At 33.4% G+C, this 121,896-nt stretch overlaps 8 protein-coding genes and 2 long non-coding RNA genes across 22 annotated transcripts; 6 read left to right on the forward strand and 4 right to left on the reverse strand.

Annotated features, from left to right (window-relative positions):
• The first annotated feature begins 24,071 nt into the window (after positions 1–24,071).
• Positions 24,072–31,027, forward strand: LOC18595610 (cold-responsive protein kinase 1-like). The gene is made up of 8 exons (XM_018123014.2): positions 24,072–24,471; positions 24,770–25,173; positions 25,290–25,412; positions 25,500–25,627; positions 29,388–29,601; positions 29,733–29,964; positions 30,203–30,353; positions 30,518–31,027. Exons 1-8 carry the CDS (start codon positions 24,110–24,112, stop codon positions 30,827–30,829), a joined length of 1,926 nt encoding a protein of 641 aa, XP_017978503.2. The 5' UTR covers positions 24,072–24,109; the 3' UTR covers positions 30,830–31,027.
• Positions 31,028–50,495: 19,468 nt separating this feature from the next.
• Positions 50,496–51,864, forward strand: LOC18595611 (uncharacterized). Its single transcript, XM_007023641.3, has 2 exons — positions 50,496–50,995; positions 51,529–51,864. Exons 1-2 carry the CDS (start codon positions 50,706–50,708, stop codon positions 51,569–51,571), a joined length of 333 nt encoding a protein of 110 aa, XP_007023703.3. The 5' UTR covers positions 50,496–50,705; the 3' UTR covers positions 51,572–51,864.
• A 497-nt stretch (positions 51,865–52,361) lies between these two features.
• Positions 52,362–60,426, reverse strand: MED8 (mediator subunit 8). 2 transcript variants are annotated; one of them, XM_007023645.3, is made up of 12 exons: positions 60,030–60,426; positions 59,796–59,920; positions 59,518–59,642; positions 59,244–59,427; positions 58,607–58,714; positions 58,451–58,515; positions 57,300–57,599; positions 56,926–56,979; positions 55,764–55,955; positions 53,816–53,869; positions 53,071–53,131; positions 52,362–52,860 (listed from the first exon to the last, which is right to left on the reverse strand). In XM_007023645.3, the coding sequence occupies exons 1-12, from the start codon at positions 60,236–60,238 to the stop codon at positions 52,661–52,663; spliced, it is 1,677 nt and encodes a 558-aa protein (XP_007023707.3). In that variant the 5' UTR covers positions 60,239–60,426; the 3' UTR covers positions 52,362–52,660. The 2 variants fall into 2 exon arrangements, with proteins under 2 accessions (XP_007023707.3, XP_007023706.3); XM_007023644.3 differs by having other exon boundaries at positions 55,764–55,967.
• Positions 60,427–62,307: 1,881 nt separating this feature from the next.
• On the forward strand, positions 62,308–64,146 carry LOC18595613 (uncharacterized). Of its 6 annotated transcripts, none has more exons than XR_016027252.1 (4): positions 62,309–62,788; positions 63,106–63,197; positions 63,600–63,705; positions 63,816–64,146. XR_016027252.1 is itself a non-coding variant. In XM_088807795.1 (3 exons), the coding sequence occupies exons 1-2, from the start codon at positions 62,410–62,412 to the stop codon at positions 63,671–63,673; spliced, it is 480 nt and encodes a 159-aa protein (XP_088663921.1). In that variant the 5' UTR covers positions 62,308–62,409; the 3' UTR covers positions 63,674–63,705; positions 63,816–64,146. The 6 variants fall into 6 exon arrangements, 4 of the variants coding, with proteins under 4 accessions (XP_088663921.1, XP_007023709.1, XP_088663922.1 ...); XR_016027251.1 differs by having other exon boundaries at positions 63,824–64,146; XM_088807795.1 differs by lacking the exon at positions 63,106–63,197 and having other exon boundaries at positions 62,308–62,788; positions 63,573–63,705.
• A 378-nt stretch (positions 64,147–64,524) lies between these two features.
• On the forward strand, positions 64,525–69,560 carry LOC108662626 (uncharacterized). 3 transcript variants are annotated; one of them, XR_016027111.1, is made up of 5 exons: positions 64,525–64,871; positions 64,976–65,015; positions 65,149–65,240; positions 66,396–66,470; positions 69,268–69,560. It is a non-coding gene; the product is annotated as an uncharacterized LOC108662626 (long non-coding RNA). The 3 variants fall into 3 exon arrangements; XR_016027110.1 differs by having other exon boundaries at positions 64,525–65,015; XR_001928594.2 differs by lacking the exons at positions 64,525–64,871; positions 64,976–65,015 and having other exon boundaries at positions 65,024–65,240.
• Positions 69,561–77,129: 7,569 nt separating this feature from the next.
• LOC148762045 (uncharacterized) lies at positions 77,130–77,576 on the reverse strand. Its single transcript, XM_088807633.1, has one exon. It carries the CDS (start codon positions 77,574–77,576, stop codon positions 77,130–77,132), a length of 447 nt encoding a protein of 148 aa, XP_088663759.1.
• Positions 77,577–82,029: 4,453 nt separating this feature from the next.
• On the forward strand, positions 82,030–82,713 carry LOC18595614 (thionin-like protein 2). The gene is made up of 2 exons (XM_007023650.3): positions 82,030–82,445; positions 82,528–82,713. Exons 1-2 carry the CDS (start codon positions 82,169–82,171, stop codon positions 82,584–82,586), a joined length of 336 nt encoding a protein of 111 aa, XP_007023712.3. The 5' UTR covers positions 82,030–82,168; the 3' UTR covers positions 82,587–82,713.
• A 6,191-nt stretch (positions 82,714–88,904) lies between these two features.
• On the reverse strand, positions 88,905–95,897 carry LOC18595615 (RING/FYVE/PHD zinc finger superfamily protein). Of its 5 annotated transcripts, none has more exons than XM_088807622.1 (8): positions 95,682–95,894; positions 94,693–94,809; positions 94,413–94,498; positions 93,715–93,861; positions 91,770–91,872; positions 90,346–90,458; positions 89,771–89,938; positions 88,905–89,218 (listed from the first exon to the last, which is right to left on the reverse strand). In XM_088807622.1, the coding sequence occupies exons 1-7, from the start codon at positions 95,686–95,688 to the stop codon at positions 89,804–89,806; spliced, it is 708 nt and encodes a 235-aa protein (XP_088663748.1). In that variant the 5' UTR covers positions 95,689–95,894; the 3' UTR covers positions 88,905–89,218; positions 89,771–89,803. The 5 variants fall into 5 exon arrangements, with proteins under 5 accessions (XP_088663748.1, XP_007023716.2, XP_017979365.1 ...); XM_007023654.3 differs by having other exon boundaries at positions 94,693–95,015; XM_018123876.2 differs by having other exon boundaries at positions 94,693–95,015; positions 95,675–95,894.
• A 6,549-nt stretch (positions 95,898–102,446) lies between these two features.
• On the reverse strand, positions 102,447–103,351 carry LOC148762046 (uncharacterized). Its single transcript, XR_016027097.1, has 2 exons — positions 103,231–103,351; positions 102,447–103,093 (listed from the first exon to the last, which is right to left on the reverse strand). It is a non-coding gene; the product is annotated as an uncharacterized LOC148762046 (long non-coding RNA).
• LOC18595618 (protein SHOU4-like) lies at positions 103,197–110,576 on the forward strand. The gene is made up of 5 exons (XM_007023657.3): positions 103,197–103,596; positions 106,068–107,042; positions 108,084–108,239; positions 109,007–109,218; positions 110,017–110,576. The coding sequence occupies exons 2-5, from the start codon at positions 106,146–106,148 to the stop codon at positions 110,207–110,209; spliced, it is 1,458 nt and encodes a 485-aa protein (XP_007023719.1). The 5' UTR covers positions 103,197–103,596; positions 106,068–106,145; the 3' UTR covers positions 110,210–110,576.
• Positions 110,577–121,896: the final 11,320 nt, after the last annotated feature.

The raw sequence follows: 121,896 nt of genomic DNA on the forward strand, positions 1-121,896 counted from the left end.
GATTAAATTAAAAATTATTAGATTAAGCATTAAAATAATAAAATAGGTATGAGAATCAATATTAGAAAGTTAACCCTTTTAAAAAATATATACATATATATAATTAATAAAATAATTGGCCGATGATGGGATAATCGATCGAGATGCGAGAAGTCGCAATCCCGAGTTTATATTCCATAGGCTCGGGATCCGAATCAAGGCTCCACCAGTATGATGGGAGGGCCTCGATTTCAAGATTCCGAAATCCTTAGTAAATAAAGAGCTTGATTATACAAAAAAAATTACTTGATAAAATTACTTGATAAAAATAAATAATAAGTAATAAATAATAATAAAGTAATAACAATTCAAACATATGATAAATAATTAATTTACGAAAATATAATATACATGACATTAAATAAATAAATAAATAATAAAAATAACTAATCTAAAATTAAGTATTGAGTATTAAGTGGCATAAACTATAAAAAATGTGAAGATAAAGATAAAAAAAATAAAATAATAATAGTATACATATGAAGTAAGATCTTAGGCATTAGGTTTGAATAAAAGATTGCTTATGAAAATATGTAAATAATAAAAATATAAAAAATATATATAAAATAAAAAATAGTATAATAAAAATATATAATTTTTGCTTACTAAAATAATATAGAATTATAAGCAATTTGTCTAAGTATAAATGGAAAACATAAGAACTTAGAACAAAAAAATGTAAAGATAAAGATAAAAAAAAATAGTAATAATAAGAAATAAGAATAGGAAATATGATAATAAAATATATAATAAAATAAAAAATATTGATGATAATAAAAAATAAATAATTGTATTAGCATAGCATATACATATCGCATCATACATATCATTGCATATTAATATTTTTGTTTTCGAGTTTAAGCCCCGATGATGGGATCTTTCGGGGATCCTGCGAAGGCGGGTATTTCTCGAAAAGTTCCTTAGGTGAAAAGATGTCCTCGGGTCCCACCAGTATGATGAGAGGGCTCGAGAACCATCTTTAATAAAAGGCTTTTGCCCGAATTAGGTCCATTATGCACAAAATATTATTTTAAAAAGAAAATGTACGATGACCCCGAAAACGGGAATTATTCGTCGAATTTGCGAAGGCGAGTTTTTCGAATAATTCCCTAGGTGAGAGAATATCCCGAGTCCCACCAGTATGATGGGCGGATTCGGAAAATATCCTCGATAAAAGGTTATTTGTCCGGCATTTTTATCTCACGCCATGCATTTCATCTCGCCACTCATTTGCATTCCATTTTAGGTTAAATAGGAGATAAAATAAAAATAATAATTAAGGAAATCTAGTGAAATTAAAATTAAAGCCCAATAGGATAATCTAAAAATGGTACCGTTCATGGAACGGGCGTCCGAGGGGTGCTAATCCTTCCCCGGGCGTAACCTTACTCCCGAACCTAGATCCAGAAAATTGTAGACCGGTTTAAGGTTCTTTTCGGTGGACTTAAAATTAATTTAAGTTTGCATCGATTAAAATCGAGTCAATAGGTGGCCAATCGCACCTAGTAAAAAAAAAAGATTGGTGGCGACTCCTGGTTTAATTTTTTAGTGAGTTTTCACATTCACGTCTGGCGGTCGGGTTCCCGGACCCGCACGTTACGACAGCTGGCGACTCCACTGGGGAGACCGTCGAGAGTCGAGCCATTAAAAAAATAATAAGTTATCCAAGGCTTTAAATAATTCACTGTTTCCTTAATATTAATGATTTGTACTGCATATTTTGTTTGGTACATTAGTTTATTTCGCATTTATTACTTTATTGTTTCTAATACTTGTGGGGATTTAGGGTAAAAAGATGTGAGATTATTACTTTGAACGCATGATTTCCTTCACACACACAACACATTTTACATTCATGCATAAACCCTCCACCCGGGTTATGTCCCTTTTTAGGAGGGAGTTTAGTAGCTACGCTCTCGTGAGGTGATAACCTCCGCATGGGCTAGTGAAGACTCCCACTCAAATCGAACCTAGTCCGTTTGAAGCCTGTAATGGGTGAGGACTGGGGTGCCTTACTAGTCCGTGTGGACGACAGTGAGGAATGATTTGGGGACCTTAGCTCTGTTTATAAACCCCGCTCAGCATATAGAGTACCAAGAGCAGCTTAACCTTAGAAAGGGCCATACCCGTGAGAATACACCTTATAAATAGGTACACATGAAGGAATTTCTTTCACTCCCTCTATTTTAAATTATGCCCCGAGATAATCGTGGAGTAGACAATAACACCCATAATATTGCTTGTTATTCTCTCAGTATTTTTAACATTACATTATTTCTTTTTACCATACTAACTTAAGTTTATTTTGCTTGTCATGCGCATGTCACATGTTCATTTGCATACATCGTAATTGCATATAGGAGGAATATTGGTTACACAACATTCAACCTAAGAGATCCCCGTTATATCCATGGCATCGTCATCAGCAGGCCCGCTCAACATATACAGAAATGACTATGAGATAGAGTTACAGATAAGGCAGATTCAACAGGAAAAAGGAGACTGTTTGACCCAAGGACATATCTCAATTTTACCCGAGAGAGTTCACTTGGATCTTCAGCAAAACGACTTTACAGAGATGGTAGGAATTTGGGAACAATGGAGACGTGCTCACCGAGACAATTTTCAGAACAAGTATGGACATATTGCATGGCTCCTATATGTACCAGTCGATGACCAGATGCTCCGAGCCATTGTCCAGTTTTGGGATCCCTCATATCGTTGCTTTGTCTTTAACAAGGTGGACATGACCCCTACTATAGAAGAGTACTCCTCTCTGCTCCGGATAGACCATATGCAGCCTGACAAGATCTATTGGAGGGCCCAGAAGATGGGACACCGACGAAAGTTGGCCAAGTTGTTAGGAATGACTACGGTGGAAGTGGATCAGCATTTGAAGAAGAAAAGAGACACAGAATGCCTTCCGTGGAGTTTCTTGAACGGATATATTAAAAAACACATGGAGGATGAACAAGGTTTCTTGGCTTTTGCGATGGCAATTTACGGCTTAGTGGTCTTCCTGAAGGTTCTAGGTCATGTGGAGGTATCAATCATAGACTTCTTTGATTAGGTGACAAGGAGCATCAACCCCGGCCCCATCCATCTTAGCTGAAACCTTCAGATCCTTGAATTTCTGTCGACGCAAAGGTGAGGGACGATTCATCGGATGTGCTCAACTCCTAACCATATGGATCAAAAGCCACTTCGAATGCAAAGAGAGCAAATTTCGAAAGCTTTATCTGTCTGCGAGTTGTCCTATCCTTGAGTTCTGCGAAAGTGAATGGCCCGACTACAAAAGGAAAGAAGAGTGGGTCGCAAGGCTCCAGAGGTTAATGAGCATTGAAGTGACTTGGAGAGCTCCATGGATGCCACGAATGCAAGTAATGTATAAATGTGGGGATAAGCCATGGGTACCACTGATGGGACCTTGGGGAGCCATCAGCTATGCCCCAATAATGGTACGGAGACAGTTCGGATCTGAACAGTTCGTGCCCATGACTCACCAGCTCGACCAGTTAGAGTTTACATATGGAGAGCCAGAGACACTAAAGAGAATTGAGGAAATTGCTCAAGACTGAAAGAAAACTTGCCGAGTAGATCAGGGAAGGGTTACTGATGAAGTCACCACAGGATATCAAACTTGGCATGACCAAAGGGTGAAAAATGTCATACATCCCCCGAAGAATCCATCCAAACATCCCGTAAACCCAGAACCTCAAGACGTCCTGTTGGAGAGTGAGTTAACGAGGAAAAGACTTGAAAAGGAGATGATGAATATGAAGCGAAGACATGAGGATGAGCTAGAAGAAGTAAAGAAAGAGACTTCAAGAAAGGTACGGGTGGCTTTGAAAGAGCGGGATGAGTGGCAAAGCAAGTTTGAGGAAGTGAGCGTGGCAAATTCTTCTCTGTTGGCTAGAATACAAGAACTCCAAAGTGCCAACAATGCTTTGCAGCACGAGGTACGAAGACAAGGACAAACCATCCAAGAGTTGAAAAATGACTGCGACATGTTGGAAACTGCCATGGAGGGCTATAAGGCACAGTATGAAGCAATAAGGCAAGAATATTTCCAAATGAGGGAAAGAAACAATTCATGCACACAAAGCCTTCAAAGGAAAGAAGCTGAAATGCAATGGATACTGAGACAGATGAGAGAAGTGGCATTTAGAGCTCGAGTAATGGCAGACAAGACCGAAGAACTCAGGCGAGAGATCCTTCCCAAGGACAAATTGAGTGAGCGGTTGATCATTCACCTCAAGATGGTTAGGGACCAATATGACAAAGTCGGTTTTTCTTTTTGATAGTTATGGATGGTTTCAGACAATGATGTAATTGGATATTTAAGTTTTATGGATGCGGATTTTCTTATGGTTAATGTTGGATGGCCAATATTTTTCCTATTCAAATACATTTCATTTGCATCATAATGCATGATTCAGATAAAAATAATAAATAATAATGCACTCAATATAAAATTCTAACTTATTCCTTGAACTAATAGAACAAAATTCCAGAAAAACAAATTCTCCACAGATACAACACAAGAGCCCGTTCTAAGATCATGGGGGACGAGCATTCAGAGAGGATGGATAAGATTGAGAAGAAGCAAGAAGAAATCATGGGTCAGTTATCAAAAATTTTGGAGTTAATATCTACAGATAAAGGAAAGAAAGCGGCAGGGAGTTCTGGTACACCAGAAGACGTTCAACAGACAGAAACCAATACAGACCCCGTGTATCCACCAGGATTTACACCTCCACCTGCAAGGAATGCTTTTATTCCCATGCCATCCGTGGGTCAATATCCATTTTTTGGGATGCCAATAGGACCACCACCGACTTATGCTCAACAAAGGCCAATTGGAGGGGCAAGTCCTTCAGATCCCATCTCTGTACCTGATTTGGATGATCCAAAGGAACAAGAGAAGCTCAAATGTGGATCCGTTGAATCGAAAGATAATCCCGATACTCATCAAAAATTTGACCTTTTTGAGGAAAGACTGCGCATGGTAGAAGGAATGGGAATGTATTGTTCTATGGATGCAATTGAGCTTTGTCTGGTTCCAGATGTGGTTATACCCCCAAAGTTCAAAGTTCCAGACTTTGAGAAGTATGATGGAACCAAGTGCCCGGTCACACATATCACCATGTATTGTAGAAGGATGGCCGCATATGCTCATGATGACAAACTCTTGATACATTGCTTCCAAGATAGCCTTACTGGTGCTGCAGCAAAATGGTACGTCCAATTGGACCGCAATCGAATCCACACGTGGAAAGACCTTGCTTGGGCGTTTGTAGCTCAGTATAAGCACGTTACAGATATGGCTCCGGATCGCCTTTCTTTACAAAACATGGAGAAGAAAACCACTGAAAGCTTCAAAGAATACGCTCAAAGATGGAGGAATGTGGCCTCTCAAGTTCAGCCACCATTGACTGAGAAAGAAACCACTGTAATGTTTGTTAACACCTTGCGAGCCCCTTACTATGAACGATTGGTTGGTAGTGCCACAAAGAACTTTGCTGATATGGTGATTTCGGGAGAAATGATAGAAACTGCCATTAAGCAAGGGAAGATAGAAGGAGGTGATATGGCAAACACAAGGAAAGGGGGAACTTTCAAGAGGAAAGAAGGAGAAGCCCAAGCCATTACTTCAGGACAACACCAAGGAGGAACATACAACCCTTACCAGCCATATCTACCATACCCCTATTACCCAGCTGTGCACAACACTTCACAAAGCCCATACCCATACCCGCCTATGCCAAATGCCTTCCCTAACCCGTACCCATATAATCCCATCCAACAGACACCTTACCCACCTGCTTCCACACCTGTTACAGCTTCAACCACACAACAGACAACACCTTCAAACAACCATACTACCGGTGAATCAAGAGGATGGCGAAACAAGCAAGAGAAAGTGCAGTTTGACCCAATCCCAATCCCTTATGCTGAACTCTTCACTCAGTTAGTTGCAAACCATCTAGTAGCACCCTTATACATAGAGCCATTAAAACCCCCGTTCCCGAGATGGTATGACGCTTCCGCCCATTGTGATTATCATTATGGAATCGAAGGTCACTCGATTGAAAATTGCACGGCATTCAAGCATAAGGTGCAGGGGTTTATCAAGGCAGGAATCCTGAACTTTGAAAAAAAGACAGAACAGAATGTTAACAACAACCCACTGCCAAATCATGTTGGGGCGGGGGTAAATGCGATCGAAAGGGAGGTGTATGTCAAAAGGAACATTCGGGAAGTGGAAACCTCCATGGAGAAAGTATTTGAAGCCTTGGTAAAAGCCGATATGCTCGAGGTGTGGCCTGAATGTCCTAATGTGAATGACTCACGAGATATCCAAAGACTATGTTGCTTGTATCACAAAGGATGTGTGGGACATTCAATCCAGGATTGTAGTTCTTTCCAGAAGGAAGTGCAAAGAATGATGGACGAATCAAAGATCGAGTTTTATACGGAAGCTTCAGAGTCAGCAGTAAACATGATATCCAAGGAGTCCACTCACCCAATGAAGATAAAACCTTTGACCATTTTCTACGAACCAAAAGGAGAGTTTGTGGAGGACAAAAACCGTGCCAAGATGATCATCGAAGTCCCTAAACCCTTCCCCTACAAAGACAACAAAGCTGTCCCATGGAACTACAACTGTAATGTACAAGTTTCGGAAGCGAAGAAATGGATAGCTGAATCTCAAGATGATGCTGCCAATATAACTGGTGTTGGAGGGATTACCCGCAGCGGACGCTGCTATTCACCGGAAGCATTCGAGAATCTCAAGAAGGAGAAGGGAGAGGAAAAAGAGCAAAGTCCTAGAGAAGAAAAGGTACAACCTCCGGAATCGACAGATGGCTCGAAAAGATCGGTGACAGAAAAAGAAGCTGCCGAGTTCCTCAAGTTCATCAAACATAGTGAGTACAATGTAGTTGAGCAATTGAACCGGATGCCCGCTCGTATTTCACTACTATCTTTGCTCCTCAGCTCAGAACCACATAGGAACTCTCTGATGAAGATTCTGAACCAAGCATATGTGGATCATGATATCTCAGTTGAAAATTTGGACTACATTGTTGGGAACATTTCGGTGGGTAACATAATATCCTTTAGCGATGAAGAAATCCCTTCTGGAGGTAGAGGAAATTACAAAGCCTTGCACATCACTACCAAGTGTAAAGGTTGTACCGTCGCAAAGGTACTGCTTGACAACGGATCGTCCTTAAATGTGATGCCCATGAGGACCTTGGCCCATTTACCCATCAACGTGTCCTACATGCGAAAGAGTCAGATGATCGTAAGAGCTTTCGATGGGACAAGGAGAGAAGTAGTAGGGGACATCGAGATACCGGTAGAAATTGGCCCATGTACCTTTACCATTGAATTCCAGGTTATGGATATTGCTCCTTCATACAATTATTTGTTGGGAAGACCTTGGATACACATGGCTGGGGCCATACCTTCATCTCTTCATCAGAAGGTCAAGTTCATCGTGGAAGGGAAAATTGTCTGTGTTAACGGGGAAGAGGACTTACTCATAAGCAAGCCAGCAGATACGCCTTACGTGGAAGTAGCGGAAGAAGTGCCTGAATGTTCCTTTCGATCCTTCGAGTTCGTTAACACTACGTATGTGGGAGAAGGAACCACACCGCCTATTCCGAGACTTTCCAAGACCACCAAGATGATTGTCAGTCAGATATTAGGAAAGGGATACCGAGCGGGGGCAGGATTGGGAAGAGAACTACAAGGCATTAGAAGTCCCATACGTACTACCAGAAATGAAGAAAGGTTTGGCCTGGGGTACAAGCCAACTAAGAAGGAAAGAGAAGAAATGATAGCCGAAAGAAGAAAAGAAAGGTTGGCTCGCTTTAAGGGGCATGAGTTGGAAATCCGAGGAATGACATATCCTCATCTTTACAAGACATTCCGATCTGGAGGTTGCATCTTTCCTGAATAACTCACCGTTGGGAACCAAGAATCAGTGTCAGCTTTAGGAGGGACTTTTTCTGATTTATCAATATGTGCAACGGAGGAAGGTGAAGAACAGTCAGGAAATGTGGATGAGATTCCTACTACATACCTTGGGCCACCGAATCTAAAGCTAAGCAACTGGACCACCATGAGTTTACCAGTCACTTGTGATTCAATTTCAAAGTAATGCAAACTAAACATCCATGCTTATGCCCAAAAGCATTGGAATTTTATGTATCGGGCTTTTTATCATTTATCATTTTAATAAATTGACATGCGTAGTGCATTTCTCATATCTCTTCTCATAATTAATCATTTCCATTAGTGTCATTTCATCCCTTTATTTTAACTATTTACCTATACAATAGCTCTACATATTTCAATTCCCTTTACCTTCCAGGATTCCAAATAATGAATGCAAAGATGATAATGACAGTGGTCTTGAAGTTGATTTTGAAAAAGGTACAAGTGTCAGTGAACTTGACAATACAGAAAACGTGGAGGATTATGATTTAACTCCGGACTTGTTAAGACTAGTAGAACAGGAGGGGAGACAAATTGTCCCACATCAAGAGACACTTGAAACAATTAATTTGGGAGATGAAGAAAATAAGAAAGAAGTTAGAATTAGTGTGACGTTGGTGTCAATGGAAAAAGAAAAACTAATAAAGCTACTTCATGAATATGTAGATGTGTTCGCATGGTCTTATCAAGATATGCCAGGACTCAACACAGACATTGTAGCCCATAAACTGCCTTTGAAACCTGAATGCAAACCGATTAAGCAAAAGTTGAGAAGAATGAAACCTGAAATGTTGTTGAAAATTAAAGAAGAAGTGAAAAAGCAGTTCGATGCAGGATTCTTGGAAGTAGCTAAGTACCCTGAATGGGTTGCAAATATTGTCCCAGTTCCTAAGAAAGACGGGAAGGTGAGAATGTGTGTGGATTATCGAGACTTGAATAGAGCTAGCCCAAAAGATAATTTTCCTCTTCCCCACATTGACACCCTTGTTGACAATACTGTCCGCCACTCCATGTTTTCCTTTATGGATGGCTTTTCAGGGTATAACCAAATTAAGATGGCACTAGAGGATAGAGAGAAAACTACCTTCATAACTATGTGGGGAACCTTTTGTTATAAGGTAATGCCATTTGGTTTGAAGAATGCCGGGGCAACTTATCAGCGAGCTATGGTGACTCTCTTCCATGATATGATGCACAAAGAGGTTGAGGTGTATGTGGATGATATGATTGTAAAAGCTCGCAAAACAGAGGACCATGTGACTAATCTTGAAAGATTATTTAAGAGGTTACAAAAATTTCAGCTCAGATTAAATCCGGCAAAGTGCACTTTTGGAGTCACTTCAGGAAAGCTACTGGGTTTCATCGTCAGTGAAAGAGGAATAGAAGTTGACCCAGATAAGGTTCAAGCAATCCGTGATTTGCCCCTTCCCAAGACGTAAAAAGAAGTTAGAGGATTTTTGGAGAGATTAAATTATATAGCCCGGTTCATATCACAACTCACACTCAAATGTGACCCGATCTTCAAACTCCTTCGCAAACACAATCCGGGGGCGTGGAATGAGGAGTGCCAAGTTGCTTTTAACAAAGTTAAAGAATATTTGTTGAGTCCGCCAGTATTGGCACCACCTGTGGTCGGGAGACCCCTCCTTTTATACTTAACGGTAAATGAAGGATCCATGGGATGTGTGTTAGGGCAACATGATGAAACTGGTAAGAAAGAAAGGGCAGTTTACTACTTGAGCAAGAAGTTCACTGAATACGAGTCCAAGTATTCCTCGTTGGAAAAGATGTGTTGTGCTTTAGCATGGACGGCGCATCGACTCAGGCAGTACATGCTATATCATACCACTTGGCTCATTGTAAAGTTGGACCCGATTAAATACATCTTCGAGAAACCTTCCTTATCAGGTAGAGTGGCAAGATGGCAAGTGTTATTGTCTGAATATGATATTGTATATGTGTCCCAGAAAGCTATCAAAGGAAGTGCAATCGCAGATTTTCTTGCAGAAAGGGTGGAAGAGGATTATGAACCAATGGAGTTTGAGTTTCCAGATGAGGACTTGATGTCAATATGTCAAACAAGTGGGGAGGAATCAGAGAAAGAGAATTGGAAGATGTTTTTCGACGGAGCTTCGAATGCCTTGGGGCATGGCATAGGGGTCGTGTTAGTATCACCAGAAGGAGATCATTATCCCGTTATAGCTAAACTCAACTTCTATTGCACCAATAATGTAGCTGAATATGAAGCTTGTGTCATGGGCATTCAAGCAGCAATCGAGAGGAAAATTCACATTTTGGAAGTGTATGGGGACTCTGCTTTGGTTATTTATCAGTTGCGAGGAGAATGGGAGACACGTGACTCAAAGTTAGTTCGGTATCACAAGTATGTATCAAAGTTGATTGAAAATTTTGATGAAATTTGCTTCAATCATTTGCCCCGAGAGGAGAACCAAATGGCCGATGCATTAGCCACGCTGGCGGCAATGTTCAAAGTTGGTACCAATGTCAAGATCCAACCCATCATGATTAATCTTCGAGAGTGTCCCGCGCACTGCTCTAGTGTAGAAGAAGAAATAGACGGGAAACCGTGGTACCATGATATTGTGCATTATCTCAAATTTCAGCAGTACCCGGATCAAAGCTCAGAAAATGATAAGAAAATCATTAGAAGGTTGGCAATGAATTTCTTCTTGGATGGGAACATCTTATACAAGAGAAGTAGGGATCAAACGCTTTTGAGATGCGTGGATTCAACCGAAGCTCGGAGAATAGTCGAAGAAGTTCACGAAGGAGTTTGTGGAGCACATGCAAGTGGGCATAAGTTGGCGAGACAGGTCATGAGGGCAGGGTATTACTGGCTCACGTTGGAAAAGGATTGTATAGACTTCGCTCGAAAGTGTCACAAGTGTCAGATATATGCGGACAGAATCCACACCCCTGCTAATTCACTGCATGTATTGGCATCACCATGGCCATTCTCAATGTGGGGCATGGATGTGATTGGGTTGATAACCCCGAAGGCATCAAATGGGCATCGATTTATTCTGGTGGCAATTGACTACTTCACTAAATGGGTAGAAGCAGCATCTTATGCCAATGTGACCCAGAAAGTGGTATGTAAGTTCATCCAAAAGGAAATAATATGCCGCTATGGTCTCCCGGAAAGGATCATCACGGATAACGCTAGTAACCTCAATGGTTCGATAATGAAAGAGGTTTGTGCCAAGTTCAAGATCAAGCATCACAATTCAACACCTTATCGCCCAAAGATGAATGGAGCAGTGGAAGCAGCCACCAAGAACATCAAAAGGATAATTGAAAAGATGACAGATATATACAAAGATTGGCATGAGAAGTTACCTTTTGCTTTGCATGCTTATCGCACAACAGTCCGAACTTCCACGGGAGCTACACCGTTCTCTTTGGTATATGGGATGGAAGCAGTTTTGCCAATTGAAGTGGAAATTCCTTCCCTTCGGGTCCTTAAAGAAGTACAGTTGGAAGAAGCCGAATGGGTTAATGCTCGGTATGAGCAATTGAATCTCATAGAAGAAAAAAGGTTGACAGCACTTTGCCATGGGCAGTTATATCAAAAGAGAATGATGAGGGCATATGACAAGAAGGCACACTCTCGACAGTTCCGAGAAGGAGAATTAGTATTAAAAAGAATTCTCCCGAACCAGCATGATCTTCGTGGGAAATGGACACCAAATTGGGAAGGACTATTCGTGATGAAAAAAGCTTTTTCAGGAGGAGCACTAATTTTGGCAGAGATGGACGGAAGGGAGTTTTCCAACCCGGTAAATGCCGATGCTGTCAAGAAATATTTTGCATAAAAAAAAAAAAAAGAAGAAGAAGAAAGAAGAAAAAGAAAATTTTCAAGTTGAAAACCTGAAAAGGCGGCTTGAATCTGGGAGATGTGTTTAGGGCGAAAACCCGAAAGGGCGGTCTAGACACGAAAGAGGTCCAAGTACTACAAAAGCTTAACACAGAAAGGGTGAAGATCATGATTCGAGATGTTCATACAAAAGACGAGGGAGCTGACAAATGTGCCTATTTCGGGATAAAATTTTGAGACTACTGTTAATATCTATCGAAACAGTCATTAAGAAAGGACTGTATCCCCTGTTCCTTGTCATTATACTTGATTGTAGAAACTTCACTTTTTTCTAATGAAAAGTAGCCTTTTGCTCCCAACAATGCCCTCATTTCCATTCTGCCAAAAGAGGAGATATGAGTACATTGCATTGCATTTGTCATAAAATTGGAATGATACTTAATAAAGAGCATGATAAAGTAAGAAATGTTTGCAATATTTTGAAAAAGGATCATAATCGACAGGGAATGAAATGGAGTCTAAGAAGGGAAAGAAAGGAATGGGATTAGCAATAGAATGGAGCACAGTAAAAATGTGAAGAGTGATTGGACCATGCATATGATAGAAGAAGAAAACAGTTATGAGCAATAAATTGAGGAAGACGAGAGATCGGAAATGTGATCGATTCATCCCCCATTGATCAAAGAAAAGGCTCTAAAAACACTAAAAAAAAAAAAAAAAAAAAAAAAAAAGGAAACTGATGAAGATGAATTGACATGTTCAAAATTTTAAAGTAATTGAAAAATAGGGAAATTCATTTTCAAAATTATATGAATTTCAGATGAGGAATTGATTATTTTTCACCATTTCCAAAAAGGAAAAAGGTTTCGTTGCCTCAGTTTTGAGGAGTTCATTTTAAAGTTTCAGTGCCTCAGTTTTGAGGAGTTCGTTTTTAAAGTCTCGTTGCCTCAGTTTTGAGGAATTCATTTTAAAAGTTTCAGTGCCTCAGTTTTGAGGAGTTCATTTTTAAAGTCTCGTTGCCTCATTTTTGAGGAGTTCGTTTTTAAAGTCTCGTTGCCTCATTTGTGAGGAGTTCATTTTAAAAGTCATATGGCCTCAGTTTTGAGGAATTTATTTAAACTATATATATATATATATAAATATAATAATAATAATAATAAATATAATAAAAATTTGGTAAGAGAATTAAAGAATTTAGTCAAATACAGTGTCTACGTCTTTGCACTATTTCGAATTTTCGAAAAGCTCAAAGAGGGGCAGCTGTAGACACTAAATTACAAACAAAAAAAATTAAAAATATATAAAAAATGAAAAAAAAGGGAGAGAGGTACGACTGGCAGGGTGCGGACGCACCCTGCCAGGCACCTCTCTCACCTGCCAGACGCGAATTTTTCGCGTCTGGCAGGGTAGTGGAGCGCCCCCTCCAGAGCCCAGAAATCGGGTATAAAGGAGAGGGGGCACTGTAGCATGAGGGGGAGGAACCTGCAACAAAAAATTCCAGCAGCCACACAAAAAATCCACAAAAGAAATCGGAAGATCTGGCGCAAGGGGAAGGAGCACCGAACGGAGGAAGAGAGAGAGAGGAGCGGCGGCTGGCGCGGCATCAGATCTGAAAATGACGCAGTGCCAGCGGCAGTGAGGATCCACGCCGCAAGGAGGAGCTCGCCGGCGGAGAAGGAACCAGACCATCGACGCCACCAGATCTGCCGCTGGAAGGAAGAGCCGATCCAAGACAGCTGCGACGCCACCGGTTGGGGGAAAGCCGACTTGACCCACGCCGCAAGGAGGAGCTCGCCGGTGGAGAAGGAACCAGACCATCGACGCCGCCAGATCTGCCGCTGGAAGGAAGAGCCGATCCGGGACAACTGCGACGTCACCGGTTGGGGAAGTCGACCGTAAGAGTTCGCCGGCGTGAGATTTCCTGCAGGGTGACAGCCAAGGGGGAGTTCGCCGGCGTGAGGGGGAGAAATCCAGCGGAGGAAGAGTGTAGAGAGAAGTTAGAGAGTTTGTGGGTAGAGAGAGAAAGTGAAGGGAAGAAATGGGAAGAAAAGAAAGAAAAAAGGGGTTTTATAGTTAGAGTTTAAAGTTAAACGGTGTCGTTTTGGGGAATACGATTGGGCAGCTCAAGGGCATTCAAAACGACTGCGTTTTGGCTCAGGAAGGCTGAATACTTGGGGCACGCTCACGGGCTTTCTGCCAGACTGATGCATACTGGGCTAAGTTGGGCTTGAATCTTGGGTAAGTTTTAAATCTTGGGCTTTTGTTTGTGATAGTTATGATGATTTTCTTAATGTAGTCTTTTGTTAGTAAAATAATGGGGACATAGTATAATAACATGGTAATATAAATTAAAAATAATAATAATAAGTAAAAAAAATCAAAATCATTAAAATAGAAAATATATAAAAAAATAGGTAAATAACAAAAACAATGATAATAAAATAATAATATAAACGAATGAAACAAATGGTAGGCTAAAAGATTAAATTAAAAATTATTAGATTAAGCATTAAAATAATAAAATAGGTATGAGAATCAATATTAGAAAGTTAACCCTTTTAAAAAATATATACATATATATAATTAATAAAATAATTGGCCGATGATGGGATAATCGATCGAGATGCGAGAAGTCGCAATCCCGAGTTTATGTTCCCTAGGCTCGGGATCCGAATCAAGGCTCCACCAGTATGATGGGAGGGCCTCGATTTCAAGATTCCGAAATCCTTAGTAAATAAAGAGCTTGATTATACAAAAAAAATTACTTGATAAAATTACTTGATAAAAATAAATAATAAGTAATAAATAATAATAAAGTAATAACAATTCAAACATATGATAAATAATTAATTTACGGAAATATAATATACATGACATTAAATAAATAAATAAATAAATAAACAATAAAAATAACTAATCTAAAATTAAGTATTGAGTATTAAGTGGCATAAACTATAAAAAATGTGAAGATAAAGATAAAAAAAATAAAATAATAATAGTATACATATGAAGTAAGATCTTAGGCATTAGGTTTGAATAAAAGATTGCTTATGAAAATATGTAAATAATAAAAATATAAAAAATATATATAAAATAAAAAATAGTATAATAAAAATATATAATTTTTGCTTACTAAAATAATATAGAATTATAAGCAATTTGTCTAAGTATAAATGGAAAACATAAGAACTTAGAACAAAAAAATGTAAAGATAAAGATAAAAAAAATAGTAATAATAAGAAATAAGAATAGGAAATATGATAATAAAATATATAATAAAATAAAAAATATTGATGATAATAAAAAATAAATAATTGTATTAGCATAGCATATACATATCGCATCATACATATCATTGCATATTAATATTTTTGTTTTCGAGTTTAAGCCCCGATGATGGGATCTTTCGGGGATCCTGCGAAGGCGGGTATTTCTCGAAAAGTTCCTTAGGTGAAAAGATGTCCTCGGGTCCCACCAGTATGATGAGAGGGCTCGAGAACCATCTTTAATAAAAGGCTTTTGCCCGAATTAGGTCCATTATGCACAAAATATTATTTTAAAAAGAAAATGTACGATGACCCCGAAGACGGGAATTATTCGTCGAATTTGCGAAGGCGAGTTTCTCGAATAATTCCCTAGGTGAGAGAATATCCCGAGTCCCACCAGTATGATGGGCGGATTCGGAAAATATCCTCGATAAAAGGTTATTTGTCCGGCATTTTTATCTCACGCCATGCATTTCATCTCGCCACTCATTTGCATTCCATTTTAGGTTAAATAAGAGATAAAATAAAAATAATAATTAAGAAAATCTAGTGAAATTAAAATTAAAGCCCAATAGGATAATCTAAAAATGGTACCGTTCATGGAACGGGCGTCCGAGGGGTGCTAATCCTTCCCCGGGCGTAACCTTACTCCCGAACCTAGATCCAGAAAATTGTAGACCGGTTTAAGGTTCTTTTCGGTGGACTTAAAATTAATTTAAGTTTGCATCGATTAAAATCGAGTCAATAGGTGGCCAATCGCACCTAGTAAAAAAAAAAAATTGGTGGCGACTCCTGGTTTAATTTTTTAGTGAGTTTTCACATTCACGTCTGGCGGTCGGGTTCCCGGACCCGCACGTTACGACACCTAGTTAATTAAATTATTTAATCAAAGCATTGGGCCTAATTAATTAAATTGTTTAATTAAATCATTGAGCCTGATTAATTAAATTAAACAATTAAGTGATTGGGCCTAATTGATTAAATTTGTTTAATTAAGTCATTGGGCTTAATTGATTAAAATTGTTTAATTAAATTGTTTGGCTTAATTAATTAAATTATTTAATTAAGTTATTGGGCCTAATTGATTAAATTAAACAATTAAGTTAATTGGGCTTCTTAAGGATTTAATTAAATTGTTTAATCAAATTATTGGATTAATTGGTAATTACAAAATAGTTTTGTAATTAGGGTTTAAAATTAATCCAAGGTATAAATACCTTGTTATAGCCTCCAAACAAAATGAGAGAAAACGGCTGAAAAAAAAAGGGGTAACGACACATTAGAAATTCCTTTTGTGAAGAAAAATAGTTTTTCATTCACTTGATTTCTTGTGTGTGTTCAACCCCACAATTTTGTGTGGATTATGAGTTTATGAAACTCATCTTTGCTAGCACATTGTCAAGGCATAGCACTCCCAATCCTTAAAGAATGACTTTCTAATTCATTGGTGTGGATCACCATTAAAGGCTGCACAAGGATTCTTTGGACAACTTTAGTTTGCAGCAACCGGGCTGAGGTGGTTGAGCTTTTTGAAGGCTGATTTGGTAGTTTAACAAAGGATTCATCAACCTTTGTTATTTAGATAAACTGATATGATCATACATGTTTATTTTTAATTTAATTATGTACTCAATTTGACATGAAAGAGATCCTGGGAAGGTGAGGCGTAATTTAATTAGTTTAAATTTATTTTTGCTGCGTTTTATTTGTATTTGATACATGATCAGCCCTCACCCAACAGTATGAACAAAAGTTGCAAGAAAGCAGGCCATAACAGGAAAGGAAGGGCAAGGTTAGTGCCTTCTGTTTTTTGGTCCTTTTTTGTTCTTGAGTCTTGACCTGAAACATCTTATATGTTACTGATATTTCCTTTTTTTTATTTTGCATGCTCATGATTGGGGAGGTCTTGTACGTTACTATATGTTACTTACAACAATTTATTGCTTAATGGATCATTATTGAACGATTGGCATTGTTATATAACAAATATTTGATGATATATTTCTAAACCAGGTTGTGTGGTTTGCAGGGGCGAAGTTAGAGCATTTTTAAAAGGAGACCAAACAGAAAAAGACACTTAACAGTTGAAGAGAACTTTACATATTATTCAATTCTCAATCAACTAAAAAATTAAATAAAATTCACAAAACATTGAACATATAAAAAAATACATATTAATAATAATGACGGTACCATATTTTGAATTTCTCTTTAAAATTGATTTTGATGTGATTGTCAAAATTTTTTGAGAATTTCAAAAGGTTTGAAAATTAGTTCTTTAGTCTTAATGACCTCTATACTTCTGAATAAATTTAGATGGATTTTTAATTAATATTTTATATTTTCCAGTTGTTTTGTGATGGTATGTAAATTTAGATTTATATAGGTGTTTTGTTCGACTATCATTTTAATGTCTCTTGAGTAACCTTGTTCTCCTAAGTCTGAGGATCTCATCCCTAATGGAGTTGCCCTTATTCCTATATTCTTGTGAGAATACTGAACTTCTATTAAAGGAGGATGTTGAGATTCAAATTCTTCTTTAATTGTCTGCCATTTGACTATATTTTTTGTAGTATTTATTGATCCTAACTAATATTCTTCAAACCATGAAAAGAATTCTATTAGAATCTTATGGTTCTCCATAAAATCATAATATTCTTGTAGAATTTGATCTTTTTCATTTTTATATGTTTCTAGATAGTTTTTTCTTTTTTGCTTATTTTTCTTAGAGTATAAATGCTTTTTACACCATTCTTTATTGATTTTAAATTTTCTTTGTATTACAAAAATTTCAAAATTTTCTTCACCAGTTGTGGTTATGTTTGGATTTTGGTCATTGATGAATATGTTGGAGACATGTTAAGTGAGTTAGTTGGGCTAAGTTCTTGCTTGTTAAATATTGGTTGAGGTATGTTTGATGAATTATCTATTCCTTGTAAATTTGTTCTAATGGTGGATGGTGCTGTAGAAACGAAGGCTCTAACTATTTTATAGTCCATTTTTGTGGACGAATCATCTCCCAGGATATTCAGACTTCTTGTAGAAGCAGTAGCTTGTCCTATATCAAAAGATTGTCTTGGAGGCACTTTTGGTGGTCTGTTAAACATAGACCTGACAATTTTGGACATAACACGTTAACACGACACGAGAAGACACGGGTTAAATAGGTTTTGGGTTTGCCCTTAACGTGTTTCGTGTCTAATCGTGTCTTAAAGTGTCAGATATGACAAACACGTTTAGAACACGTTTAAACACGTTTACTTAATCGTGTTATCGTGTTCAAACGTGTATACGTGTTTAAACGTGTATACATGACACGTTTATTAACCTATTAAACATTAATAGTTAAAGACTATTTTAACCTTATATAAATAATTTTTAATAATTATTTGATGTGTATTTTAACCTTATATATGATAATGAATTTTATGTATGTTATTTATATTAAATTTTATTATATTTGATGTTATTATTATTATTTTTTTGTTATAATTATTTTTATAATTATAGATTTTAAATTTAAATAATAAAATTATATTTAATTATAAATATTTTTATTTAATCGTGTTAAACGTGTTAATCGTGTTAAACGTTTTAATCATGTTAATCGTGTTAAACGTATTATTAATAGTGTCGTGTGGTATATTGACATGTTTAATAAACGTGTTAATCGTGTCATGTCATGTTACACGTATATTAAACGTATACGTGTACGTATTTTAAATTTAAGATACGAATATTAAACATGTCGTGTTTATGTTTAGCCTTAAAGTGTTTCATGTCTAAACGTGTATGACACGTTTAAGACACGAAAAACACGAATTGCCAAGTCTAGTTAAACACTTGCTCTACAAACCTATCTCTATATTGAGCTACATGGTTTATTTCCATATTTTGGATGAGAATAGGAGTGGTAACTCCTTCAAGTCTCCTTTTGTTTGGAAGTTGGACTTCATGCTAATGTATGGTCTTAGGTATAGTAGTATGAGACCTGAACATATCTGTCTGGATTAAGAGAGTTTCTCCTCTGACATATATATATGTATATAATCGAAACCATAGAAGGAGTCTCTCTCACACTTTGCATGTAAGAGTGGAAGAGAAAACAATTTTTCAAACTCAAATGAATGACCTCTTTATTTTGTGTATTCTACACGAACTATGTAGTTTTATGAGAAAGTTCTCCTCTTATTTTCTATTAGCTTCCTGAATTGCTAATCTATCGGATTAATTTGTTGAGATATAATATGTTTTAATAAGTTATTGGGTTAGACTGTTAAGTTATAATATGTTATGATAGACTTAGATTTATATTAAGACTTAGTGGGTTTAAGTTAGTAGACTCACTTTTATTTTTTAAAATTTGATAAGCTTAGCATATTGGGTTAGAATTTATATGATAACTAGTAATATACTGATTAACTCCAATTTCATCAAACGGTTGGAGAAATATATATAGTAATTAAAAATATTTAAAATTTTTGGAGGACCGTAGCTTTCATAGTAGGGTCATTTTATTATTTTTATTTATATTAATTATTTAATAAAAAATTATTTTAAAAGAGTTATTAAAAATATATATAATATATAAAAAATTTAAAAACTTTTAGAAGTAAGAAAATAATGAGACGCTCCGCCCTTGGTGGTTGGTATCTAAGCAAACACTTTTAAGACTGCTTTCAATTTTAAGATTATAACTTGTAATATGATTAAAGATTCTTAGATTAAAGTTATGCTGCTACTATCTTAATGGATATGCTTAATTTTGCCTAAAATAACCCTTTGTTACTTTTTTTTTTTTTATGCAGCTTTTAGTGACTGTTGTTTAGCTTGAAATGTGGTTTTTGAAAGTTGTAATCTTTTAAGTGTCTTGGGGGCGGGCAGGCCCTGATTGCTAAAGAATTAGAGCCTTCCTGTTTGCATGGTCCTCTTGTTTATTTGTAAACTGAGTTAAATTTTATTTTTCTAAATGCAATTATAGATGGAGCAGTGGAGTAGGATCTAGACTTTGTAACATAATCCCATTACTTCGAACTAGGTTGAGATCAACCTTATTTCTCTTGCTGAGTCGTTAAGACATGTAACTTTTAATTTCTCTTAATTTCAAGGCAAAAATCAACTCTTTCTTTACTCAAAACAACCTTCCTTATGCATGCATATTTTAGTAGGGTAAAGATTGTGGTGTCATTTTATACACTCCCATTGTCTTTCCAACCTTTATACTACAAGTTTTGCACTTTATTGTCTGATTGCTGCAATTTTATCCCAATCATTGTCTTTCAAACGCTTGTAGTTTAAGTTTTGCGTTTGATAGTTTCATGCTATTACTTGTTTGCTTCTTTGAAGGATTGCTATAATTTTATCTCAAGGATTTGTAAAGATTTTAGTTTGTAGTTTTACATGTTGCCAAATTATCTTCCAAACCCTTTTTACTTTTGGTTTTGTCTTTTATACTTTGATGCTATTACTTGTTTGCTTTTCTTAATGCATACTACGTACGATTTTACCTGTGGGATTTTAGATACTTTAAGACTGTCTACTTCTCTTGTTTATTCTGTCTTTCTAGTGTCTTGTACTGCACTAAAAAGTTCCCTTGAGTTGATCTTAAACACAAATAAATCCTTAATTTTCATTAACCACACGTCTAAATAATGCGAATAATATATGTATTTAAAACTCATAAGAAGAGGATTCTAACTATATAAATTTCATTCTCTAAAGTCAAAGCATGTGAGAGAAATCCACGGTCAAAGTTTGACTTTTCAAGTTTGACTAAATATTTCTTCCTAACTAATTGTCTTAACGATTATTTAAGTAAAAAGCATAAGTTAATTGGAAGATTTAAAAAAGTAAATATTAATTTGCTTTATGTTGTATATCTTTCAAAAAAAATATTTGCTTTATGTGATAATGAATTGATATGTATTTTGACAGATGAACTGTGGGTTAGTGATTTACAAAGAGATGTGGCTAACTAGTGTCATAATAAGTTGTTACCATGTTAGCCTATGGGTGCATCAATGAAGTGCTTTTTATTGGAAAAGTGCAACCATTGTGAATTGGGTGCATAGATTAGGTGATGAAAAGTGTAGCCATTGAGAATTGGCTGCAAATGGAAAGTGCTGCAGTAACATACAAGAAAGGCATCCAAGTCTAAACCTTTTTATACATGGATTGTTGTTTGAAGATTTTCAGAAAAAGAGTAATGCATATTAAGCATATTCACTTTTTTATTGCAGGTAGTGGAACCCATTGGATGAAAAGCGACCCCTCACTGCTAAAATGATTTAAAAGTAAGGAAAATAATAAAAATGACAAATTGGTAATGCTAAATGTAAATGTCACGGGTTTATATTTTTAATTTAAAAGATATATTTATTAGACGGAGAAAGATCTTTAATTATAAGTCCAAAATTCACTTATCTCTCACTAATGTAAAATCATGATATTCCACTACAGCTAATTGTTCGACACTCTTATTGTGCTAACTCTTTCACTCATAGAGAAAATGAATCTATCTTGGTTCGGATCCATTTCAATCTCGATATCTCTTATGAGAGGTCTCGTATAAGTGAAACTTTAAATAAGTTTAATACCACTTATCATAAATTTATATTTTTAACTTAAAAGACATGCTTATTAAATTGAAAGGAAATCTTAAATACTCATTAGCCCAACACCTATAGTATCCCTTGGTGATATATGATTTGTGACACCAAATGTTAACAAATGCAAGATAAGTCAATTGTTTTTTTTTTAGACTCCGCCAAACTTGCTACAACAAGACATGTAGAAGGCTTAGAATCTGCCTCTTGCAAAGAAGTCCGACAGACTTGAGAATCATACATTTGGTAGACAGTATCAACAAAATATTGGGGCACCATGTGGAGAAATGCTACCGTTCTAGAGTCCGGCTACTCACAAAGAATTAAAATACCCATCTTAGTCGAACGTGGAACAAAACACATTGCAGCTCATTCAACGATTGCTAACATACTGAGATTTTCACAATCTGAAGCTTTCTGTTTTACCCAAGACGAAAGAAACTGTGAAGCCAGGCACGTTTGAACCTTCTGGAAATTTACTGGATTTCGGGAAAAAGAATTTGATGACTACCAACTTTGTATCACCTTCTTGTGGTTGTCCCTGCCTTTAGGGTATAGGCTGAGTCTCATCATTTATTTTTTATATTATTCAACTGCTTATTTTTCTAAATTTGACTTGGGCTTAGTTATATATAATAAATTCCATACCATAAACGTGGGAACCCCCGTCCTTGTCAAATGGACTCAGGCTGACAGATGAATAGTTGAACATCGAATCATATGGACTAGTATTACGCACGAAGCCAAGTTAGACTTCAATTTGATGTTTCTCCGTTCAAAGGCCAGCAAGATGATATTCAAAAACATATTCTGATTGAGATAGGAAAGAGCAGTGTTGTATTATTTAAATAGCAGTTCTAGGAGTCCAGACTCTTAAAAGTATATATGTGCTTGGCTTGATGTGGTTCCTTCAGGAGAATGACAGTTAGCAGAACAATTAAAGTTACAAGTTCATGCAAGAAAGCTTTCTTTCAGCTAGCAGTCCCTTTCTTATACCAAATTTCCTTCCTCATAGCTCGGACAAATAACAACTAAATGTGGCCAACAAGGAGACATTTCAATGATATATGTATATATGTTGATATGTCGTAAAAAGCTGCATGTGGATATGGAGTATCTAATAATGGACATAGTTTTATGTAAAATATACCCTTTTCTTTAACAAACCCATGTACCTGGCCAAAAATAATACAGTTATAACAATAAACATATATATGTAGAAAAGTCAACAGCATATTAAGCCACAAGCCATTTAATATTTCATTCTATTAAATCTACTTAGAGAGAATAAACTAGAGTAAGGTCTCTCGCCCTTACTGTATAGCCCTTTAGCAGCCCTCCAGCATTGACTATTTATAGTTTTCCATTATTTTGGAAGATATCATTCATATGAATAGCTTGGAAGATGGTATGTTTATAATGTTAGTGTATTTGTATAAATGTTAGCTACAGTAAATAGACAGCCCTCTTAACCTGGTTTTCCCAGTCTTAATAAAAGATTGTTCTGTATATAGATTCTTAATTACCATAACTTAATTTCTCACACCTTAGCTGGCACAAAAAGTCCAAACACTAGAGGATAAAGCCCATATTTATTGACTAATAAAAAACTGATTTGGCTTTTAGTCCTGCACAATGTTAGTCAGATTCTTCTAGAGGGCTATTTTTCTAAGCCATTAGATTCTTAGTTGGTCTTCTCCTTGGATACGTAGGAAGTGCCGGTACTGGTAGTGGTAGCTATCTATGAAAATTCAAAGTCCTTTAAGTTGCGGTCATTTCTTTGTTTATTGTACCTTCTTGCACGCTTGTTATCTCTACTGTTCAGTAAATTTGTGTGAGCACAAGAATTCAACTATGCTAATTCATAAGCTACTAGAAGTTATACCAGCAAATAGAAAAAAATGGAAAAGTTTATCTCTAATTAGTTAGCATGGAGGCTGCCTGGCTATCAAAATCAGAAGAACTGTTATTAATATGTATAATTTGTTTTACCAATCATTGACTTACACAAATTTCAGAGTTTATTACCTGTCACATGCGTCAGAAATTTGTTCAATTTTCCTTGTCAAAATTCCCATTCCATCTACTATATGGATGATGTGTTGGGTCAATTTGCTCGAATGTTATTAATATTCTAATGTTATGCCGGTCAAGATAAGACTTTCTTCAATCATGTCATGTAATTAGCCTGGCTTACCTCCCTAACTGCCCTGCACTAGCTTATTCCCACCCTTTGAACTTTTTCTACATCGAGATTTTCTATATATATATATGTGTGTGTCTGACATGATTCACCGCATCTCGTTTTAGCAACAAACGGACAGCATCAAAATTTGCAGGTCAAAGATAAAGAGATGCAGCTATTGATTTGCATTTCCTTGACCGTAATATGGTGTCTGTTGGAACTGGTTGCCTCCGATCCACAAACCTTTCTGCTAAACCAGGGGTGCAGTCAGTTCAATGTGACCAGCAATTCAGATTTCAGCAGAAACCTGAATGCAACATTAACAGAACTCAGAGGGCAGTTAGAGAACAACATGTTCTTTGCAGTAGCTCAAGATGCTACGGGTTCGAACCCAGTCTATGCCATGGTGCAGTGTAGGAATTACATGTCTAAAAAGGACTGTCTCTCCTGCTTCACTACTGCTTCATCACAAATCCGCAACTGCTCCGCCGCCAATGGTGCTCGTGTCATCTATGATGGCTGCTTCCTCAGGTATAAGTTTGCTAGCTCTTAATTTCCATCTCATAATCGTTAAAGGTTACTATGCAATAATCAATGATCCATTAAGATAGCAGCTATGCAACCATACTCAACCATAAGTCAGAGCAGCTAGCAAACATCACTAAATTCAGATGATTTGGAAATCAGCAAAGAATCATCCATGTTTGGCTGAGGTTTTCATTCTGTTTTTAACAGCCTATAAAAAATATATCCAACAGCTAGCAAGAGGAAGAAGAGACTGATTACACCGATCATGAGGTGTTGTATTGATTTGCTTAACTTTATTCAGGTACGAAAGCAACATGTTCTATCAACAGAGCACACAAATTGGACATGTTGGGATTTGTGGGAACCGCACTGCATCACAGCAGACTGTTTTTGAAACCACAGTCGAGAGCCTATTAGGAGATCTTGTGGAGGCGACGCCTAGGATCGACTCGTTTTTTGGTGCAACTAAGAAGGAAGTGGTTGGTGTCAATGGTAATGTAACAGTGTATGCCGTGGCACAATGTGTCGAAACAATCGACAACCGTGGCTGCAAAGAATGTTTGCAGGTGGCTTATGCCAATATCCAAAGATGTCCACCTGACTCAGGCGGTAGGGCAGTAGATACAGGATGTTTCTTAAGGTACTCAGACTTGCCCTTCTTTGGTGCTAACAACACCATTGATATTACGCCCTTCTTGAAAAGCAGTAAGACCTCCAATTCCCTATATTTTCCAAGTCATTCACTGACTATTATTCTCTGGGTTTGTTTCTTGCTCCACTTAAAGCTAGCTGATTAAGTTGAATATAAAATCAAACTGCAGGAGATTCAACTAAAAAGAAAGCTATTATTGGAGGGCTGGTTGGAGGTGGAGGCCTCTTGTTGCTTCTAACTATATTTTTCGTTTGGATCAAGACATCAAGAAAGAAGAAGGCGGTCCCTCAAGGTACATACCTTCCCAGCCATGATTTTCTCTATGAAAATTTTCTTAACTCAAGGTATGTACTTAGCTGCTTCTGCTTGATAATAACAGGAGACATAGAGGGGCCACCTGAACTGCAAGGCCCATTGAGCTACACTTATAAAGAACTGAATTTTGCAACAACAAACTTTAGTGAAGAAAATAAATTAGGAGAAGGAGGCTTCGGAGAAGTATACAAGGTAAGCATTAACAAAATTAATTATGAACCTTGTTGGATAAATTTCTATGCCGTGGTTTAACCGATTATATATCCACACTACTCAATTGCATACACCATCCTTGATTATAACTTCGCCTCAACTATCATTTTCGTCTCTATGACTTTTATACCATCTTTTAAGTTAGTACAAAAAAAAAAAAATACCCTTCTTCCAACTTAAACGGTTAATTTTTCAATCAATGTATTGACTAACATGTATCTACCAGTTTTGTAACTTAACGCTTTCCCCTTTTAATAATTAGATCACATTAACATGACTCATCATCATCCATTATGACATGTTAGCATGTCATGTAGTGTTCCGTAGTATAGAATGACAAATGACATTTTAACTAAATTAACCATTAGTTACAAGGGCTTATTTGATTTAAAATAAAATATAAAGACTTATTTGACTCAAAATAAAAGTATAGAGACTTATTAAATATAATAAAAGAATAAATGTTTACTTAAATTTTCCTAAATAATTTAGGGGTTTTTTAGAATATTATGCCTAATACTATATGTGTATTTATGTGAATGATTTAACGCATAAATATTATATATAATTTTTATATTAAAATTTTATTTTTAATAACAAAAGTAAATATTGCTGTAAATAAGTAATAATAATAAAAATTTTAATGTAAACATATATTGTATAAATAATTGCATAAATTAATAATTAAACTAAATTAAGTTTCTTTACCATGCTAGAGCTTTTAATTTATGTTGTTGAAGTTTTTTTTTTCTTTAAGGCATATATATATTCTTTTAGCTTCATCTTTAGTGATATGTAATTAGTAAGAATAAGGCATAATATCTAAAAAAGTCCTTTACCTATTCTAGAAAATTCAAATAAACTTTTATACTTTTATTGCACTCAATCAAGCTCTTATACTTTTAATTTGAGTCAAATAAATTTTTTTATTTTTATTTTGAGTCAAATAAACTCTTATAATTAATAGTTAATTTAATTAAAATACCACTTATCATTCTATACCACGTAGCACTGACGTGATATGTTGATATGTTATAATAGATGATTACATAATATGTTGATATGACATGATATTGCCATATTATATTTTTCATCCTCCATATGAACACCACGTCAATGTCACATGGGTATAAAATGACAATGGATATTTTTTATTAATGATAATTAGTTAATTATTAATTATAACCATTAATTATAAGAGCTTATTTGATTCAAATTAAAAATATAAAGACTTAATTGAACACAATAAAAGAATAAAGATTTATTTGAATTTTCTTGAATAGTTAATGAATTTTTTTAAACTTTATGCTTAATAACAACAAATACAAAAAAATCATTTATCAAAACAAATTTTTAATTAAACAAATAATTAAGAGTAACATAATTTCTATGCTTAACTTACATTAATAAATGTGATGATCAAGTTTGCGTACCATAATTGTTAATATTTATTCAATCAATATTTACGCAAAACACTAAATTTTAAAAATTTAAGATCTATAATTTATTTTTGTATATAAAAAATCAATGAATTACCCTGGAAGTTTAATACATAAATGATGAGATTCATAAATAATTTAAACATCAATTAAAATAAATGTACGTAATCTTCAAAAAGAATATGTAAATGTAAATACAACTAAGATAATGAAAAACATGAATTGTCACGTAGATACTTCCATCCAACAAATTATTGCTCACTATGAATGAGATATTTTTCTAAATGGCAAGAAGAAGGTTTATATAGAACCTCTTAGCATGTTTTGTTAGGGGAATAGCTAAGTCATTCCCTTCTATTTTTTAAGGAACATTTGTTTTTTTGTTTGATTGTCACATGCTTCAAGTCTGGAATGGCTATTCCCAAAATCAATTAAAACTACAGAATAGCTATTACTAACCATCCTCACGCTATTAGCTGTTCCATGATTGAAGAATAACCTTAAAAAATATCAAGAGTAAAATATCCTTTACAAGTTTGAAAAATCACATGCTCCAAGGAATATCCTTAAGTTCCAGTTTTACTACATGTGAATTTGATCTAATTTTCTGTCAATTTGTCCGATTATATGCTAGTTTGTTTGTTTATTGATTATTTAGTTTACTTCATTTTAATTTTTATATCAGATGTAACAGTCTTGTCGTACATGTTAAGAGTTATTTAATTATAATAATATTTCTACTTCAATATGCAACTTCATAAATAAATAAGCATAATGCTCAAAAAAGCCTATGAACATTTAAAAAAAAATTCAAATAAGTTTTTATTTTTTATTGCGTTCAATTAAGCTATTATATTTTTACTTTAGGTCAAATAAATTCTTATGACTAATTGTTAACTAATGTCATTAATCAAAATGTCAATGGTTATTTTATGCCTATGTGACATTAACATGATACTAATGTAAATAGTGAAAAAATGATATGATTATATCATTATGCCAAATTAAAGTGTCATATCATCATCCATTATGACAAGTCAATATGTTATAGTTGTACCATATCAACATCATATGATGTAAAATAATAACTAACATTTTAACTAAGTCAACCATTAGCAATAAGAGTTTATTTGACTCAAAATAAAAATACAAAAATTTTATTGGCTCAAAATAAAAATACAAAGACTTGATTAAATACAATAAAAGTATAATGAATTATCTGAATTTTTCTGAATAATTTAGAGGCTTTTTTAGATATTATACAAAAAATAATTACTTGATTAGTTACATAATAAAGAAATTGAATAAATAAAAATTTAATGATCTATTAAGTCTCAGCATCAATTGATTATTTAAATCTTATATATTATAGGTCCTAATTTTCTAGCCACTAATTAGACAATATAAATTGGCAAGAACATCCTAAAATGGAATCCAAGCAACTAAGAGAAAAAAAAAAAAAAAAGGAAATTCCTTTGGACCTTGTATTGAATATTCAACCATAATAAAATGTTGTAGAATATTATTTTTACAAGTAATAACCAATTAAAAAAAGTTATTATTGTAATTTGTGTCTCTTTAGAAAACTCTTTATTACCTTATTAGTGCCGGTCCATCAGATTATCACTTGAAAAACAAATCAATATAAATACTTTCATATAACAATATTCACCATATAGTTTTTTAGTAACCTCAAAAATATAAAGTTATTTTTCTGAAAATCTAAATGATGACTGTGTGATATATTTTCTTAAAATTTTAATGATGATTTTGTGATAGATTCCTGAATGAGAGCATAGTAACATAACTATTGGGAATCAAGCTTCCAGTTTTTAATACAGTTAAATTTAAATTTTATTAAGAACAATTTACTTAAATAAAAATTTCAATGTTTATAAGAAAATAGGTATAATCAGATTTTCAGAGAAAAAAGAGGGAATATCATGTAATTATTATTATTATTATAAATAAGTAATTAATATTGTAATCAATTAAGGAAAGTTTATTTTAATAAGGATTTCAATGTCGTTATAGTAAAGAAATAAATAATAATAATAATAATTAATGAAGGATGAAATAGTTAATTAAATAAATTGTCAAGAGCATATATATATATATATGTGGTTCACTTTTTGAATTTTATGAGTTGGTACTTTTATACGTAGTAATGATAATAATAGAAATTGAACATTTGAGGAAAACATGTGATAAGTTAAGAGTTAGAGATGTGATCGGTTTTGTAATTTAATCAATAATTAAATTTACTTTTCTACTAATTAAATTTGGTGATATGAGAGTAGGGTATCTTGAAGAATGGGAGAGTAGTAGCTGTAAAGAAACTTGCTATAAGCAAATCCGAAAGGGTGAAGACTGAATTTGATACTGAAGTGAAGCTTATAAGTAATGTTCATCATCGGAACCTGGTTCGCCTCATTGGATGCTGTAGTAAAGGCCCAGAGCTTCTCCTTGTCTACCAGTACATGGCAAATGGCAGCCTTGATAAGCACTTATTTGGTACCTAATATTTTACTTTTGGATCTTGGAGTAATTAAATTGCATCAGACATGTTAACATTTGTACAATATATATTAATTTGCTATAGATTCTGAATGCAATTTCTCTTTTAAACCCCATATATAAAATAGGTGAAGGGCATGGTTCTCTGAATTGGAAACAGAGATTTGATATAATCCTGGGCACAGCCAAGGGACTTGCTTATTTGCATGAGGAGTTCCATGCATGCATCATACATCGGGACATAAAACCTGGCAACATACTTTTGGATAGAGATTTTCAGCCCAAAATAGCAGATTTTGGATTGGTCAGGCTGTTACCTGAGGATCAAACTCATCTTAGCACCAAATTTGCTGGAACTTTGTAAGTCCAATCATCATTTTATCTTTTCCCATTCTAAATAACCTATATCCTTAATTATATGTAGCATCTCTCATTTGAAAAAACAGAAGATTCGAATTCAATTCTTCGATACATGCACTTAGACTTGTTGATTTTATTTATTTTGAAATATGTAAGGGGGAAGGGGCCGGGGTGTTTAGAAAATTCTCTTCAGTTTGTTTTGGTTATTAATGATGGTAATTATATATTGATGGAACAGTGGATATACAGCACCAGAGTATGCAATCCATGGGCAATTATCAGAAAAGGTTGATACCTATAGTTTCGGTGTGGTTGTCCTCGAAATCATTAGCGGCCAAAAGAACACTGACACCTCCCTTGATCCCACTGCCGAATTCCTTCTCAAACGGGTGATTTTCCTCTCTTGATCCTTCATTTATGGAATGCTAATTCATTTTCCACACTCATCCACTTAGGTTACGCAATAAAGAAAAAATGTATGCATCAAAAATGACTTTGCAAACATAAAAATCTTCATTTTTTTTGTTATTGTGGTATGTATATGTTTATGTAGGCATGGAGACTATACCAAGATGACATGGCCACGGAGATAGTAGACAGAAGCTTGGACCCAACTGGATATAACTTAGAAGATATGAAAAGAATCATCCAAATTGCCTTCCTATGCACTCAATCATCGGCTGCTTTAAGGCCTACGATGTCTGAAGTGGTTGCTATGCTTAAAACAATGAGTTCCTTAGAGCCAAGACAGCCCACTAGACCTGCCTTCATTGATTCGGAAAGGAGGATTGTTCCTGAAGATAGATCCACTTCTACTGCCTCATCTAATGCAACTAATTCTATCTCACAGGTCTCAGGTCGTTGATTTTTCTTTTTAAAAAAATTTCTAAGATCAAATGAGTACAATCAGAAATTGCTTTATTATTTTCTAAAGTTTGTAGTCATTCGTCATTTTTCTTTTTTTACTTGTTAATTAAGAAAGGTTTCTTCAATTGTACAATTACTTCCTTGAATTGTTTAATTGTAATTTGTATGCACCAACGTCCAAATATGAAAATAAAACAACTCTTCCGCATGTAAGATTATTTTCTTTGAATTTCTCTCCATCATGGTACATTTTTCCATTAAGTAACCAAACGGTTGCTGCATTCAAGGATCATTAACGCTAGTTGAAAAATATGTCTTATAAACTATAGCCAATAAAAAAAGATTGAAACTTCGTTAATTATTTTTAGACTAAGTTTTTTTATTTTGGGCTCGATTTATTGAATAATTTAATATTTGATGATAAATTGGTGCGTAAGGTAGATGATTCAGAAATTGGATGGTTTTGGTTTCATTAATTTTTGTTTTCTTATATACTTTACGAACTAATCCTCTTGGACATTTTCAAATAAAAAAAAGTCATGTTTGTTGGAAATTAAAAAATAATAAAAAAATCATGACTACTAGAAAAAACAAATAGTGGTGACTATTTTAAACAGTCACAATTGTGTCTGTGGGGAATAAGCACCTATATCTATAAAAAGACTTCCTTTGGAACAACAAAAGATACAGACTTCTTTTGAAATAACAGAAGACACAGAAAACAACATAACAACAATCTCTTATTCCTTCTCCATATGCATCAAGTTTTCTTCTATATCGCTTTCTATGTCGTTTTGCTACAAAAAAATCTTATAAAAGTTTGATAATCTTGTAATACTTCTGTGAGTCTCAGTGGATTGATTTTGTCAGTGCAAAACACCGTCAATTATTGGGTTTCATTATTTCTTTGAAGTTTATATGTCGGTAAGTAAAAGTGGCTCAATAAGCTTAACTTAAAGCTAAATATTCAAATGAGACTTTTTCTTTTATTCTTCTAGCTTTTTGAGATGCAAAATCTCTAATTATGCTTTTATAATAGGTTCTACTAATATTTCTTTTTCAATTGATAAAAAAGTCAATCCATTAATCTTTCTCGAAACATTACTGATTTTAAATAAGATTTTATTAATTTTAATTTTGAAAAACTTTTTTCCACTGAAGCAAGACTTATTGAAAATATTAACATTATTCTAAAAGCAATATATGCATTTGGAAATAAATCAAGTCTTCTTATATAATTAAATATATTGATTAGATTGTTATGTTTCATTTGTATAATTTCTTTTAAAATTTTAGCTCTAAAAATTAAACAAAAAAGATAATTTGTTTTATATATAGAAAAAAACAGTTGGAGATCATTAAATACAAATTACTTTTAGTTGATTAGAGATAGGAGAAATAGGTGAGAAAAAAATAGCTATTAGAGATTAAAAACAAAATTAATAGCATTGTAGGAATTGAAATGTGATAAAAAATTGAGATTTATTAGTCACATAATTATTAGATAAATAGTTGGAGATCATGAAAGTGAGAGAATATGCTATTTTATTAATTAATTTTTAATAGACAATGAGATAAATAGTTGAAAATTAATAATGATGTGGAAGTGAAAGAAAATAGATATTTATTAGATATGAGATAATAGGTAGATATTTTATTAATTATCTTCATTTTTTTTATAATAATAATATAATTAATTATATTATTATAGAACCTTTTTAAATTTGGAGCCTAAAACCTTTGCTCTGATGGTTTTATCCACCCGATAACTCTTTTGTACACTACAAAATAAGCGAATAAGACCTTAAAGAAAGTGACATTATTATATGTCTTGAAACTAACTTCTTGATTTTTAAATTTCATGTTCTAACAATAAGGTTTTATTTCGCTTCAACTTAGTGCAAGTGGAATACTAAGGGAATTGACTTCTGTTTTTTTTTAAAAAATTGAGCTGGGTTGATGTTGACGAAGAAAATAGTAAAATTGTTTTCTCTTTATAAATCCAATTAAAACAAAGGTCATTTACTCCTCTTTGTTAAAAACGAAGAATCAAAGTTCAAAGGCACGAAGCAACGAAGCAGATTTATTTTTTGCACAAAGCAGTAGTCCCATAAATCGAGAGATGCTGCACCCTCTCATGTGTCCTAAAAAAAAAAAGGACATATGATTTCTGTAATTGAGGGAAGGCTGGATGAAGTGCCTTACGATCCAAGCAAAGAAGAAGGTAACATGGCTATGATATTCAACGTTCTAAACGCCTTGGGATCATTGGTTTTGCTTTTGCGTTTGAAGACCTCAATCTTATGCTTGAAATTTTGGTGTTGCATTGTTTCTATAACTTTTCCTTTCTTTTAGTCAAACGCAAATGGACAATCAGGACGCCCAACCCCTTTTTATGGAAACCTCTTCATCCTCTGGCTAAACCACTGGGCCATGTTTCGGCCTTGTAATTTACATCCATTAATCAAACAATTATGGACTTGTTTGATTACCAACTTATCACGTTGTCATTGAGGCTGGGTTTACCTATTAATCAGTACAAAACAAGGAGCTTTTCATCAAATTACAAGATAAGAGCATGTTTGGTTTGATTTTTTTTTAATTTAAAAGCTATTATAAAGTTTTTATAAAAAATAATAGTTTTTAAAATTAAATTAAAGTTGTTTGGTAAATTAACTTTTTATAAGTTCTTTTTTATAGATAAGTTGTTTGACAAAACAACTTATATAAACTCTAACTTTAATTAAAATTACCATAAAGGGTATTTAATAAAAAACTTTTTATTAATCACGAATTTCCTTGCTCAAAATAAAAAAAATTAACTTTAGTTTTTATATATTTAAAATAAATTTTTGAAAATATAAAAAGATTTTTATATAACATAAAGTTTATAATTAATAATAAATTATAAAACAAGAGTCCAGCAAATAATTTATAAGTAACACATAATTTATAAATAATTTTTTATTAAATAATAATAAATAAATAAAATCAAGAGAAAAATTGAATCAAATAAAAAAAATGAGAGATGAAAGAAAGAAGTGAGTCCACTACTAAAACCCTTAACCCCAACAATGGAGGTGAACCCATAAAAGAAAAAGAGCAGTCTAGGGTGGTAGTAATAATTTAGAAAAATCACATTTAGCTATTGATGTCCTTACCAATAAAGTTCACTTCCATGAACAATATTATCTCAACAACCATAATCAACAAATATTATTTCAATTTTTATCTAATTTATCTCAACAACCATTGACCTATTTAATTAATTATTTCAATCATAATTATCAAATATTATATGCACCATAAAGAAGTTAAGAATAAATAAACATCACATAATTGTCATATCAAACAATAAATTGAGAAATATCAATTAATAAAGAGAGTTTTCAAAGTCCAAAAAAAAAGATAGAAAGTAAAATGAAGAACAAAATAGAAAGAAAAAGAAGAAATAATACTTGAATGCAGTTTTGAATTTTGAATCTTCTTTTGTAAAGCCTGACCTTATAAAATACTTGTCATGACATACATGTGATGATAGCATGATTGCATGCTAGGAGAGTCCTGAAAAATTTACAAAAGTAGGTATTGTACCTAGAGGTACAACAAAGTTAATTTAAGTCTCGAACTAGATCAAATAGGAATTTTAAGATGACATTAAGAGCTTCACAGCCCAGGGATGACTCAAAATGGTAATTCAGAGTTTGAAGATCAATTTGGAGTCAAACCGAAATTTTCACTATCTAGGGGCAAAATAGTCATTTGCCACTTAGGAACAAAATGAGAATTTTTAGAAAAGATTTTTTGGTCCCATTTGACTTATTGGAGTATGATTTGATTATTGGAGTATGATTTGAGGTTTAGAAGTAAAAACTTTAATTTCGGTATAAATTGGAGTACAGGGGCGAAATGGTAATTTTGTCACCTCGGGGGTAAATCGGTAATTTTGCACCCCCAAAGCATTTTTCCAGCACAAGGTCTTCACCCATCATCCTTTATGACCCTTGAATAATGTGTGGAGGAGAGAGAAAGCTTAGTAGTTAAGAAATTACAAATGGACCAATAATGTGATGACAAGTGTCAAGCTTAGAATATTTTATTATTTAGCTTAAAAATCAGCATAAATCAGCCTATTATCTCTCCAAATATTTGGCCAAGCAAAGAAAAGAGGGAAACAAAGGAAGAACAAACCCTAGGTGAAGAATTTCAAGAGAAAAAGTGTGGAAAATCAAGGAAAACAAGTGAAAAATGTAGGATTTTTTAATTTAAACTTGAAATCTATTTTCCTTAAGCATTTCTCCTTATTTTTCATGGTTAAATTACATATTTTCATGATGAATTCATGGCTGGTCAAAATGGGTATGGAGAGAGAAAGATGTTGGATTGATTTGATTTTTAGATATGTTAGTGTTTTTAGTTAGTTTAGCATATTTAGAAGAAAAAGAACAAGAAAAGAATCCATTTTCCCGATGAATCTTCATTGGTCGAATCTTCCTTGATGTGTGTGGGTGATGGCTTGCTATTATTTCAAGAGAAATGGCTTAGAAAATGATGAATAATGGTGAGAAAAATTAAGTAGGAAAAATCACGGTGTTAGTGCACTGTAATGGCCAAATTTTTTCATGAAGAAATTGGAGGGTTTTGATGCTGAAATTGGTGTTATTTGAATAATGTTTGGTGAATTGAGGTATTAAAAAAGAAATGGAGCAATTTGGAGCTAAATTGGACGTGTTGGCCAATTAATCGGGTGATAAGTCGAATTAGGCCAATACCGGGGATTAGATGGTTACCAGTGCATTTTGCATTTCATATCATGCATTAGTAGTCTAAATTAGTTTAAATTCAATTTAGTACCAATGAAGCAAGTTTCTCAATTTTGTACTGTGTTAAGGTGGTGAGTCCTCCGATAAAGGCAAGGGAATTGCACCCGAGGACCAGTAATCTGAGTACTTTGAAAATCTCCATTCTAGATATTGTGAGTAACCTTATCATCATTTTAATTATCTAAAGTATGTTTTAACTAGATTTTGGTGAAATTTTATGAAAATGAGTTAAATGGAAAATTTTAGGTTTTATACACAAAAATGTGTTTAAATGAAACGATTTTATAAATTGTCTTGAAACGAAATAACGATTTTGAAAATAGAGTAATTGGAGACCACCAGTATGTTGTAAATTTATGATTGAAAATTGATGGCTTATGTTATATTATTATTGTGTTGACATGACTGGCTGGGCTGTGTTTTATAAATTGTATGAATTATTTTATTTTACCTTTATAGGTTGGGTAATAAAATATTAGCCCTGTCATGCTGTCAAAATTTTATTGTATGGTGGGTTTAGCTTGCTGCAGTAGGCGGATTCTGTGAACCAGACTATTAGAAGGGCATGGAATCCGGATATATATATATATATATATATATATATATATATATATATATATATATGTATCTCGGTTTGAGAGGTGCGTAGGGTATCTTCTGAGGTATGGTTAGAGTTCATGTCACGCCGAACCACCTTGTGATGATGAACTCCGCTAACGCCAAGGAACGGCTGTGTTTTTCAAACTAATAATTTGTTTACGTGTATACAAAATTTTTAACAACCGTGGCGGACTTGGTTAGATGCCTCGGCCAAGGTATCCCCGAGAATGATTTTGGCAGGAGCCAAGCTTTTAAAATACTCATAAGCCATGTTGATTTTTTAAATGAAATGAGTATTTATGTTATGAAAAACATATTTAGATGGAATGTTTTAATAGTCTCCTTTTACTCGACTTTAGATCTTTTGAATGATGTTTGTTTACTCACTAGGATTATAAAATCTCACCACTCTCCTTTCCACCCATTTCAGGTTCAAATTAGGCTGTAAATAACTGAGTTCATCGAGGACTACCCTTGGATTTGCATTCCTTCAAACTATAGGTTCACAGTCCTCTTTACTTTTGTTTATTCGGGGAGGGCCACTTGTTATTGTAAATTAAATTAAATATTCTGACTTATTGTGTTACAGTATGTATGAATTTATTTAGCTTTTACTCTACAAAAATTATTTACGTATAACTCTATAAATATTGTTTATAAAAAAATAGAATATTTTACTTAATATTTCTTTTATTTTCTTATTATATCCAAATAATTGCAATTTCGTTCTAAATGAAGATTTTAGACTTTAAAACTCATTTTGGATTATGAATTATGTGTTTTGTACTCGCTTACTACATTTTTAGAGGATTTCGAGATTTTTGAGAAAAAATGACCAAAATGCCCCTGTTAGGAAAATTTTATTTTTTTCTATTGTTTTGAATTGGAAATAATTTATAATCTCTCAAAACATGATTTTAGCAACTAATACTCACGGGGAAGCGAGAAAAATTGATATTAAGCCTTGCGAGATTTCGATTGACATTTCGAGTAATGAATGTCTATCAGGATGTCGCGGCGGTTGTCACGGGCTCGATGGGAGTTTCGGGTTGTGACATCTTTTTTTTTAATTTTTGTAAGAACAAAAAAAAATCTTAAAATGATGATTTGCAGAAAGGGAGAGAGGAGAGGGAGATCGATAGGGAGAGAATGAGGAGTGTTTTTTTAGAGAGGATCTTTTTGGGAAAAAATAGCTCTCCTAAAAGCTGGCATGTTTTAAAAAAAAACAAAAGAGAAAAAAAAGCTCCTAATTGGAGCCTTTTTATAAGCTTTTTTTTTAGATTTTATTCTTTAAAAAAAAGTTACTTTTTTTAAGAACTTTTTACGAAATCCTGTTTGGCCCAACTTTTGCTTTTAAGCAATAGATAAGCTAAATATAAGCCAGGCCAAACAGGCACTAAGTATTCTTTCCTTACTTGATATGCATGATAGTGTATGTGATATGCATGAAAAACGTATGTTTGTTGGACTAAAGGATTTTTTTATATTCATATATGATCTTGATGTGGATGATGTTATTGTTGTGTCTTCTATAATTGACAAACTTTCCTTCTCATGAAAAGACACTAAGTAATTTTTAAAGTATAATGATGTCAATGTGTAAATACCATCAAGGTCTATGTGATAGGTGGGCATATGGCATTCCTATTATATATCAAGATATAATGATGTCAATATGTAAATATCCTCAAGCTCAGTATGATAAGGGGTGACAACTCTATTATGTAGAGTTATTTTGTCACATTTTGGATACTTAAGTAGCTAAGTCATTGAGATTTTAGGTTTGAAATTTAGTATTTTAGTTTCTTTTCTTAATTAAGTTCAATGCATGTTGAGTAGTTTGGTTTAAGTTATTTAGTTTAATTTTATATTAAATTTCTTTGCATTACTTTAAGTTTAGTTATTGTTGATCTATTTTATTGCTTTTGTAGAAAATTTGATGAAAGTGCTTTATTTGGTGATAATTCGTGCAAGTATGGTGATAGTTTTGTTTGTATATGATGCTGTATATTGAGCATAACGCTCACTACAGAAGTTCAATTGACTTGATTCTTCAGTCATTGGAAAGTTAAGAGATAGGGCTATAACTTTCATGTTTAACACTTTTCCCAATTCAGATCAAATAGAGATTAAACTCGTGTTGGAAAAGGCTAAACTGCTGCCATTTTTGCACAAGGCATCACAAGAAAATAAGGGTCACGGCCTTGGAAAGAAGGAGGCTGTGGCACCCTTGATGCCCAAGGTCCCACACACACACACAAGAAGTCCATTCAAAAGTTAGCTTTCATTTGAATTTATGCATGAATTTAAAGATTATTTGTATTTTACCTTAAGTTTGAATTGTGGGATAATTTCTGAGGAAAACTTGGAAAATCATGACTTGGTAAGTTTTTATCTTTTGAAAAGTCTTCTAATTAATTTTCTTTGTTTTTTTTTCTTTTCCTCAAGGACTAACAAAATCTTAATTTGGGGGGTGTGATAATTCTATTTTATAGAATTATTATTATCTCAAATTGTTCTTAAAATTTAACTAAGTTCTTGAGTTTAGGTTAGGATTTATTTATTTTTAGTTATTTTTCTAATTAGTTTATTTTTATTAAGTTATTTTATTTTATGTTTATTTGCCTTAGTTTAGTTATTATTTATTAGTTTTTATGTTTGTGTAGGACTCTAAAGGAATAAAACTTAACTTGGTGGAGAAAGGTGTTTAAAGAGCCTGGGCCCTATTCGTACGTGTCATGGTATTTTGAGCATAACCTCCACTCCAGATGTCCAAATGAGGTGATTATTGAACTATTGAAAAGTTAAGAGATAGAACTACAACTTTTATGTAACAGTGTGCCAGTTCTACCTTGAAGATGGAGAAAATCGCATTAGAAGTTGACAGAGTGCAATAGTAGGCAAGAGAATGCCTAAATTCAAGGGAGCACTATTGCTTAGATGGGGTGTGCTGCGGTGTTGAAGAGAAAATTTTGAAAAAATTGTTGCGGGAAAGAAAAGGGTGCAGGTTAATTTAAGTTTTATGGGCTCTACACTTATTCTAAGTCCACATTAAGAGTCATTAGGCTAAAGTCGTTTAGTTTTAAAAAAATTAGGCTAAATTTCGAGTACAAATAGATAGCTCGATGAGAAGTTAGTTGTAAAAAGAACATCCTAAGAGAGATTCAAGAAGTTAGAAGTTGAGGTTGAAAATTGAATATCAAGGCTTCCAAAATTTGTTTATTATCTTTCTTAGCTTTTATTATTCTTGTTACTCTTGATAGCTAAACTTCATATGCTTTTATTTATTATTGCAATTATGAGTAGCTAAATTTCTTTTTGTAGGATTGCATTTGAACTCACATATAGTCTAAATTTTGAATCTCTTTCTTGCTTTAATTCAATGGTATTGGATTGTTTATTCCAATTTGTTCTTAATGCCTTTAATCGCTTGATCACCAATTAAATTGATTTAGAAACCTAAACATAACTTAGGAAAAGGAGTTTAGTGTAGACTAAAATTGGAATAGCATATAATCATATTTATTTACTTCGTTGAATGAATTGATTTGTATATAGGATAGGGATATACCTATTTGCCGTATATAGCTAGTATTAGAACTTGAATTTAATGAATCTATTTTAATTTCAATTCACATAAGACTATAGTGTTTTGATTAAAGTCGATATTTTTATAAGAGTTTCGAGAGAGCCTTATAAACAATTGAGGATTCTAGGCTAGTAACTCAATTCATTAGAATAAATTAAGAGAAAAAAAGTGAGATTTAGATGAAGTATGAAGGATATTGTAATCCTAGGCTTGTCTAATTTGATTTTTATTCAATTAAAATTTGTTTTAATTTTTTAATTATTGTTAATTAGTTTTTTTTTTAAGTAATTTTTAGTTTAATTAGTTCTCAACTTTTAATTGTTTGAATAAAATTAAATTGTGTTAATTTTAGTAATTAGTGAAATTTTAGATCAATTTTTTCTAGGATCGATACTCTGCTTACTATTATACTATCTATTCGATACATATACTTACGTAAGTAGAATTTAAAATAATATATCTTGAAGGAGATCAAGACGTTTAGCATTCACATTAATCCTCTTCATCATAGCATCAAGTCTTGCATCTGTACCCATGTTAGGCATAGCACTCGAAGATGGTTTGGTTGGAGCTATTTGAGGCATATCCTCATCATCATTATCATTAGCGGCCTCTCTTAGCGTGCCCTCTTGTGAACCCATATGCTTGTCTCAACATTCTCGCAATAACCCATCCTAGAAATGGTGGCTTGTTGTTCAATTTATTACCCACACAAGTATACGTATCGTAAAGATAATATAATGATGAGTAAAGAGTCGATCTCAAAGGGAATTGAATTCATTCTTACATTAATTACTAAAATTACATGCTAATTTTATCCAAACACTAAAAATTGAATTAAAAAGCAAAACTTAAAAGCTAAAACTACTCTAAATTTTCTCAGCAAAATTACTTTTCTAAACTTTATTGACTTTTAGACCTAAGATTATGATGTCCCTCAATATTTCATCTGATTATTGTCTCTCTCTCTTAACTTAGCTTAACGGATTAAGTTGCTAACTTAGAGTCCCAAATTATTTACAAGTCTCTGTCGAGTTTCTCATAAAAATATTTTTTCCAATTAATTTACTATATGTATATACAAATTAAATTAAAGAAAGACTCATTAAGTTCGTGCTCTAATTTTGGTTACGTATGGGTTATAGGTGTATGTCTACTCTATATGCAAATCAAACCACCTAATCAACTAAGTGTATTCGATCATACGCTATTCTATTCAAGGTCTACCTAAATCTCCTTCATCTAGGTTTAACCTAGGTTTCCAATTCAATGCAATTGGTGATCAGGCAATTAGAAGCATTAAGAACAAAATAAATAAACAACTTAAATCCATCAAACATAAGCAAAAGAAAGATAAATAAATTAGACTACGTGTTGAGTTCAATCATAATCTTAGATTAATAATTTAGTTCCCCATCAAGTCACACATTATTATCGAATTAAGTTTAAACATTCAAATCAACTAAGAAAAATACGAGAATAACAAAAGGATGATAGAACACAAGAATTTATAATCTTGATCTTCCAAATCTTCTTGACTCCTTCAAATTCTTCTCAGCTTCAATGACTTTGTGGCTTGATTCTCAGTTGTCAATCTGGTGTTTCGCTCTCTTTTTTAAAAGTACTTTGAAAGGTTGTTTTTGTAGTGCTTTGAAGTTAAGTCAAGTTGGGTGAAGAAAAAAGTCAATTCGAATAAGGATTTTCTCATTAGACTACGTGAGTCGTAGCCTCAACCCATTAATTAGTAGAAATCGTAATTGCTTTAAAACCACTATAGTGCTTCAACTTCGACATGATTTTTGACCATCTTCCAAGCCAAACTAGGTGAGGTGGTAAACATGAAAGTTGTATCTTTTTCTTTTAGATTTTCAATGGTCCATGAATCACCTTATTTATCTGTAGAGAGAGTTATGATCAAAATACCAAAACATATGCAATGGAGGTTTGCACCTTCAAATTATTCTTCCTTTATTAAATACTTACAAAAGCACAACTAAATCAATAACAACCTATCTTAATCACATTAACACCAAATTAAGTAAAAATTAACTAAAATTAGATTGACTCACCTAAATTAATTAACTTAAAATAATTTAACTAAAACCTACTAATTTCTATGCATTATGACAAGAATTAAGCTAAATTATTATCAAAATAAAGTCCAAATAACTCTATATCATAGAGTTATCATGGCTCTATGAAGATTCCTCATCTTGGGTTGTGATACTACATTATCCACGGATACATCAATATTAAAGTGTTGTAACGAGAGGGTGATGACTTGACCATACATAAGACTTGTTTTAGTTCCAACAACAATTTTCTTCATAGCCGCAAAGATGAAACTGGCAAGATCAATTAAAGTTTGTGCCTTGATATGATGTAAAAACAACAAGTCCTTTCCATTCACTAATGAATGCTTCCTAGGTACAAAGCCTCAAGGTCCAACTAAATACTGTTTACATTGATATCATGTGTAGAATTGTATCCATCATGGATAGCTTAATAACTGAGTCAGGAAGACTAACATTGTTTACATACAACTCTTGCTCTAAATCATATACAACTAAAGTATCACTAATGTTGGTCATTGCATTAGGGGTACAATGAAGCTCAAACATATCCTTAATCAGCTTAAGAGTTATCTTGAATAGTCTATCCATGATATAGGTGGTGAAAGCATTTTTTATAAGAGTGTATTGCATTGCTTTCATCCCTATAGGTTGTGCTTGCATTGCTGTAGAAAACTCTGACCATTTCTCGTACATTGGGTTATTAAAGCTCAAATAATTGTACTAACCCAAGACTCTAAAATTTTCAATATACAGGAAACCAATTCCTTCAAAAAATTTAATATTTATTGTCCGGGCCATGGTGGACAGTCTTGAAGGCAAAGGAGTTCTTGTAGCATTCATAAGCCTCGTTGGTGAGAAAGTTTAGTGCTTGTAACCAAGTTGTATTTGAAGAGCTTCCCTGATTTCTTTGAGCAATAAGCTTATAACATTTTGGTGGTAATCAACTACGAAGAATAATCAACTATGAAAAGCCAAACTTGAGTGTAAGACTTGAAAAGACGACTACAGCACTGTATAATTAAATTTCTAGGTTTTAAGTGATTTATAATTGAACCAAAATACCCTATTTATAGTGGAAAGATTTTGGGGGTTTTTAATGGGTTCAATGAATTTTGAAATCCTAAGCGAGATGAACTTTGAAAAGAGGATGAATATTAGAAAATTTTGATGAATTTGGATGAATGAAGAATTCAAGGTATTTAAGACACCAACAGTCATAGTCGACTATACATGGGCTATAGTCGCCTATGGTTTTCAAAATTGTAATTTTTCACTATTTAAAAACATGGCTTAGTCGACCCTCTAAATACATATAGTTGATTATGTCTCTTAAAAAAGCAAGTTTGGAATTTTAAATCACACTTAAACAAAGCTAGGCTTCTTGAGAAAGATTGAGAAATAAATGGGCCTTATTTGGTACACAATTATGCATGACTGAAGATCTATCCTTAAAATTTAAAGATTATTTGAAAAATTATGATGAAAAATTCGAAGGACTTAAGATAGGATGACTTAAGTGCATGGTGTACGCATGTACGATATGAACAAAATATAATGCATCATAACATAATAATTCATGTATACATACAAGAGTACTCACATAAGCAATCAACTAGATGATTAATAATTCATAGACTCATTCAATCAAGTAGATTAAGAACACATACACACATGTTCACACAAATATAGTTACATGAATGCATAGTTAAATGAACAACAAACTATACTAACCACAAATATCAAAAATATTTTAACTATAGTGAGGAGCATATAATGATTCTATGTTTCAATCATTCAAGCAACAATTAAGAGCATCATTGTGTACAAGATTAATATGGCGTTTGACGAATATTACCAATAATGTAGAACACCATTTGTTGAGATCTCACCAAGCTCATTGTTGAAGATTTCAAGTGCTCAATCATCATAAGACAATGTCAATGATCAAATCCCCCTTAATCATTCATTAAATTGCTTTCAGTAAGGAGAAGGAGTTAAGTAGTTAATCACATCAAAATATAATCTTATCTTTCCTTAGATGGATCAAGAGATAAATATGAGGATGGATAACGATCATATAATAGATGAGTATTAAAAAGAATCCTTAATATGTCAATCTCATACTCATATATTCTAGGAACTTAGTAAGGTATGAGTATTTAAATAAATATTCAATATATGCTTCAAATACTCATAATTTGAAGAGTGTGTACACATTTGTTCCAATGTATGTCCAAGATGTCATCAAGCATTAATTGTCAGTTTCATCATACATTGTCTAAACACTATCAATCAACCATTTTGCAATAAATTTTCTAATGATAATTCAAAAGATAATTTCTTTAACAAGAGTATATCATCATTAAGTACCTTTGGCAAGCAAATTTCTCAATTTCTTAAGCCATGTGTCAAATTAAATATGTAGGAATTGATAATCAATAATGCATATGCCATACCTCAATGCTTTTATTACAAATGAATGATTTAATTTGCCTCTCTCTCTTGTGTTATTGATTTAGATAATATATGCTCCTCTTACGAAAAGAAAACTCAAACATTTGTTTTTGGTACCCAAATTTTCTTGGGTCCTTTATGGTTAGTAACCTTGGTTCTCTTATGAATCTTATTAACTTCTACCACCTCACCTTGTGGAAGTTAGGTTCCGTTGGGAACTTATACATATTTACCTACTTTATCTCTTTGTATAACAATTCTATAAGATCAAGATAAGGAAAAATGTCCAAATTTGAGACATGAAGTGCAACTAGAAAACCATCATATTTTTCATTTTCTTTAACAAAGAAATTCTTAAGATGAGTTTCTGTTTGTGTAAAGTCATAGCTTAGCCCTTCCTTGTTAAAGAATGCTATTTGCAATACCAACTTGTCATTCAATTTTTGTTGGTTATTTTGAAACTTAAAGAGCGTGTCATGCAAAATATCATTTTTCTTTTTCAACAAATCAATTTCATTTTGTATGTCTTTCATATTGTTTTCTAGCTCAATCCTAGCCTTAATTAGGTTCTCATTCTCATCCTTAAGTTTTCTTATGATGCTTTTGTGTAGTAAAATTCTCTCTTCAAATTCAAAAATAAGATTATCATAAGCATCTTACAATTCATTAAATGTATAATCATTTTCTTTATGAGTGCATGGATCAAGATTATGAGGGATAGGATATATCTTATAATCATCGCGTGCCATGAACCAAAAATTAGCAATCTTATCATCATCTTTATCTTGTGAATCATTATTATCATTCCGCATTGACATCATTGCCCTTTTCTTGAAGTTTCTTGAAGTGCTCTTCTTGCTTGGGCATTCATACTAGGTGTATCCCAATCTTTGACAATCAACTCATATTAAGCGGTCTTTAAAATGTTCTTCCTTATGCACATTTCTCCTTGTAGGCTTCTTCCCTCTAAGATTTTTTTCTCATTAATCTATTGAGTTTCTACCAAACATGGCTGTGTCCTCTTCATTTTCACTCTCGCTCCTATTGTTTCTATGTTTTTCCTTCTCAACTATGGATTTTAGAGCTACTTATTTTTTCTCAATCATATCTTTGAGTTGTTCAAGGCTACAACGCTAAAATGCACCAATACCCCATAGTAAATCCAAAGAGCACAACACTGCAACACTGGTGAAGTGAGGCTGCGATGCTAACTTAAAAATGAGCACCATTCATTGGCCCGAGGCCACAGTGCAGCAGTGCCAAGGAAGGTAGCATCGTGGTGCTAGTTGTGTTTTTGTATTCTGCATGTTACATAATTTTCAAAATTAGGGCTTTTGAGGCTATTTAAAGGGCTTTTTTTAGAGGTTTTAAAGAGAAGATAAAGAATAGCTATTTTGGAGAAAAAGAGCCAAAAACAAAGCAAGAGAATTCAAGGGAGAATTAAGATCAACAAAGCTTCAAAATATAGTTTATCTTTCTTCTTTTGTTTTTCTGTTATTTTCTTTGACTTGGATTAATGGTTAATTTTCTTTGAATGATGTATTTAGTTAATATTATAAGCTAATTTACTTTTTCTAGGATTATGATTGAACTCAATATGTAATTTGAATTTTTAATCTCTCTTTCGCTTATTTTCAATGGAATATGAGTTGTTTATTCAAATTCTGTATTTAATGCTTTTAATTGCTTGATCACCAATTAAATTGATTCAGATATTAAATACAACTTGACGAAAGGAGTTTAGATTAGGCCATGAATGGAATAGAATGTGTTCAAATTCATTCAGTTGATTAGGTGATTTGATTTGCATATAAGATAAATATATAACTAAGTGTCGCATGTAGCCAAGATTAGAGCACAAACTTAATGAATCTTTCTTTAGTTGAATTTATATAGACATATAGTAAATTAATTGGGAGAGATATTTTTCTAAGAACCTCAACAGATACTTATAAATGAATTGGGACCTTAGGTTAACAATTTAATCCATTGAATTAAGTTTAAAGAGAGAAAGAAAATTCAAATGAAGTATTAAGGGACATTATAATCCTAAGCTTTTTATTAATTGAATTTTTCTAGTAAAGTTTTACCCATTAGCTTTTAAATTCAATTTAGTTATTATTTAGTTTTAGTTTTGCTTTTATTTAATCATTTTTATTTGGTTATTTGAATAAGATTGGGTTGTATTAATTTTAGTATTTAGCAAAAGCTGGTGCAATTTTCTGTGGGATTTGACATTCTACTTACTCTTATATTACTTGTTATGATACATACATTTATGTGATAAAATCGACAATTATAGGATATAAAGATGGGAGTGAAAGTACGAAGAAATTTTAGCTCATGAAGGCTTGGTTTATCTTATTTTCTTTCAAGACTTTGATCCTCAAGAGTTTGGCCTTTTTATTTCTTCTTCCTCACTTTGAAATGTTCCCAAATGGTCCTTTTTATAGATAAAGAAGTCTTGGAGCTGTTGGAGGTGATTAAAGTAAGAAATTAACCGTTTTTCTTTTGAATTTTGTGTCTAACTATCATCCATACTAGAAAGCTTGTATTTTTCTCATCAAAACTTGGAAGGTCAACTGGCATTCTTTTAAGGTTGACTATGGCACTATTCTAGGGTTGATTATAGGCTTTATGGGGTCGACTATCGTTGTGGTTTTTCCAATTTTTCTTGTCTATTCTTGCATAGTATTGACTTACCTTACTCTAAGATCAATTGGAGCTTTGTTTCTTAAGATTCCTTTACATTTTAGCATGTAACTTTGGCCATATCTTCCTTGTGATCAAATGTTGAGTGATGACTAAGTTTCTTGACTTGAAACAAGCTTGGTGTGGTGGACATTGATGATCTTTGAATGCTTTGAGATAAACTTCACCATTTAAGAACCTATATTGCAACTTCAACATCTCAAAAGTAAATGTTAAAGGCATCATAAATAAAACTCTTTTAAGAAAATTTAACACTCATACAATTAACTCATTCAAGCTTCTAGACATTTGTAGAACAAACGTGTGATGGTTCAATAGTTACAAGATTTCATACAACTAAAACAATCAAGCTCATAATCATGTAAAAACAAATATGTAAGAGCTAAATCATTTTAAAAATTTGTCAAAGATCATTCAAGTAATGTTCAAACAAATTTGATCATTTTGTCATAATCAAAACTATAATCATTTTAAAGCTAACAATTGTTTTACAATGTAATGTTGTACAAATAAAGAACAACTAGAACAAGTGTATAGAACAAATAAAATACTACTTCATGTAGAACAACTAAAACAAGTGAAACACTACTTCATGTAGAACAATTAGAATAAGTGGAGCATTACTTCACGCGGAACAACTAAGATAAGTGAAACAACCACTTCATATGGAAAACAATGTAAGCAACTCGGAATAAGTGGCAAGATTCATGAGTTACCTTCATCTTGTAATATTCCGAAAAGTTTGGCTTGGGGGTTTAGATATCATGGTAGTTAAGAGGTCTTCCTCTTATCCTATTCCTGAAATACAAGTGTTCTCCCTCTTACCTTGTTCTCATGTACCTATTTATGTACACCTTTTCTCTTGTACCTGTTCACGTACACCTTTTTTCTTTTAACTTGTTCTCATATAGCTTTTCATGTATACCTCTCCTCTATTACCTTCCACTTGAGAACAAATCTTATTACACCTAATTACTTCAACGGTCATATAATGAGTTTTAACCGTTAATCATTATATGCAATAAAATCACCATTTTAATATCCACATAATGGGTTATAGTAATGGTTACTCACATTAAAACTCGTCATAATAATGTCATTCATTACGCACATTAAAGCTTATTCTTGAGTAACCACCACTTCTGGCATTATATATAGAATCTTCACAATTCATTAGGGGACCTTCACTTTTCTAGAGCTTTTCTCTCTAGCCTCTTTCTCTAATTCTCTTTTATATTCTAATTCTTTACCTATTCTCTTCTTATTCTCTTCCATCTGCCACAACACTCAGTAACTTCATGAACTGCTCGGATCTTTCTTTCTGTTGCCTTTGCTACATCCTTTACTTGTTTGCAATGCTTCCTCTCCCTCTAACAAGAACCTGATAACTCTATTTCATAGAGCTATTTTGTCACATTTTGAGTATTAAATTGGCTAAGTTCTTGCGATTTAGTTTAAGAATTAGGTATTTTTATTTATTTGTCTTAGTTTAGTAAATCATGTTAGGTTGATTTAATTTAAGTTATTTTATTTTATTTTGATGATAATTTGCTTTTACTTTAGTTATTATTGAGTTAGTTTGTTGCTTTTGTCGGTGTGCAAATGAAAAGGGCTTCAATTGGTAAAGAAAAGTGCATAAAGGGTTCATGCTTCTCCTGCACATATTCTAGTATTTTTAGTATAACTCTCATTCTAGAAGTCTACTTGATGTAATTCTTAAGTCATTGGAAAGCTAAGAGATGAGGCTACAACTTTTATATTTACCACTTTACCCATTTTGGCCCAAATTAAGGAGAAAATAGCATCACAAGTTGATTAAGTGCAATAAAGTGTACTAGGAGATAGCAAGTGTAGCGTTGCAGCGCCAAAGAATTAAAGTTGTAACACCCAAAAACCAGAAAGTTGGGCACCACAGCACCAAAAAAGTGGGGATGCGGTGTCGACACAATATCTTGGACACTCTGAGTCTAGATTTGACTCAAATTAGGTCTTTTTGAAGCTTATTTAAAAGCACCTTTAAAGTAATTGAAAGACACATTTAAGCTTGGGTTTCTTTGAAGGAAAAAAGCTGTCAAGCACTTGAGAAAGCAAAGAAAAATTTGGAGGGTTGAAGATCAAAGACCTAACAATCTTTAGGTTGCTTTTCTTCTTTGTTTCTTCTTTATTTTTCTTGAATTGTTACTATGGTTAAATTTCTTTGGATATGTTTTTATTATTCATCATGAACTAATTTTTTTTATTTAGGATTGCAATTGAACTCAACCTATAGTTTGGATTTTTAATTTCTCTCTTACTTATGATCAATGGAATATGAGTTGTTTATTCCAATCTTAAGTTTAATGCTTTTGAGTGACTAGCCACCAATTAGATTGATTTGGGTATCTAAATGCTACTTGACAAAGAGAGTTTAGTGTAGGCCTTGGATAGAATAACATATATTCAAATTTATTTAGACTAACTGCCACCGAATGATTTGATTTATATATAGGATAGACCTATACCTATATGTCATATGTAGCCAAAATTAGAACATGAGCTTAATGAGTATTTCTTCAATTGAATTTTCACAATCATATAGTGAATTGGTTGGGGGAGATATTTTCATAAGAACCTTGACAAAAACTTATAAATAATTTGAGAACTTTAAGTTAGCAACTCAATCTATTTAGTAAGTCAAGAGAGAGAGACAAAATTTAGATGAAATGTTAAGGGATATTGTAATCCTAGGCTTGTTTTATTGATTGATTTTTCTAGTTGAGATTTGCCTTTTAGTTTTTAGATTCAGTTTAGTTATTATTTAGTTTTGGTGTTGCTTTCAATTAATCACTTAATTTGATTATTTGAATAAAATTAAGTTGTGTTAATTTTACTACTTAGCAAAAGTTTGTATAATTCTGTGTAGGATTTGACATTCTATTTACCATTATATTACTTATTAACGATACGTGCACTTACGTGATAAATTGACAACAAAACCTCTTTACACCACTGTAATCCCAACTCTAAAACTCTAAACAATAAAGAAACCATATACTTGATTGAATTTTTAGCAATTCGAATTGAGTTTTTATCAATTTAAGCTGAGTTATTGAATTCAAGCTAACTTTGCCATCTTATGTTGGTGGACTGCTAATTACATTGTAACATGCATGATTCTTTGCATATTCACATCATTTTTAGTTTAAACAATAGAGATTAAGAGTGTAAGTCTCTCATGTAAGCATTTGATTGTTTTGAATTGGAAGTCAACCTGTCCAGCCAGTTAACGAGCACAATTGTTACTGGATCGAGCCTTATTAACAGGGTGCCAATTAAAGTTGGATCGCAATTTTGATAAAAACTCAACATCAATGGGCGAGGGTGGCAGGCCTTTGGCAAATGAAACTTTAAAGGGTAGATTTGATAATGAGGGAAGATGGGGAGAGAAGTGTGCAGCTTCCAGGTTGAGCCGTGACCGTTAGGTTGGGTTCCCACTTCTCCTAGCACCTACAATTCAAATGACAACTCCCTGAAAATTTGCAAACTTCTTTTGACAAAGAGCTTCCCTTCTCCATGACCAAACACAAACTTCCATTCAACAGAGAAGGGAAAGAGGGGAGAGGGCACATCGTTTGATTTCTGATGGAAGAATTGAAGAATGGTCATGTATCTCCATCATCATCTCCCCCAACACCACCATCACCTCTCCCCATTAGTGTAGGACCTGGCAACCAAAAGTACTTCTTTTCGCCTTCTCCAACTCCTTCACCGCCCTTCTCACCGTCTCCTTCCAGCCATGCATCAGCTGAAAACCTCCCTCTTCTGCATGATCATAACCCGCCGGCAGCTCCAGCTCAGGTTACATCAACTTTTTCACTAGACCGGAAAGACCCCGATGAATTGGAAGACAAAAGTTCATGTCTCAAGGACTTGTAAGTTGTCATTTTTCCCTCAAATTTTTCACCGCCTACATCTCTAGGGAATACTACATTTAGCTTATACCTTAAGAGGAACTTGACTAATCTACCAGAGGCTACATTCCACAATGATAGTTACTATGAAGATGAATGCTCCAATTTACTAGTATTAAATTACCTTGTGATCCTGCTCGGACAATTGCAACGTTAGGTTTTTGCTCCATCCTGGATTCTGAAATCCAACACCCAACAACCGGTCAAACACACTGCCGAGCTAAAGTTTCAATGTAAAATAAGGTACCTTTAAATTTAGCCTGTGAATGACTGGTAGTTGTAGAAATGGGCATGCAAGATAACAATGATTATTACAAGACACTAATCTAACCAGCACATACTAAACTTATTGCTTTCCTGTTTTTATCTACTTTCCTATTAATTGTACATAACTATACATTTCTTCATCATAACAAAAAGAAAATACTTGTTCTTACAACTTTTGTTTTTAAAGGTAGCCTCTCTGGTTTCAACTCATATATCATGAAACACAGGTTGGAATGGTTGGTGCAGAAATGCTGTAGTTGCTGCTCCTGATCCTTCATTTGCTATCAATGGGCAAGTAAAGAAACTCTAAGTCAACTCCCACAAAGATGGCCGGGCCATGGAGATACCACAGAACTAAAATTCCACCCACACTTTGTTTGTTTGTTTTTTTTTTTTTTTTTTTGGTTTTTCTGTTTGTCTTTTTATTTTTCCAACCCTGCTGTAACAAGTACTGACTGACCCACCGGCCCATTCGCTTGACAGAAAATTCTTTAGCATCTGTAACTCCAAAAGAAACGAAACAATTGTAACATGATTCTTCAAGCATTCAGTTTTTCCCCTGATGCAATTCTTGTGAGATTCACTACCTCTGCCCCTATGTTCGTGTGGCCTTTTGAATCCAATGATTGGATGATACTGACTATTATTTGTTGAAATGCATACATAGAAATCAGCATAGAAATAGACAATACATAATGTTTAAAAAAAATTAATTATTTTAAAATTTTACATAAATATTTATTACTTTATTAGATTCATTTAAATTTTTTTTTTTTTATTTAATATCAAAAAAATTCTTATAACTAACAATTAATTACTTATAATTGATTAAAATATCAATTATTATTTCATATCATATGACATGTTAACCTATTATAATAAATAATAACATAACATACTAATTTGACATGATCACATGACTTCTTTCTCCTCACGACATCATAATTGACAAATGACATTGTGACTAATTATAATTAATCAACCGTTAATAAAAAAATTTATTAAACTCAAAATAAAAATATAATAATTTAATTAAGTATAGTAAAAAAATAAAAACTAATTTAAAGTGTTTAAAACAAAATAAAATTATATTAAATGAGAAACCGCAATAGGCAGGACATTTACAAGAACCAGCCATCCTGCAGGGCTTGGAGGTAAAGTTACTACGCGATAATTCGCAAGGGCAGACAAACAACAGTTCTCAGACAGGAACCAAATACATGCTTCCACCAGCAAAAGCATTTACCAATGGGAATCAATCTAATTTCCAAGCCAAATAAATATGGAAGATACACAATTTTCCTATACAGCAACCATGCGAAAACCTTAAACTATTACTGAACAAGGCTACAGTTTATATCACTGCTGACCCTGCTGTCTTTGCTGTGCAAAATTGGGATGACTTTGTGGGTTATTTTGAAGAGCTACCATATTAGACTGTAAATTCTGGGCAGTGGGCATATTACTAAATGCACCTTGTGAACCATGCTGTTGTTGTTGCTGTTGCTGCTGTGGTTGCATGGGCATCATGCCACCAGGACCGGATCCCATATTAAACACTGCAAGCAAAAGCCCAAACAGAATTTAAATCTCGACTCTGATAAACTCAATGCTCTACAGAGTTGCATTGCACAATATGCTTTCTCATTTCTCCCAAATTTTGGTTTTGCTGGTAGAGGAAGATATAGGAGGTCGAAAGAGGAAAGAGGCAACCAAACACAACACTATAAGAAAAAAAAATCAAAGAATGTCAGGACCATTATTCATACTTTGATCAGTTAAGATTTGAGATGCATGACTCCGCTGAGGATTGCCACCAGGTAGTCCAAACTGCATGATGGATTGAACAGAATGAATGAGCTATGTAATACTTATGAGGAAGGACAAGAATACAGATGCAGTAGATACAAACACAGATTACATAAACCGCTTTCAGGACACCAAAGGAACTATGTGTCTAAGATCTGCCAGATTTGCTACACAATACGCATATGGGCAATCCAAGCTACATTATGCCTCAAACAAGCTGTAGCAATCTCTGGCAGCATATCAAAATCCCCAAAACCAACAAATTTTGATTGAAACAAAGCTACGAGTAAAACCAGTGACTCAGTTCATGCACAAGTGAAAAAGTCAAAAGTTTTTTTATTTTTTACACCAAATATCTAAGAAAATTGTAACCACCTCTACCAGCCCATCTATATCCCAAGACCAAGGAATTAGGAAATTTCTAAAAGAATTTTTAAAAAACAAACAAACAGAATTTTGTATACATCACCCACTCAGCCTATGAAAAAGAGAAAATTTCTATTTTTTTTATATTTACACAAAGTGAACCTTGAAAATAAAGCAAATGGCAACAGGACTGTATAAAGAACGCAAAAGCTTAAAAGATTCAATTTTTTAAATATGACATTTCTTATAGACAAGATAAATTTCACAGCATGCATGACTTGTAAAAAAAGGGACGGCTGGGTAAAAAACAGAAAATCAGCAATAACATTGGCAGCTAACCTGCATCCTTGGTAGAAGGGACTGTGATGGCATAGTAGCTGACATGTTTGGGATCTAAACCAAGACATTAAAAAAAGGTCAACCATGAAAGAAATAACTTCAATATAAAGAAAAGGAGGTACATCAACATTAAGAACAATACCAATATAAATAACATAAAAGTAAACTGCATTATGGTTGAAAAAAGCAAATATAAATGTACCTCACAAGTTAAAAATATATACAAAAAATGTGGAAAACATTGCAGATGATGAATAATAGTTTCAGTAACCATTTAGAACAGAAACAACGGAAGGAAAAACAGTCAACACATGTTTCATGCACTTGTACAAGAAACAAAAATAGTAGCATTGAAGATAACAGCTTAACAACTATTACCATGTAATGAAGCATTCGAAAATTACAACTCAAATCAGAAGTAAAAGAGATGCATAGCACCAACCAAAATGAAAAACTTATGCAGTTTTGCTGAGAAAATTTTTGTAAGTTAAACCATTTTTTCCATTAATCATAATACACGTTCAGAGAAACATTGAACAAGAATTAGGATAAAGTGCCCAATATATTATAGCACCTCTATTGAAACAAGTACATGCAGAAGGGTTTATAATTGCATGGTTGAGAACTGCTGAAGCTGACATTCAAAGCTGTGAACATATAGACCACTAAAAAGTTAAGCATCTGTACAGCTCAAACAAGTAAATTTCAACCACAATCTGTGATCATTTAGTAATGTTCCATTTTCATCCTAGACCTAATAATCTCATGTTTATCATCCGCAACCTTTTCAAACTGCTCCTAATCCATTCTTCGGTCAGTCAACAGCTAGAATCTTGAGTGAATTTGACATGTCAACACCACGTGTATGTCCATGTGGCTATATCCACCAACATAATGACTAATGTGCACGTCCACATGCATAATTTTTGTAGTTTACCTTACTCTCCAGTAACATATTCTTTCTTATTTGATAACTTCGAATAATATATTTGATAACTTTTTCACCATACCTTTAAGGAGCATTAAATAGACCAACATAACTGGTTGAGCTGGTAGCCTCCTTTAATTTTAAGTTTTCTGCTTGTGTCAATATTCCCTTTGTCCAAATAATGCATGGGTACTACTACCCATAAAAGTATATAGGATATCATAGAAAACTTCAATTTTAAGTTGGACCAAAAGAAAATCAGAATAGCTGGTATCCTATTTTAGGCTACCTAAATTTAGCGTGGCTAAAAGCATTTTGAAAACCAAATGACCATAGTAACCAACCCACAGTGCCGCTTTTCAAAAAAAAAAAACAACCCACAGTGCCACACCCACATCCCTTCATCACCATTACTTATGAGCCAAAAAAAAGACCTTTTGCTTATTTCAAAAGAGAAAAACCCTTTGTTTTATCTGAGAGAATAGTTTCTATTTTGTTCCCTCCCTCATAATCAACAACCTCTCTTCAATCAACGCTCTTAAAAACCTTTTCAATCCCAGCAAACGACGAGTTCAGCCACCAGGAGGAAACTAGGAACTATCAAAAGAACAATCTTAAAGAACTTCCACAGCAAATTCAAAGATGAATAAATATATAATTAAAGAAGTAATACAAGAAAATTTATATTGATGAATAAGAGAAATCATAACATAATGAACAAATTATTTCTATACACATCTAACAAGGATGCAAAATGAAAATCAATAGAGTTACACCTGAGTTTCTGCTGGAAACTCACAAAAGTGAAAAGGTAAGACAGATTTCCTAAGTTGAGAAGCATGAAGCATGATGATCTTCAATCTAGTATTTCTTTCATTAAGAATACAGAAAGCTAATTCATATAAAATGACTCATGCCATGATTTTTTTTTTTTTTGAAGAAACAAATTATAGACAATGTTCAGTGTAATAAATACAAGAACACAGATAATAAAACAAATTGAAGAATTATAAATCTAACCATCTGAGTACTTGGTGTCCCCTGAGCAGCATTGTACAGTGCACTATTTGCTGGACTGGAGAATTGGCTTAAATGACGACCCAACTGATTTCCTTGATTAAGTTGACTTTGACCTATGCCATGCTGAACATGTCCAGGAGGAAGCTGCCTACCCTGATATTGCTGGTGGGCCAAGGGCTGAGAAAATTGCATCTGACCATGCAACTGGTGGAATGAGATATCAGTTTCAGTAAAACCAATAGATGAAGATATATCTGAGAAGGCTAGAATACACGCGCTTTCTCAGAAAAAAGTGTCCCAAGTTAGGTCCAAAACAAGAAGAGAGAGAACACTCACTTCAACCCCCTGGCTGTAAAAAAGGAGGGCTCACTTCCCAGACCTGCACTAGGTCACCACCAAACACACCACACCCCCCCTTCCCCCTCCCTGCATGACACCCACCCTCTCCCCTTCTTTCAGATAAAATAAATTGAAAAGCACTATGAGACTGAGACGAAGTTCAATACATTCAAAGAACTTCAATAATCAAACAGGGGGGAAAACAAATCTTCAATCATTTTCACAATAAAAATGTGAGTGATGCTTTCACTTTCATATATAAATATTCATGTGTAAAGCATGGCTGAGATTTACAGAATAACTTCCATTGTAATTTACTATCGTAGTTATTTCAGGAGGCAGTTAAAAATCCCATAAAGATTTCTTTGTTCCATAAAAGTAATTAATAACTATCATTTCACAGGTACACAATCCACACCCATTATTTAAAAGCGATAAATAGCTAACAGTCATTTACTTTTGTGGTCGTTTAAAAATTTTCTTGTTAGCTCCACTATATAAAACTCAAACCACAACCAAACCCACCCATTTCTGACTAAAGCTTCTGTTTTATAAAAAGCTATCCAAGTACAGGCAAGAGGCTCCAAAGATATGACTTAAAAACAAACCCATTTCCTAAACTCTAAATATTAAAATTTACAAGGTTATGGACAATAATGATATTCCAAAGCACAGAAAAGAATGTAGAGGTATTTCCTCATCTCAAAGACCAAAAGCTGGAACACAGTTTTTCATGACTGATATATATGAAGCATGCGTTTGTAATTTATAAGAAAGATTCCATATTAAAAAGAATGAAAAAAAGAAGTTAATAGAAAGTTACCGACTGAAACTTCTGCTGAGTCTGACCCTGCAGGTCATGAAGCGGCAGCTGATTCTGTACAATAGATACGATTGTCCATTACTATAATACAACTAAGTGGCTGAGAAGCATGTGGTGCACTTATACATTTCAACAATACAAACATCAAAATTCCAAACAAATTTTTTAAGAATAGTAAGGTTCAGCAATTTTGACAGTCCTTTACCTCATTAAAGTTTTAAAAATCCTACCAAGTCAACCAAGAGTTATAGTTACTCTGTAAAGTCACAGCACGCACTCACATGCATATACACATATAGATGTTGATATATAATGAGTTACTAATTATGGCTTCACAAAAATATTAAAAGAACCAAAAATCAGTAAAACCATACCTGTCCCAGTCCTTGCATTGTAGATTGCCTGAACTGTTGTTGGGCAAGGAGTTGATGCTGAGGCAATTGCATCATTTTTTGCCTTTGCTGCTGCTGCTGCTGCTGCTGCTGCTGTTGTTGTTGTTGCTGCTGCTGTTGCTGGGTTTGTTGCTGAGGAGATGGTGTGTTCATCATATTTGTTCCAGACCTAGGTGAGTTGGCATATGGAAGTGGAGAATTTGTGGTGTTATCAAAGGAGGTAGCACTAGTAGCAGCAGAAGGAGAAGCAGCAGATCTTCCAATAAGTTGTGCTCCAGAAGCCTGACATAAGAATAATAAAGATATTGCAATACAATGAACTTTGAACTTGAGAAACAAGAGATATAACCAGAAATTATACAAATTAGTCGTCATGGGATGTATGAAAAATAGTTACAAGAACAGGACATTTGCAAAACTGGTGTAATCACAGCTTGCCTATCATCCAAGTGAAGTAGTAGTCAATAAGATAACTGCTTTTAGTGCTATAAGTGAAACAACTGGCAAAACACTGTTAAAGCAAACATTAGAAGATATTAGCAGCTTCCTATATTAAAATTTAGTTAGATGCCTCCACTTAGAAAACCCTTAATTCAGACATATGGAAATTGACTAAAACAAAATAAATCTGTCAGTTTATCCCATGAGATGACATAAAATAAAGGAGAAAGAAGCATCTACTAAGTACAAGAATTCCAAAATAAGAACTTGAGACAGGCATTGCAGTCTGGATGCCCAAATGTGGCCCTCTTGCAGTAGGACAATGTCCACATATCGTTGCTATAATGGTAAGTTTTATACATGAATGAGAACCTTATTTTACCTGATTTTAGCACCACTAGACTTCAAAAACACCATTTAAAGAGACTGATGAGGAAAAAATAAGATGCCCTCAATCAGCCAAAGTGACAAAGAACAGACCAGAATGTGTTTACAAAAAGTCTGCAATTGAGCTCATACAGACTCAGAAATGGGTGTTGCTCATTAAGAATCAGATATAGGGATGAGTTGACAATTGGAAGAACTCAAATAGACTCAAATAGCCTGTTCACTTTACGGTTTAACAAAAACATACAGATTTACACACACGTAGATCTAGGAAAGGACTGGTTCGGTTAAGTCAATGATCTAACCTGTACCAAAGACCCTTGACTACCGATGTTGCTTGACGTAAGGGGAGTGTTCTTCATATACATGCCTGTAAGAGAGTTTGAATATGCTCCTTAACAGCATTAGAAACAATCTAATATTGACTTAGAACAAAACGCTCATGGTTGTAGAAAAATTACCAGATGGATCAGAAAAAGAATGCACTCCATCAGCTGCAGGCATAATGTCAGCCAGATGCAGTGGAAGCGAAGGTGTAATCTGCCTTTGATCTGCAGGTAAATGTAGACCTGCATACATATACCAATGAATAATTGGCTGATAAGGACGCTAAGGTCAAAGTACTAGGCCTTGGAAACATAAATATTCCAGCCATTTAAAATTCCATTGAACTTCAATTAATTGTAGAAATCAATGCTGAGAACATTCATCTAACATACCATTAAACTTCAATTACTTCACTACTGTATAAACTAGCCTGATCTCAATTATCTATGACCAAAGGGCAATCCAATAAGATGCTAAAAGGACAAAAATAAGAGCTTGTATAAAATTTAGGCCTGTTTTCAATGAGACAAAGAATGATTAAACCCAACAACCACAGCACAGGGGCCAGCATAGCATAACTTAACATTCCCATGATTATGATCAGCTGAATCAGATTTTTGGTCACAGGAAAACAATGAAGGCCATAGATTGGCCCATCAAACTATCAGTTGGACACCTTTAACATAGTTAGAAGTTGGAACAACAAAAAGACATCTTGTTACATTTGATTAGTTTAAATATAGCACTAAATAAACTGCTAAAGATTATCACCTTCACCGAAATTCACAGCAGCACGGAGTAAGTTCTCTTGTTCCTGAATTTTTGCAGCCTGACCCTTGTCAAGAGTTGGAAGAATAGCTGGCCCTTGACGAGAGCCAAAACAATACGCTTTACGGGTATCAGCCAATACTTTCTCAGCACTTTCACAGGCAGCTCCAATCATATCAATTCTAGTCTGTAAAAGTAGAAAATCACATGCCTGAAAATCACTGGATTCATTGGGAAAAACAAAATTAACTAGACAGTCTATATTACTCTAGCTCACCTTTAACTTTTCAATTTGTGAAGGTATTGGCAGATTTTGCATTCCTTGAAGCAACTGCTCTCGCTTCAAATTATCCTCCGTTTCCATCTCAGGCAGTAGCTTCGAGGATAACATAACCGGTAATACTGCAGCCAAAGAACCGGGCTTACTTAGTACCACTTGGTATGAACAAGAAAGAAGATGAGCTACCATTGCAAATTCAAATTAACTCACTCAACATAAATGGATAAAATAAAAAGCTAATAAGATTCAAGTGTAAAGGAAATGAATAAACGTACTGGAGGCATTCTCAGCATTAACATTTTTGGGATGAACAACAAAAGCCTTGGAAACCTTTTTGATTTCATCCACAATGTTGAATAGCTCAAGATTCACCATTGAATATTGCCCCAAAATATCCAGCCTGGTTTACAAGCAAACGAAAAGAGAAAAAACCCTAAATATAAGTATGAAAATCAGAAGATTAAACGTTAGAAATGAATGGAACAAGAAGAGAGAGAGAGAGGGAGGACCATTTGGGGGTGGTGTTGGTGCGAGAATAAGCGTCGAAGTCTTCGAGGATGCGAGAGATGGCTTTGAAAAGGGAGATTGCTCTGGTCTTGAGAGATTCCAAATTGAGCTGTTGCTGCACCGCCTGGTTCAGCCTCTCCGCCCCTGCTACTACCTGATTCTTCTGCTGTGCCTGTTGCTGCTGTGATGGATCCTGAATCATTCCCTCCATGTCGTTGCTGCTCTTTCTGCCTAGTTCACGAATCACCGATTACCATACAAACACAGAGACGCAGGTCTTTCCCTTTTGCTCTTCTGCTTAGCAGTACTAAAATCTATTGAAGAAATGTTAAGTCGGGGTAATCCGGAACAACACCCGACACGGCTAATGCTCTAAAAGAATAGTACGGACATCTACCTTAGTCGTTCCTGTTTAGATAGAAAAACGCTATTAGACATTAAATATATTAAAATTAAATATAAATATAACGTGAATAATATTTATATTTTAAATTTACAATATATATTTTATATATTTAATAATTATATAACATAACACGATATGAAAACATTTGTTAATCATGTTAATATAAAATATAACATAATTAATAACACTTTTAAAATAATTAAATAAAAATATTTATAATTAAATATAATTTTATTATTTAAATTTAAAATCAATAATTATAAAAAATAATTATAATAAAATAAAATAATAATAACATCAAATATAATAAAATAAAAATTCAAAATTAAGATTTGAGCATGGCATAATTACATTATTATTTTTAAAAATTTATTAAAATAATTATTTAAAATTATTTAAGTAAGATTAAAATAGTTTTTGATTATTAAACTTTAATAAATTGATAAATATGTCATGTATACACGTTTAAATACGATAACATGATTAAACACAAAAAACACGATTAATTAAACATATTTTAAACGTGTCAAACACGAAACTCGTTAAGATTAAACCTAAATCTGTTTAATTTCGTGTCGTATTAACGTGTTATATCTAAAATTATTAAGACTACAACCATCTATATTACTATATTAAAAGGAAGGTCCAAAAGAGCTCATATGGTAGGCCACGATTTTGCTTCCAATGTCTGCCACGTCGATTGGGTTGACTGGATTTTGTTCAAGATTTTTGACTGTGGATTGAAGTGAATTTGGAGAAAGTTTTAGGTTTGAAACAAAAATATGAAGAGGCTGTCAATCTAAAAAGAAATATGAAAGGTTCATCAAGAGTCAAGCACTAAAAGGAAATATGAAGAGTTTAGCAAACAGAAAATATGAAAGGTTTTTAGAGAGATTTTATCAGTTTCATTCTATCTATTCAGCATCATTGATGGTTCAATTAGTTTTAAAAAGAATAGTTTCATCCCTCCCTCCATCAATCCTGCAGTGATTGCTAAGATGCTTTGGATATCCTTTCGAAACTATCTTTGCGAGGAGTGCTAGTGTTCATAATTACAGAATAACAAGACCTTCCTGACGCAAAGCGAGGGTAAAAATGATAGTAATACTATAAGGAAGATAGAGAAGTGAGGTTCTATAATATCAATAAAATCTTGAAATCAGTTCATTTAAATCATAGTAAATAATTAAATATATAAGATGAAAATATAAAAGTCATTTGGTATTTTTTTAAAAAAAATGAGAGGTTAGATATTTTTTAATTAATTTTATTTTTTAAAATTTTCATCCATGCAATTGAAAACAAGAATTACTTAGTAGTTACTAGTATAGTTACATAACTTTTTTTCTTATTTTTCCCTTACTTCTTTATTTTTTTCACTCAGAGATCAGCGTTATTTTCGAAATATTTTAACCCGTATCCTATTGTTTAATAAGATATCCAAAATCAATAAAAATTTTAATTAAATATTTGAATTACTATTTGAACCCGTATATAATATTTTAGAATAGAAATGTAAATAGGGAAGGTACCTATTATTTTTAAAATATTCAATCTTAAAACCGTTTAATTATGAAAGTATCTAAACCCTATTAAAAAGTATTGTGCAAAATCAAATTTTATTAGGAAAGCACTATTCGTTAATTATTTGAATCCATTAAATACCTGATTATATAAGATAATTTTTTTCATATTTAGATACCTATTTAATAACCGGAAGTCATAAGTAATTTACTAGCAATTAGTAAATGCAAAAAAAAAAAAAAAAAAAACAATTGTTTAAATAGCGGTTCTGTAATTAGGCTCAGAGTAAAGCCCAAGCCCAAGCTCTGTCTACCTATCGTTTCTGGGGGCATTGTCTATAAATCGAGCAAGGAAATTCCTATCCCCTGAGTCCTTCCCAATTGCCACTATCCATCAACCGAGTTCCCCCACTATCTCCACTCTCTCCTCTCGCTTCCCCTTCTTCCCTTTTCATGGCTCGTTCCCTTTCCCAAACCGTAATCAAGCTCAGCCTCGTCACCAAACCGCGTCCTTCTTCTCGTCTCCTTCCCCTCCGAACCCTCTCCAATCAACCCAACCACTCCGACCCCTCCGATCCTTCCTCCGACACTTCCTCCTCCGATCCGCTTCTGCAGAAACTCGAAGACGCCATCCACCGGATCATCGTACGCCGTTCAGCACCCGATTGGCTCCCTTTCATCCCCGGGTCCTCTTACTGGGTACCGCCATCCACGGCCCAATCCTACGGCCTGGCCCAGCTCGTTGAAAAATTGGCTAATCCATTGACCCCGGAGGAGTCCATGTCAACCACCACCGTCCGAGGTTGGCCGTCTTCCGAGTATTTCATCAAAGGTAAATTTCAATTACGAATTGCTTACTAATTTTGGTTCATTTCTCTCTTTCAATTTTGTGTTGGATTCGGTCTTTTTAAGGGCAAAAAATAACCCTCTGATTAAAATTGAAATTCAATGACCCGACCCGATGCTTTTTCTTATGACTACTATAATAACGTTTAATCATTTAAGTAGGCTCCCGCTTGGTTGTTGCTTTTAAGGTTTACCAATTCAATCTTGGCATGTATACTTATTTAGATTTGGTCTTTTTGACTGGATAAATTCTTTATTAATGGGCATTGGGCATCTCTTAATGGGATTTCGTCGTTGTTTTAGGCCTAGTATGGCTTTGCGATTGCCATTGAAAATCAGTGATTGATATGAAAAGTTGCGTTTGAGAGGAATCTCACCGCTAATCAGAGCAGTAGGTAAGAACCTACTTTTGTGATTGAGAGAAAATACTCTGTAGTCGTAATTTTTAACAGTAAATTTTACCTTATTAGCGTTGTTTGCAATCAAATGCAACGCAGAACGAGGCCACAAGGAGTAACTACTGACCCTTTTACTTATCAATGTGCCACTCTGTTTTGTGCTTACCTATTTTCCGAACAAGTTAGCAGATGATAGGGTTTCACAAGAAAGTTTGAGCCTTTGAGATGTTTATTTTGTTGATGTTCGTTCTTGTTACGTTTCCCAGCAGTCATATAGCTGCTGTGCCTGTGGCTAGATTTGTCTTCAATGAGATTATATGGGGCACCTGCATAAGATCCCTTTCTAATTTCCTAAATTTTTATGAGTGGCAGAATATAATGTTCTCTACGACATTTCAGGTGGAACCCCACATTCAGTGGAGTTAAACACATCTTCAAATACTGCATCTAAATCTGAGGATGAGGAAGGATGATTCCATGCCTATTGCAAATAGTAGCATCTGGGGTGAGTTATAATTTACCTCTCTCATGAATATTTTGTATGTCTATTAGATGAGAGGAATTTTTGACTGGTTTTATAAAGTTATTTATTGATTATCAATTATGGGTAATGAGATTTGCAGGCTCATCTAGAATTGTGAAGTTGCGGAGGCGAGGAGTGAGGAGTGAGGAGTGAGAAGTAGTTTCGTTGACAAGGAGGACTTTCAGTTAGGTTGGAGGAGCTGTACAGATGCAATATGGCTGGTGGAGAAGCAATAAATTCTTTTTAAACTTTCACAGCTGAAAACGATTCTGTATTTTATGTACTTTAAAGAGGTATGAATTCTTGGTTAGAGTATAAGTTAGATATGTAACATTCTATGTGAAGCCTCAAGTATGATGTAACTCATCTGGATTAGCTCAATATTCAGCTTTTCTTTAGTGTAAATACACAAATCTTTGTGAATACGGGTTGTATCATTCTTCTCTTAGTTTGACATCACTTGCAACGTTATGATGCAATATGCATCATAGTAATCCAAGTTTCTCCCAAAGTATGATGCATAAGAGGAAGCAGGAATAGTATTATTGTTTCTGTTCTCAACAATGGTCTAAAGTCTATAGGAGTGAGATTATTTCTTTCTTTTCTTATTTTTAAAGACTAATAAAAGTTATCGGTGTCTATGCCTTGTGTTATTGTGTTATTGTGTCATGTAAACTTAAACTATAACAGATTAATAGGTTGACACGAAAACGATATAATTAATTATTCTTATTAAAATCTTAATAAGAACACAACACATGTTAATATACATTTAGTTTGTTGAAACACGATACAATTAACTCATTTAGATATGTTTAATTTATTTAAATATAAATAATAATTTATTTTAATATTGTAAATATTGACAATTCATAATTGATTTCAAACTGGTTAGAAAAATTGAATAATGTGGATTAACTTGTTATTACAATTAATTAACGTGTGTAAATATGTGATATACATTTGGAAATGTTGCGATACATCACAAACAAAAAGCAAAAATAAAAAGAGGTGTCTAGTTATTTTCGCCCAACCCTTTCTCTCAGCACTTTTTCTCCCTTTCTCTCTCTAAAAACTCAAAACCCTAACCCCAAATTGATTTCTAAGGTCATTTGAGGCTATTTGGAGCTCGAGAAACCATCTTGGAGGTGAGATTCAATGTTTTTACTTATTATTTTTCAATTTAATCGATTAATAACTTCAAAATCTGATTTTTTCCAAATTTAGTAATTTTTCCTTATGGTTTGGATAGGAGAATTTGAAGTTAAGACTCGCACAATCCAACTTCTAAGGTATGGGTTTAGCTCGTTAATGAAGAATTTGAGTTTAAATAGTTGAATTGTTAAGATTTGATTAATTGTGAAAAAACTGACATTTTTCAAAAGCTAAAAATAATTAATATTTTCATGTTCTGATGTGTTTGAGGGGGGAAATGAATGTATCAACTCGTTGGCAAGCTAGATGACGATTAGGGGTTAAGATCAAAGCTTGGTTGGGAGTACCTCTAATTTTTCACTGTAAGTGAGTTTAAATAAAATGTATGTAATGCATGACGCATGATAGATGCACTGCCATGGTATTAGAATGAAATATGTATGCCTAGACGAATGAACCTAGGCTAGAGATCAATATATATGTATATGTATATATACGAATTGTGTGTGATTGTGTGCTGTGTTGTGAGCCACATGGGTGGCCTATGTTGTGTGTGTTTAGACTAAGATGTCTAGAGGCTATGATGAACCTATGAGACCTTAACCTTTATAGACTCATAAAAAGAAGTATACGCGATATCCCTGATCAATGGTAATTTCGTCATTTCCTTAATAAGCCCATAAAAGTAAGATTTTTAAACAATATTATGGCCTAAGGCATAAATGGATGATGAAATTAGGGGTAAAATGAAAAAGAAACAAAAATTTTGATGATTTTCACAATAGGGGCAAAATGGTCATTTTTCACCTTTAGTTAAAATTTTAAGTTTTCATGAACCCGAGTATGTCTAGACCATTATGGACCTTGTCCCGGTGTCAAAGGAGTAAAAAGATTTCATAAAAGGTTGGGGGAGAGTAAGTTAATTGGTGGAGGGGCATTTTGGTAATTTAAGTGGAATGGATAAGATTGGCTATAAATATCTTTCTTCCAGTAGCTTCTTCTCTCATTTTCCAGTAGCTTATTCTTCTTCCTCCTTCTTCTCTTTCACGTTGCTTTCAACCTACATGGAAGCTTGATATGGAGCTTGCATGATTTTCTCTCTCTAGCTCTAGTTTTCATACCTTTGTGCCCTTATGACTAGAACTTTTGTATTCTTCCACTCTCTCTCCTTAAAACCCTTGAAAAATCTTATTTTCATACTTTCTCTCACTAGTTGGGCGTTTTAGAGAAAGAAAGAGAGAATTACCTCATTTGTTTGGAGGCTATTGGAAGAGAATTCAACTACAAAGAAACCCTAGGGTGAGTAATGAACCAAGCTTGATTTTTAGCTGTGAAAAATGGCTAGTAATTGGGATTATGAGCTGTTTTATTGTTGAGTATGTTCATTCTTTTTTTTAATGATTAAGATAGTGAACATAAATAGTCATTTAATGTGGCAATTGAAAGCTAGCTAAGAGATAGCTTTTAGGGTTTATAGTATGTGAATTGACCTATTGCTTATGCTAATGTGATCCTAGGTTCTAATGAAGTCCCATCCTTCCAATTGGATCATTAGGGGAATTAAAGTCAGCTAAAGGCTCAACAATAAATCGGTGAGTGAACTGTATTCAAAACTTGTTTTGGGGATATAATGTATTTGCCAAACATTTGAATGGATTATCTAGCTTTTCATAAAAACAAGTGCCTTGGGAACAAGCTTTTGATAAATTGTCTCCATGTTGTGACATGTCACTATTATTGATTTATGCACTACCACATTGTGTTGATATATATATATATATATGAATACATTGTTGTGTAATTATATTGACTCGGCTATGTGCGAGTAGGGAGTGTGCATAAGCTGAGGATGACCCGGCTATGTGCGAGTAGGGAGTGCGCATAACCTGGTGATGACCCAGCCATGTGCGAGTAGGGAGTGTGCATGAGCTGGTGATGATGATGATGTGATGGTTTGCATGATGATGATGGGTATACGTATACATATATACATATGTAAATATGTGTGTTATAGGAAATTAATGAGTAATGGTATATGGTTGTAATGCATGTGAAACTTGACATATTAAACTTTGGAAAATTGTTATGCATTTCATGTTGTTTTGGATATTTCAGCATGGTGGTTTTTCTTTGGGAAGAAGGGCAAATTTTTCATTGGTGCCCTGTTTCTCGCTGCAGCGAGAATGACACTGTAGCTTCTCACTGCAGCGAAAACTTTTTGTTTCTGAGTTACAATTTCGCTGCAGCGAGATTGAATCTTGTTGCAACGAAAAACTTTCTGTTTTGTTTCCTATCTTGTCCAATCATTGCCCTATTTTTCACTTATTTGCTACCATATCTGAGCAGGGACTTCTAACATTAAGGACTAAATGAGTTAAGTTTAAAATGAGGAGATTTAGTAAGAAACCCTTGGCCAGTTGAGAAACCCTCATTCGACTAATAACTTAATCCCGACGTCGCTGCAACAAAATTTCATTCTTGTTGCAGCGAAGATTCGTTGTTGTATTTGACTTGCTTGCGTATCATTGAAGCTTTCATTCTTCAAATAGTTCGTTATGTATGGGTTCATGATTTCCAAATGATTAATCATTTAAGGGCTTGATGAGGGGTTTTTAATATGAATGGAACTAAATTGCATTGTTTTGAAACAAGTGCATCATGATTTTAAATTTTCCCTTGTTGTTGCTTGTTCCCTTTCTTGTTCACTCACTGGGTTTATACTCACCGTTTTCAACTTCATGTTTTCAAATCACGAGGCAGCCGGTAACTAGGACGAGGTGTCCTTGTAGACTTGTATCCATCTTTTGGTAGGTGTCTCGGCATTCAATAGTTGTACATTCGTCCGAGTCCCTTCGTTGGAAGTCGAGTATTCTTTTGTTGTGTATAAACGATGTATATACACTTGTTTGGTATGCCAGTATGAGGTGGAAATGTTTAATATTATTTTGACCCTAAGTTATGAAATGTGACTTAGCAGTTTATGATGGAATGATGAACATGTCAGATTAATAGGCTTGTTTGGGCTTAGTGGACTACGTCCATTGGGCCATGTGCCAATCATGACCCAGAATTTGGGCCGTGACAGAACCTTTAGGAGTATATTACCCTAGGTGAATGATATGTTGAGATGATTTGATTAAATGATGCCTTGGAGATTTAAAGACACTTAGAACCTAACCGTTTTTAAGACGATTGAAGCTCAATAAATGTGAATTGAGGTTCGATGAAGCAAATGTGAATGATAAAGGCATGATGGCCTTATTTGTGGATTTATGTTTTCGTCCGAGGACTGAATTTCGGACATTGATCTAATTTGTGGTGGAGTGTAGTTTCGTCCCTTTGTGACTATGTATGTACCTGCAGGGATGGTGGTAAGTAAGGACAGTGGCACTAATCCTACCTGTGATACCCACCTGCAGTGCTTTGATGCCATCCGTTGAGATTACTCCAAGTGATGCTGATGTCAGGAGATTACTCTGGTCGATGATTTGATTCTCCTACAGTTGTTTAAGCGCTGTGCATGATTTGTTTTCCACCCATTGCTTCGGCACGTGAGTGATCTGTTTCTCGTCCAATGTCTTTGCCCTAAGCGTGATTTGATTCTCTGTTGATTGGCCACTAAGCGTGATTTGACTATGTCCAAAAGAGGACCACTCATCTATTTGATTTGCATATGACATGACTATGGTGGTAAGTAGGGACGGTGGCACTAATCCTACCTGTGATTCCCACCTGCAGTGCTTTGATGCCATCCGTTGAGATTACTCCAAGTGATGCTGATGTCAGGAGATTACTATAGTTAATGATTTAATTCTCCTTCAGTTACTTAGGCGATGTGCATGATTTGTTTTCCACCCGTTACTTCGGCACGTGTGTGATCTGTTTCTCCTCCAGCGTCTTTACCCTAAGCATGATTTGATTATTCGTTGGTTGGCCACCAAACGTGATTTGACTATGTCCAAAAAAGGACCACTCATCTATTTGATTTGCATATGACATGAGATAGCCATGGAGGGGCTTAGATAAATACGATATGAATATGATGTGATACTCCGACGACTAGAGTGTGCCATGGAAAATAATGTGAATAACTTTAATCAACTTTAAGTGTAAGCCTAATGATATGTGTGATGATTTTTGGAGACATTGAGGATGATGACATGCCCTTATATTGGAAGTTTTACGGATAATGATATGCCCTATGTTTAGAGATGTTTGTTAGATTATGTTGATGCACCAAGAGTGCAATATTTATTATGTGATTATATATATATATATATATATATATATATATATATATATATATATGTATGTATGTATGTATGATTTTGTTTATCTGTACTACTCACTGAGTATTATAATACTCACCCATTTGCATACTGTGTGTAGATAAAATAGGCCATAGTGCTATGTGGTAAAGGTCGTCCCACGACAGACCGATTGTGGCATCCGATAGGTTCCGGTTTTGATGTTCTCACTCCGCTAAGTCCGTCACAAGCTTCTGCATAGGGTTGGCTGTGGTTATGTATGTAGGCACATTGTGCCATATGAACTTATGTAAGGGTTGTTATGAGTGAAGTCGCCTTGAATGGCCAACGTATGGCCTTATAAATATTTGTATGAATTATATGCCATGGATAATGTAATATATTTGGTTTTATTGTGAATATTTGATTATGGAATCCCTTGGCTTTGTGTTATATGATTTTGGATTATGAGGCTTGCTTGGATCTAGTGGACTTGTTTGCTAGGCTCGTGCGCCGATCACTAACCTCCGGGTTGAGTCGTGACAACTAGAGTCTCTAACCCCAATGGACTTGGAAAACAAGATTTTGATGTGTCCATATTCATCACACAAAACCCCACCAATCCCCACTTCACTGGGACTCATTTGGGCAACCCCATCGACTTTGAACATAATTGTTCATCATGATCTTTTTAAAAAACTTTCTGGCAAAATGTATAGATACTTGTTCAATATTTACCGATAGATTTGCTCTAGAATGTAAAAATAAGTTTAAAAGCATATCCAATTGGACTCATTACTCCACACCACTTTGCAAATCATCTTGCCGCATCAAAATATGAGATTTTTCAAGTACAAAAACTTAGTTTGATGTTTTAAAATATGAAATCTTTATGCTCACCTAAAGATTTCTCAATCTATTCTCTTTTGCAAATTAAGGGTTTCACATTAAGCTATATATATTTTCATGTCATAAACAAGTTGACACGATTATAAAAAACTTAAACGTGCTTAACTCCATGACATTCTTGTATCACGTTAGCAAGTCACATATAAAATTTTTAAAATCTAAATAACTATAATAATAGTAAGAAATACATAACAAACAACCATGTAAAGGCCATTATACCTTGTAGCATAAAAATTAATTATTTATTATTAAAATTTCAATATTATTTATCATGTTAATGTATATGTTGTTTGATAAATTGAAAAATTAAACTAATTTTACATTTTAAAAAATCATTTGGTATTCAACTGAAGGTTAAATACAAAATAGATGTTTTGAATCTTCTTCTCATCTGTGGCAATACCTTTCGACCTATGATGGAGTTGACGTGTCTACCGATTTTTTACTGCTGTGAACTTACCAATCTAGGAACAAGGTTAATTAACAATCAAGTTGTGTAGGCCATTAGACCTTGTAGAGAAGTAAAGATGAAATGAAATTTCACAAGTATAGATTAGCTAAAAATTATCTTATAAATTTGACCATTGTTGCATTGTGAATGTGCATGTCATATTTTCTTTTACTTCTTTTCTTGAGACTTAAAGAGGAAACAAAAAAAAACCTTAAAAATTTTGGTGTTTTTATCTTTGTCTTGTAGACATCACAACAAGCCCTTCAACAAAATCGAGGCCACAAGTTTACAATTGTGACACTGTAGATAAGATAGTAAGAAATCTGGTAGAATACTTCGACTTGCCAAAAACAATTGTGTCTTTTGACGAAATCAAGGAAAATAATGAAAAGAAAATGCTAAAAGAAATCGCTAATCAACTGAAAGATTATGAAATGGATAGCCTTCAAGGATGAAAAACTAAAACAATTGTATCAAAATATGCAAAGTGTCACTATAGAATTGGTGGAAATTTCCAAGGGAAGGAAAAATAAATCCATAGAACTAGGCACCAGGGAAAATGATGAAGATTTTTCTATTCAAATCTTACTAAGGAAGAATAAGGTTGAGTCAAATTCTTTTAAAGAAGTATCCCAAAAGTCAAATGAGAAAGCCCATGAGTCTTAGGAGGAATCCTTGGAAAAGAAAGTGATTCAGAATATTCAAGTCATGGTGAAAAAGGCATCGTCTTTTGATAGTTACCTTTTAAAGTTGAGAGGTTAAACTTAAAGCTTGAATTTTGCCTATTGATCAACTTTAAAATGTCCACTATAGACAAATTTGATGGAATTGAAGACCCTCAGGTACACTTGAAATAGTTTATTGTTGTCTTACAACTTAGAAGCCTATCTAAATAACAGTTAACTTCAGCTTTCCTTATGACCCTATCTGAGGCCACCTTTAATTGGTTCATAGCCAATTCAAGACCATAATTGAAGATTAAAAAGAGATTACTCAAGCCTTTATCAAGAAGTATTCCTATAACACCCAATTAGACATCACCGTCAAAGATCTAGAAACCACTAAACAAAAGCCTAACAATACTCTTGATGAATTTTTTTTTAACCAAGTAGAGAACCAAGGTCACACTAATGAGCACTCGGCCAACAAAGAAGGGCATGTTATCTCAATATGAGCTTGTATATTAGTTGCAAGGACAGCTTCTATTATAAACGCATTGAACTGAGGCGAACAGAGACCTTAAGACTTAGATAAAGTATAAAAGATTATGTATTAATTCATATTCATTACATCTGGTTTACAACACATTTAAGTAGTGATAAAGGTGTAATAACAATTGTACAAAGCTAAAAACAAGTGTTTACACTATCGCATAAAGGGCCATGCAAGGTTACATGTACACTAAAGAGAGTGAATTAGATGTAAGCTAGTTTTCAGCTAATATGGTTGACTTGGTTAGTAGACGAGTACTCATATGGCCATGACCATGAAAATGTTACTTTTAACACTCTTTCTTAACACTTGCATAAAAAATGTCGAGCTTATCTTTAAGAATTTTAAAGCCTTGATTTTGTCATAATATCATCTAGTTGTATTTCTAAATTGCAATATTGAACATGTATCACACTTCTCTTCTTAGCATCTCTAATGGAATGAAACTTCAAGTTGATGTGCTTTGTTTTTCCATGATAAACAAGATTGCAATGGTCAATTTATTATCAACAAGTAGATTAGTGGCATAGTTTGTGGGAAGTGCAAATTAGTAATAATCTTTCTTAACCATATTGCTTGGTTTAAAGCTACATCAGCAGATATATATCCTGCTTCAGTAGATGGTTGAGCAAAAACTGATTGTTTGTGAGAGTTCCATGAGAAAACTCCATTATCGCGAGTAAAGACATAGCTAAAGGTACTTTTGGAGTCATCAACATTACTTGTCCACTCACTGTTTAAGTGTCTAGTAAGCTTAATTTCAATCTTTCTTGTGAGATGGATTCCATAATTCGATGTTCCTTTTAAGTACTTAAAGTTTGGTTAACCAATTGTGTAGTGCAGGTTTGTTGGTTCCTTTGTGAATCTTGATAATGAACTAACAAAAAACATCACATTTGGTCAAACGGAACATATGTAAAGTAGGCACCCAATTAAACTCCTATATATAGAAGGGTTTAGGAGCTTATTACCTTTGTTGATTGATAATTTTTCATTTGCAACAGGTGGGGTTGTAGTAAGCTTACTTTGGTTCAAGCGGAACCTTTTTAACACATTAGTAATATAACTTTTCTGAGATAGCACCATTAATTGATTATTTAATTCGAAGCCCAAGAAAGTAGCTTATTAATCCTAGGTCTATCATATCAAATTCATTTTGCATCTCAAGCTTGAACTTGCAAAATGCATCATCATTCCTCCTTGTAATTAAAAGATCATTAATATATAAGGACAAAATAAGCAATGCTTGACCCTTTAATTTGAGAATGTAAAGTGTAGCTTCATTATACCTTTTCACAAATCCCTACGTTGTCAGGTGAGCATCAATCTTGTTGTACCGCGTGCTTGGGCCTGCTTCAAGCCATACAAAGCTTTATGCAATTTATAGACTTTATTTTGGTTTGACATCTGTTCAAATCTTTCTAATTGTTCAATGTATATATCATCTTAAAGGATGCCATTGAGAAATGCGAATTTCACATCAAGATGATATACTTTCCAACTAAGAGCTGTAGATAAAGCTAGTAGCACTTTGATTGTGTCATAACGAGCCACAAGAACATATGTCTCCATATAATCAATCCTTGGTAACTAACTGCATCCCTTCCCAACAAACCTTACCTTGTGTTTGTTCAAGGTTCCATTACCATTAAGCTTCCTTCTAAACACCCATTTAACTCCAAAGACATGCTAGTTTGATGGCTTGTCAACCAAAGTCCAAGTTCCACTCTTGTTAATTACCTCAAGTTCATCTTGCATTGGACTGATCCATTTTAAATGTTATGTAAAAACAAGCTTGAAAACATGTCTAATTGGAATCATTTCTCCACACTACTTTGCAAATCATCATGGCACTTCAAAATATGGGATATTTCAAAGATAAAAAAATTATTTTGTTGTTTCAAAACATGAAATCTCTATGGTCACATAATTATTTCTTAATTTAGTCGTTTGTGTAAGTTGAGGGTTTCCCAATGAGATACCCTAGTAGAAGTGGCTAATGTGGTCGATGTGCCAATTATGGGAGAATTTGCAAACGTGTTTCTTAAGATGCTACCCAAATTACTTCTAGAAAGGGAGACAAAGTTTTGTATAGACTTGGTGCAGGACACCAATCCAATTTTTATTCCATGTTACTAGATGGCACCAGCAAAGCTCAAAAATCAATTCGAGGACTTGGTACACTAAAGTTTCATACTATTGGGTGAAGGCTGATCATGCATCAAATACAAATAAAATGTAGCAGAAATAAATTTAAAAATTAAATTTTGCCTCACCCTTGTAAGATCTCTTCCATGCCAAATTGAGCACAGAATTAAATTAAAAATAAAATATATATGATCATATCAAGTTTACCTAAATAACAAAGGTTGATGAATCCTTTGTTAAACCACCAAATCAGCCTTCAAAAAGCTCACCCACCTCAGTCCGGTTGTTGCAAACAAAAGCTGTTCAAGGAATCCTTATGCAGCCTCTAATGGTGATCCACACTAATGAAATAAAAAATCCTTCTTGAAGGATTGGGAGTGCTATGCCTTAACAATGTGCCAGCAAAGATGAGTTTCATAAACGTATAATCCACACAAAAATTTTGGGCAGAACACACAAAAGAAATCAAGTGAATGAAAAACTATTTTCTTCACACAAAGTACGACAAGACAAAAGAAATTTCTAATGTGCCGTTCTCTTAATTTTTCAGCCGTTCTCTCTCAATTTGTTTGGAGGCTATAGCAAGGTATTTACATCTTGGATTAATTTTAAACCCTAATTACAAAACTATTTTGTAATTGCCAATTAATCTAATAATTTGATTAAATAATTTAATTAAGTCCTTAAGAAGCCTAGTTAACTTAATTGTTTAATTTAATCAATTAGGTTCAATAACTTAATTAAATAATTTAATTAATTAGGCCCAACAATTTACTTAAACAATTTTAATCAATTAGGCCCAATGACTTAATTAAACAATTTAATTAATTAAGCACAACTTAATTAAACAATTTTAATCAAGTGCTTGAGAAACTCATAACTTCTAATTTGATTAAGTCCAACTTAATCACCTCTCCCATTTTATTTTCAACATTCATTTTAAGTGTGTGACCCATTAAGCTTCTAACATGTTGGCAATAAACTCAACATATAATTCTTAAGTTAAACTTTGAATTAGATAAATTTAAACTACTTTAAATTTATCATTAATCAAGTTAACTACCTAGAATTCATAGACCAAGATTGGGATCTAGTAATTCATCATGGCCACTCAAATGTTAGAAGAGTCAAGATGGTTTAACTCAACCTTTTAGTGATTAGCCTTTCAGTGTAATTCATTCGCTCATCATATATCCCAGAGATGATAAAAGCACGGTGCAGTGTCTACTCTTATTGATCTCCATATTCGTTCTTAAAGTTTGATTATTAGCTTTATAAAGACTTATGAAACTCCTTTCATAATCTTCAAGTCACCTTGGCCAATGACTTGAATAAGCTAATATCAACCAAAACAGTTAAGATATGTCCCCTGCATCATTTTGGGTGATGATTCTTATCTTGACCACTCATTTGTCTTCACATGCTTCATGCTATACCCAAAAGCATCCAATTTTGGCATATTTGGTTAGGCACCTATAGGGATGAAATCAAAACATAGCACTCCACACATAAGACAACCTGGTGTCTCAAGTCTAGGGAGTATTTACACAACTGATACATGAAAAGTTTTGCATAGACACTTGAGTGAAATACCAAATGCACTTGTCATGGCGGGTTTTGTTCAGTGAACTTGCTTTCCTAAGCAAGCACCTACATTCTAGTTTCAAGTATCTCTATACTTCAACCTATAAGATCGGTTGCTTACTTCTCAAGTAAGAAACATAGAATGTACTAGTCTCTAGGTATCATTGATATCCAATCTCAATGATACATTGACTAGGAACATTTAGAGATTACGCTTTGATGTATAAGGATCTCATAACTGTAACCCATTACAGTTCCCTTGCAAGGCATATTAATCTCATGGACTTTATCCAATTAGACTTATAACTTATTATAATTGATGTCTTATTGATGAAGGAAAACCTTTAATCATTTAACATGAACGATATTGTTGCATGATTAGAATCAAGACTTAACCAATCCCAATTGGCTACAGGGTTCATCCTAACATCTCCCACTAGCACAAAACCAATTACTACCTCATTGTATGTGGATTCAAATCCATCTAGCAATCGTGTCTCCATGTAGACTCGCTTGTGCCCTTCAATGTGGTTAATTGTTTTTATCTATCTTCAAAATGTCTATGCATCACATCATGTCATATTAATATATCTAGATCCAATAAAACCCAGGTCCTACTATTATGGTTCCATTGTTACATTAACAATGTTCAGAACCCTTTATTAGTTCCATGAAGTAACAATATAAATTTCTTCCTATTTGAGCCCTTTATTATATGATGTATATGACTTTATTTATATACACTTATAATCCCTTTTGCTCCTTGGGACCATTCCAACTAGACTATGTTGTATGCATCATATGCATGTGTCACTTTATGTTATGCCATTTGGCCCCCTTAAACTTTTTATTGTCATTGGGCTCCCACTAAATCCAAGATCCTTTGTGAGAGTAATATTCAAACTCTTTTGAATATTCCATGTTGTATATACATCTCAATGTATACTTGGAATCATATTGGTTTGGAATATCATAATGGGCTTTTATGTTGGAGATATATGGACCAAATCATATTGCAATATGAAGTTGCTTTCTTTCTTGAACATTCATCTCTATGTTTTGTTCTTAAGAAAGTTCCATTTTATATGATTCAATATTCAACCTTTTGATCAATTGAACATAATTCATAATTGATCAAATATCATTGCAAGGATAAACATGAAGCATGGATAATTAAATATGATATAATGATTCGAAATAATTATTCAAACTTGAAACATATAAGCTTCCACATCCAAATGCTAAAGACAAATGTTTCACCAGCCATTCCCATGGCAATCACTTAATTAATGTTTCAAACATATCCAAATAAATTATCCAACATGTTGAGATCAATAGGGGTGTAACCATCCAATGTAACATTTAATGCTTTAAGTAGTCTATCCATGTGGTCACCACCTCAGCCAAGATCCTACTCATCTTTATCTTTGGTCCTCACAATATGTCCAACATATGAAAACCAAATTTGAGGTATCATATACCTTTAATATATAAAGTAGAATTATTAAGCAAATAGTACCTAAATCAGAAACTTCAATAAGTTTCTTTTTCTTGCTCACAGTAGCTATGTATTTCTTACAATTCCTCCTCCAATGCCTAAGTTTGCCATAATGATGGCAAATATCCTTCTCTTTTTCTTTTTTGACACCTCTTTTAGGCTTCAGTGCCTTCTCATTTTGGGATTTTACCTTTTTCCCTTTTTAGGCTTTCTTCTTCTGTTGCTTCGTATGAGTCGTGGAAGAAGAAACAAGAAGCAATGATCCCTTATATTTCCTGATGGACCTCTCTGTCGTGTCTAGCATATTCAGAACTTCGGGAAAAGTAGCTTTCAATCGATTCATATGGAAGTTCAACACGAATTGACTGAAGGTGTCAAGAAGAAATTGTAGATCTAAGTCTATACTTAACTCATGATCCATTGCTAGTCCTATTTGTCCAAGTCTCTCGATGAGTCCAATCATCTCTAGCACATAGGGTCTAACAAAACTGCCTTCTGCGATCTTGCATCGAAATAGTTCTTTAGAGATCTCATATATCTTAGTGCGACCCTCCTTATCGAACAGTTCTCTAAGGTGAAGAATCATGGATTGGACATCCATGTGTTCATGCTTCTTTTGGAGCTCAATGGTCATATTGGCTAGCGTCATGCATGCTACCTAATCATCGTCATCCTTATGACGTTGATATGCTTCCTTATCCTCAACACTAGCATCAACAACAAGGACTGGTGGAATAGGAGTGCTAAGGAAATAGGATTTCTTCTCCTATTTCAAAATGATCTTGAGGTTTCGAAACCAATTGAGGAAGTTTGGGCCAGTGAGTCTATTTGCATCCAAGATGCTCCGCAGTGATAGATTATTAGCCATGTATATAAATTATGCCTAAATAGATAAAATAAAGCAATAAGTAAATATCATGCATAAACTATTTAAAACAAGGTTTTAAAATTTTAACTAGTTCTCCCACTATTTTCTACAAGATGATAACCCTCCATATCACCTCGAGAGATTTCTACTAGGATTCTCTTAGTAGGCTAGGATCCCATCCATCTAGTCATGGCCTTGAGTGTGATCAACTAACTAGATAGGTGGATTAGGTAGGTAACTGAGCTTACCAATTGTATCTCTATACAACTCCTAAATCAGCTAGGTGACAACACATTGCCTAAACATATCATATATGTTTCGCCTAGCCTTTGCCTTTAGTTTCCATAATAATCAAGTTTTCACGCATCCTGATTTTATGAAACTAGATGAGTAAAACCCGTCAATAGCTCAAACATACTCGTGTAAAAGTGTGGCCTTAATTGTGCTTAACAAGCCTCCGATTAAAAGAGCAACCAAGTTATCTTGCTACATGGTGGAAGGTAACTTAATCATATGCGATATGTGTCTCAATATTTACCGAGGGATTTTATCTTTTTCATTTTATTAAGGTGTCATTTGATTAGCATGCATAACATTTAATATATCGCATAAAATTAAATCTATCATATGTTTTCTACTAGGATGGTTATGGACTTTTCTACTCTAGTTTTCTTGAGCCATAAAAGGAAACTAGTTGGTCAAATCCTAGGGGATAGCATACATTAAGCACTTCATGCCTTAGCTTGCATCCACCTTTAGCTCTTCATGGCACCTTGGATCTCCATCTTCAGATTTACAAAATTTCTTTCCTAATCTAATCCTATTTCTAATTACAATTGAATGTAGAAACCTCGAGTTACATTCGAGAGAAGTTAGATGAGAAGAGAATTTTACAAACCTAGAATGTAAAAGATAAGGTAGGGTTCGCAGACCCTATTTGAAAAGATTTCCATAAATAGCAGTTTAACCAAACATCCACAATCATATTGAGTATATAGTCCATAACCATCAACAAACATCCACAATCTAGTTATAAACATATAAAGTATACATGCTCAATATGATGATGATCTTGCATTTCATTTGAAAAATGTCACTTAACCATTGAGGATCATAGTTCAAATCATTTGGTGCTTAGGTTTGAAAAAATTTAGTAATTTTTTTAAAAAAATAATTTTTCAAAATTACTTAGTAAAGGAATTGATCATATCAAGACCTTTAGCTAGCTCAAATCATATTTGAATTAATTCTATTAGTAAGTTCTTTCTAATTAAACTTCTTTAATTAGAAACCTAAACCAATTTAGGAAACTTCCTAATTTGAGTATCTGTCATAACCATTTTAAAAGGTTTCATGTTCCAAATCATGTGTCCTAAATATTTTAGGAAAGTCCTTATCCAACTTTTAATCTTGTATTATCCATTAACTAATTGTAGAGTCATTATTAAAAGTCCTAATTTATTAGTAAATTTATCTTAATTAAAATTTATCCTAATAGGATTAGGATGTCATCTACTCAAGTTGACTTTCCATTTTAATTGAAATTATCTAATCTAATTAGATATTGACAAATTTAAATCATAATCCCTTAATTTAGGGAGTCCTCATCAAATGAGGAAGACTTAGTATTTTGGAGATTTTTGATTGATTCCATCAAGGATTCAAACTCTTTGATTTTAGGCATATATCCCTAACATTTAAGAGTCAATGATCAGCTAAGAAAAGAATCCTTCCTAATCATTGAGTGTCCAATTTCTCCAACAAACAACCTCTTTCTATAAAGCGGTTGTATCCTTCAAAAAGCTCAACCACCTCAGTCCGGTTGTTGCAAACTAAAACTGTCCAAGGAATCCTTGTGCAGCCTCAAATGGTGATCCACACCAATGAATTAGAAAATCCTTCTTTAAGGATTAGGAGTGTTATGCCTTGACAATATGCTAGCAAAGATGAGTTTCATAAACTCATAATCTACACAAAAATTTTGAGGCTGAACACACAAAAGAAATCAAGTGAATGAAAAACTATTTTTCTTCAGACAAAAAATGGCAAGACAAAAGGAATTTTTAATCTACCGTTCTCTTAATTTTTCAGTTGTTCTCTCTCAATTTGTTTGGAGGCTATAGCAAGGTATTTATACCTTGGATTAATTTTAAACCCTAATTACAAAACTATTTTGTAATTGTCAATTAATTCAATAATTTGATTAAACAATTTAATTGAGTCCTTAAGAAGCCTAGTTAACTTAATTGTTTAATTTAATCAATTAGGCTCAATAACTTAATTAAACAATTTAATTAATTAGGCTCAAAAATTTAATCAAACAATTTTAATCAATTAGGCCCAATGACTTAATTAAACAAATTTAATCAATTAAGCTCAATAACTTAATTGTTTAATTTAATTAATTAGGCCCAAAGACTTAATTAAATAATTAAATTAATTAGGCCCAATGATTTAATTAAACAATTTAATTAATTAGATACAACTTAATTAAACAATTTTAATCAAGTGCTTGAAAAGCTCACAACTTCCAATTTGATTAAGTCCAACTTGATCACCTCTCCCATTTTATTTTCAACATTCACTTTAAGTGTGTGACCTATTGGGCTTCTAACATGTTGGTAATAAACTCAACATATACTTCTTAAGTTAAACTTAGAATTAGATAAATTTAAACTACTTTAAATTTATCATTAATCAAGTTAGCTACCTAGAGTTCATAGACTAAGATTGGGATCTAACAATCCATCATGACCACCCAAATGTTGGAAGAGTTAAGATGGTTTGACTCAACCTTTCAATGATTAGCCTTTTAATGTAATTAATTCTCTCATCATATATCTTAGAGATGATAAGAGCATGGTGCAATGTCTACTTTTACTGATCTCCATATTCGTTCTTAAAGTTTGATCATTAGCTTTAGAAAAACTTATGAAACTCCTTTGAAAGGCCTCGCGAAACAAACTTCCATACTTGATCACTCTCACTACTTTCATTCATCACTATACAAAAGGACCTTGCAGAAAACTGTCCACTAATTTCATATTTCCATGCCAATTTATCACTCAGACTCATATCCATGGGACACTCACGGAGTAAACTATAAAAAATGATCCCTTTGACTTATTTCCCACCAAAATTTCTTCTACGTAATTCAATATTCCATACCTCTCATTCCCAACCCATTTCCCATACTCACACATCCGCACTTTTTTATTGACTGCTAAAGCATATATCCTAGGGAAACTCTCACTTAATATGAGCCCCTCAAGTGACTCAACATCCCAAAAAGAAAACCTTTTCCCATTACTAATAATAACTCTGAGGGGTTACCTCCCGTCTTCCCATCTATAATCTCCCTCCACAAGCATCTTTTATCGTTCTCATATGTCCACAACCACTTATTCAATAGAGCTTTATTTTTAAGCTCCCAACTAAGTAATCTAAGCCCACAATTCTCACAATAATTGCATACAATGCCCCAATCCATCAAATGCATCTTAGTTTTCGAGCCTCCTCCACTCCATAAGAATCTCCACTCGATATTCTCAATTTCCTTAGCCACCCCTTGCGGAATTCGAAACAATGACATGTAGTACAATGGAAACTAGAGAAAACGGGTCTCAAAATTGTAACCCTTCTTCCCATAAATATTAATTTAGACTTCTACCCCACAAGTCTAGCCTCCACTTTGTCTAAAATCAGTTTCCAAGTCTTGATACGTTTTGGGTTAGCTCCAAAAGGAAAACCTAAATATGTTGTGGGAAATTCTCCAGCTCTGCATCTTATAACTCTCGCCCAATCATTAAGTACAGCACGATTGACACCAACTCCATAAAGACGGCTCTTAAAGAAATTTATTATGAGACCAGATTAATTCCCAGCTCATATATAGTACTCCCAATGGCATATCAATAAGGCTTACTAAGAATGCCATGCTAGATGGTCCATTTTGTAAGTTTCAGCGGTGATAACAAGCCAAGTGTACTAAAGTTGTAAAAGCCATTATTTTTGACAACTACTGAAACTCACCTTTATTTTAACCTTTCCATTTTAGTGAAATTTTAATTGATTTGTCTTATCCTAGATAGAAAGATTTTATCTCTGTTCAACTTCTAATATTCTTTTATGGTATTTAAACCTTTGATATTTTCCCATTTTCCTATTGATAATTTATCCAGAGAGGTTAAATTAGACCCATCAATTCAATTTCCATATATGAGCGTAAGTGGAGAAGAACTTCCTACCACACAAACCTACAATTGAGGGTCTATATATATATAAACCTCTCTTGGAGAGCAGAAAGAGCAGATCTACTAAAGTTTCAGCCTTACCTTTCTTCCCCTTCGCAAACAAAAGGAAAGGGAATAAAAATGGAGGGAAGGGGGGTGGGGTCTGTCTTGATGGTTTACTTAGTGTTGGGGCTCCTGGTAGGGCAGTCCACCGCTTCTTTCCAAACCTGCTATATGGGTTGCTTCATCTGGTGTGTTATTACACCGAATAATACAGTTTTCTCTTGCTCTGTCAAGTGCCTCAAGGACTGTATTATTCCAAGCTTTTCTTTTCCAAGTGGCAAAGATACCCAATACTTCTGCAAGCTTGGTTGTGCTACCTCCTTGTGCACCGATCTCAGCTCCAAAGAAAATCCAGGTATATTCTCTCTGTCTCTCTCTCTCTCGCGTGCAAATGGACTCAAGCATAAACTCAAGTTTTTGTTTTAATGCATTACTAGGTGAAGAAAAAGTTGGAAGCTGTGTGGATTCTTGCTCAGAGACATGCGCCAAGAATTAGTTACCATATACTCGTAGATAGTGTTCGATGTACTATATTGTTAATTACCCAAATGATTAAATTTGACTGCATAAACTCTGATCAATGCTTCTCATATTTTGCAGAGAAACATAGTTTTGATTTAAAATGCAGTGAGCAGACTTAATTATTTGTTTGGCATGTGATACAGACAACACGGCTTGGATGGCTTCCACAAAATGAATTATTGTTTGGAGAGTCACGGGCTCAAATGTTCCAAATTTTAAGGTTGGCATGAGTCAAGTCGGGGACCACTTTTTATCTTATAGTCTTCAAGTTTTGAACAATGTTAACTAAAATTTGCAATACTAGATTACAAAAGTTAAAAAGTGATCAACAGATCCGTCACTCTTTAATTTTTATATAAAATTTTATATATAACATAATTATTTTTATAATTACTTTTTAATTGCTCTTAATATAAAATTTTAAATTAAATTCATTATTCAACGGCATTCGAGTCATCAATAATGTTTGTATAATAAATTACACATAAATTTAATCGTTTTCGAGACAATGCTTGATCCAATCGTAGCTAACCCAAAAATATCGAAGGAAGGATTCAAAGTGGGGTTTGGATACAAAACTCTTCATTTAATTTTCTGTACAATCTTAATCCAATTAACTAACTAAAAAGTCTATTTTAATTTATAATTAAACAATAATCTGAATACGCTTAAAAAGGACAAGGGAATAGAAAGAATAGCATGAGCAACTTGTCATGATCGTATTGCATGGCACACATTCTAAAACTATAAAAGGTAAAATTCAAAACATTTTAATAAAAACATTTTAATTTCAAAATGATATTTTTGATCTCTAAATTATTAACACCATTAATGAACCGTTAAAAAAATTATACTAAATGAATTTCAGAGAGTTGTTAACCTTCGTGCGCAGGATGCATGCCACCAAATTACGACAACAAAATCATGAGGCTGTTGCCAGAATTCTTCTCTCCACCTCTTCTACACTTCAATTTTAAAATTCATTTAAACATCAATAAGGCATCCAACAATTAGCTTAGGAACTCCTCCGATAAGGATGATAATATTGCACACACAAATTTCGTGTCAAAAACAAGATTGAGAAATTTGGAGATACATAACAATTTAATTTATTAGATGAGAAATTACAATTTTTAAGAATTTTTTAAAATAAAAAAAAATTAATCTTATAATAATTTTTTTCAATAAATTCGTTTCATGGGTCTTGAAAACTTGATCGATCTTGAACAATTAGAATTGATCTCATTCTTTAGACTGAAACAAGATCAAAGGGTAACTTTTTGAAAATTCTTGAAGCCTAATATCGATGTTTTTTAAAATTTCTTCAATTAGCTTGAGACTAGAGATTTTGGGAAGACTTTGAATCTTCAAAATCTTCTTCTGATTTGTGTTTTGAAATTTTGGAGAATTCCTTCTTTCACATCTTTCTCTTGGACTTGTAAGCTAGAACTCTAATGTGTCTTTGGATCTTCTTAAACTTTGGGTAAAATCCAAAAACTTCCTACTAATCACTTTAAAAAAACATTTTTACCCCTTTTGTTTTAAAATGATACTTTTGACAATGATTAATAATGTTAATCAACAATTTAAAAAATATAACCAAATATTAAATAAACCTTTTAGACACAAATACCCTCTTTACAAACTCATCTCTTCTCTCCAAAAATCTTAATAAAAAAAAAACTAAAAAGATTTTCATAAGCTTTCTTCAAAACTTCATCTTTTGTATTTCAGTCAACTTGAAGAATCTTGTAATAATCAAGAGTCATTCTTCCAATTTCTTTTTCTTTCAAGATTATTCTCTTCTCTCTTTAGATTTGTTTTTTTTTTTTTCTTTTTCTCACAACTTTAGCTCTTTTAACTAAAGGAATTTTGATTTAAAAGGAAAAGGGAAATACAAAGAAATTGTTGACCCTGACCCCTACCATTTGAAGAGAAGAAGATTCACTAACATTGATCACATAGAGACTACATCCGCCAAGGTCTTTTGTTTACTTTTTCTTCTTTTATGTTATTTTTTTGTTCAAAATCCTGTTTTTAACTATGAGTTGATTTGTGTTTTTTCTATGATTTTGTTATTCAGTATTGGGCTTGGTTCAAAATCCTGTTTTCATCCATTTTCAAAGTTCCAAGTCCTTCAAATCAAATCAAAATTCTTTTAATCATTTTTTAATCAAGGTTTCTCTTAATTTTTTTTTTTAATCAATGTTTTTGGGAGAGCAATGAACAACTTTTTTTAAAGAGAATATAGCTAAATTGAAAAAAAATGATATAAAGGTAATTGCGTTCTAAAACATTTATATGAGATTGGATCTTAAATTTTTTTAATGGTTGACTAACAATGTTAAAAAACAAAAGATTAAAAGCATCATTTTAAAATAAAAAGGACACAAAGTGCATCATTTTAAAACAAAAGAGACCCAAAATGTCCTTTTAGAGTAACTGAAGTGGAGTTTTTAGATTTTACCTCTTAAACTTTAGAGACTTTGTTGTTCAGATCTTATTTCTTGGACTTGTAGGAGTATGTCAAATGGCTTGGAGGAGTATTGTATTGATACTGCTAAATGAGAGATTTCACACGAATTTAATCTCTTTGATTTTATCACTAAATTATTTTAATTTAATTAGAAATAAGGTAGGATGACTTATAGATGATGTTTTTTGATTGTCAAGCTCTAAGAGTGTGTTTGGATTGCAAAATGGAATAACCATTTTACAAGAATACAGTAAGAGATGAATAACTATTATATAGTTTGGTTCATGAGAATAGAATAAGATATGAATTGTAATTATGGATTATTTTAAGAGAAAATTATGAGAAATAACCTTCCTCATAAACTCAATTCAAAAATATCATTTTTTATAATTTTAACTATTTTAGCCAATTTTTGACATGACTTGACAAAAATACCCTTTAATCAATTTCAGACAAATTAAAATGGTTTCAGTTTTTTCTATCCTGCCATCCAGACAAAAATTTCAAAATTAAATCTTAATTTCTCTCTCTAGTCAAATATTGTCTATCTCGTCATCCAAAGAGCAGAGATGACATCGAGCTCTTTCTTATTTTGTTTTATTTTTTTGGATGGTGGATCTTGGGGTTTTCAAGGGCGATGAACAGCGATTTTGCTCTTTTATGGTGATTGCAAGTAGCATGATGAATGTGGTAACTGGATGCTTTCTGGTGATGATTTGCTTTGAAACGTGTGCTGCGATGGAGATGCTTGTGTCGATGAGTTGGATCGGATTGGTTAAGATGATGGGCTCAAGGAGAAGGAACAGCTAAAGCATGTTTGATGGGTTTTATGATGGTTCACAGTTTTGTTATATCTGGGATTGGGATGATTGTTAAGTATGTTTGTTGGAGATTTTAAATTGAAATTGTTCAGAGAATATTTTGTAAAAGGAGTATATTTTGTTTTTGTATAAGGGGAGTGAGCAATGCCCTCCCGATAGGGATATATTTTATCTTACTTTGGAGGGTTATGGAGTTTTGTAACCTATCTTTTATGAAATGCATAATTTCATGGCTTAGCAAAAAAAAAAAAAGTATGTGTTTTAGGTTCTTGAGTTTATTGGTTTATTCATATAACCCAAAAATTGAAGAGTTGAAATTGATTAGATTGATTTTGAAGTATTACGAGACTAATTTTTAGGCATTGCGTAACTTAATCACTACGTGACTGATTTTTCGGCATTACGTGATTAGTTCTAGACATTGCGTGATTGGTTTTTAGGCATTGTGTGACTAATTTTCAAGCAATGAGTAAGTCACACAATGCTTTACTAACTAGTCACGCAATGCCTTACTAACAAGTTACGCAGTGCCTATTAACTAGTCACGCAATGCCATATCAGCTAGTTACGCAATACTTAAAACTTAGTCACACAATACCCAAAATCAGTCACGCAATACTTAAAAATTAGTCATGAAATGCTTAAAAACTAGTCAGGCAATACCCAAAGTTAATCACGCAATGTCCAAAGCCAGTCATGCAATGCCTAAAAACTAGTCAGGCAATACCCAAAGTTAATCACGCAATATCCAAAGTTAGTCATGCAATACCTAAAAACTAGTCACGCAATACCCAAAAACTATCAAAACTACTAAATTCTATTTAATAAGGTCAATAATTTCAAATGATATACCATATTCTACTTAACAACGTAATCAACGAATATGCCTACTTGACAAAAAATGCTCAAAATGTTCAAAGGTTTTTCTTCATATATCAAAAATCACTCTAAAATGCTTAAAAATGCTCAAAACGCTTAAAGATTTTCTTCGTGTATAAAAAACTATTACAAAATGCTTAAAATGCTTAAACATTTTTCTTTCTGGTAAGGAATACTATAGAAATGAATAGTTTGATGAGAAAAGCTCAAAGAATATGAGTCGGTTTGAGGCGTAGACCTAAACATATTTGACCCGTTAATAGGTTTCGGGTTGAGACCCGGAGCCAAATAAATGAGTCTGTTTCATTAAGGGTAATTTTATCCAAATTTTAATTCTCTTAGCTAAAAATAGTTAAAATTATGAGAAAACCTATTGTCAGAAACGCTTTATGCATGAAGCCTATTTAAAAAAAAACATTTATTTTAATGTTTGGTTGGCAGAAACAATTCTAGGAATAGTTAAGGAATAAATAGTAAATAACAAAAATATCATTTATTATAATATTTAATTTTTAATTTAAAATATTTATTTTTTATAATTTTTTATAATATTAATAAATTACTATTATTGATGTGTATTTTATTAGGAAATCTTTCTAGGTTTCAAGTATCAATACCTCATTCAAAGTATGATACTTCTAGTACAAATTATGATTTTTAATCCCAAAACATATCCAATTGACTCTCTCTTTAACCTATATTTCAAATAAGCTTATTAATTTACAAAATACACGTTTTCTAAGCATTGAACATTCAAAGATTTGTTCAGAAAACATTTTCAAACTAGTGCTCACCAAGTTAAGTTACATTCTTATCCCTAAATTGAAATGGGAAGAACAATGGTAATTCCAAGAGAGGTAAATTGACTAACAAACTCTTTCCAAGAATTAAGAATGATTTTCACTAAGTAAATTTTAAATAATGGAGAGTGAAAATGACATAAATAATTTTTATAGAAGTTCGGTCTTACCTAAATCATCTCTCTTAGCAAGAAAGAATTTCAAATCCATTAAAAAAATATATATGTTTTTAAAGTCTTCTTTCTTTATAAATGTGGCAGGATCTTTCAATTTATAGTAGGAAAACTTTTTAAAGCCTATGTACTGCATTTAATGTAAAAACTGGTAGTTGGTTGCTTGGAAATCCTACTGCATACTTTCAAATTTCGTATGAAGGTATGGATACTTACAGCCCTACTTAGGAATTTTGTTCTCTGTTTCAAATGAACCAATAGCTACCATCCTTGGCAGCGATACCTCAAGCCCAAACATAGGAATTCTACCTTTTGTTTCAAATATACTGATACCTACCATACTAGGTACCGATACATGAAGCCCAAACTTAAGAATTTTGCTTTTTGTTTCAAATGTTTCGATACCTCATTTAATAATATCGATATTTTCAAAATTTTATTGATACCTTATTCAATGGTATCGATACTTTCTGTATAAAACTTAGAATTTAAAGTGTTCGAACCCATTTTATTGCAAGCAAATTTAACCATTTCAACTTAAGATGTCAAGGGGTTTTCATACTTGTTTAAAGACTGAATCAAGAAATTTTGATCATTTGATTTTGTCATTTTAAAACTTAGGATCAATTATACGGCTATACGACAACATTCACAATTGTTAGCATCAATTCAAAATAATCAAGTGTTGCCTGTTTATCAGATGACATCGTGCTCGTTAATAAATGCAAAATAATTTTTATATATTTTGCATCAATTTTTGTACATTTTAGAACAAATTATTTGTAGTTATGTCGAATATAAATTGACAAGATTATATCAATGACAACATTCACAATTGTTAGTATCGATTCACAATTTTTAATATCAAGTGTTTATAAAATTCTCCAAACCCATTGTATAACACGAGGCTCTTTTAATTAATATTAATTACCAAATATATAAATAAAGTGAAAATTAGTTTAAAACCTACATTTGTTGTATACAATGTTCCGAACATAAAGTACTTATATATAATCATTTAAATAAATATAAATAAAGTATAATATAACTTATGATCCTTGTTAATGAAAATCAATCAAAGTTTAGATAACATATATATAAATGTAGAGACACCTATTTTCGGTAATATCAAGAACTTAGCCATTTGGCAACTATGAAAAACATAAAAAAAATAATAATAAAAATCATTTTCGCATATTTCTCTTATCATCTGTACAAAAAACAGAAAGGTATAACAAATATATCCCAATGAAGCCAATGACTATTGCACAAACACTTACACAGATGAAGGTATTCAAAGGACAAACTAACTTCCCAAGTCGATGGAAAGGCTAACGCACAAAGCTCAGTTCCACATAAATAGCCAGCCCAACTTGTCTAACTTCCGGATCAATGGTTGCTAAGGTTTTGAATTCTTATATCAAGAATACCACCAGCCATAATCATGAACCAAAACCCTGAAGCAAATAGGACAGAAATTTATGAGACTGACTGCAACCACAAGTAATTTTTCTTTTTTTTTTTTTTTTTTTTGAAAAGTAACAACAAGAACTAAATTATGTACACTATGTGCTATCACTACCCATGCTATCACTATCCATCGCAAAAAATAGCATTAAGAAGTGTCAGCTGTCTCAAATGATACAAAGACACTGAGCCTGTGTGCATGCAATTCAAAGATTAATGGCTCATGCAACAAGTGCCTTCAGGCTTGCTTCATAAACAGCTCACCTGGATACATACTAATTGATTGCCACCGTGTTTTCCATTCACACACATTTTGCATTGCATGTATATAACTACATCTCAACTAGACAACTATAGGGCCAGAGGATGGGAACAGAAGGTCAGGGACCTTAGTATGCCATGTACCAACGACCAACCCCTCCAAACAGACTTCCATATCCACACAAGGAGAGTGACACATTACTTAGGTATTTGTGAGAAAGTACTAGTGAACAAGAAAAGTAATACTGAAAATCAATTAGTACAGAGATAAAATTGCTCACCAGGATAACAAGTGAAATGCACAGGCTACCAAATTAATAGAGGCCTAACATTCTTAGCTCTGTCACATGGCTGGGGTCCAATTCCAGGATATTCTTATTATCTTCTCGGTCTTCAACTACATATTCCTGATATTGTGATCTTCCATCATTAGAAGTGGTATACACATTCTGTGCTTTGACATTAATAAACAAAGTCCAAAGATTCATAAGTGAGAACTGTCTGGGATCCTTTCTTTTAAAATGTGGGGGGTGAGATGGCTAGACATCAGATTAAAGCAACAGAATGTCACAAAATTAAGATGTGATTATCACTACACATACTATGAAATGAACCACAAGGAAGCTCATTCTATAAATAAGTTGATGAATGCAACACTCAATATTCAATAGCACTCTCAACTTTTAATTGAAACAAAATTCTTCCACCATTTTAATTTTAAAGTTGAATGGCTAATGTGTAAACCTGAAAATAAATCAAAACAAAATACCAAAACCAGGGTTTTCTCCTTTAATCTAATGGCACACCTTTGTTTCTTTTTCTTTTTTTTTTATCTTTTGCTCAACGAGAGGGATACCTTTGTTAATTCTTGTTTCGCAAGAACGTGATAATGTCGTTCATTGATCCTCTGTCCACATATAATAGCAATGAAGAAACCATAGAGCAAACCCACCAAAACAATTGCTAAAACTGCACGGCAGAAGAAAATAGTAGATACCATTAAATTTTTACTTTGATAGTATTACATCAAGATGGTAAACTCTGCACGCTGACCAGGTATGCAATCTTCTATGTCATAAGGAGCAGAATGGTGACTGATTGAACTAATAGAGAATATTGGTACAATGATGCTACACACACAACTACCAACAAGTAAGAAAAGAAATGTTTGGATCAAAAACAACCAATATTAATCTCTTTGGTTTGGTTCTTTGGGTTGCATGAACCCAAGTTCAACTCATGATATTTAGAAAAGACCACACTGTTTTTCCTTGTTCTTTGCTGCATAAGTTCCACTGGTCAAAAATATCCACACAGAACAAAGTGAGAAGCCTTGTAGGCAAATCTATAAAGCTTTCCTCACACCTTAAAGTGGATGCTTCTGCCATAATGTATTACTTGTCATTTTACCAAAACATCCTTCACCTTCCGTGTAAACCGCCAAGTTTGTTCAAGCAATAAATTAACATCTCTACCAAGGATTTCAATCAAAAATCATGTCAGAAAGCACCATCAGTTGTCCTGAAGTTTCATAACAGTACAAAGATATTCTATGATCGCTATTCATTTCTCCCAATTTCCAGCTCAATATTGCATGTTGTTCTTATCTTATCCCAGTTCATGTAGCCAACCATAAAATTTAAAAATAAAGCCTACTTGACATGGTAATATGCTTTCTTAATGCTTAAATTAAATTTAAATACAATATTTTCCAAGTTAAATTTCCATTTCTTTGTGCAGTGTAACATGCCTTTATAGTTGATTAAAAAAATTGCATTTACTATTGAGGTTTAGGAAATGGGTGTTGGCAAGAAATTCCAAAAGAGATATTTTTCTTCTCCGGACATTTCTTTACAATTGATTTAGTAAATTTCATGTAACTTTAATTTTATTAATTTGAAACTGGACTAAACTAAGCTTAATTTGTTAATGATTTGAACCCAAGATTGACGAGAGAAATAGAACAGAGGAGAGAATGAAGTTTTAAAGCATCATAATCACTAATATATTGAAACTGTTCAACCACCATGCTGCAAAATCACACTATGCAACATATACAGGAGAGGCAACAAATGAAGCATATATAATCACTGCATGAGAAATTCAAAGATTATGGAAACATGTACTTCATGCAATTTTTATTAATCCAGAGAAAGATTAAAAGAGGAGGGGAACTAAGCACAAAGCTTGTATGTAACCATATGTACATGCCTAAGTGCTTTTGTGCGAGTCTGTGTCAGAGAGAGAGAGAGAGAGAGAGAGAGAAAGAGAACCCAGTACCAGCCATAGTATAGAACCCATAAGGATGTTCATCATAGCCAAACATTTCTCTTAGTTCCTCCCCATAAAACTTGTAGACCAGCACTCCTAGGAATGCCACAATCTGTTCAAAGCGTGGTTTCAATTTACATTATATGTCTGTTGTAAATTTGTAACATAGAAGGACCTTCAAAATTGATCTGCCTAAAGAACATTAAATCAGCAGCCGAGTGCAAGTAAAACATCCAGGATGTAAAATGTAGACAACGAGAGCAGCAAATGGATTTTCAAAAAATGCAGATTCTGCCTGAATTTACACAGCACAAACACTTGTTACGTTTTCATTGAAGATATTGACTCAATGAACTTCAAACAACCTCTGATACTCCAACTCATCATTTTTCCTAGCCTGTGTCAAACAAATGTTTGCCACTTCAAAAGAGACAGGGGTATGAAGATTACAAAAATATAGACATACCCAAATAGGACAATTACCCACATCTGACACTCATACCCAAGTCTGAGCAACACAGCAAGCAACAAAGGACTTCCTAAGATTGCTGTAGTATGCACATAGAAGAATGATGGGAGAATAGAGCACCATGTCTAGAAGTGATGTTCTTTCTAGAGGTTTGACTTCAAAGTAAAAGCAACAAAAAATCATGGGTGCTACAAATGGAAGTTAGGTGCATCGCAATGGATAAATTATTCAAATAATATTGATAACACAATGGATGATTGGCCAGCCCAAGGTCTTCAGAATAGCACTACTTCTCTAGTATTTGAAGGTTTAAGGGATTGTATGGAGTTCAATATTCTAGTGAGAAAAGGTGAAATGCTATACTTCAAGGCTTAAGGTGCTCAAGCAAACAAGGCAAGTCATGGTAGCAACATACAATGTGCAGGCAAATAAAATAAGTACAAAAGGACAATAAGAGATAAAGAGCCCTAGGCAACCACAGCAACTGTTCCCTAAGCAAATACACTTTAAAGATGGAGGCAACCACACCTTAATGATGCCACAACTTTTCAAGGCTTTTGTTATTATTCTTTGCTCTCAACTGTCAGGTTACAATATAAGCATGCGTGTGAATGTACAGATATGTTATATGTGTATAAAAGCTTTGAATAGACACACAAACACACACACACGAGTTTTCCCAATTGTAACAGGACTCTACCTACTGGTCAAAAAATATCAATAGTACAACCAGAAACCAATTAAATTAAGGTTTAAATAATGATAAAGTCCCTAAACTATGTTCATTTATGCAACTAAACCCCTATTCTTATATTATATCCAAACAAGCCACAAGCCTTTAACCCTAACAGAAAATTAACAACCGTCAAACCCAATGCCAGTTGACATTTTCTGTTCACGTGACATATGATGTGGCGAAGTGGCCTATTCCACATCAGCTACCATGTGGTTACGTCATCTGCCATGTGGATAGAAAATATCAGTTGGCATTAGGTCTAACAGCTGTTAATTTTCCATTGTGTGTACAAATCAAAGGATAAAGGCTTGCTTGAGTACAATAAAAGAATAGGGACTTAGTTGTATAAATGGAAATTGTTCAAGGGCTTTTTTAGTACGTAAGTCTAGGATTAGCATGTAACAACTGAAAAACCTAATTCTACTCACACTAGAATGCACAGATTGATGCAACAGCCGAGTTCCAGTAAATCTAGGATTAACCAAAGTATCCTTGCAAGAAAAAATTGAGAAAAACCTAAATAAACTAAACTAGTGGCATAATAACTTAAACAAACATGATTTCAGACTCAGGGTTAACTAAATAATAAGGACTAAATAACTTGCCAATAATCCCAGAATTTGCTCTGACTTTATTTTTCTTAAACTTCTGGCAGTAGCATATAACTCCCTCAGAAAAATTCAAATGAATCGACATTTAAAGAAACATGCCAGATCAATGAAAGGGTATCTGATAGTCAACCATCATACCAGCTGAACAATTACAAAGATGAATGCATGGTCCCTTGCAACAAGGAACTGAAATTTCAATCTCAACCACCAGCGATCAGGTGGGACATTTGCACGTAATATGAACAGCGCCCTGCACTCTGTACAGTGAGCAAATGCAAAGCCCTCCTAGAAAAAAAAAATCCAAGAAATAGTATTGATTATCAAAATTAAAAACAGAATTTACAACATAAAGACAGTAAAATCATGCATTTATTTTAGCTACACCTGTAAAACTAAATGAACACGGAGATACTAAATATCTCTAAAATTCCATTATTCTAAGGAGTATTTAAAAAACCTGACAAGCAATCACAATTAGAAACTCAAATTCTGTAAAATTTTGGTATCCAGGATTGGCTGGATAAACTCAAACAAATCTCACAAAGCTCAATATTGGTTCAAAAAAAATTTCTTAAGTTCAACCTCAGTGATAACACACATAATATAAGAATCTGTAAGATAATAATAAATGTTTATGCTACACATTATAATTATCTAATACATAATGCATTATGTTATTGCATGAATTAAGCTTGTCTACTTAAACAAGCCAAACATGAACTCAAATTTTGAGCATGCCAAACTTCTCATTAATAAAGCATTTCAAACTTGAACTTTCCACAAGAGGCTCAAGTCATTTCCAACACTAAGAAAACAGCAAAGAAAAAGGCAATAACCTTAGTTGATCTCCAGTTATCAAGACAGGATCTATGGACATACTTCTGAGTGCCCTTGCAGTGGCACGGTGCAATTAAGTCATCACCTGAAAAATAAGTAATCATGTGCCTCAACATAAGTAGATCAGTTTTATGGTTTGTGTTCTGCACAAATCATCTTCAGTTTTCTCAGAAAAATGAAAATCCACCATCCAAGGTGATGATAGGGAACTTATCAAATAGAAATATATACATATATATATCTGTGTGTGTGTGGGTGGGTGGGGGGGTTAGTAACCACCTCCAATATCAAGGCATATACGGCATTGTGGGTGGTCTGCATTCACCAGATGGCAAGTTTCATCAACATTAATATCTTCCAAATCATCATCAACAACAACAGAATCCCCCCCAATGGCTGTAATTTCACACGAAGATGAACATTCTTCAGATCTTTGCGAAATATCAGACTGGCATAAGATGGGTTCACTTTCTAAAATATCTTCCTTTTGACTATCATTTGATACTAATTGCATCGCGAATTATAAGGAATCTCTACTAAAGTAATAAGGTCATTGCCAGAGCAATAGCTCCTACTGAGCATTTCAGTAATAGCCGAGGAACCTGAAAAATATAGGAAAACAAAGTTACACTGATCCATAAACACATCCTGCATGAAAGATCAAGGTGCAGCAATACACGTGAGACCAGATGACAGCATCAAATATCAGGCAATCAGCATTCCAAATTGCTCTTAAAACTTGTATAATATCCATAAAAAATTTAACTATGAACTAAAAAAAAAGGCTATTTCCAAACCAGATGTATATCTATAAACTAGAACAAATTAGCCACTGAATTTTTACGTGGGTGCGAACCAATGGGAAGTTCCATAACAGCAAACACCAATCAAAAAGAAATGCAAAGATTCTAAAGTATTCTCTCTTTTCCCTGTCCAATTGTTTGATTCCTTTAATTCGTCTTTCTACCATATCATTCAAGCAAGCAAGAATTCTTTGCATCAATAAATATATGAGAAAAAGGAGAATCTATCAGACCAAAAACCATATAACGCATAAAAACAAAAGCTTACTGAGTTCAATTATTGAAAGGGAACAACTTTCCCGGAAAATTACAGAAATCAAGAAAGACCCAGATTCTTAATTTCTTTAGCATACCAGAAAATCCAATGCTATTTCAAGATTTGAGAAGAAATAAACGAAGCAAATTAACGAATATGGGGAATTCCATAAACGTGTGGGAGAAAAAATTGAAGGGCAGACCTCACACCTGTCATTCAGCAAATGTTTTGAGGAACTTCATCATTTGATATTCATAAGCATTTGGTTGATTATTTACAGTTGAATTTCCAGCCAAAGTCAATCAAATTGAAGATAGGAGACAATAGAGACACAAGAAATAAGAGACCAGAACCTTGGAGAAACAGACCAAAATTAAATGATAAGCAAGGGGAAAAACCAATGCTGTTTGATTTGTAATTAATTATACTAATACTCAGCAGTGACAAAGTTACCGCATAAATATGAAAGAAAGAGAACAAACCACTCTCTGTTGTCCACGCTAGGCCAATGCATTTCGTTAGGTGTGGGAATTCTATAGCTATTGGGCTATGTTACTATCCTTACAGATCTTAACCCAATAAATCTGGGCCCTTGTCTTTGTCAAGGTTTGACCATACCGGGCTTTATATCATCTTACCCTAATTATCATTTATTATGGTTATTGCCCCTACAACTTTATAATTATTCAATTTCAGACCTCAATAGGATTCATGTGATATATCAAACTTATACACAATTAGTTATATGTGATGTGTACCCATCTAAATGAGGCTTTGCCTTCCCCTTTTTATTTTAATTTTTTATCATCTTCCCCGTTTTATTTTGGGACGCTATGGTTGAACTGAGCCCTACCATGCTTGAAGCCACGTTGGTTGAGGTGTCAAATTTACCCTATCAATGAACCCAAAAGAAAGAAAAAGAAATTAATATTTTAAAAAAGTTTTTAAATTATTTAAATATTTTCAATAAATTTTTATTTTTTTATTATATTCAATTAAATTTATATTTTTTTTTTAATAAACTATTTAAATATAGCTGCCACGTATCAGTATGTGTCATGTAAACAATGGCCCGTTTCAAATCTTAATTACTTTTTATCCACAAATATTTGGAGTATCTTTTAGTGTTTAGACTTAGAGTTCCAAGTGTCGCAGTGACAATTTCATACCCAGTGCCACTTAATTATAAAAATATATGATAAGTTATTATATTAATTATTTTCCATCAATCATAAAAGTATTGATAAGTATTATGATAAAATATTATAAAGGTCTTGATCCGTGATAGCTACGAATTTAATTCCACTATTAATATTAGTATTTGTAGTTACGTGAATATTATTTTATTTATTTTTAGTTAAACTATATCTACACTTTTTTTTAATTTCAATTGCTCTCTTATGATATTTTGTGCTTTTTGTTCTTAATTAGTATTTTATGGATTTTTTTCCTCACTAGCATTTTATAAATAATTTTCATTCTCATAAAAGATTAAGTTGTTCATTTTGTTTAATAAAAATTACAAAAAAAAAAAGAATAGATAAATTAATTTTTAAGGCTATTTTGATAATATTACTAGATGAAATGAACATCTTAACTCCTTATGGAAAGAGAACTTATCCACAACATTCTAATTGAGAAAAAAAAAATCCATATGGTACTAATTGAGGGGGAAAAAACCACATTGTGTCATGTGTAGGTAGAGTTTACCTTTTATCATTTTATAATAATTATATATAAATACAAATATTTTTAAAGTATAAATAATTTCAAATTTTGTAATATTAATCAATGAATTATTTCATACTATAAAAATTAAGGAAAAAACATTTTTAATAAAAGTAACTCAATGTAATTAAAAAGTTCTAATTCAAAACTTTAATAAATTGTATTAATATTGATAATAAAATAGAAATTTAAAAATAAGTTGCGGCGTTATTTCGTTTAGCAATTATGCATATTTCTTAAATTGAATTTCAATCCTTGTTTAATACTATTATATACAAATGTAAACACTATTTATATAATAATTAAAAATTATTTAAAATGATAAAGGATGATTTAAAAAAATGTAATGAGTAAAATATATACTTTATCAATAAAAAAATCTATCGGTGTATTACTAACGGAATATTTGATAAAAGAGGAGCAAATTGTTCACACTCAATTCTGCACTATTAATTCATAATTGGCATCTCTCAAGGGTTGAATTGTTAAGCAACCCATCAGAGGATACACTAAAATTGTTAGAACTTGGAATTTCTTCCTAAAAGTCTCAAGTTTGATTATGGGAAAGTAGATCAGATCAAATGAGAAAGAATTATTATTTTTATTTGGTGAGATATTTACAATAATTAATCAACAATTAATTTTAGTAGACCTAGTAATTAAAGTAAAATTTATTACAATAAATTTTTTTTTCAACTTCATTTGGCTTCAAAGCCTTCTTGTAGCCCTAGGGATCTTCTTCTATTTACCATTATTTGTCACTTTGTCTTTTTTATTTTTTTTAACTACATAATGCAAAGTGGTTTAAATAATGAAGTAATACTGTAGTTATTATTATTATTATTATTATTATTATTATTATAGTTGGTAATTCATAATTAGATTAAATAGTTGAAAAAGGGTATTTTGGAAAGTCTAAAGAAAAATCATTACATTTGGAGAAGAAAATGCTTTAACTACTTAGAAAAACACATCATTGCCGGATACTTCCACATTATATCATCCACCATTCACGGCTTATTTTGTCAATTCTTGGAAGTATAGGTAAAATAAAAAAGATAAATAATAAAAAAGTTTTTGAATTATTTAAGAAAATTTAAATAAATTTGTATTCTTTTATTGTATTTATTTAAGTTCTTATATTTTTATTTTTAGTCAAATAATTAAATCTTTATGACTAATGGTTGATTGATTATTATTAATCAAAATATTACTTGACATTTTATACCTCTGTGACTTTGACATAATGTTGATATGAAAAGTAAAAAATACTATATAGTTATATCATCATACCAAATCAACATGTCACATCATCACTTAGCATTTCATGTTAGCGTCACGTGACATAGAATGATAAATAACATTTTGATTAAGTTAACTATTACTCATAAATTTTTTTGGTTCAAAATAAAAGTATAAGATCTTATTTAATTCAAAATAATAATAATAAGATTTGATTAAATATAATAAAGAAATAAAGACTTATTTCAACTTTTTAAAATAATTAAAATTTTTTTTAGATACTATGCCAATAAAAATGAAAAAAAAACCCTTAGGCTAATGACACAAAGCCTTAAGTGTTGGTGGAGTAAAATGAAAAACCCTTTAATAAAAAATATTAAAAAGTAAGGCCCCATGACAATGATAAGAATTGAAAACAATGGTGGAGTAAAATGAAAAATAACTTAATAAAATATGTTAATGTAAGGCTCTATTCGACATCACGGTGAAATTGACAGTGGTAAGATTGAAAACAATGATAACAATGAGATTGAAACCAAGGAAGGGACAAAATGTGCTTAACAAAAAACAATACGGACAATGAAGTGAAATGTGGTAAGAAAAATTGACCATTAAAGTTATTAAATTAAAAATCTATAAATAAATTAAGCATAATATCTTAAAAAGTTCCTAAATTTTTTAAAAAATTTAACTAAACATTTATATTTTATTATGTTTAATCAAGTCTTTGTATTATTATTTTAGGTGAAATAGATTCTTAAGATTAAAGATTGTCTAATTATTGTTAATCGACACTTGTCATCTTTTGACGTGGCATGAATGGTGACGTTCAATTATGTTGCACTAATATGGCATGTTGATGTATCAAAATGGATGGTGACAAATTATGTTGATGTGACATAATTATATCAAAATATGATAGTTTCACTTTCCAAGCCAATGTCATGCCAACTTCATGTGAGCATAAAATGAAAGATATCATTTTAACTAACAACAATTAGTCAATTATTAATCATAAGAACTTGTTTAGTTCAAAATAAATGTATAGAGGTTTGATTGAATGTAATAGAAGAATAATAACTTATTAGAATTTTTTTAAATAGTGTAAAAGCTTTTAAAGGCATTATACCAAGAAAGGATGTACCGAAGGTGACGGAGAAGAAGATCATAGCAGTTCTTGAAGTACTAATGGCATGTTTGGTAGAGGGAATGGTTAAGCTATTCATTGGTAAGTGAATCATTGATAACTCTTTTGCTAGTAGCTAGTGTCACGAAGACGTAATCCGTTCAATTCGTATTTATAAGTGTCTAGCAACCTCTTGATGCCTAGTGAGTTGAGTCATGTTCCACTGACGAGTCAATCTATATTATGTTTATGTTTACAAACTATGAAACATGTTTTATGGATTATAAGTATGTTACCATAGTGTAGTTAAATGTTGGGGCATATTACATTATGAATGTTATGTTAAATGTGTAAAGTGACTCAAGTGCCTATATGGACATTCAAGGGTGTTGAGACATGTAAATATTATGGTGCACTAAAAATGTGACACTCTGATAATATACGAAATGTTGCACTTACACTAACATGTTAAGAAGTTCTATATATGTGTAATGTTGTGTATAATGGTATGCATGAGTTGATATTGTATGCCTATAGATGTTTGTATATGCTTTCACATTGATGATTGTTTAAAGATGAACGTTAAAGAAGCTTGCTTCGGCCTAATAGGCTATACCTGTCTAGGTTCATGCATCGATCATGTTCCATCATAAAATGGGATATGATAGTTTGTAAGAAACGTTTATAAACAAAATGAGGTGTCTATAGGAGTTATTTATAAGAAATATTCGTATGGATCACCATTGGAAGCTGTACAACTTGATAACTTGTGATTTGTTGCAACTTTTTAAAAAAAAAAATGATTTGCTACAACCTAAGCTCAATATTGAGGATTATATTGTGGTTGAAAACCTTGACTCCAAGGCCTGAAGGTATAATGACCTTACTCCTTTAATTAGGGTTCATCTATATCACCATCAAAATTAATGCTTTCACTGATGAAATTTTTTGTCAATAAAGGATTAAATTCCATCAGTAACATAAATTACCGACAACCTACTAATAGAAATTTTTTTTCAAAATTTAGTCAAAAATACCTTAGTTGGTAAAGCTACTTCAAAAAACTACTAAGTTTTCCTACGATAAATCTTTAATGAAATATTTTGTTGAATAATTGGTCGACAATGCATCTAATTTGTTGGTAAATGTCTGACGGAGTATTCAGTTGGATTGTCAGTTGGCAATGCATTTAATCCACCGATAGCATTACTGGTCCATATTGATTAGTTTCTAGATGGTGTTTTTCATCAATAATTTACCATAAAAATTACCATTAGACCCTATTGATTATTTTTGTTGAAGTTTGTTATTATTTCGTTGGTGATAATGTTATTTCAATTAGTAATACAACCCCTAATTCCATTGGTAAAAAGATTAAAAAGTATTTTTTTAATTTTTAAAACATATTTTAAAAAATTAAAAATACATATATAATAATTTAAATATTAGAAATATGTAAAAAATATTTTTTAATTAATAAAAACATGAATACAAATTGTATTATTTTTATTACAATCAATTAAAAATAAAAAAGTCAAAAGCGTACAAGTATATGAAGAATCCAAATGAAAAAAAAAAACATACAAATTTATCTACTAACATCATCCCTTCGTCACAAGGGTTCGCCAATTGCTTTGATGAAGATTCGGCGCGGATTGCCAGCCACATCCCTCAATTGAGAATTTGCTGAACGCTAGACTCCAAGTTCATTAAACGTTAAAGTAGTCCAATGTCCCTATGTTTATAATATTAGTATGTAAGATACTTTCTTAGTCGATGGAGAATCTTCAATTGTGAATATTCTATTTCTGAACCTCTTTTATCAAATATAATTACATTGAAAAGACCATTCCTTTCAATTTGATCATATTTGATAAGTGTGGTTCAGAAATATAATAGCCAATTAGTCGAGAAGGAAGATCATCAACCGACAAGACAGATTATCAGTTGACTCAAAAGATAATCTTACATACTAATACCATGAGAACAGAGGGAATGAAATTGAAGAATCATGCTAATCGGAGAAAATGAAAATTAACCTTCGATAGAAGCACTCATCTTGAATAAAAAACATGCAAAGACAATAGAACACATGTTTTGCAAGAGCACTCATTCTGTAGTCTTTATCTATTTTCCATTCAAAGATTTCAATACCAATAGCTCGTATATTCTATAACTTGACTTACCTATTCGAGATTACTTAACAAATAGGGAATTCGCAACAATATGCTCAATCCCTACTTGCTAAATAATCCCAAATAAATTATTTTAGTTCATTGAATCTACGAGTGACAGATTATGTTGTGCTCCTTCAACCCAAACTCGCATATTCCATTGACATGACCAACATACCCAATTTCGACAACTCGTATAATAGATGAAATATTCTAATGTGGACAACTCATACATTCTATAGACTTGAACAACAAATCCAACATTAATTCAATTCGAGATTGGTCGATCAGGTTCACAGAATATTCGAGTGACAGATTTTACTGTACTCTTTGAACCCAATTCATTCAAAAAAATCAATCATATAAACATAAATTTATAATATATAAATCATATCATCAACGCATAATAAGAGAACTCACTTTGTACTAGCAACACTCATAATTCAAATTCAATTTTTATGAAACCACGTATACAATCAATAGAGCACCTAATATTATCATACAGGGTTTTAATTGGCACACAAATTAACCAATGGCAATTCAAAGTTCTAAAGAGGAAACATTTACCAATATTGTATGCTAAGAGTGGACGAGCTTGTGTTTGAAGGTACTTGGAAATCATACATTAGTCTAACTATTAAGGGATGTAAGAGATGAATCCAGCTAAGCCTAAAAAAAATTAGATATGAAGGGGACTCGACAAATATTCAATTGAATTGTGCTTGCATAAATAATTTATAAAATAACACTTGAGCAAAAATACACCATCTACGTACATTACCAGGCTCTAGCTGAGAAAAGAACCAGACTACTACCCAGAAAACCACATCCAAATCATAACCCAAGAAGGCATTATGCAATCCACACTCAAGCAGGGCACATTGCCTGGAACATAATAGCTATTATAGCAATAACAGCACTACGACACCATGAACAATGTAACCAGAGATTCAAACCCAAAGAACTGAAAAAGCAGATCATAGAACCACATCCCCATCATAAACCTAACACAACATCAAAAGAACAATTAAAGCCAGAAATTGCCTCACGATTAAAAGCAAACAAGATCAAAGGGTATATATATAGAAACAGAAGACAGTTGCTAATGGCTAAAGATTAATCTATCTTATAAGCAAAGGCTTGCCCCTTTCTCAAACGAGACATCTTCTTTGAAAAGATAGAACTGTGAAGACCGAAAGTGAATAATACCTCGTGAGTGGATGTATTTTAGAAATTGTTGGTCAATACCTTGATGTTAAAGGCACGTGCTGTTTGCTCCAAACGCCACCAATAATTAGGCCTGTAAAAGGGCATCATGGGCCTCTAACCATTCGGGCTTCAAGCCCCAGTCCTAACAATTATAAATAAATTGCTTCAAATTCAAAGTAAAAGACAAAAATTATGAAACACCATCTCTTTCCAAAAAAAAAAAAAAAAAAATCTTACAGAGAAAAGAATGATATATTATATTAGGAATTGAGCTCTAACCTGATATTGATAGTATGATTATCTCAACAATAATGATTTTTGCTTGAGTTTTGAGGCTTTAGCCGGACGAGACGAGACAACCTACCAGTAGTTGCGGCTCTCTCAAGTGACAGCTGAAACTAGAAAAAGGAAAATTATATATAAAGGAATTTGTTGTATTATGATATTTAGAGAGAGAAAGAAACAACGAACAACAACAGTAAAGAAAACAACTAAACCTTGGACTTTTTATTGAGAGAGTGCGGGTTTGCTGTTGGAACGACTCTTCTCTGTGTCTGTCTGTTTGATTTTCTTTTCTTCCTATAATATCTATAATGTCTCCAAATCTCCTCATTTCCTCTTCAACTCTGTCTTCTTTTACTTCAGGTATGTTCTTACTTCACCTTTTTCTTCTACATATATTGCCATTTTTACAACTCTTTAGTTCCTTTCTGCTGTTGTCCTCTACTGCCACAAAACATCAGAAATCTCTCAGATCTTTCCAATTTTCTTGGTTTGTACTCCAAATGGCGATCTGGGTATCTTTTGTTTTTGTGATTTAGCCTGTAAATTTGCTTCTTTTAATTCTTGGGAGTTAAGAATGGAATGTTTTCATTTTTGATACCCAAACGCTATATGTTTTGGTTTGTTTTTGACAAAATCAAAATGTAAGTGAAATCTTATATTCATGTGTTAAATCTTATATTTTGAGCTGTATGTAGAAACAAAAATGAAAACGTTCCTTTAACTGAGCTCATCTAGCTTGGGGATATATGTTTTTTTTTTGTATAGATCTCCTTCATTTGATCTTTTTTTGGTTAAAAACGGGAACAGAGTATGCTTTGTTTCTTTGATTTGGGTTGTAAATTTGGTTCTTCAGGTGTTTGGTGAGTGTAGCAGGTTGTCTTTTTTGTATGATACCTTTCGTAATTAGAAAGTTGTGAAAGTCCACATCTTTTGGTTATTAGGCATTCCCATTTTGGGTTGTGTTTTTGATGAGAAAATGCTGTAAAAGGAAATATTGAATCTTAAACTTTCTCATGTTTTGGAGCTTTTCATGAACAAGTATTGGATCTCACCTCTTTCCTTGGTTTTGTTGAAATGTTCATTTGGTGTGCTTAGTGTTTATGATTTCTGTGATTGATTCTGGTTCTTTGGGTAGTAGATAACTTAAATGGTACTTTTTTTTTTGTTAACTTTTATGGAGATTTGCAATGATGATCTTCTTGCAAAATCTGAGTAACTTGACTTGATTGATTCTATTGTTCCTGAGAAACTGTGAAATAGGACAAGAGAAAAAGGCCTTCCTTCGGCCTTCTTTCACTGCAACTGAGTTCTCTTTCTCTTCTTCTGCCTTCAGATCTATGTCTTTTCTTGACTTTTATTTGAAACCATGATGTGTTTAAATTGGTTAGGTGGTGGAATGTGGTGAACAGATGGCTAGTTTGTGAACTTGTTTTCCTCTCTCTCTCTCTCTCTCTGTGCTTTTTATGATACCATATGCTTTCTGACTTACAAGTGATCATTGTATATAATTTTCCTACTGCCTAGAACTCCATTAAATTATGCCTAATGTGAATTTGAAGTGTGAAGAGTGTTTGTATTGCTTTATTTCGTTGTTTAACTTTGTAAGTATAATTATGACCTTGTGTTTGATTTAAGCTGTGACATTTGTTGCCTTTGCAGTTGGGTGTCACACAATTTAGTATAAGGTTATCTTCTTTTCTTGAATAGCTTTAGCTTTTTCTTTCCCTTCTTTCCCCCAGTTTTTCTCAACTAAGTTAAACAAGGGGGTGGGGCTTCAGACTTCAGTTCTCCATTTGATTGTTGGTCACTTTTTGAAGCTGTTTCTTCCTGATTACCAATGTTTTCAATTATCAGTTTTCTGGGATCCATTCATTTAGGCAGTTCTTATCTATCCAATTGGGGTACCTGTGCTGAAATGTGAAATCAGTCCATGCATTGCAAGATTGGGAGTTGGTCACTGTTGTGGATGCTTTGTTCAGGGACACAATTTCTATTGTGGTTTACTTGCTTGATTTGACAAATAAATTTATCTTTGATCCCTTGGCTTCTGATAATACAATAAGGCAATAGTCTCCAGTAAATTAAGCCTAACAAACTACTCAGAGATATTGTTGAACTTTTGGATGTTATGTAGTGTTTATGTTTATTGATCATTTGGCAAACAAAGGAATGTTTAAATTGTGAGAATGGAAGTGTTCTTTGTAAATTGCTATGAACTGGGAGTTTGACAGAGTTTATTTTGATTATAAGACTGTTTGTGATCATATGAACCTTCCTTTGCAAATGGTTTGCGAAGAATCTAATCATGTCCTATCATTCAGTGCTTTAATTATGTTGCTTATGTTCAGTGTAATGTGTCCTTCTTATCATATTGGATCCTGCTAATTGAATTTGCTCGTTTCTGCCATTGCATGCTTCATTGAAATTTTGGATCAATGATTTTCTTGTCTTTCATTTTTACTCTTCTGTGTGATCTTCCATGCTGCTGCCTCATTATTGTGCCCCACCCTGTATCAGAGATCTGATGAAAATCTATCTGGTTACTTAAAAGCCCTGCATGCTCACAAACAAGAATCCAAGATGACATCACATTTTGAAATTTTGATGCTTCTTCTATATAGTAGTGGAATTTGTTTGAATACTTTTTTTATTGTGTACAAGATTACTTTATGTTCTCTTTTCTACTGCTATATGTCTTTCTGTGGCTTACCTCTTTTGTGTGAGAGTTGGCTCTTTACCTTTGATGCCTAGTTTGTGATAAGTCCATATATATTTCTGAAATTATTGCAATAAGCCACTCTTCTGATGGCTAAGGTGCTCTTTGTTCTCAGGGGGGCTTTGAGTTTGTCGTCCACATAGTGCTAGCAGTTGTTGTGTGATATTTTGGTGCATTCTATTTAGGAAGCTAGATGGGTTCCAGATTCCCATCTCATAAGCTCAGCAATGGGCTTTATGTGTCAGGCAGGCCAGAGCAGCCTAAAGAAAGGACCCCAACCATGAGCTCAGTGGCCATGCCCTATACTGGTGGAGATATTAAGAAGTCAGGAGAATTGGGGAAAATGTTTGATATCCCCATGGATGGTTCTAAGTCCAGGAAATCTGGGCCTATAAATAATGCTCCTTCAAGGACTGGATCTTTTGGAGGTGCTGCTTCACATTCTGGACCAATCATGCCTAATGCAGCGCCTCGGGCAGGCTATACCACATCAGGTCCGGGTGCCACTGGAGGCATGTCTGGTTCAGCCTCAGTAAAGAAGTCAAATTCTGGACCATTGAATAGACATGGGGATCCTGTAAAGAAATCATCTGGCCCACAATCTGGGGGAGTAACACCAAGTGGGCGCCAAAACTCTGGTCCTATTCCTCCTGTTCTCCCCACAACTGGCCTCATTACATCTGGGCCCATCTCTTCCGGGCCACTAAATTCCTCTGGGGCTCCTCGGAAAGTTTCTGGTCCTTTGGAATCAATGGGATCAATGAAAGTGAAAGGTTCTGCTGTTCATAATCAGGCTGTGACTGTTCTCAGCCAAGATGATGACTTTTCTTTCAAGAGGAACTTCCCAAAACCAATATTATGGGCACTGATACTGCTTTTTGTAATGGGTTTCATTGCTGGTGGTTTTATTCTTGGAGCAGTTCACAATGCCATTCTCCTTATTGTTGTTGTGGTTCTTTTCGGTGCTGTTGCTGCATTATTTGCTTGGAACTCCTGTTGGGGGAGAACAGCTATTATGGGTTTCATTGCTCGTTATCCAGATGCAGAGCTTAGAAATGCAAAGAATGGGCAATTCGTGAAAATTTCTGGGGTATGTGATTTAATTTATGATTTGATATGATATTTTCATAATTGCTAGTAGCAACTAGTGATCCACATTCACATGAACATCCCAGTTTTTCCAATGATTTATTCTGAAAATCCTGACAGTCGTTTCTCTCCCTCTGTGAAATACTGCCTTTGTTGAGGGTTCCCTTATAGTTGGTCCTAAGCCAAGATTAAGGACAAGGGTTGCATTAAGTAGTTGACAGCTATCATGAAATTTGTTGAATCTTTATATATGGATCATATTGGAAATTGATTATGTAGTGGGAAAAGGCTTAGATTGATTGTGTTGTACGTTTTGTTCCTAATGGTTTTTTGTCACTCTCTATGTCCTCCCTTCTTTAAAACTCTATTTTTCTGATCATTGGGGTTTGTGCTATTGAAATTTTTAGAGAGTTATCTAGCTCTGACAAATTTGTATAAAGGATCAACTTTGCAAATAAGATTTGTCTTATACAACCGAAAGTGTATGAAAGAAACTAGCAGAACGGTTTTAGGAGTAATCTCTGTCCTTAAATGAAATTCCTTAGAATTGAGGTGGTGGTTAAAATACTTATTTTTCTAACTGAAATAACTCATATATTTTAACTACTAACTAGGAAAAATTTAGGACTGTGAAAGTGGAGAAAGAGGTTAAGCCTGTGTAGTTACCAGGTAGTCTTAAATAGTTATTTATCAATCATAAATTTTCCCTTAAGGATTGTTTTAACCTAAATTATGTAAAATATTCCTTCTATATGATCTAAACAATTTGAAGTGTGATTAATAAAAAATATAATTTAAGTTGATATCATGTTGCAACTCAAGGTCCTATTGTAATTGCCAAGGGCCACACCTGTTGGATCAAAAAGCATTAATTTTATGTACATATGATCCCCTGTAACTGTTGCAGATCTTCTAACTATTGAAAATTGAATTACAGGTCGTTTATGCTTGTCTAGTTGTGGTTTTTGTTGGTATCATTTAAGTTTATCTGCTTGTAAATGTGTAGATGACATCGATAAGTGTGTGGTTGTAATTTTTGAAGGTGGTAACATGTGGGAATGTGCCTCTTGAGTCCTCCTTCCAGAAAGTTCCAAGATGTGTGTATACATCTACTAGTTTGTATGAGTATCGAGGATGGGATTCCAAAGCTGCTAATCCTACTCATCGTCGTTTTACTTGGGGGCTCCGATTATTGGAAGTGAGTAATTGAATTGTTAATTTTTATTCTATTTTTTCCCAAATTCTTATGAAAATGTTATTTTCCATGTTTCTTTGTAATTTACATTTCACAGAAAGGCTTACCCTTATTTTTAAATTTCAAGTTGCTGAGGATTTTGTCCTCTCCCAAAAAGTGAAAAGGAACAAGGTTTTATTGGCTTAAGTATGCTGTGAAGTGCTACATAGCCCTCTGCTTACAGTTGTATTGGGGCAGATGTGCTGAAACTTGTGTTTATATGTTGTCTATGGCTGGATATTATGTCCCTATTATTATGTATATTTTAATTCCCTTTTGTCAAATTGATGACTTTTATTTCCAAAGTTTTCGTGCCTAATAGTTTTTGAGTCTTTTGTCATAGACATTTAATGGACATTGTTTTATCTATGAGTTCGTTCTTCACTATCACTTGTGATATTTTGAAAGACTTTGTGTCTTGTTTCCCGTTTGTTCAGTCTTGTATTGATCTGTAGGCTTCTTACGCATTTCGAATTATCAAATTTATTATACGATGCTTCATCAAGTAGTCCAGAAGCTTTTATCAACTTAACTAATTTTATATATTTCAGCAAAAAGAAAAAAGTGACTACTGTTTGCATGTTTCTGAGAAGATGGATAACCTGTCATCATGTCTTTCTTGCACACCATCATCATGGGATCTAATTTGTTGGAGGATAAAACCTTTTTATCTGTGCTTTTAGATTTCATACTTTCAAATGTAACCTTTTTTGTGTATGTCATTTTGACAGAGGCGTGCAGTTGACTTCTACATCTCTGATTTCCAATCTGGGTTGAGAGCATTGGTTAAAACGGGCTATGGAGCCAGGGTGACTCCTTATGTGGATGACTCAATTGTTATAGATGTCAACCCAGCCAATGAAGCGTTATCTCCAGAGTTCATCAGGTGGTTGGGAGAAAGGAACCTTTCTAGTGATGACCGTGTAATGCGCATGAAAGAAGGGTAAATGTTCTCTTCTATTCATAGTTTCGCCATAATATTAAGTGCTTATGTTGCAGATAATGAATGGTATCTTGAGGGTCTCCCTATTTGACTGATGGTTAATAGGGCTAATTCTTGAGTTTTCAAATTTTGAGAAGTTATCTTCTACAATTCATTGTTTTCAAAATGACTATTCTTTCCTTATATTCTCCAGTTGTAAGGATTAGGTGACAATGTCTTTATGTGCCATAAACTGGGATGGAGAGTGAGCCTGAAGTAAGGTGGCCTAGTGCAAAGATGTACATCCAGTTTAGATTGATGTGGGATATAAATTATCTAACTTGGTTATCATTGAATTGTCTTATGCAGCAGCATCATACTTATTATAGTTGAATTGATCCACCACTCCTCTAAGTATTGAATGTAGTTATGAAAGTAAATAATATGGAAATTTAGGGTTGTTTAGAGGAGAGTGAAGGCTCCGGGTTGGGGTGAGAAAGTTTAAATTGAACTTAGGCCAGTTTGTGGTTTTTGCTGAGGTTATACTGTTTATAAACGAGTCCATCGAATGGACACCTGTATCTTTTGAAATTTCATTATCAATTAAATTGATGGAGTCATCATGGGGTGCTTGAAGTTGAGAGCTTCATAGTTCTAGCTCTAAGCATATGAGATGCAATTATGTCTGCATTGTGTAGAGAATGGTTGAATGAGTTGGCTTTAAAGCTCTTTTTCTTATCCCAAATCTTAGGATAAGTTGGTTTGAAAAACTCTGATCATGTTGTAAAGTTTTTTGAGATTGAAATTTGATGTTTATAGGTATATCAAGGAAGGAAGCACAGTTAGTGTAATGGGAGTTGTTCAGAGAAATGACAATGTCCTTATGATTGTTCCTCCACCTGAGCCAATTACAACCGGATGCCAATGGGCCAAATGTGTCTTCCCAGCTAGCCTTGAGGGTATTGTATTGAGATGTGAAGACACGTCAAATAATGATGCCATACCCGTTTAGTACCATGTGCATTGTAAACTTTTTCTCAGCTACAAACTCTTTTAAAATTTGTTCTCTTATTCTTCCTTTTTCTATTAATATTTGGCAACAATGGTGGCTGTGGTAAGGTGGTATGATGGTGAACATTGCAGTAGAACATGAGAAGAGAGGCTGGGTGGCGTTTCTTATCATTTTAACTTGGTGTATAGCTTTTCCAGGTTTCTTTGCCGATATATTTTAATCTTGTAGGCTTGAAGGCTGTTGTTATGGGAATGGGTTCGTGCAGTTGGGGGCATTCTTATGTGTTTGAGAAAGATTTGGGATATTGTTAAATAGAAAGAAGAAAAACATTACAAGGTATTTGAGTATATTTGTGGTTGACATGACAGTTTTGCTTTGTTTTTTTTGGCAATGACAGGCTGGAAACCATTGATGACTTACTAGGGAATGAATTTCCAATCTAGTGTGACACAATGCTTGACTTTTATATTGATAATTTGTGTAAAGTAATGTATTTTCAAAGACACAATTTTGTTGAAATTGTTATGAGGTCAATTTGGGTTGCCATGGTTTACCATTTGGAATGTTCCAGCATTGTGTGGTGTGGCTTTGTTAGGAACAAGAGACTTTGTTTCCTTTATCATCTTCACTTTACTCATGCTTTTACCATTGCTGCTTTGTACATTTGTTTTTATTTTTTTTATTATTATGGAACATTTGTAATGATTTCATTCAGATTTCTCAAATGAATTAAAAAGAGCTGAATATGCAAACTCTTCAATATAAAATCCAACTTAAAAAAGAACCAAACCAAAGGAAGAACATAATAGTAGAAGGAGGATGCAATCTTCAATTTATATGGAAAATGTTAGAATTAATTTCTTTATTATTGTTTATACGAATTGAGTTCTTGTATTTTTAAAAATTATTAATTTTGGTTTGAACATAGTTAAATTTTTTAGAACTATGTTGACGTGATGATGATTAAAAAATAAATTTTTATTTCTTAAACCTTTCACAAAAAAAGTTTGGAAGATGAAATTGATTTTTAAAAAGTTTCTAAAAAATGAAAATAGAAAATGTATTCCAAATATATTATACTACAATTTTGGTATAAAACACTTTGCAATTCTTTCCAAAATGGAATCTTAGGACTCATTTGGTTCTAATCCTAGGTGACATTTATTCTTGGTATAATACTTGAAAAAGTCTTTGAACTAGTTATGAAAATTCAAATGAGTTTTTATTCTTTTATTGTGTTTAATTAAATCTCTATAATTTTATTTTGAGGCAAATAAACCTTTATAATTAATAGTTGATTAATTTTCATTAGTCAAAATGTTCTTGTTATTATATATTCACATGACGTTGATGTGGAAAGTAAAAAATGTTATATGATCATGTTATCGTATCACATTAACATGTCACATCATCATCAATTTATTTAAAAACAAAAAATAAGTATTATTGCCCCTCTTGGTATTAACTATTCCATCCCTTTCAGAATGGTAAAAAAAAGTTTGGACAAAAATACCATTACTCAATTTCAAAAATTACTAACCATACCATATAAAAAGTTATTTTCCCCTCATTTCCTTTTTTTTTCCTCTCTTCTTAATATGCCTCTCTCCTTGCTATAAATTTCTTCCACCATCAAAGGATAGCAGAGGGTGATGATGACAACAATGTAAAGAAAGATCAAGCCACAAGGAGTGCTAGAATGACGTTCCATTACACCAACCACATCTCTGATGTTTGGCCAATCTAGAAGAAAGAAAAGAAAAAAAAAAATTTAAAATAAAAAATTAAAAGTTTAAATATAAATTATAAAAAATAATATTTTAAATTTAAAAATTAAATTAAAAATTTTTAATATTTTAAAAATAAAGAATTAAGAACACAATAAAATAATCATTTTAATTTCTTAATATTTTAAACAAAATATAAATTATTAATATTTTGAAAAATAAATAAAATAAAAATAACTTATCAAATTAAAGTTTTTAATAAAAATTTATTAATATTTTTAATAAATTATAAAAAATAAATATTTTAAATTAAAAATAAAATATTATAATAAAAGGTATTTTTCTCTTTTTATCACCTATTCTTTTGTTAGTCAAAAACTATTTTTACCAATCAAACATTGGAATGAGCCATAATAGCAATTCCTGTCTTATGCCATTTTATAAACTACTAGTCCTTGAGCAAAACATAAACTAAAATGAAATAACATAAATAAAGAAAACAACTTAATTAGAAATAAATTGCACCAACTCAATAATCACCTTTAATATTGGAATGAGTCATAACGGTAATTCTTGTCTTATTCCATTTTATGAACTGCTAGTTCTCAAGCAAAATATAAACTAAAATGAAATAGCATAAATTAAGAAAACAACTTAATTAGAAATAAATTGCACCAACTCAATAATCACCTTTAATATTGGAATGAGTCATAACGGTAATTCTTGTCTTATTCCATTTTATGAACTGCTAGTTCTCAAGCAAAATATAAACTAAAATGAAATAGCATAAATTAAGAAAACAACTTAATTAGAAATAAATTGCACCAACTCAATACTCACCTTTAATATCCTCATAAGTTAATCCACATTCTCAACTCTAAACAACAAATAAATATTAATCAATATCATGTTTCAATTCAAATGTAAGCTCATCTTAAGATGGATTTCCATATGTGTGTACAATCTTTTCACCAAGAACATTATACAATTCGGATAAGTTTATACACATTCAAAGTTTAAATTAATACTAGAGTTCCATAGGTTTGCTTTTCATCTCTCTCCACTAACGTAGACTAATATTAAATTAAGTATCATTAGGTCTTTATCAAGCTTGTAATGTATGACTCGGGTCAAGATAGGATATGGGATATTAATGTGGCTCAAATCACCCTAAGCACATAGTCATTCTAGAGCCTATAAAGAGCTTTATTTTCCTTTACCAAGTACACCCTATTTTCATCAAAATTTTCTTTTATTCAACACGTCATTCATTTTTTTCTTTTTCTTCCCTTTTTCTCTTCTCAATATTATACCCTCAAACTTATTTCTTTTATTAGGTAGTGAGATGAATACAATCATGCTTTTGAGATTTTAATCACTGTTCATCATGACTACCTTTTTCTTCACTATCTAGCTCATTACATTTCCTAAATTGACTTATGCACTTAAGACTGAGGGATGCAAAAACTGAAACTTTTTATGTAAGGATCTAGGTTAAAAATTAAGGGTTTAAACAAAGAAAAGGTTACATTAGGCTCAAAGGGGTATTCTAAGGATAAAAATATAACAAGGTAGCTTGAAAGGCTCAGTCGATCCAAAGATAGCCTAAATCATTTCCTTAATTAAGTATAGCTTAGGATTTCACCTCGAGAGAGAATCAAACAAATTTTAGAACTCAAAACATAATTCAAAAATTTACATTGACATAAACTTTCTCTAGATGTTCACAATAATTCGAAGCAAAGACATAGTGCTCAATTAATGGGAAATCTCAACCTAACAATGATGCTTAAAATAAGAATTCAACACAATACTCAAATAATATTCACATTTACTAAGAGCAAAAGATAACAAAATAACTAGGTTTCATCATTGGATAGGTGAATCAAAAAAATTGGCTCAACTAACTCTAGCTCAAGTACTCAAAACATGCAGAAAATTAAATGACTTACATGCTAACTAAACTTAAAACCTAAAAACATAAATGCAAAAAGATTAAACCAAAGCTTAAAAATTTAAAAGTACCTCCTAAACTTAAAGCTAACATTGTCTTAAATGTTAGAAAAATAGAAAAAGAAAGGAAAAAGAGTACACCCTTGAGAATGGAGAGAGTCTCTACTCTTTCTCATCATCTTCATCATTGTCACCAAGTCTTGTGGGAGACTGAGATAGAGCAAAAAATTTTTTTATTAATTGCAAAAGAAATAAAAATTAATTAGAAAATAAAATAAAATAAATGAAAATTTATGAAAAATAACTTTATTTTTGTTTGATTGTAGAAAGTTTGGGTTGCTTTTCAAGAAGCACTTTTTTATAGTCACTAGCTTGACTATGGTCCCTTTTTTTACATTTCTTCATCCACAACATATGGCTTGACACTTTGTTTATTAACCCTGAAAGCTCGTACTAAAATTCTCAATAAAGCCATAAGACAAAACTTGTACCATTTTAAAGGTTTTTCACCAATATGGTAGAAGTTGCCATGGTAAAAGATGGAGGTATAAACTAGAGAGTACTATTTGTTGTCCAACCCCAAAATCAAGATCAATGGAAAGTGGTGGTTTTGATTTAAGAGTTGGTGCTTGCTTGATTGAATGTGGTGGAATAGGCTTACCTTTACCTCTATCAACTATATCCATTCTATAGCAACTTTTTGTAGAGGAAGGATACTTAGCTGAATTGAATATATTAAACTGGACTATCTCCTTTCTAACTTTGAAAGTTATCTTGCCGTTCTTCACATCAATGATTGCTCCAGTTGTAGCTAAAATGGTTGTCACGACTCGAAACCTCTTTTGGCCCATGACAACTGCCGCGACGTCCCGATTGACACTCATTACTCGAAATGCCAATTGGAACCCCGCAATGATTACGTATCAGTTTCTTGCCTTTCTTGTGAGCAATCGTTGTTAAACATTCCATTTTAAACAATTACCAGTTGTTTCCGGCTCAAGTAAATCAAAAGACAAAAATTATTTTATTATTATTATTTTTTAAAAAGGATTTATAGACAAATATTACTATTCAAAATATTGATTAAAATATAACATTTTTTATATAAAACAATATTTATAGAAACACGTGTAAGTAATCTTTTGTAACGTGAAAGTAAAATAGATTCATACATACAATAATTTACAAAGTTATAATGTACAATAATAATTACAATGACAAGTGACCCATAAATACACCAAGTGTTGGTGATAGTAATCTACTGTCTGTGAGATAGAGAGGTCAACTGGAATCCTCGACAAAATTGGATATCTACAAACTACCACAAGCCTGAAATATTTGGAAAGGAGGTGGGTGAGATTTTGCAATCCCAATGAGTAAGCAGACATTATTATAAATATCTAAAGGCGAGTAAAATGGAGGCAAGTTTAAACAACAAATCACAAACCATTTCATAAGGTTTTCAATTTATTTCTTTAAGCATAAAATATTTGTAATTTACCAAAATAGTTGTTAAGGCTTATGACTTTTATTAGAAACAGGGCTCAAGCCAAAAACTAGTCCTCGGGGATACCTTGACCGAGTCATCTAACCGAGTCTGCGAAGGTTGTTAAGATATTTACATGCTAAACACATGTTAGTTTTGAAAACAAGCTGTTCCTTGGCGTTGTCGAGTTACACATTCATGTGGGGGTTCGACGTGAAGTGAGCTCTAACACTACCCCGGGAGTTACCCTCATCGCCTCTACAATAGGAATAACTATGCAACCGGGTTTACCGTACCCCTCTAATAGGCAGTCCATGAAAACCCGTCATTGCAGTGACTAAACCCACTAATTTTAATAAAATTTCGATGGTATAATGTGGCTTTTATTTATTTATCCAGCCTGCATAGTAAAAGACAACTTACATAAATTCCCAATGCAATTATAAAATATAGCCACATATACTCATATATCATAAGCCATTCATAGGAAAATATATTTTTCAAGACAATTGGCAGCCTCCAATTACTTAATTTCATGATCAAAAGTTTCTTATTTCAGATAATCAACACAATATATTTATTTGTCACATTTATTTCTAAAACATCAAAAGTCCCATTTTAATCTCATTTTCGTTTCATAAAATACATAAAGAGCATTTAAAAATAAACTCTAGATAATTTACAATAATAATAGGTTTACTCACAGTTTGTACAAATTAAATGCTTTCTAGGTGCCTCGATCACTGTTCGTCGGGTACGACTTCCTTGCCTTTACCGGCAGGCTCTCCTCATAGACACATTGCCAAAATTACACAATTCACCACATTGATGCTAAATCACTATATAATTGATTTAAATCCTATACTAATGCATGGTATGAAATGCAATAGCCTAAAATGGCTTAAACGCGGTATTAACCTATTTTTGACACTTTACCCGATAAATTACTAACGCGCTCCATTTTAGCTCTAAATTGTCCCATTTTCTCTCCAACATTTTTAACCATTAAATATCAGCCAATAACCCTCTAAAATCACAAAATCAGCTCACTTTCCTCCTTGGAAAATTCGGTCAAAAATGAGACATTAACTCGGTTAATTTTTCACTTTGTTTTTCTATCACATTTAACCATTTTTCATCATTTTCTCTTCATTTCTCTTACAATAAAAATCAGTTCATCATCATTGTACATCACTGAATATTCAACCAAGGGTGGGTATTGTGAGAATTTCATGCTTTCTTGCCCTATTTGATTTCTATACACATTTAACTAACTAAAACTACCAATTTAACTAAGAAACAAAACATAAAAATTTCAAAATCCTTCCCCTTGAAATTCGGCCAGCCCTTGGTATCACTTTTTGATCTCTCTCCTCAAGCATGCTAAATGGAAACAAAGGTGTAGGAAAGGTAGAAATCAAGCTAGAGTCAAAAAATCTTACTGTTAGACGCGTAAACGGACGAAAAACGCGAATTCCCCTTTGAATTTTATAGTTTTCCTTTGGTTTTTCTCTTTTCTTCCTTTCCCCTCTATTTTCTCTCTTATTTTCTCCTTATGGCCGACCATCACCTGATGTGGGGTTTAAATGAGTTGATTTTTCTTTAAAATAATATTAAATCATTAAAAAGTGCCATGTATCACTTTTCCATTGGCCCGTTTTTAAAATTTCGTCCTTTAAACTTCAATTTTTTCACCACTTAAAATACCATAGTTATTCATACCAAAAATAAATAAATCCTATGATTTTGACAAGTTTTGGATGGTGAAAATTACGGTTTTACCCCGGGGCGACAAAATTATCGTTTTGCCTCTATGTTTCGAAAGTTGCCGAAATTGAAAAATTTCACTTCCTATCATTAAATTATACTCCAAATAGTTAATTTTGGTCAAAAATTTCACTCCATGATCAAATTATTATCTTAGGTGGCAAAATGACGATTTTACCGCTGAAAATCAAAATTTTCAATTTTTTTTTCAAATGAACCCTCGAACTCCGAACAATCATTTTTAGTCATTCATGGACTGTAAAATATTAAATTTCATCCTAGATTCCTGTTTGAACTAGTTCGAGGTTAAATCAACTCAAGTGTACCGTTAGGTACAATATCGGGTTTCGTCTATTCTTAGGGGCTTTCCTAGCGTAATAACATGCTACTCAGTGTATGTATGTCATGACATGTGTTTATAGGGTCAGGTTTTGCAATTCTACCCCCTTAAAATAAAATTTTGACCTCAAAATTTCACTTACCAGATTCGACAAATAGATACAGGTATTGGTTCCTCATCTGATGCTCTACTTCCCATGTCATTTCCTCCATTCGAGCACTTTTCCACAACACTTTGACCATTGAAATACTCTTGTTCCTCAATACTCGATCCTTTCGATCCAAGATACTCACAGGTTGCACTTCGAACTTCAAATCGTCATGCAACTCGATCGGAGGTGCTTCGAGGATGTGAGAGGGATCTGGTACATATTTCTTAAGCATGGAGACATGGAAAACGTTGTGGATCCGATCTAACTTCAGAGGTAGTTCTAACTGGTAAGCCACTGGTCCAATTCTCTCAATGATTCGAAATGGTCCAATATACCTTGGGTTAAGCTTTCCCCGTTTCACAAATCGAATCACACCTTTCCATGGAGAAACCTTAAGAAAAACTCTATCACCGATCTCAAACTCCAAGTCTTTTCTCCATTTATCTGCATAGCTCTTCTGCCTATTTTGGGCTACCTTTAGCCTTTCTCGTATAACCTTGATCTTGTCATTAGTTAGATCGATCAATTCCACACTAACTAACTTTCTTTCACCCACTTCATCCCAACAAAGTGGAGTACGACATTTCCTTCCATATAAAGCTTCGTACGGTGCCATACCAATGCTAGACTGGAAGCTGTTGTTGTAAGCAAATTCCATTAACGTCAAGTGTCTATCTCAACTCCCAAGAAAATCCATGACACAAGCCCTCAACATATCCTCCATAGTTTGGATAGTCCTCTCTGACTGACCATCCGTCTGTGGGTGAAAAACAGTGCTAAATTTCAATTTGGTTTCGAGAGCTTCTTGAAATTTCGACCAGAGTCGAGAAGTGAATTGAGGATCTCTGTCTGACACTATAGAAATAGGAACTCCATGTAGCCTCACAATCTCATCTATATAGAGCTAAGCTAGCTTCTTAATAGAGTATGTACTATGGACAGCTAAAAAGTGAGTAGACTTAGTCAACCGATCTACGATCACCCAGATCGCATCCTTTCCCCTCTGTGTCCGTGGCAGTCCCAAAATAAAATCCATAGTTACATGCTCCCATTTTCACTCGGGAATAGGTAAAGACTGAAGTGTACCTGCTGGCCTCTGATGCTCCGCCTTAACTTGTTGACATACGAGACACTTTGCTATGAATTCTGCTATGTCTCGCTTCATACCTGGCCACCAATAATTCTCCCTGATAGTCCTATACATCTTGGTGCTTTCAGGATGTAATGCATAGACAGATGAATGGGTTCTTCCATGATCGCCTGTCTCAACTGGTTTCCCTCAGGAACACAAACTCGGTCTCTAAACATCAAGATGTTATCCTCTCTGAATCTAAACTCACTGACTCCACTATCAGTCAATTTTTGAATTTCTTTTCTGAACTCATCATCAGACCTCTGAATGTCCTTAATCTGATTAAGTAATGAAGGTCGCACAATGAAGCTTTCCAATAAGGATCCATCTTCACCATTTCTCAACTGGACCCCAAGAGATTTCATCTCTAATTCTGGAAAATAACAACTCTGAAGTGCGGCTAAAGACGATGAAGACCTGCGACTTAAGGCATCAGCTACAACGTTTGCCTTTCCCGGATGATAGTCTATCACCAAGTCATAATCTTTTATCAACTCCAACCATCGCCTTTGCCTCAAATTAAGCTCCTTCTGAGTGAGCAAATATTTTAAACTCTTGTGATCCGTAAATATCCGACAATGCTCACCATACAAGTAATGCCTCCAGATTTTTAAAGCAAACACCACTGTTGCTAACTCTAAATCATGGGTAGGGTAATTTGCTTCATGCCTCTTTAGTTGTCTAGAAGCATAAGCCACAACGTTTTCATCCTGCATCAGTATGTACCCCAACCCCAACTTTGAGGCATCACTATATACTACAAATCCCTTACCACTCATAGAAAGTGTCAATATTAGAGTAGCTGTTAACCGATTCTTCAGCTCCTGAAATCGACTTTCACACACATCGTCCCACTTAAACTTAACTCTCTTACGAGTTAAATGGGTCAAAGGAGCTGCTATTAAGGAAAACCTCTAAACAAACCTCCGATAATAACCGGTTAATCTGAGGAAACTACGAACCTCCGTCACTGTCTTAGGTTGCTCCCATTGTAAAATTGCCTCTATCTTCTTGGGATCAACATATATTCCAGCTCCCGATACTACGTGTCCCAAGAATACCACTTATTGTAACCAAAACTCACACTTCGAAAACTTTGCATACAATTGTCTTTCCCGCAAATTCTGTAATACTAGACTCAAGTGGGTAGCGTGCTCATTATTATCTCTCGAGTAAACCAGGATGTCATCAATGAATACAATAACAAACTTGTCCAAGCAAGGGTGGAACACTCTGTTCATGAGATCCATAAAAACTGCCGTTGCGTTAGTTAACCCGAAAGGCATGACCAAGAACTCATAATGACTGTACCGAGTCTTGAATGCTGTCTTAGGTACATCCTGTTCTTTAATCCTCAACTGATGATACCCAAACCTCAGATCAGCCTTAGAAAACACTGTAGCTCCCTGTAATTGATCGAAAATATCATCAATCCTCGGCAACGGATACTTGTTCTTAATGGTCATTCTGTTAAGTTGTCAGTAATCTATACATAACCGAAGTGTACCGTCTTTCTTTTTCATAAATAAAATCGATGCTCCCCACGGAGATGTACTAGGGTGTATAAAACCCTTGTCCATTAACTCTTTCAACTGTATTTTCAACTCCTTCAACTCTGCCGGAGCCATTCTATATGGAGGAATAGAGATAGGGGCAGTACCCAAAAGTAAGTTAATGGTGAATTCGAACTCACGATAGGTAGGAAGTCCCGGTAATTCATTAGGAAATACATTAGGGAACTCACTTACTATGCGGACATTCTCTAACTTAGGTTCCTCCCTCGATATATCAATCACGTGAGCCAAGTATGCTGGATATCCCTTTCACACCAATTTCAAAGCTTTGAGGGTCGAGATTACACAAAACGGTAATACTCGATGCTTCCCCATAAATACAACTTCTGCTCCCTCTGAACTCTAGAGAATCACTTCTTTCTTAAAACAATCCACCTTTGCTCGATGAGTGGACAACCAATCCATACCCAAGATCAAATCAAAGTCTTGAATCTCCAAAGGGATTAAATCACCCATAAATTCTTCTTCCCCAACTTTAATACCACAGTCTCTATAATACATATTTCTTACTAACCGCTCGCCCAGAGGAGTATGCACTACAATATCTTCCTCTAATGGTGATAGGTTCCTATCTGAGAATGATGCAAATGATATGCTCACGTATGATCTATCAGAGCCTGAATCTATCAAAACATGTGCATCTCTATCAAACACAATCATAGTACCTATCACTGTGTTAGGTCGAACCCAGACTTCATCCTCAGTCACTGCAAAAACCCTGGGCAAAATCTGGGGCTGCGGTCTGGAAGATGGCAGCTCTGAGATATTACTCCCCATGCCTGACCGTATCATTGAGCCCTGTCTGGACTGTGATCCCGAAGTGTCTCTTCGGGGTATACTAGGACAAGTGAGAGAGTAGAAGTAGCTACTGTATCCCGTCTCAACTGAGGACAATCTCTCTTGATATGCCCCTGTTGGCCGCATTGAAAACACTTTACAGGCTTTCTACATGACCCAACATGAAATCCTCCACAATTACAACATTTGTCCAATCCTCCTGAAGTCCCCCCTGACTACTCATCACTAGCCGATCAAATCTAGAAGATCTCGACTGTGACTGCTGAGATGGAGGTCTAGTGGATGCCACAGACGCTGAGATGGAGATCAAATCCTACAGTAGATGTCGAATCTCTGCCTCTCTTTGAAGACTGACCCGGGAACGTAGGCGGATTTTTTCTCTTTGCAAACTCAGCTCGGATCCGTCTGTTCTCAGTGGCGAGCTTCTCAACCCGTAAGGTTTCTTACACCACTTCCTTATACGACTCCTTGCCAGTCACTATCATACGCTCCCATATCTCATTACGGAGTCCCTTCTTAAAGTAGTTTACCTGGTCTTGCTTCAATCTCACCAACTCTGGTACATAAGACATTAGCTCGTTAAAACTAGTTTCATACTCTTCAATGGTCATATTCCCTTATTTCAAGCTTAGAAATTCTCTCTTTTTCTCTTTCTGATAGAAATAGGTGTAGTACTGACCATTGAACTCTCGGAGAAAATCTGTCCAAGTCAACGGTATAGGAGAGCGAGACTTTACTGAACTCCACCAAGTACGGGCT

This window comes from Theobroma cacao, chromosome 6, assembly GCF_053813885.1.
Source record: "Theobroma cacao isolate CCN51 chromosome 6, ASM5381388v1, whole genome shotgun sequence".
In the NCBI taxonomy this organism is placed as follows: Eukaryota; Viridiplantae; Streptophyta; class Magnoliopsida; order Malvales; family Malvaceae; genus Theobroma; species Theobroma cacao.

Coding starts and splice junctions, on each gene's coding strand:
- LOC18595610 (XM_018123014.2), top strand. CDS start 24,110: ATGCAGCTATTGATTTGCATTTCCTTGACCGTAATATGGTGTCTGTTG. Junction 25,413..25,499: donor GAAGAAGGCGGTCCCTCAAG/GTACATACCTTC, acceptor TGATAATAACAG/GAGACATAGAGGGGCCACCT. Junction 29,965..30,202: donor ACCAAATTTGCTGGAACTTT/GTAAGTCCAATC, acceptor TTGATGGAACAG/TGGATATACAGCACCAGAGT.
- LOC18595611 (XM_007023641.3), top strand. CDS start 50,706: ATGGAAGAATTGAAGAATGGTCATGTATCTCCATCATCATCTCCCCCA. Junction 50,996..51,528: donor AGTTCATGTCTCAAGGACTT/GTAAGTTGTCAT, acceptor CATGAAACACAG/GTTGGAATGGTTGGTGCAGA.
- MED8 (XM_007023644.3), bottom strand. CDS start 60,238: ATGGAGGGAATGATTCAGGATCCATCACAGCAGCAACAGGCACAGCAG. Junction 53,870..55,763: donor GGACACCAAGTACTCAGATG/GTTAGATTTATA, acceptor GTCTTGGTTTAG/ATCCCAAACATGTCAGCTAC. Junction 53,132..53,815: donor CCCTTCTACCAAGGATGCAG/GTTAGCTGCCAA, acceptor TCCATCATGCAG/TTTGGACTACCTGGTGGCAA.
- LOC18595613 (XM_088807795.1), top strand. CDS start 62,410: ATGGCTCGTTCCCTTTCCCAAACCGTAATCAAGCTCAGCCTCGTCACC. Junction 62,789..63,572: donor TTCCGAGTATTTCATCAAAG/GTAAATTTCAAT, acceptor TATGAGTGGCAG/AATATAATGTTCTCTACGAC.
- LOC148762045 (XM_088807633.1), bottom strand. CDS start 77,576: ATGACGCTAGCCAATATGACCATTGAGCTCCAAAAGAAGCATGAACAC.
- LOC18595614 (XM_007023650.3), top strand. CDS start 82,169: ATGGAGGGAAGGGGGGTGGGGTCTGTCTTGATGGTTTACTTAGTGTTG. Junction 82,446..82,527: donor CAGCTCCAAAGAAAATCCAG/GTATATTCTCTC, acceptor ATGCATTACTAG/GTGAAGAAAAAGTTGGAAGC.
- LOC18595615 (XM_007023654.3), bottom strand. CDS start 94,927: ATGCAATTAGTATCAAATGATAGTCAAAAGGAAGATATTTTAGAAAGT. Junction 93,862..94,412: donor ATAACTGGAGATCAACTAAG/GTTATTGCCTTT, acceptor TTTTTTTTCTAG/GAGGGCTTTGCATTTGCTCA. Junction 91,873..93,714: donor TCTTTGTAATTGTTCAGCTG/GTATGATGGTTG, acceptor CGCTTTGAACAG/ATTGTGGCATTCCTAGGAGT.
- LOC18595618 (XM_007023657.3), top strand. CDS start 106,146: ATGGGTTCCAGATTCCCATCTCATAAGCTCAGCAATGGGCTTTATGTG. Junction 107,043..108,083: donor AATTCGTGAAAATTTCTGGG/GTATGTGATTTA, acceptor TAATTTTTGAAG/GTGGTAACATGTGGGAATGT. Junction 108,240..109,006: donor GGGGGCTCCGATTATTGGAA/GTGAGTAATTGA, acceptor TCATTTTGACAG/AGGCGTGCAGTTGACTTCTA.